We start from the raw sequence: 137539 nt of genomic DNA, 5'->3' as shown, positions 1-137539 counted from the left end.
CAAACGTTTTGTCACCTGGATAAAAGTTAACCAACACATAGAAGAGGTAAGATATTTCAGATATGATGACGCATGCTTTCGCTCCCAACACTCTCAATAACGCAGGTGTAATAAAAACTCCAAAGACAGCAGCAGTGACGTATGTTGCAGTGACGGAGGCAACACCTTAACCAAGAAACAAAAGACTATCAAAATACACGGGTAAGACAAATTTAATCGTTTATTGTTTACCGACTCCAGCTTCGATGTTGATGCTCGATTGGAGGTAGACCATGGCACCATAAGCGGCAAATGTTAGAAAAATCCCAATTGATAAGAGAATATATTTAAAGACAATTTTCTGTCGTCTTGCGTGGACGCTGGAAGGAGTTTGAACACTCTGACTATCCATTTCTGCCTTTTACAAAATTATCTTGAGAAGAAGAGTTTTCCAACACAAAGTTCCCTACAATTATCCTATTTTGTTTTTTGGCTGTCAACACGAACATCAAAACTAATTATTTTAAAGTTTGCTATGAATTTTTAGAAATCGGAAATCAAGACATGCTTAACATGCCACTTGCATTTCTTACTTGATGCAACTGCTGTTCGTCAGTTACAGTCTTGCCGAACTCACGAAACTTAATTATAAGGGATTTAAACGTAAAAACACAAACGATTTTACTTCCCCACCTGAAATATTAACTGAGTAACACAGCTATCCTAATATTTCTGTTCACACAACCTTCAATCGCCACTGACGTCTTTTGTCAAGGTTAATAAAGCTCTTAGATCACAAACGCATGTGTATTTACTCGGTTGTGGACATAGCGGCTGCAGGTTGCTCTCTGACTCCATCAGTTAATCATTCTTTTGGTTTATGAGGTTAGGCTGCACGTGTGCACACTATGTTTGCAACACCAACAAACGGCATTCCACTCAATGTGCAATGAAGAGTTTTCGTAGTTACAATACACATTTTCACGTGGTTGAGTATTTTTTGATTAGGCTTCGCATGAACGCGCACCATGCGTGCATTCATGTAGACCAGTGATTCCCAACCTTTTTGTGGTTGCGTACCACTAGGAGGTAAAACAATTTTGACGCGTAACACCTAGTTGAGTGTTACAAAGTAAGCTAGGGGATGAAGTAACAAACATTTTGACATCACTTACGATTTTTTAAATTCGAACTATATCCGCAAATTATTGAAAGGCGCTCGTGCACCACCTGAAATGCCGTCGCGTACCACCGATTGGGAAACACTAGTGTAGACTATCCTTAACGGATCCTTAACGAACTACTTTTCCCTAAACACGATTACAAAAATGTTTTACCTTTGCAGGTTTGTTTTCATATATCATGAAAGTTATCGCTATATGAAAAAGACACAGAGCATTCGATCGAAAATATTGCACATTGTAAAGTTGTAGTTTTGTGCGCACAGAGTGAAATAAAATTACACTTCCGCTATACATTAAAACTCCAGTTTAAGATAGATCGAACTCAAGATCTACAAATCATTATTCTCATTATTCACACGTCAAAGCTTCGTTCCGGTAATGTGGAATACTTCTGTTGACAGTTTCTCCTCGCCCTTATTTTCTCTTGCTTTGCGTTTGATGTAAAATTCTCCGACATCTTCAAAAAACAACATATTGTCCCAGGCCATGTATCAACGTTGAACAAAATAAATCACATTTACAGTAAGAAATAACTGCCATCGCCAGAAGACCCAGTTGTACGTAAATCTTGTCCCTCACGCACACACTTGTGCTCCAACCGAACTGAATTGCGATTCCGACCACCACCCAAAGATTCCACACGCTGAAAGCGATTTCTTGGCATTCCGGGAAGTAACTTGCATGCATTTCTGTTTATGCCACATAAAATGTACTGGGGTGAATTTCCCAAACAAGTTCAAAATATCTTGTTCCCTCCAATAACCGTTGTTGTCTACCGAATTACCATTAGCCTTGCACAGCGGTTTAAATGACAAATATACCTCAATTTTAATTCCCATTACTATCGTGGTTAATGTAAAAATTGTTCTTGATGTTTATATTTCACAAAGCTTAATTTTATCGAGACTGCAAAGTCTTACCGTTAACGAGAGGTTGCCAAATGCCGTCTAAAACTCCGATGAACACAAACAGTATGTAAACGAGCCACAAGGAGCTTTCGGTCGGAACCCAGAATAGACAAATCATGAAGAATCCGGTACTAAAAATTACGCCTACAAGAATAGGAATATTCCGACGAAAACGACTTGAAATTTTGCTCGTCAAAAACGACATTATGGCATCTGAGGCTGCAAATATGGCCATGCACAATCCGACCTACCAACAATTGATTGCAAATATCATTTCGTACATTAGTACGACGAAATACAAAAACATGTGTTACCTGATCAACTCCAAGCAAACAAGAACCAAATGCTCGTGGCATTTCACCGTATGCGAACGATACTAATAGTCCAGAAAACAAAGCAAACGGAGTAAGAAAAAGTTGCTTCGGCTTCAAAAGATGAAGCACCGTCGTTTTTGCGGTGTTTAACGCAAGGAACAACTTTTCCTGTAATGTAACACACGATATTTTTTATTACCACACTAAATTTAAAACCCAGTGTGGATCAACAATCATACTGTTAAACTGGAAGGTGATGGAGGTCTCATGTCGACTTTTACGTCATCATCTTGTACCTCAAGAGAACGATCTATCTTCCTCACAAAAAGTGTGAGTATGCAAAGACCGATAATTACCATTCCACCCAACACTCCTAACCAGATGAACAAAGTGGTTTGGGTGGCCGGCTTGTATTGGTGAAGGTTTTCTTGTGTCGCGTTGGGATCTTGACAGTCGTTCGCTCCACACACGCTTAAATCCCTGACTGGTGCCGGTTCTGTGTCGTTGCGTTCAACCTCAATTCGTTTTCCGGCATAAAATATCGCATAACTGACCAGACTTCCAAGAATCTACAGTAACGAAAGTGTGTTTAACATTTCACAATACCTAATCGATTGCAGATTTGGTAAAAAATAAACAACGCCAAGTTGATAAAATTAAATGATAATAAAATATGAAATACGATTGAACTCAAAACCAACGACTCCGTTCTTACATTAGCATGCGTTTCAAAGGCGCAGATCTTAGTCAAATAAAAATTCTTGCTAAATACCGCACAAAAATCCTTCACTTAGTTAAACGAACAAAGTATTTTGTTTATTATGATTTACGTGAGAAGAATTGATTGCGAAGTAGAAGTATCCGATAAACTCGGTAACATAAAACCTCGTGTCTTTGCTTCCAAACCGGGCAAAACATTTGGCGTAATGTGCGGAGAAAATCATTATTGCCGGCCACATCGTTGCCTCAGCGATGCCCGATATTACCCCTGCTGGTATAAGCAAATATGCCTCTGTAAACATAATGATTTCTGTTAGTTACATACACTGCATGGTCACCAGCTGTGCAAACTCATCACAACAGCGATAAAATAGCAGAAATATTGTACAAAGCAGCATTGCGAAAAATGAAAACTAAATACGGGTTTTGACAACCGGGAAACACACACACACATATATATATACCCCATAAATAACTTATCTGATGATTGTTCTGTTGAAAAACAATAAAACCGTATACCCCATGGGAGAATATATTTGTGTAAAAAAAGAATGACGTTTCGCCTGTCCGAACGTCCAGACTTCCATAGATAGTGCACGAACACATGGGCGAAATCAAGGACTAAGAATACATCTTTTTTTTAACAATGGTGAATGTTTTGTTGTTTTTCACCGGGAGAACGATGAGATTAGTAATTTGTAGTGGAAAATGCCATAAAAATATAGGGGTCAGATTCACCACCCCCGCTGGTGAGAGACGGATCTGTCCTTACTTGACCAATATCAATACTTAAAATTAGTGACAGACATTCATTTTCAGTACGACCTTTAATTGCCTGACACTCGCTTTGAGTACGTTTGGACATGCCAGTATGTTGTTTTTCCCTCGTAAAACAGGTTTTATGTAAAAAAAACTCACTCGTAAAAAAACCTTAAATGCAGTGATCCGGAGCACGATAATATATTTGTACATTGTTTTGTCAAACGTTTTGTCACCTGGATAAAAGTTAACCAACACATAGAAGAGGTAAGACATTTGGGATATGATGATGCATATCTTCGCACCCAACACTCTCAACAACGCAGGTGTAATAAAAACTCCGAAGACAGCAGCAGTGACGTATGTTGCAGTAACGGAAGCAACACCTCAAACAAGAAACAAATACACTGGTTTAGGTTACATGGGTACAAAGAATGTTTGATATTGAAATTGTTTACCGACTCCTGCCTCGATGTTAATGCTCGACTGGAGGTAGACTATAGAACCATAAGCAGCATATGCAAGAAAAATTCCACTTAATAAGATAATGAAATTCAAAAGAATCTTTCTTGGTCTTGCGTAGATGTTGAAAGGATTTTGAACACTCTGATTATTCATTTCTTTTTACAAAATTTCTTTAAAAAAAAGCTGAAATGTGTTCACATTTGAAATATTGCTGTCTGGTCTGGTGCAACAAATATGCATTATAATTGCATATCATTCTGTACAATCTTTGCTCAAATACATTCAGAATGTTCAGTTAAGAAGTGCTTTGGATCTAAGTATATATTTGTAGCTTGATGAAAATCCTGGTCGTCATTTCCGATTTTGCAAAACTAACCAAACTGAATCGGAATAGATATTATTGTGAAACACGACGGATTCTACGTCCTTCTCAACGAACAACTGCCAATAGTACTTATATCCTGTTATTTCTGCGTTTCAAAGCTTGAATCCTTTTACACCCACCATAAAATCAACCAAAGCCATTGGAATGTTAACATAGCGGCTTCACATTGCGCGTTTTTCACTGGTAAATCATTTATTCTTTTTAGATTAGGCCGCACATGTTTACACTATTGTCACATCACCAATAAAGGAAAGTACTGGAACTTTTCGTTGAGGTTTTGGCATTTACGATACGCCCAAACACGTGGTTGCCGTAGTAAATTTTAATGAGCACAGCCATAAAGAGACTAAAGGTTTCTATCAGTGAGCTTTTCGTCACCACAGAGTCGGTCAGATGAATCGAAGACTCCGCGTGATTGAGTGTTTGTTTGCCATAATTCATTTGGGAAAATCCCCTACCGCCGGTCAATGGTCGACGCGTGGCTTTAAACCCGTGAAATACTTGACGCCAAATTTCATGACCATACGTAGAAGCACTCTTGTCAATTAAGTATTTGACAAGAATGTAATTTCTTCGAAAATTTTACATGCCCTCAAAAATAACATTGCGTTAATACCTGGTTTTATTGCATAGGAATCTGTAGACATCGGTTACTCAGTCATTACTCAACTGTATCGGTTATGGCGTACGCAATTCTATTTGCACTCAGTTTCATATATCTATGTTTTTGTCAAACAAAAATGTGACTTCAAAATAAGGTTGTATTTTGCTATATATAGCTGCGTAGTGTTTTCTCAACAACGGTCAGCACCAATCCCAAGCTAAGCAATCGCAATGAGTTTGTAAATGCATTCTTAAAGGGTAACAACCTCCATGTAGTTTCGCTCGAGTTTCATCACTATTTGGCCCGTGATTTGGTCCAGACGGCTTTTACGCCGAATTTATCTCAATGCAAATGTAGATTCTATCAGTCGTCGCCTCGCAACATACCGGATTAAAGCGCCATGCAAATACAAGCGGTTTCGCATCAGATCAAACTTCATTCGTCCATATATTTTAAATGGCCAAAGTCCAAAGAACATATTGTGGCTTCAGCTTTTAACTAATTGGAGGAAATAGTGAGACATTACAATGCAACCAAAAACCCATCTATTTTTTCTTCTTTGCTGTACGTTTACAAGCTGTGGTATACCATATTTGAGCCGATGCCAAGTTACACCTTCAAACTTTCAACTGGTTAGTGAAAACATTTCATGGATATAAGAGACTGCAAATAATAAATGAATTACTAATAAACGCAATCAACAGTGTGCAAGTTAGCAGCTGTGTCAACAATGTGATGCAATAGGCTGGTGTTTGCAATCAGATTGCCCTGACAAGGCATTGTGTCAACGGGGATTTGAGAATTTGGTAAAAGAAGTAACATACTGACCGTTTTAGGGTTAGGACTTCGTTTGTGTTATTTGTATGAGATCCATTGAGGTTAAGAAAAACGGTAAATTGGTTACTTTTGCCGTTTTTTTTAGCTAAGACATACCTTATGCATCAGGCAACAGAAATAGGTATCATGTATTGTGCAAAAAATAGTTTTCCATGTAACAGCACGTTTACCTATGTATATCAAACCTATCTGTGTAGGCACTTTATGTCTGTATACTTCAAGATTCTTGGAGGTTCCACCTTATATTTCTAGTTGATTTGACTCTTCTGCAGTAGTTATATCAACGAGGGGTTTGCAATGTTAGGCTGTGCATGGCAAGGGGAGATTTTCAAAAATGGGTTTATGTTTGACAGATATTTTTTAAATTAACTTTGTCTAAGTTGTAAAATGAATAATGGAAATGTTCAAAATCCTTCCGACCTCACCGCAGAAAGATGGAAAATCGTTTTCAATTTTATTATCTTTATGAGTGGGACTTTTCTTACATATGCTGCCTTCGGTCCTATGATCTTTCTCCAATCGAGCATCAACATCGAAGCTGGAGTCGGTAAACAAATTTAACGATTAAACTTGACTTAGCCGTGTTTTTAGTAACCTAAGCCACACTACTTGTTTCTTGGTTAAGGTGTTGCCTCAGTAACTGCAACATACGTCACTGCTGCTGTCTTCGGAGTTTTTATCACACCTGCGTTGTTAAGAGTGTTGGGAGCAAAGGTGTGCATGATCATATCTCAAATTTCTTTCCTCATCTACATGTTGGCTAACTTTTATCCAGGTGACCGACCAATTTTTAAATTCATGAAATAAGACTGTATTGCCTAAGATCACCGTCTTTTCGGTATTTTCATTGGTATTTTAACATCGTATACGCCGTCATGATTTCTATTGCACATTGGATAAGTCCACAAAGAGTGTGCAGTAAATTCTGCACAATCACAACTTACAAAGCACTTACAAAGCGTATTTAGTACTGGCAATATAACTAAAAGATAACTTTGGGAAACTATTTAGTTTTGGTTTTTGCTTTACTGATGTTATTTGAGTTAAATTGCATAATTGGTGTTGTTACGTTGCACAACCCAACACAAATCATTTTGTTTGCAGAGGCATATTTGCTTATACCAGCTGGGGCAATAGCGGGTATAGGTGAGGCAACAATGTGGCCAGCAATGATGCTTTTCTGTGCACATTATGCCAAAATTTTAGCCCGGTTTGGCAGCAAAGGTGCGAGATTTTATGTTGCCGAGTTTATAGGATACTTCTACTTCATCTACCAGTCTTCACAGGTAATGCTCAAAGTAAAGTGGATATATGCAGGCGTTTTGTGAGTGTAAAGAAATATGAGATGTTGTCGCTTCAAAATGAGTTAACTTTCTTCTATGTATTGCTTCTAGTACATAATATTCGACTAAAACTTTAGCACAATGTCAAATATTTTGTGAAATTTGATAAACATTAAACAAAATTCCTAAACAGGTTTTGGGAAGCCTGGTCAGTTATGCGATATTTTATGCCGGCAAACGAATTGAGGTTGAACGCAACGACACAGAACCGGCGCCAGTCAGGGATCTTAGCGTGTGCGGAGCGAACGACTGTCAAGATCCCAACGCGACACAAGAAAACCTCAACCAATACAAGCCGGCCACCCAAACCACTTTATACATTACGTTAGGGGTGGTGAGCGGTATGGTATTTATTGCTCTGTGCATACACGCATTATTTATAAAAGATATCGATCGATCGCTTGAGGTACAAGATGATGAAATAGACATGGGGCCTCCATCATCAGCAAAGTCAACGGTATGGATAATTAGCCTTTGTTGGTTTTAAATTTCCGTTGAATTTACACTTGTTCATAGGAAAAGTTGTTATATGGACTCGAAACATCAAAAAGTAATGTACTTCACATGTTCAAGCCGAAGCAACTTCTTCTTACTCCGTTTGCCTTGTATAGCGGTCTACTAATGTCGTTTGCATACGGGGAAATGCCACGAGCGTTCGGATCGTGTATGCTCGGAGTTGATCAGGTCTCCTGTACTTTGACATTGTCGTTTTAATATAGTTTTTTAAATATACTTGACTATGCAAAAGCATAATATGCTCAAAACTTGTTCCAGCCTAGTTGTTTTTGGAGCCAAACTTTTGAGTTGATTTTTTGCAAATAGAAATAATCTGTCAATAAATGTCAGCCAGTTTTTTGTCTCTAAAAGCGTCAAAAAAACTGGTATGCGTAATCTATTTTGTTTTGATAGGCGGGATTGTGCGTGGCCATATTTGCTGCCACCGATGCCATAATGTCGTTTATTACGGGCAAAATTTCCAGTCGGTACGGACGCAACGGTCTCATACTCATTGGCTTAGTGTTTGACATCGGAAACTACATGGCTTGTCTATTCTGGATTCCAACAGAAAATACCTTGTGGTTCGTTTTCATGCTGTTTTTTTTCGTCGGAATAGCGGACGGCATTTGGCAACCCCTTGTTAACGGTAAGACTTTAAAGACTTCGCAGTAAGATACTGCTGACGTCAGCAAAAAAAGACATAGCCTTTCGCGATTTACAGCTAAACATGGGCTACCTATTAAACAGAAATGCACGCAAGTTACTTTCCGGAATGCCAAGAAATTGCTTTTAATGTATGGAATCTCTTGACGTTGGTTGGGATCGCAATTCAGTTCGGTTGGAGCACAAGTGTGTGCGTGAGGAACAAGATATACGTACAGCTGGGACTTCTGGCAGTGGCAGTTATTTTCTACTGTAATTAAATTTTTTTTGTTTGGAACGTATATTTCAAACAGGACTTGGTATATATAGCTGTTTCTTTAGATTTTGGAGAATTTTACATCAAACACGAAGAAAGGATGAAAATCGAAAAAAAGCAACAAAGGAAGTCTACCACATTGCTCGAGCAGCATTTTGCGCATGACTAATCAGAATAAGTTAGATATTAGTTTTTTACTGTTTTCTGTGTGACAGAAGTTCAGTATCAAACAGTATTTCTATGTGATTCATTTTGCGCAGTATACTGCCATATCATCTCAGAAATGCATGCGCAAATTAAATGTGCTTTGCACAATGATATGGAACAAGCATCTTCAGGTAGTAATGCGTGTTCAAGAATAAGTGTTAAATCAAGAAACATCACACATGACGCTTGTATATGTTGCTTGATGCAAAACCTAGTCGTTAACTTCAATGTGACAGAAACAGTCTAATGGATTTTATAACACCGCATTGAGGCTTATTTTCCAGGTCCAAAACATAGTGAAGTTGAATAGTTAACTGTTGCTGCAATTTTATATTCAGTAAAGCAAAGTTGGGAAAACCGTCGTGCAAGTGCTGGCTCGTGGTTAGCCGTTGGCACAGCGTCCTGTGAATTTGGATTTAAGCTTTGTTGCAAGAAGCGCAACACCTATAAGTAGAATGGTCCGAAATTTGGGATTACGGTTTTAAACCTCATGAATTTAGGGACCATAACCCTTGACATAAATCCATTTGAAAATTACTTCATGTTCTAGCATTTTGATTTATAAAAACAATATCAATGTCACGTGAGAAGGAGGCGGACAAGAAGGAGCTAGCGCTGCGATAAGAAACCAATGTGCGGTGACTAGTACGTTCGAGACAGTAATAAAATTTAAAATATAAATTGACTAAAAAAAAACATTGTACCAAGCAGGTGTGTGGTGGAATAATGAAGTGGGGAAAAGCAACGTGACACAAATGAAAGCGTGAAAGAAGAAAAAGTAAAAAAGGTGGAATGAACAAATACAATCTTAGGTGTAATAAGTGATCGAAAGTTAGTTTGCACTACATAGGTGTTGTGGAAGGTGGGTGAACATGTGCTGCACAATTGATAAATGAATGAATGATTTACTAATGAAACCTGCCAACAATGCGCGATTTACTGCCGCTATGCCAACAACCCGATGACTAGACATTATGTCTTGTATAGGCTTTGCAGGCGTTGACGATATTGATATAAGGCGACAATGAGAGGATTGCAGAATGCAATATTAGTTTTTCATATCAGTATCGTTAGTGATAAATCTGGTAAGTCTATAAATCGTTAGGAAAAAGTACGGTAAGGTTTAGTTTGGTAAGTTTTGTCATATTGTGTTAGTTAACAACCAGTATCTGAATCAAGCAACAGAACTTTGACTTACTACAGTATTTTTATGCAAGCAAAGTTTTTAAGGGGTTACGAAGTTAAAAAACTTAGGATGTATACGGCTACTTTCAATGTCAACAATGGATTGCATGTCAGACAGCAAATAAAAAATGTGCGTAACACATTTTATCTGCGTAGACAGTTTCATTATCTTTGTAAATCACAAGAAAGCCAACTGATACATAATTTTTTTTAAGAGTGTTGAAAATCGATACAGAAAAGAGTATCTAAGTTAGATTAGAAGTACATCCTGATTAAGGTTTGTTAAATAAAGACCTTCAATTAGAATAAATAGTTTTTTCGACACAAGATCTTTATTTTACATTTTGATTTCATTGGCTCGGATGTATACAATTTGTTTACCAAAGAAATTTGTTCCGTAACTTTATAACACACTTTAGCTGGCATAATTGGACATATCACTGTAGTTAATTTTAATTATTTCACCATATAAGTTTAATTCCGAAAATTTTAAACCTGCAAGGATCCATAGGGAATTTCCTTCTGTGAGTTAACTTTGTAAAAGCGACGAGGAATCAAATAAAATGAACAGTCACACTACTCAAAATCCTCCAAACCTCACCGCAAGACGTCGAAAAATTGTATTTTACTTTCTTCTCTTCTCGAGTGGAATTTTTCTTACATTTGCTGCTTATGGATCCATGCTATACCTTCAATCGAGCATCAACATTGAGGCAGGAGTCGGTAGGAAAATTTAAAGAATAAACTTGCCTTATGCGTGTTTTCTGGACAAACTAAACCAGTTTATACGTTTCGTGATTTAGGCGTTGCTTCTCTTACTGCAACGTACGTCACTGCTGCTGTCTTCGGAGTTTTCATCACACCTGCGTTGCTGGGAGTGTTGGGAGCGAAGACATGCGTCATCATATCTCAACTATCTTACCTCTTTTACATGTTGGCTAACTTCTATCCAGGTGAGCGACCAAATAGACACAATAATAACCATAGCGCAAACATCATATGTGTGTTTTGCACAATTATATTGTGCAATAGCAGTCCCACAGTAATTCGAATTTTGATTCATTTTCCAGTTGGCCAGTCGGTAACGTTGCGGGTGCATAAATACGAGAAATCTTTATGTTTGCAGAGGCATATTTGCTTATACCAGCTGGGGCAATTGCGGGTATCGGTGAGGCAACAATGTGGCCAACAATGATGCTTTTCTGTGCACATTACGCCAAGTGCTTCGCCCGGTTTGGCAGCAAAGATACGAGATTTTATGTTACCGAGTTTATCGGATACTTCTACTTCATCTTCCAGTCTTCACAGGTAATTCAACTTTAACAAACAAAAGGGCTCCTCTTAGGCATATAAATGTTTTTGATAATTGAACAGATTACAGAAATTTAGCGAAATTGATAAATATTAAACAAATTCTCAAACAGGTTGTGGGGAACTTGGTCAGTTATGCGATATTTTATGCCGGCAAACGAATTGAGGTTGAACGCAACGACACAGAACCGGCACCAGTCAGGGATCTTAGCGTGTGCGGAGCGAACGACTGTCAAGATCCCAACGCGACACAAGAAAATCTCGACCAATACAAGCCGGCCACCCAAACCACTTTATACATCACGTTAGGGGTGATGAGCGGCATGGTATTTATTGCTCTGTGCATACACACATTATTTATAAAAGATATCGATCGATCGCTTGAGGTACAAGATGATGAAACCGAAAAGGACTTGGTGGCTTTATCCTCAGCAAAGTTAACGGTATGGATGTCTGAGCTACGTTTGTTCGAAATTTCCGTTCTAACAACATATTGTTTTAAAGGAGAAGTTGTCCCTTGCGTTTGAAACATCAAAAAAGAATGTACTTCACATGTTCAAGCCGAAGCAACTTGTTCTTACTCCGTTTGCTTTGTATAGCGGTCTGCTAATGTCATTTGGATTCGGTGAAATGTCTCGAGCGTTTGGATCGTGTATGCTTGGAGTTGATCAGGTACGATTTTACCTGTCCTACGACATATTGTCTTAAGGTAGTTACAGACTAAAAAAAACCGTTTCACAGAATGAACATAAAAAAGGGTTTGAACAGCTTATAGTTAAAAAAAGTAAAAAATGCTGCTTTTTGTAACTAAACAGAAAAAAGCTATTAGTCGATGAAATGACAACCTATTTTATCAAAATAAATGGTATCTTTTACGTATAATTTTAATAGGTCGGATTGTGCATGGCCACATTTGCTGCTGCCGATGCCATAATGTCGTTTATTACGGGCAAAATTTCCAGTCGGTACGGACGTGACGCACTCATACTTATTGGCCTTGTGTTTGACATCGGCAACTATATGACTTGTCTATTCTGGATTCCGACAGAAAATAACTTGTGGCTTGTATACATACTATTTTTATTGATCGGTATAGCGGACGGTATCTGGCAACCCCTCGTTAACGGTAAGACTTATAAAAAAACAACGTGGTAGCCATATGGCATAATTTGTAGATTTGCCACTTTTATTGGGGTTTATTAACTCTGACAAACCCAATCGTAATGTCTTAAGGTACAATGTATAAAGAAGGAAATGTGCTGGAAACCTATGTATTATATTGTACACACTGATTGCCATATCGTTCTTCTTTCCAATACACCAATTCTACGATTTGTCCATTTTGTATCGATCAACATCGGGTACTTTAATAATTGTTCTTATTTCTGAATACGGGAAACCTCATTTGAAAGTATTTTTAAGCTCCAACAATGATAAAAATGCTAGCTCAAATGTATTGCTTGCTCAAATGAAACATGTAAATTTTATTTCGCAGAAATGCACGCAAGTTACTTTCCGGAATGCGAAGAAATCGCTTTTACTGTGTGGAATCTTTGGGTGGTGATCGGAATCGCAATTCAGTTCGGTTGGAGCACAAGTGTCTGCGTGAGGGACAAGATATACGTACAATTGGGTCTCCTGGCAGTGGCAGTTATTTCTTATTGTAATTAAGATTTTTTTTGTTTAAATACGTTTTCAGCATGACCTGGCCCTTGTTTTTTCTTTTTTATTAGATTTTGGAGAGTTTTACATCAAACGCGAAGCTAGAAGGAGGCGCGAGGAAAAAGTGTCAAAGGAAGTCTCTCATAGTTCTGGAACAGCGTTTTGACGTGGAATTGATATGCAGTACTTGCATAAGACATTTGGCCCCGTAGGTTGTCACTGAGTGATGAATTAAAAAGCTTAATTTTTTATCCATGGAAAACAAAGGAAAACATGCATAATGTTTGGTTGAACAGTAGTCAAATACTTGATTTATGTCTGAAGCAAGGCGCTGTAGTTTACTTGGCTCTGTTTCTAGGACCCGTTGAGGTAACTTGGTTTTTAACTGCGAAGAGATCCAAACTATTAGGCCGAACTCGTTGTAACGAATAATTGTGGAGTGATTTGTTGGGTGAACCGAGCAACGATGGTATATATATTGTCATGCCCAGAGTACATGACGTACAGTGCTGTTTATTTTTTTCAAAGAAATTACTGTGACATCAATACAATACAGTGTTTAGCATTTATACGTGTTGCTTATACCACGAGCACAAACTTCGATGAAATGAACACATTTGCTTTGGTGGAATTACGAAAAACAAAACTTTGCTTTAATTTATTTTAGCAAATATGCGTAAAAACCAACAATGTGTGATGTAGACCAATAAACTGATGTTCAATATTGTAGCAAACAGAAAAAGATCAAAAAAACGGATACCCGTTATTTGCCCGTAGGCTTCCAGAACAAATCTGTGATTTTGCCAAAACAAATACTATACTAATGAGGATTTCAGCTATTTAGCCAGCCCATGTGGAAACGCTAATCGACACTTTACATCAGGGATCGGCGACCTTTTTGTCGCATCCCTGTTTAATAATTGATTCAAATTTTTTTGATGATTTCGCGTTTGAATTTATTTTAGTCACTGCGGAGAAGCGACCGCTTTATTAAAAGTAAATATATAATTTAATGGGTTCGTTTATTAATTCCCAGACATTCATGCACACTTTAGCCTCACTTCCTGGGATGTATCTGGGATGTATGGGAAAGAAACCAGATATAATCTTGCAAATCACTTGGTTGTCGAACCGTAGAACTTACGCAATTTGTCTCCTACGTGATTTGCGAAAAGCAAGCTTTTAGCAAGCTGTTGTTCCCAGTTTTTATCCGGATCAGTATAGTTATCAATCAAATCCGGCCGGATGATGATAATGATCCGGCTTTGCTAACCGCAATTTAATCGTGTGTTTCACCGACGTGGAAAAATAGCTGATACTTTGAAGAGTATGTTTTGTTTTGGGTAGCTTATCCTGAGTTCAACAAATAAGAGTGTCGCGTATATACGTGTTAAAAACTTATTTGTGATCTTCATTGCGGAAGCCTTTTCCATTTATTGACTAACTATAGCCTACATCACATTTTTAAGGATAAGGACACTATATGACATTGTATAATTACATCATAAATAAGAATAACCTTGTTTACACAGTAATATTTCATGCAACGGCATGATTGGCAGGATCGCCCCACTGCGCAGGTCCTTGCTTGGCGATCACGGCTATCGTATCGCGATCATTAGGTTTGCAGGCTTGGCAGCCTAGGCATAGCAGCTTGTTTACACAGTTTGAAATTGGAAAGTAACGCTTTCCGCACCGGGTGGTTTCCCAAAAACCAGAAATAACCAAACTGTTTGTGTGTTTTTGTGTGGTAAAGCAGCTATCCGGTCAATTTAAGTGTATTTTCCGGCATGGTCTGGGTTCCCGGGTCCGGTGCAGGATATTACCAGCACATGTGTTTGTTGGAGATAAAGCTTGATTGATTTTCAGGAGTCTCGTAGTGCGTTTACTATCGTCATAATGTCAAAAGAGTAACAACATACTTCTGTTGCTAAATAAAATGGGCGACGACGTTGACCAGCAAACTATACACACAGTGATTTGCAGTGGGGAGGAAATGTGTCGTTTTGTGTTTGCTGAGTAACGTAGATATGTTGTCGAACATTTTTTCTGATGTAATGCCGATATGTAACTTGCTTTGTGTACTGTATGCTACGTTTTCCGACAACAAGAAATGGTAACATCAGAGTATTTGACTGGTTCGGAATATGATATGTTGCATCAAACGTATCATTTCGCGTGGACGAAAACGGTGTGTGTGATATGGCTTAAACACCCAGCTAAAACTGCATGCAGATTATTGTATGTTTGGGGCATTTAATTTTTGTTAGTTACGGTGATGATATTTTTATGCGGTGATATTTCAAGATAGTTTGAAATTTGGTGAGCTGTCAAAAGCCTCTTAAGCATCAAAGTAAGCAAGTAATTACCAAGCTACCCTTCAGAAATGTGACTTACATTTTATTGACGTTTCGTGGCAACCTATATCCTCACACCAAAATATGTTGACCCAAACATGGTACGCGTGAGAGAGGTCACTGACCCCTTCTTCAGAAGCAATTGGCCTCCGGCGACAGTTGCAAAAAACGCAAGATTCAATCAAGCGTAAAGTGATTGTGGAAAGGAAATAAACAATGTTAAACTTGTGTTTCATTAATTTATTTCGCCAAATCTTATGCTTCACAGAAATTTATTGGTTATTTTATGTTTTACGTTGCATTTTGGTAAGTTGCCAAAAACATCTCAAGCGAAAAAAGCAAGTGCTGAATAAGCGATTTCAAAACTGTGTCTAGTCAAGCGCACAGCAGAATTCATTTTGCGTCGATTGACAAGGTCAAATCCATTACTTTTGTACAAGGAATTTTCACTCAGGAATGGAGATAATATCAGTGTCATGGTTAGTGTAGGAATTAGGATAAGGTTTAGATTAGGGTTGCAGGTTGTCTAGAGTTAGGTTAAATCCTGTCTAACCTGCCAGTAAACGCAAATGCATGACATCCTGTCAATTTCCACGGTGTACGTACACCAAATTCACGAGTGTATACGCATTAGTTTTTCATGCAACGAACGACCAAGTGTACTTACATGTTGTAACAAATGACGCACATTTTGTGTGATAAATAGTTAAACAGAAACCTCGGACGGACTTGGAGCAGATAAAATGAAGGTAGACGTGTCTTTCACTTTGTACCTGGTAGGAGTATTTGCCATGTACAGTTCTGTAATAGGAGTGTATGTATTGGTGTCAAGTCTAAATGTAGAAGGAGGCTTGGGTAAGCGATTTTGTTTGTTGGTACATCAACAACTCACAAAGTGTTCTTTTTAATTAGGAACATGGTCGCTAGCACTGGCCTACTCTACGTCACTTGTTGCTGCAAGTATTACTCCTTTTATTGGCTACCTTGTTGGATGCAAAAACTTGCTCTTAATTTCTCAAATTGGCTTCCTCCTATTTCTTTTGGGAAATAGCTACACTTGTAAGTCAGCAAAGTCTGCTGCAAGCAAACTTGTTTTGTAACGCCATTGCTTTCTCAGCATATTACACAGTGCTACCGGCTGGTTTCTTTCTCGGTTTGAGCGAAGCCTGGGCTTGGACAGTTATGCCCATAATAACCACATACTTCGCGGAAAAGCAGGCGAATACAGTGCCTGGTAATAAGGAAAAGCACGTTCGATACTACATAGGATACTACTACGGAGTTATCAATGCTAGTGCGGTATAACGTGTACCCGTGTACTTTGTAAGTTTACGTGAAATTAAATACCCCTTTCAAATTCCAGGTAGTTGGCAGCGCCATTAGTTTTGTTATACTTGGCGTTGATAGGACGTTTTCCAATACATACAATGGGACCCAAACACAGTCTTCGGATTACAGCTTTTGCGGTGCCAACGACTGTCAAATTCATAACATTACTCAAGCCCACATCCAACAATACGAGCCGACGTTTCCTCTGACAAGATATCTCATGATTGCCTTGTACAGTTTCATCATGATTTGTGCTATCGTGGTGCATTCAATTTACTTACCAAAAGACATTGAATGGGATTCGACAGCAAAGGAGGAAATAAACAAAACCAAAAGATCAAAAAATTGCAACGAATCGCTTGGTGTAACACAACAGCCGGCTTGCGACGAAGACTGTATCCATATTGCAAGTTGTGCTGTTAAGAAAAATGAGAATGTCGTTTCTAAAAAAGAGGTTTGAGGTCTTTTAACATGGTCGATATTATGGTAAGTATTTAGTTTTATAGGTGCCTCTTTCAGCGGTGTTCAAAACAACATTCATGGCTACTTTAAAGTTGTCGTTCATGCCCAAGCATTTGTTTGTGTTATTACTGCCCATATACAGTGGCATGACTGCCGGCTTTTGTTTGGGCGAACTCACCAGAGCGTACACCTCGTGCATGTTGGGAGTTGACAAGGTACCGTAAGTTGTTGCCAAGTTGTTAAGCAAATGTATTTGTGATTTCGTTGACAGGTTGGTGTGTGCATGATGGCATACTCCTTCACTAACTGCATATTCTCGTTAATTGCCGGAAAAGTTGCTGGGAAATTTGGAAGGAATTTACCATACTTCTTTGCTTTTGTTGTAGACATCGCACTTTACGTGTTCTGTTTTTCTTGGCAAGTAAATTCTGATAATGTGTGGTTTGTTTATTTGTTGTTTCTCTTGTTTGGATGCTCTGGAGGAGTATGGCAGACACTGAACACAGGTATGTGCTGCTATAACAGTCAATTTGTTGCACATTGGTTGTTCGTCACATCTTCTGTGCATACAGCGTTGTACGGAGAATACTTCATTGAACAACAAAAGGTGGCCTATAACTTGTGGAATGTTATCACAAACGTCGGATATCTCATACAATATTCGATAAGCACTGCTCTGTGCGTTTACATGAAAATTTATATTCAAATTGGCACATTGGTCATTGCCATTTTTGCGTATGGTAAGTTTTCAATTCTATCAACGCACAGCGTCGCGTAAATGTTTCTTGAGGAACCTATTTGACTTGAACAGGAGCATCGCAGTGGGTTTACTATCCAACCAACCTTTGTCCAAAGAAATCTAAAGAAAACGCGTCAAAAGAGGAACAAGATGCCACTGGTGTTGCAAGAAATTCCATCAGTGACGTCGACGAGCAAACTATCCACAGTGATTTGCAGTTGGAAGGAAACGTTTAGTTTCCTGTTGTCTTTGCAACAGAGATACGTTGTTGAACATTTTTTGTAAGGTTATGACGATGTACGATTTTATTTTTACAATGCTGCTATACCTTATCCAACAACAAAGAGAAATGATAAATTGTTCTTGCAGTATTTGGTTGGATCGAATGATGACATGTTAATTATATTAAACTTGTCATGATATTTCACTAATGGGCAAAACATGGTTTTTGTAGTTCAGCTTAATTGTGTTTCTACGTAAAACTGCATGCAGAGTAAGATCTCATATAGTCTGGCGTATCTCTTGAAGGAAATCCATTGTTTTTAACGACTTGCCGGATACACAATCTTAAATAGGCGTTTACATTTTTTATTTGGGCAAACTTTGTATGTCAGGGACATTTAATTTTTATTGGATGTAATAATAATTTTATGTGGTGATGTTTTATGTACTGTGATGTAAAGATGGTTTAAAACAGTGGTTCTTAACCGGGGTGGCGCGCCCCCAGGTGGGCGTCAACCAATTCTCATGGGGGGCCCAAGCTCTCACCAAAACTTTTTTGTGGTTAGTTTAATGTCCTATGCTGTCTGTCATATTTTTCTTACAGTTTCGGTACAAAATCTTGTACTAGACTTCAAATGAAAAGTCCGCCTGTGTAGTTAAGTTACTGTTACACCACAAAGAAACCATTGTGTCACAAAATACCTTTTGTGATAATTCATGTGTTTGTAACAAACCGTTTATTGGTCCCGTAATTTTTTAGTTAAAGTAGGCAAGCTTAAATTCGTACATATTATGTTTATATGGTGTTGCAGTGTTTAGTTAGGTAGCCTTTTTTACGTAGATCGACAAAAACACAATTGCATCTGGTATGAAACCTATTTACAGTTTGGGGGGCGTAAGTCACAAGACCGTTACTAAAAGAAGGCGTGATAGAAGAAAGGTTAAGAACCACTGGTTTAAAATCTTGATGTCAAGTGCTAACCAAGGGACCCTTCAGAAATGTTTTACCAAAACAAGTATAGAATATAAACCATTTCGCCCTCTATAGTATAGCACAAAAACCATCGCGTTATACAGATATGGTTGGCCATCGGTGTCATAATTCGTCATATTGTACGCGTACCTTAGATAACGCGCGCGTGCCTTATTAACGAACGTGCACGTTATTTAAAGCATGGCCAACAGGGTCAAAAGTCGGATAAGAGCGACATCATGTGGAATAATAAGGTAAGCGCGCGTTAATTAGCAGCACGTTCGCTATTAGTGTACATGTATCTTAATAGGATACATTTCATGGCCAACCGTGTCATAAGTCAGACTCATGTACGGGTGCCTAATTAACGAACATGCAACTTTACTAACGTGTTCATATCTTAGTAACGTGCGCACATTTTAAGTTGGCCGATAGTGTCACAATCTTAGGTAAAATTACTTGTACTGTCATCGTACTTTTTTCATTTCAAACTACAAATAGTTAGCTTCAAGTCACAGCTTATATGCGTCGATATGCTCTTGTTTTCTGCTTTTACTTTTGCAAATATCACTCACGTAACCATCTAGAAGATATCTGTAGTTCGCGCCGTTTACTTTGATGTCTCGCAACCCTAAAGACAACCTGCAATAACGTGAGGTTTTACTGCAATCAACTCTGCTTTTGCAAAACTTTACACAATTAAATTGCGACGTAAAGATGCAAATATTGTGAAATGCAAATTTAACATGTGCTAAAAGGAAACCAATATAGCCACTTACATTTATAGATTAAACCAAGGATGGGCAACCGTTGCTCAATATTGTCAAACTAGGGATTGTGTAAATCTCAAATTTACGAATCGCTTGATAAAAGATATGTGTAATTTAACTGCTCAGTATTGTCAAACTAGGGATTTAAGGCTCAATACGTCGCAATTCAATTGTGTTGAGTTTGCCTAAGGCAGAGTTGAAATCAGTAAAACCTCACGTTGCAAGTTCCTGTTGGTTTCGCCAGACATTAGGAATATGTTTTGTCAGTCGCGCCAAAAAATAATTGCGGACTGGTCTAGAGACTCGAGAGTCTAGAGCTTAGACTAACAAAAAGGTAAACGGTGCGAACCACGGATATCCACTAGATGGATACATGAGTGATATTTGCAAAAGTGAAAGCAGAAAACAAGAGCATGTCGACGCCCATAAGCTGATGACAGCACAAGTAACTTTGCCTTATATTATGACACTATCGGTCAACTGAACATGCACGCACGTTACTAAGTCACGAGCTCGTTACAAAGTTGCATGTTCATTAATTAGGTACGCGTACATGAGTTTGACTTATGACACGGTTGGCCATGAAATGTATCTGAATAAATGGCATGTGTACTAATAGCGAACGTGCTGTATATTAACGCGCGCGTACATCATTATACAACGTGATGCCGCTCTTATTCGAATTTTGACACTGTTGGCCAGCCTTTAAATAACGCACGTTATCTTAGGTACGCGTACAATGTGACGAAATATGACACCGATGGCCAAATATATACAGTGCACAAGGATATAAACAAACTTTTTCCCTTCCAGCCAGCACAACAGTTGGCTTGACAATCCAACTTTCGCACTTGGCCTCCGGTCAGAGCTGCGAAAAAGGCGCGCTTCGCTCAAGCGTGGAGATACTGTGGGATGGCAACAAAGGTAATCTAATTTTGCTTGTAGAATTCCTTGATGTCAGGAGCATTTCATTTTTATTACATGTGATGATATTTTTATTTATGTGGTTGTATTTTAATGTAGTATTATAACTAATTTCACATTGTTTTTTTGGTAAGTTGTCAAAAACCTCTCAAGCGTAAAAGAAAGTGCTAAAAAAAGGATAAGTCGAGCACATGGCTAGGGAAGCATAGCATAGCTCAGGAAACAGTCATTATGCAACAAACGGTCCAAGGTGCTTTGAATGCAGTGACTAAGGATTGTGGTTGCTGTACAGTATTTTCATTGTTACTGTAAAATATAAATAGTTAAACAGAAACCTCAGATAGACTTGGACCAGATAAAATGAAGGTAGACGTGGCTTTCACTTTGTACCTGGTAGGAGTATTTGCCATGTACAGTTCTTTAATAGGAGTGTATGTATTGGTGTCAAGTCTAAATGTAGATGATGGCTTGGGTAAGTGGTTGTCTTTGTTACGACATCAACAACTGACAAAGTGTTTTTTCAATTAGGAACATGGTCGCTAGCACTGGCCTACTCTACGTCACTTGTTGCTGCAAGTATTACTCCTTTTATTGGCTACCTTGTTGGATGCAAAAAGTTGCTTTTTATATCTGAAGTGGCTTACCTTCTATTTCTTTTAGGAAATAGCTACACTTGTAAGTCAGCACAGTCTGCTGCAAGCAAACTTGTTTTGTAACGCTATTGCTTTTTCAGCGTATTACACAGTGCTGCCGGCTGGTTTCTTTCTCGGTTTGAGCGAAGCCTGGGCTTGGACAGCTATGCCTATAATTACCACATACTTCGCGGAAAAACGGGCCAGTGCTGATCCCGATAACAAGGAAAAGCACAATCGATACTACACAGGTTACTACTACGGAGTCATTCAGGGTAGCGCGGTATAACTTGTGCAACGTGTGTCTATTCATTGTAAGTACCGTAAACATGAGGTTATATTTCAGGTAGTTGGCAACGCCATTAGTTTTGTTATACTTCACGTTGATAGGACATTTTCCAATACATACAATGGGACCCAAACACGGTCTTCGGATTACAGCTTTTGCGGGGCCAACGACTGTCAAATTCATAACATTACTCAAGCCCACATCCAACAATACGAGCCGACGTTTCCTATGACAAGATATCTCATGATTGCCTTGTACAGCTTCATCATGATTTGTGCTATCGTGGTGCATTTAATTTTCTTACCAAAAGACATTGAATGGGACTTAACGGAAAAGAAAAGAAAAAAATCCAAAACAGAAAGAAACTGCAATGACGACGAATTACTTGGATTAACACAACAGCCTGCTTGCGATATTGACCATATCACGAATAATGAAAATCAGGATATGGTTTCTGAAAAAGAGGTATAAGGTCTCTTAACATGGTCGATATTATGGTAAGTATTTGGTTTTATAGGTACCTCGTACAGTAGTGTTGAAATCAACATTCATGGCTACTTTAAAATTGTCGTTCATGCCCAAACATTTGTTTGTGGCATTAATGCCGATATACAATGGCATGACAATCGGTTTATGTTTTGGCGAACTCACCAGAGCGTACGCTTCTTGTATGCTGGGAGTTGACAAGGTGCCGTAAGTTGTAGTCTCGGTCGGAGTTGCAAATGTATTTATGATTTCGTTGACAGGTTGGTGTGTGCATGATGGCATACTCATTCACTGACTGCATATCCTCGTTAATCGCCGGAAAAGTTGCTGGGAAATTTGGAAGGAACTTACCATACTTCTTTGCTTTTGTTGTAGACATCGCACTTTATGTGTTCTGTCTTTCTTGGCAAGTAAATTCCGATAATGTGTGGTTGGTTTATTTGTTGTTCCTCTTGTTTGGATGCTCCGATGGTGTATGGCAGACATTAAACACAGGTATGTGCTGCTATAACTGTCGCTTTTGTTGCATGTTTGTCCTTCATCATTATTTGTATTCAGCGTTGTACGGAGAATACTTCATCAAGCAACAAAAAGTAGCTTATAACTTGTGGAACGTTGTCACAAACGTTGGATTTCTCATACAATATTCGTTAAGCACTGCTCTGTGCGTCTACGTAAAAATTTATATTCAAATTGGGGCATTGGTCATTGCCATTTTTGCGTATGGTAAGTTTGTGACCAGCGCATGTATTGGTTTGAGATAAAACTTGATTAATTTTATTAGGAGTATCGCAGTGGGTTTACTATCCTAACAGCATTTGCCTCAACAAGACAAAAGAAAACGCGTCAAAAGTTGAACAACAGCACGCTACCAGCGCTGAAGGAAAATCAGTCGGTGACGTCGACCAGCAATCTATACTGTGATTTGCAGATTGGCTGAAGTTTAATTGTCATTGTTTCATGTTAACAAACATTTTGTCTAATGTGATGAGATTCGCTTGCACTGCTATTGCCTTAATAATAATAATGTTGAAATTGGAGCGAATGATGATATTTTTCATTGAACTTATCATGACATTAAACAATGTTTATCACATAGTAAATGTAGACAAAACATGTTCTTTTTCTGATAAACCTTGAATTTATTATCACCATCCGTACATACCAATAAAATAAATATAGGGTGGTCACATACCATTCTTATTTCCAGGATATGTCCTTGTTTGGGAGTCCTTAATTGCAGAAACTTTTGTTTTTATTTTAACCGCAAGTGTTCATATGTTTCAGTTTCCATTTTTTTCTGCAAAGTTACAAATTCACGCGGGAAAAGAGAAAAAGTAAGCGTGTTTCGTAAAACAGAAAACCGCCTTATGTTCCAAGCGAACGCGTTAAAGAGGATATCTACGTCAGTCATAGTAACCAACGTGGAAACGATAACGACAGTTTGGCGCCGCAACCATGCACCATTCGTTGTTCATGTGAAGTCATCAAAGTAAGTCATTACCCGGAAATCAATAATTAACCAGAAATTATTTTGTACGCTACAGACAATGCTCATGTTGCTATAACCTGATTGTTATCTTTGCGGAGCGAAAGACTGCCAGGAGTAACATGGCCTAGGCCTAAAGGCAACGACTCCGGCATTTTCATTTTCAAGATAACTAATGATTGTTTTGCATAGCTGTCATCTAATAATAGCCATATTGCTGAGTTACATATACTGTGTATTCACCAAAAGACGTTCATTGTAAATTACGAACGAAAAATCAAGCCGAAAAGAATGTTGTGAGTATTTAAGTAGCCAATTCGCTGAGGTCTCATTAAGAAACTGCTTTGCAAAGGAAGTGAAAACTACGGATTGCATTGAAAATTAAGCTTTTTACTCATTTTTTCTCTTAAAAACATACACCTGTTCTTCTTTGCGTAAATTGTCGCATTGCTGTTGAGGTTTAGAAAGTTTGGTGCTCGTCGCATCCTTTCAGCGAAAACAAACAACTAGCGGAAGTTTACCTCAAGCTGTGTTTACAGTTGATGAAGTAAGCCATACATCAAATTACTTTATCACCGCACGCCTATTTCCCAACTTAATTCTTCATACACTTGATACACGGACAGATCAAAGGATGCAAACGGATAGGCTTTTCTGCAGAACCTCCACAGCTTTTTGGCATCCTGTGCGAGGACAAACCTGTTTTTCATCGTAACTTGTTTAAGACGTGTTACCCGTTCGCGCATTATTCTCTCATTCACTTTGCCATCAAACTGCATAACTGGCACGCGGTTACTTGAACATTATAGTTGAGGTAACTCGCTCGGTTTAGAAAGGGTTGTTTACTTTAAAATATCTCAAGCAACTAAAATGCTAGTTATTTTTTTTGTGGCACACGTGTTTGACGTCATACCTAATGGTCAATTGTGGAACCTAGTCCAGATATTTTGTCTACATAGGAAGTCCTCCATGCACAGCAGGGGTGCGGCGCAGTTAAGGGACCCGGTGTGCAGCAAGGTCACAGAGATGCGACGCAACTAAATTTATCATCATATGGAATAAGGACAAGCTAACAGAAGATACATTAAACCATACGATATTGGAAAATCGGAGAGAAACAAATTTCACAAGGAAGGGGTATTTCACACACTTGGAACACAGACAAACCGAAGGACGCAGACAGAGGATTTCATGCAGAACTTTCACAGCTTTCTGTCATCCTGCTCGACAACAGATCTTTATTTTCATCGTAATAGCGGACTTAGATTTAGTTATATCAGCCAAGTGGACCTATAGGAACGTTACACTACCTATAGAAAAAAAGGGGTTAATTATAAAATGATTTCAAACGTAACAATTATGCAAAGTCCCATGTGTGTGGAAGATACTTTTACACCGGGTCACAAAGTTTTTTCCAAACTTGATCCACATATAAGCCTATATAACATAGAAATCTGTGCGAATATTAACGCTACGAATTCGTGTAGTATTTCAACTCAAATTTATAAACAAAAATAACAGGCGGTGGCCCTGTTCACGCCTAATCATTAAAATTCGCTCAGATTTCTGCTTTACATATACTTATATGTGGATCAAGTTTGGAAAAAACTTTGTGACCCGGTGTAGTAGTATTTTCCCATGTGTGTTGGTCAAGTAATTTACATGCATGTGAGTACAGGGCCGACAGTTACGATATTTTTGCTTTTTTTCTAGTTTATTTTTAAAAGTCAATCATACCAATAAAATAAACAGTGCTAAATAATTTTGTCTTGTCTCAGTATGATATAGGCAATTTTTTGACATACCCAGGATAAATTGATCGGTTGCTGCGAAGTGAATCAGATGTAACGACTCGGATTCACACGCCGAAAAGTTCTGGCGCAGATAGAAGAAGGCAGGTAAAACGTACTCATGCATGACATGTCTAATCGATCGACGGGGCTTGAGGGCGAGGCTGTTCAGTTCCAGGGTTGCCATTTGGCCGTCTTCACGGCCAAATTCCAGAAATTTGGCCGTTTGAAAATCGGCCTGGCCGCGAAAAAATCGTTTGGCCGTAAGGTAGATATTTGGCCGAATTTGGCCGAATTTCACTTGGTACTATATAAATCCACAAAAGGCATTGATGGTTTCAGGTTATCAATAGATTTGTGGACGATTGTGTTGTCATAAATATGTCTCAGAAAAATTGTTACGTCATAAACTAATCTTGACTGAGTTGGCAAAGAATTATGCTGCAATCGTAATGTTTTAGCAACATAACCGGTTTTGAAACCACTGATAAGCATATAGATAACAGTGTTTTAAACATACAATTTACGAATTTATTTCCGGCTATATAGTCGTTTCTAAAGGAAATCATCAAACTTATAACGTGATTTGGCCGAATTTTGGCCGTAAGAGAAAAAAAATTGGCCGTCAAGTGTTTTCACCATCTGGCAGCCCTGTTCAGTTCAGTTTGACACAGTTGTTTATTGTGTGTGGGTAAGTGTTGATGTTATGTAATGCCTCTGGAAGCTACTTCTATTTAAGGCATACCTTTAATTTTTAGAATTGATTGAGATATGTAAAAAATGGCCACTAAGTCATGTGAAATGTTAGTCCTGCTGTATGTAGTTTAGGCTATATCAGTTTTCCATTGTTTTTACAGCCGTTGCAACAATCATAGGTCGATGTATAAACACTCCATTAAATGTACGCCGCGAGGGTAGTGCTGTCAGACTGGTCAGCGTCGTCTTTAATATAACGTTGTTCATGAAATGGTAGAAGTAATGCCATGCTTACGCATAGCAAGGCGGGATTGCCCCACTGCGCAGGCGCTTTATATTTGGCGATCACAGCTCTAATATTCTGATCATGAGGTTCACAGGCTTCGCAGCCAAGCCATTGCAGCCAAGCTGGATCAGCCACTGTCGGGAAAAGTGGCTGATCCAGCTTGGCTGCAATGCCTTGGCTGCGAAGCCTGTGAACCTCATGATCATGAAATGGTATGTAACATTTTGTTTGCGTAATGTAGGTGAAACTGTGCATCCAACGTGCTGAAACTGTGCGTATTCCAGCACGTTGGATCAGACTTGAGGAGACTTGACAAACAAATACCCTTTGCAGGTACAACAACTGGTAAGTACCGTTACCCGGATGACGTATGCACACTGCTGGTCTTGCACAATCCGGTGACATACGCTGGAGATTGCGCGACAACTTGAAAAACGTGCGATTAGTTTCAACAGTTCACTGAATGGTCTGCTAGTCAGTCAGATTTTTATATATTTACAGCGCATAAGAGACGAAACAATAATCCCTGGCTTGTTCATCGTAGATCAGCGCTACTAAGTTTATTGTACTGCAATGGCTGTGGACAAAACATTTTACCTGTACTTGGCAGCCGTGTTAGGAAACTTCAGTGCTATGTCAGGAATGTTTGCACTGGTATCAAGTTTTAACGTTGATGAAGGCCTCGGTAAGATGTTCACAGCTTGTCGCACAACTATACATTTGTTACTCATTTTCTCCAAAGGTACGTGGTCCCTTGCACTCGGATACGGAGCCTCACTTTTTGCTGCAAGCTTCACTCCGCTTATAGGTTACATAATTGGGTGCAAACGACTGCTGATTTTCGCCGAAGTAGGCTACCTTTTGTTTCTAGTTGGAAATAGCATCACTTGTGAGTAAAACCTTTCACACTTTGCTTTTGCTGCAACTTTCGATTACTTTTCACATCAGCATATTATACTGTGCTACCTGCTGGCTTTTTTCTTGGCATCTCGGAAGCTTGGGCTTGGACGGCAATGCCAATCATAACTACGTACTTCGCACACAAACGGACCAGTGCTGATCCCAAAAGCATGGAAAAACACAACCGGTATTACACAGGATACTTCTATAGTGTTGTAAAGGCTGCAATGGTAAATTGATTTGTGTGTTGTGGTTTACGTGTACGTAATCTTTTCTGTTAATTTGCAGGTAACTGGCAACGGCCTGAGTTTTGCCATACTTCAAATTGACAAATCAATGTCGCAGCAATATAACGAGACCCAAACACGTTCTTCGGATTACAGCTTTTGCGGCGCCAACGACTGTCAAATTGCGAACGTAACCCAAGCCAATATGCAGCAATATGAACCGGCGTTTCCTTACACAAGATATATTATAGTTGCCCTGTACAGTTTCCTGACGATTTGTGCCATTTTGTTACACGCAATTTGCCTCCCCAAAGACATCCACTGGGAATTAGAGGATGGCACAAAGGTGGAAAGTGCAGTGAGTTGCAATGGCGAGAGTCTCGTTGACTTAGCGGAGCAACATCTGTTTGAAGGCGACGTGGGAGTTGAGACTTCTGACAATCGTCCTAAGAAAGTGGACAATGAGAACATCGACGCCCCTCAACCTTCCCATGAAAACGTTTGTATAAAAAAGCAATACGGACAATTTTTAAGCTAATCGATTTCTGTAAACTTGCAGTTGTCGCGTGTGAGAGTACTCAAAACAACGTTGAGTGCTACCTTAAAAGTCGCGTTCAAGCCAAAGCATATGCTTATTGCATTACTGCCGATATATACAGGCATGACCATGGGATATGGAGTTGGCGAGCTCACCAGAGCTTACTCGTCTTGTATGCTTGGGGTTGAGAAGGTACTTTTAATCAATCTACAATACAAAACATCACCAATCCTTCATACTCACAGGTGGGCATATGCATGATGTTATACTCGTCCGTTGACTGCATTGCGTCACTAATCACTGGAAGAATCGGTGGAAAATATGGTCGGAACATACCGTTTTTCATTGCTTTCATCGTTGACCTCTCCCTTTACGCGTTTAGTCTGACGTGGCAACCTGACGAAAGCAACGTTTGGCTTGTATATGTTATATTTATGTTATTTGGATTTTCGGATGGAGTTTGGGTCACCATGATCACAGGTATTCCGTATATATCAAACCGCAACTTATCCTAAAGAGACCCGTACAAGTAATATATATATATATATTCGCTTGTTTCTTATGAAGTGTCTTTCGGCCTACGGGTGCCATCTGTAGGTGTTCATAAATATTTTATTCTTACGGTTTTTGCCAAAAGCATAGTCATTCCGTCGCAATCGATTCTGTCTCTATTAACGACACTCAAAATTATTGCCAAAGTTTTGCTTTTAGTTATATTCGTTAAATGCTGTCATGTAGAAGCCCTATATGAAAAGCAAAGGCATTGACCATGAACGTGATTTAATTTGGTGTTGTTGAAATTTACCTCGAGGCTATATCGTGGCATTTTCTGTGGTTGCTTCTAAGTCACATATCACTTTTCTGGTTTTTACTGAAAACGAGTGTTCAGTCCCACAAGCGCAAAACATGTCTAGACATCCCAATCTTTGCCATTTACTCATATGAGAATGAGTTGTGAATTTGGTAATTCTAATTTCATTTTGAATTTAACGTATTGTGTGACTTTACATATACACCAATTTTGATAGGCTAAAACAATTCTGGTTGTTCAAGTCAACTTGAGCTGCATGTTTAGTTTCAACTGATGCGACAATTTTTAGCTTTGTACGGTGAGTACTTCGTTAACGACCACAAGGTGGCGTACAACTTATGGAATGTTGTCACAAATGTGGGGTTCCTTATCCAATTTTCGCTGAGTACTACACTGTGTGTTTACGCCAAAATCTACCTCCAAATGAGTATTATGTTCCTCGCAGTCATCGCTTACGGTAAGCAGAACATTCATGTAAATGCTTTGCACAACATATACATAAAGTTGTCAAAATACTGTTGCATAACAACGTCAGTTCCAGCAACGACAAATGTTTTTATACGTTTTTTGCATTATATTGAAATGATGATAAAACTGTTCAAAAAGCTTCGTAACTTCCTCGTGTTAAATACCAAAACGTTTGATTTCCTAAATGTCTCATTTCCTCTATTTGGAGACAGTGATTATCTTTTAGTGCTATGACTTGTATAACAAAAGCTGCCATTGATTTTTATAAATAATTCCTTTCATGCAACATACCAATTTAATCTGTTTCAACTATTAATTTCAGGAATATCCCAGTTCATCTATTATCCACACGAAGTATGCAAATGGCGCACAACCAAATCTACTGCTAGTATTTAATTTCCAATAGCAATCTACATGGTCCGTTTGTCGTCGGCCATAATTCTTCGTACCTCCAGTGTTGCAATAAATTTGGTTGGTCGGGTTTCGTTGAGCGTTTTGTCATCAAGTGCAAAAATAAACAGCTGTTGGTAAAAAAAATAGGAAATAAATATAAATTTGAACTATATTTTGTAAACGGTAACAATCAAAACACAAATTTTGTGCAATTTATGAGAAAGGGTTTGTATTGTAAATAACTCTAAGGGTCTCAGAGATATTTAACAGTGTCTCGATGGCCTGAGCGGTTATTGAGTCTCTTCGGTGGTTAAACCTGCTTCTGCTTCGTTCTATAAAGCACCCAGAACCAAGATCTCTTCCCGAATAATTGTATTCATTTCTGTTATCTTCTTCATTACGACGGTACATTACAACTTTCAATACAACGTTGTCAGGATGCCAGCAAATAGAATGAATTAGAATGAATTTACCGGTCTAACCTGGGACTTTTAACGCTCTCCATTATGAGAGCTGATTGGTCAATAATGTCACGTGATATCATGAGGCGCTTGAAGTAATATAATACAAGAACATAGGTGTGATGTGACATAAGCATAGGAGAACATTTTATGTGGTAAACAGGATATGGAATGAATCACTTTACTCGAGAATATTCGATGGCTCAATCATTTGGTCACATTGTGGGATTATGCAGTACATGTGCAAAGCTGCGCGCAAAACATTACGCAATACAAGCACTGGTTTCTGTGACGTATGTTACACACGCAAAACATTACGCAATACAAGCACTGGTTTCTGTGACGTATGTTACACACGCAAAACATTACGCAATACAAGCACTGCTTTCTGTGACGTATGTTACAAATACTTCCCCCCAGATTTGCAGCTGATGAATATAACATCAGCTGTGGGCGATTAAAAAATTGTTAATGCGATTGAACGAGTAAAATGCAAATGGTGGGAACGAAAAAAATGATATAATACGGAAATTTGGTATGCTATTAATAGAGAAATCTCGGGTATAATGGTGCACAAGGAAAAGTCACAACAAATGTGCAATGACATGCGAATACACAAAGGGTCATTACTATGTCATGGGGATGATAACAATGCGGGAAACTTCACCCTTAAAAAAAGATTTATGGATAGGACCATGCGCCTATGCAGTAGGAGGTGCGGCTGGTTCTTGCTTGGCATTTACATTTTGTAAATCAGGGTACAATTCATGCAAGGGATTATTTTCAGCCTCGTTTTGTACTGCTGCTTCAGGTTCGTTACCTGGTGAATTCCTATTAAAGGGATTTAAGTTTGTCCGAGCCCGTGCTATATAATGAGCAATAGTTGGTCTTACACGTGGGTATAGGCGTAGCCAGACATGCTTAATTGCAAAGCCTGTTAATATGACACCCCAAATTAAGGACAAAATGACTAAAATAGCCAAAATACTGCTCCAAAATGGGTCTGTTATAGAGGAGAGTGTCATTAATAACGTTTGTTTAAGTACTGAATGGATGCTGCTTGAAGATGCGCAAGTTTGCCACATCCGACGTTTTGGAGAAGTCCTTTTGCCTCCAAAATACGAGTCTAAGCGTTCATTCTGCCATTTGGTCTGTGCCAGTGACGCAAGAATTGAGTCTAGATCCCTCAGCGGGTAATGAGGGGTTCCTATAGGAACATTCTATAGAATGTTGGAAGCTTCGATAAAGTTATCTTACTTAATCGACTTATTTATAGGCAGCAATTGCGGGGTTAATTGGTTGATATTCGTATCAACATGGGACATTGTACAATTAATAAACCGGTAGGTTTTTCCTTGTATTTTAAAGAGAAAAATCCTATTAGGTTGGTAGTGCTCTACAAACTGTACCTTTGAGTGTAATTCTCCGTTAGAGTACAGTTGCCAAACGGTTTGCTTCGAGTTAGCTGGCCAGGCTAATTCGGTAGACAAAGGACGTGTGGCAAATACATTATTATATTGTAAGGAGCGTAGTAGGCGTACATTTCGGTACGTGCAGCCGATCTCTGTAATAGTATCTCCAGTAAGTATGGCTGCTTTTTGTTGTCCCGTGAGTAATGATAAAGTAAGAGAGGGGTTAATGCGCGCGTTAGTTGCAAGTAGCAGCGAGAGATAAGATTGCATTTGGCATTCTAGGTAGGATACATCGGCATTCAGGTGTTGGAAACTTGATCGTAATTGATCATTTAAATCGTTTAGGTAAAAACCAATTGCAGTCGAGGTGGACTCAGCAGGCGGGCGTAATAGTGCTTGATAATTGGGTTGGACTAAATCGCATTGGATTGGTTGTAGGACAAGGTGACTGTACGTGCAAATTGCGTCCTTGTGAAGGCAGTTATATGCTTCACAATTTTTCCAATGGTGGACGGACATTTGAAGAGATGGTATCTCTAGGTGATAGGCTTGTTGCTTATCATTAAGGTGTTGTAATAAGGTCGTGGATGCTACTGGGGTAAGGGTAGGGCAATTTATGTTTGCTTGCGGGGTCCAAACATAAACTTGGGAATGGGCAAGGCATTGGCCTGTGCTGATTTTGCAGTGACCCAGGGACATAAAAGGGGTAGTTTGTGTTCCAACAAAATAATAAGTGTCTGTAGTAATTATTTCTACAGCGGAACATGATATGGCTGGAATTTCCTTTAAATTTCTATCAAGGCGGAAAACATTAACATGGCATTTCTTGGTCATGTTGAACAGGTGGCGATGGCATGTTTTCGGGGTCAATATCTGGTATTCGGCAATTTGCTGCTGTGGCGAACAAATGCGCAAATGGAAATCGAGGGCGGTTGTGCCGGTGCACCATAACATGGTCAATAATACAATTATGTACAAAGGGGGTTGGCGTGAGAAGCTAATATTGCAACGAGTAATCTTGTAAATGCGGCGGCATGCGGACAACGCGTTTACCGGAAACCCGAGTGGTTGTGAACGGTGCGCTACGTTCTGCTTCTGTGGTGAAGGCTTCGCCTTCCTTGCTCGTTTTGTTAGTCTGGGTATGATTTGAATCATCAGGAAGAGAAACGCAGGGTTTATGTGGAAGATTCTTGGGGGTTTCTAATATATCTAGTAAACCTGTGGCGACCTTAATGCGGTCTATTGACACTACATATGGTTTATCGTTCTTGCTTATGGTAAACGTTTTGTTGGTTTTACTCAGAACTCTATAAGGGCCTTGGTAAGCGGGTATCAACGGCGGCTTATGATGGTCCACTCGCACGTACACATTTTTGCAATTAGCTAATTGTTTATCCAAATACGTGGGTCTAGACTTTGGGAAACGGGGCGGCGTATATGTGAATTTCCGGAAATAATCGTTCTGGGCCTTAATAAACGTTGAAGGGTCTTGGATATTGTCGGCGCTGTTTAACCCAAAAAATTGACCTGGTAATCTTAATGCTTTGCCATACAGCATGTCGCTTGGTGATGCTTGGAGCGTTTCCTTATGCGCTGAGCGTATGGACAAAAGGGCGAGTGGGAGCTGGTAATACCAGTCGGGGTTGTTAGTTAAAGATTTCAAAGCTAATTTTATTGTCTTATTGCATCGTTCCACGAGGCCATTGCTTTTGGGATTAAACGCAGTGGTGGTGATATGCTGGATACCTAGGAAGGCCATTGCGTTGTTCCACATTTCACTTGTGAATTGTGAACCTCTGTCGGTGGTTATTGATTCTGGAACGCCGTATAACGCAATCCAATTATGCATAAACGCGTTTAAGACTGTCTGAGTTGTGCAGTTGGGCAAAGGCACTGCCGCTGGGAAACGAGTGAACCGGTCTATGATAACAAAAATATATGCACAACCGTTAGAGTGCGGTAGAGGGCCAATTAAGTCAGCATGAATTCTGAGAAACTTATCTGATACGGGCGGAAAACTCATCAAAGGGGTTTTATTATGCCTGTTAATTTTAGTCAACTGACAATGGTCGCAGCTTTTTGTCCAGGCCTGAATGTCCTTTCTCATGTGTGGCCAAACGTAACGGCTGCATATCTGAGCGCTAGTTTTCTTAGGTCCTGGGTGAGCTAGCCTGTGTATGGTATCAAAAATCTGTTTCCTAAAACCAAAAGGTATAAGTGGGCGAAAGGTTCCATGAGCAGCAGTATCTCCCCATAGGGTGAGGTTGGAATTTGGGACGTCTTGAGAAGAAAGTTGGATAGAATCAGGTAAGAAACCGTCTGTCAGGTCTCCGCCTTCTTGAAGGAGTTTTTGTTGTGCCGTTGCAATATCGTTCCAATTGATTTGAGCTGAGTGTTGGAATATAGCGTTGATTTGGGTTCGGGACAAGGCGTCTGCAACGATATTTTCAGCTCCAGGGATGTAGCGGACGTCTGTTGTAAATTCAGTGATGTACGCGAGGTCTCTTGCTTGCCTTGGGTTTTCCCGAAGTGTGCTAGAAGTGATTGCAGACACTAAGGGTCGATGGTCAGTAAAAATTGTTACTGGCCGTCCTTCAAGTAAATATCTGAAGTGTTGCAATGCCAATTTGATAGCTGTAAGTTCTCGATCAAAGGTAGAATAGTTGCGTTGAGCTGGGTTGAAGGTGCGTGAAAAGAAAGCAAGAGGTTCGTGCTTGTCATCGACGACCTGATGTACTACTGCACCAGCTGCTATACGTCACTAGCGTCGGTGTACAATTGCAGCGTGGCGTCTGGGTTAGGATAACTCAAGGTAGTGTAATTGCTTAGACATTCCTTGGCTTTCAAGAATGCTTGCCTTGCTTCGTCAGTCATTTTAATTGCTGCATTTTTCTTATTGCCATTTAGAAGTTGGTAAAGTGGTGCAAGATGTTTGCTAAGATTGGGGATAAATGAATGATAAAAATTTAAAATTCCAGCAAAGCGTCGAATTTGCTTAGTGGTTTTTGGTTCTTCGAAATCTTGAATTGCCTTGATTTTTGATTGCAGGGGCTGAAGGCCGTTTGGGGTGACCTTGTGACCTAAGAATGTCACTTCCTTGCGTCCGAAACAACATTTGTCACGGTTAACTTTGAGGCCAAAGAGTTGTAATCTGTCCAAGAATAGTTTAAGATGTTTCTCGTGTTCATCAGCTGTTTTGCTAAATATGAGCGCGTCGTCTAAGTACATGAAGACGAAATGGTTGATAGGGGCAACTACGAGATCTGCTAATTGCTGGAAGTAGCTTTGTGCTGTTTTTAACCCAAAGGGAAGTTGGTTGAAAATTAGGCTGCCCACTGGTGTTTTGATTGCAGTTTTGTGCCTATCTTCTGGCTTTAACGGGATGTTATGGAAAGCTGCGGTTAAGTCAATGGTAGAATGAACTGTTGAACCATATAGTAGGTCTTGTATAGAAGTAAGTCGTGGAATGGGATATACATTTGCTTTAAGGATGCTATTAATTTTCCGGTAATCCCCACATAAACGAAGATTTCCGTTTGCCTTGGTGACGACGACCAGTGGCGATCCATAATTCGAGCTGCCTATGGTTGCTAGGTTGCTGTCAACCATGCGTTTAATTTCCTCTTTGACCTTTGGTAGGAGGTCTGGGCGAATGCGTCGTACGGGAAAATTTTGAGCTTTCCCATTGGTTGTCAATTCTGCGAATATTGGGTGTTTTGGGGGTTCTTTATAATCTGGCGGTTCTGCGAGGATTGGGTATTGGTCTAGAATATTGCGGAAACGTGGGTCGGAAAGCATATCCATGTTAGAGATAGTGACCGAAGTGGAAAGTTGCTATAGGTACGCTAATGTGGGTGATTGCTGATTCTAAGGTTCCAAGAGCCGGTTTTAAGATTAACTGATGTTCTGCGAGAAACGGGTAGCCAAGAATGGGCTTGTCAACTGTGCAAAGATTGAATACAACTGGTACTGGGCCGAAACCTATATCAATTGTTAAAGTCTTCTGACCATAGCATGGTATGGGAGTTCCATCTGCCGTTAAGAAGTTATTATGAACAATCTGCGTTTCTTTGTCTATTGGAAGAAGATTGCTTGAAGAACCTGAGTCAAGTAAGAGCAAAATATTATGTAACTTGTCATAAATATATGGAATATGAGGGAATATTGGTTCGGGTTTTGCTTCACGTCTGATCTTAACTTCGTTACTTTGTTTAGGCCTATTGCCTTTCCATTGGCAAGGGGGGGGTGCATTTATTTGCACGGGGACCAAAACGCGCGTGATAAAAACATAAGTCTGAGTTATAACGCTGTCTATTTGGGGGATATCCCGAAAATGGCTTGCGCGGCTGCTGTGACGCACTGTACTGCTGCGGCTGCTGAAACAGCTGATAAGAGCTTCCGGTCGCGCGTTGCGGTGCTGTATTACGTGGCTGAAATGCGTTACGCCTGAACGGTTGTGCTTGCCTGTTGTAAGATTGATAATTTTAGCGATCTGAATAATGCGGTTTTTGCGTACCCTGTCCTGTCGCTGAACATTGAAACGTAGTTAACAATTCCTGTAGTTGGCTTGTTAAACGTTGCATTTCGTTTGGCTGCGTGAGGTCGCTTGGCGCATTGGGGTTGGTATCTGAAATTCGTTCTGCTAAAATTCCAATGTCTTCTAGCGAAGTATCAGGATTTTGTGACTTAATCAAGGTTTGAATTTCTGTCGGCATGCGTTGCAGAAATTCGTTTAACACTAATTTTCGTGCTAATTGATTAGTATGCGGGTTTTCAGCACAGGCGTTTGCCAAACGATTTAAATAAACACTTGGGAATTCGTTGGGGAGTTGGATAAGGTTTGAAATGTCCGTCTGCCAAATTTGGGCGCCCAATCCGGTAGCTTGCTTAATTATTGCCTTCTTAAGGGTAGTATACGGCGTATCAGTTACAGAGGCCTGCGAAATTAAATTCTGGAACTTGCTCTTTCGAAAAACTTTTTAACAAAAAATCAAATTTGTCAGAATCGGAGGTAATTGCCTTTTTCTGAAATTGTCTGTCGGCATATTGGAAGTATTGCATATGGCTTTGGGCATTGGGCCAAAATCTAGCGAGATGGAAATTTTGTTTTACCATCGGCTGTAGTTGCGCTTCATTTGCGGCGTTATCGTGATTGTGCGCCGGGGAAATTAATTGATTTGTTTCCGATGACACACTACGCGGCGAAACTAAGGGAATTTCTGCTTCGCTTGTTGACATGGCGACGGTTTGGCTTGGGGATAATGGGGTTACTGTTTTACTGCGTGTGCGCTTACTTACGGGCGAAAAAGTGGCTTCCTTTATGAATTTACTCAACGTGGTTGTTACAAGTTTGTTGGGTTTAAACCCAACACAAAGGTTGATAAATAAATGGCGACTGGAGCAATATGCTGGCTTGGGGAAGATGGGTTGCAAATGCCGAAACAACAGGCGTTTGCATTAATTTGTAATTGCCAAAAACAACAGGCTTTTGCGTTAGCAGTCTGTAATTATTATGGTTTCCTATTGGTAGTGACAGACCGTTATGCCGGACAAACAATTGGCGCTAAACTATGTAAGTTTATAAAAATTTCCCTAGCGACCTAGGTCTTATGGGAGCTATTAGGCTTTCAAAGGGGTGAAACACAATATGCACATTGAAAAAAATGATCATGCAATAAAAAGTCGGTTATCAATAAACAATGAAATGCGTGTGCGAGCGATTATAGTTTTTGAATTATTCGAGTCCGCTGGTCCAAGTGGTGAACGTGATTTGGTCCTGATGTTGCGTGGGGGAGGTGTAGAAGGTTCCTTGCTTCCAAATGATTGTCTTCGGCGCCTAAGTGCGCTTGCCAAGAGGGGGGGCCAAGGTTGAGTGGTTGCGCGGCCGGGAATAGAGCTGGAGTTCCTGGTCAAAAAATATTTGAGAAGTTGGAGACAGATTGTCACCTGGGCTTCTGGTTTGGCGTGCTGGTCGCCTGGAGTTGTACGGGCTGCGTCGTCGGTTTGCCGGGTATCTTGGTGTACTGGCTGGTGAAACACGTCTGCTTCTTCTCTCTGATTTTAAGGGAGTTGCCGAAAACGGGGCACTATTGTAAATAACTCTAAGGGTCTCAGAGATATTTAACAGTGTCTCGATGGCCTGAGCGGTTATTGAGTCTCTTCGATGGTTAAACCTGCTTCTGCTTCGTTCTATAAAGCACCCAGAACCAAGATCTCTTCCCGAATAATTGTATTCATTTCTGTTATCTTCTTCATTACGACGGTACATTACAACTTTCAATACAACGTTGTTAGGATGCCAGCAAATAGAATCAAATAGAATGAATTAGAATGAATTTACCGGTCTAACCTGGGACTTTTAACGCTCACCATTATGAGAGCTGATTGGCCAATAATGTCACGTGTCATCATGTGGCGCTTGAAGTAATATAATACAAGAACATAGGTGTGATGTGACATAAGCATAGGAGAACATTTTATGTGGTAAACAGGATGTTGAATGAATCACTTTACTCGAGAATATTCGATGGCTCAATCATTTGGGTCACATTGTGGGATTATGCAGTACATGTGCAAAGCTCCGCGCAAAACATTACGCAATACAAGCACTGGTTTCTGTGACGTATGTTACACACGCAAAACATTACGCAATACAAGCACTGGTTTCTGTGACGTATGTTACACACGCAAAACATTACGCAATACAAGCACTGCTTTCTGTGACGTATGTTAAAGTATCTATCTGCTTCTAATTAATTTAACGTTACCCATTATGATAGAAAGTATTTTATCTGAACGCAATTAAGATCAGGGTGTGTCGGACAGCAACTGTGACTGCTCTGAACAGGGTAATATATCGGTTGTGACGTTTGCGTCCAATCCTTTGTAGGAAGAAGATACAAAAATTAATAAGAAGAGACAGAAGCATAAACACAAAGTTTGAAAAATCAAAACGCCCATACCACCGAAAGTATTATATACGGCCGCACCAAGCACCCCTAAACAAGCAGAAACCACGCACTGTAGACCAGTCAACCAGGTGGTAGGAATGGTCTCATCTATTGGGTACGTATATTGGGTAATCATCTCAAAGATTAGAATATCAGTTGAAAAACAGAAAACGCCAAACATGAAGTTCGAAACCAATATCATGGAGATTGAATCAAGTTGGTAACCCACTGCCAAAAGCGCCGTGAATACAACGTTCATGGCAGCCATGAAGATTGACAGCGGTTTGTACCGCTTACACTTGTCTATCACTTTTCCAAGTATCAGGTTTCCAAACACTCCTCCCACTGCGAAGCTAGATGCGACACAGCCGCTAACTATCGTCGGGTGTATGCCTGAAAATATTTCTAGGTGGGTCGTGCTGATAATCTGGGATAGAAATATACTTTCGACGGTAAAAATTTGCATGAAAATACTGCCCACAATAAGCGTAAGTACATATGAAGTATTTGTAAAGAGCAACTTTGTCTCCGAAACAAACTCTTTAAAAGATCTTTCCGTTTTCGCTGTGGTGTTTTTTATCGCCTGTGCCTGAGTTGGGGCCGTTGGTGGTTTATCTTCGCTGTAGACGAAAAGAAACAGAACAACAAAACCGGATATTACCAATAAAGTTCCGTAGAAAATCTCCAAGTAACGTTGGCCTTCCTCCAGCTCAACTGTGCTCATCGGACTGGTTCCATTGCTAACATTTTGATCCGAGTACAACAGGGTCGCCGGCAGAAGGTAACCCAGTAAATCGCCGAAACCGTATCCCAAGTAACCGAAAGACAACGCTGTACCTATTTGATGTTCTGGGAACCACACCGTCGCCAATACAGGAGGCAAAACGGCTCCGAATGTATCAGCCAGGCCTGACAAGGATTGTCCGACGAAAATGGCCAACATCAAAGATCTATTGGTGAGTGAGATCGTAACGAGCAACAATCCTGATGCAGCTAAAGTGCTTATCAGCAAAAAGAGAAATCTCAATTTAATTTGATCTTTGAACATAAACCAGACCAGAAAAGGAGTGAAGAACACCCCTCCCACACTTCTTGCGTTGCTGATCCAGTCCGCTTGGAAGTTATTTATTCGAAAAAACTGGACGTAAAATTCGTTGATCTGACCAAAGCTGGTAAATGAAATCCCGGCGAAAGTTTGCAACAGTGTAGTTGCACCCAGAAGGGCCCACCTTTTTATATATAGACGGTTATTATTGTTAGCCTCCATTTCGATAATATTTCTATCTCGCTGAAAGAAAGCAAAATATTATAGGACACAAACCGTGCCACTATGGTAAGATTACATTCATCGGTACGAGAATGTATACAGCATTCAAATCGTAGCAAATTTCAATTAAATTCACTGGGTATTCAACCCGCTTTTGCCTCATGCAAATATTAATTTTAGCTGTTAAATGTTTAGTTACCATCTACAGCAGTGCTTCCCAACCAGTGGGTCGCGACACATTGGTGGGTCGTGAAGCTATTTCAGGTGGGTCGCGAAGCATTTCTAAATTTTACATTTTTCTATTAGATCACGATATTATTGCATTACAATTGTTTTTTTTTCGTCTGGTCAAATCTCATTGTGGGTCGCACAATAAAACTTGCATTAAAAGTGGGTCCTGAACTGAAAAAGGTTGGGAAGCTCTGATCTACAGTATATGTTAAACATAGTTAAAAAAACACTTTCTGTTACTTTGCTGATATCTCCAGAACTAAACACAAATGTAAACGTCTTGCTTAGGTTTCTAAATAGTCAGTCCCTGGCAAAGACTATGACAATTAACTAGTTTTTTTCATAAAAAAATTTTTTTATTCCGACACGCGGATGATCAATCTTTTGCAATGCTTAGCATAGGCAACGGCGTTTTGTAAACAAAATTTCTGAATGTTCCGAAAGAAGTCACTATTAAATGTCAAACCGAACGCGAACATAAGTCACGATGTGTCCATCAAAGGTTCACAGAAAAAATGTGAACGTTTTTTCAAGTAAAGTGCCTGGTGCGTGCTCTGCAATAAGTCCCTTCTTCAAAGTCGTGATAAATAAATGAATAAATCACCAATCACAAGTGCAGACAGTGCATGTGACCAAATTGAGAATGAAATCACAAAAATAGGTATTCAAACAGGGACCAAAAACGACACAAAAATGTTGGCATGTTAAACACAGATTGCCAGTGGATGAGTTAATTTCCGCTTTCACAAAACAAAACTTCGGTTGTCACGCTTGCACCCAATATTTGTAAAAGCGACGAATTAGTTGAAATGAAAGTAATTGAAATATACAGGCGTTTGCAGTAACAGAACTTAAAACTAGTGTTACGGTGACGCTATTGGCAAAATAAACGGGTATTAAAGATCAAAATTGTAATTGTCAAAATAACAATAAAATGCTTTTATTGTATTTTACAGTAAAAAGCATACTGTTGCATAACAACGTCAGTTCTAGCAATGATGAAAGTTTTTATACGTTTTTCCATTATATTTAAATGATGATAGGAATTGTTGAAACAACTTCGTATCCTCGTCTTGTTGAATCTTCTAAAACGTTTGATTTCTGAATTGTCTCATTTCCTGTACATGGAGATAGTGTTTGTCTTTTAGTGCTGTCTTGTGTAACAAAAGTTGCCATTGATTTTTTGAAAATAATCCGTTTTATGCAACATACCAATTTAATCTGTTTCAACTATTAATTTCCGGTATATCCAAGTAAATCTATTATCCACGCGAAGTATGCAAACGTCGCACAACGCACAACCAAATCTACTGCTAGTACTTAATTCCCAATAGCAATCACCATGGTCCGTCTGTCGTCGGTCATAATTCTTCGTACCTCCAGTGTTGCAACAAATTTAGGTGGTCGCGGGTTTCGTTGAGCGTTTTGTCGTCAAGTGCAAAAATGAACAGCTGTTGCTAAGAAAACAAGAAATAAATATAAACTTGAACTATATTTTGCAAACGGTAACAATCAAAACACAAATTTTGAGCAATTTATGAGAAAGGGTTTGTCTCTATCTGCTACTAATTAATTTACGTTACCCATTATGGTAGAAAGTATTTTACCTGAACGCAATTAAGATCAGGGTGTGTCGGACAGCAACTGTGAGTGCTCTGAACAGGGTAATATATCGGCTGTGACGTTTGCGTCCAATCGTTTGTAGGAGGAAGATACAAGAATTAATAAGAAGAGGCAGAAGCATAAACACAAAGTTTGAAAAATCAAAACGCCCATACCACCGAAAGTATTAAATACGGCCGCACCAAGCACCCCTAAACAAGCAGAAACCACGCACTGTAGACCAGTCAACCAGGTGGTAGGAATGGTCTCATCTATTGGGTACGTGTATTGGGTAATCATCTCTAAGATTAGAATATCAATGGAAAAGCAGAAAACCCCAAACATAAAGTTCGAAACCAAAATCATGGAGATTGAATTAAGTTGGTAACCCACTGCCAAAAGTGCCGTGAATATAACGTTCATGGCAGCCATGAAGATTGAAAGCGGTTTGTACCGCTTACACTTGTCTATCACTTTTCCAAATATCAGGTTTCCAAACACTCCTCCCACTGCGAAGCTAGATGCGACAAAACCGCTAACTATCGTCGGGTGTATGCCTGAAAATATTTCTAGGTGGGTCGTGCTGATAATCTGGGATAGAAATATACTTTCGACGGTAAAAATTTGCATGAAAATACTGCCCACAATAAGCGTAAGCACATATGAAGGATTTGTAAAGAGCAACTTAGTTTCCAAAACAAATTCTTTGAATGATCTTTCCGTTTTTGGTGTGGTGTTTTTTATCGCCTGTGCATGAGTTGGGGCCGTTGGAGGTTTATCTTCGCTGTAGACGAAAAGAAACAGAACAACAAAACCGGATATTACCAATAAAGTTCCGTAGAAAATCTCCAAGTAACGCTGGCCTTCCTCTAGCTCAACTGCACTCATCGGACTGGTTCCATTGTTAACGTTTTGATCCGAGTACAACAGGGTCGCCGGCAGAAGGTAACCCAGTAAATCGCCGAAACAGTATCCCAAGTAACTGAAAGACAACGCTGTACCTATTTGATGTTCTGGGAACCACACTGTCGCCAATACAGGAGGCAAAACGGCTCCGAATGTATCAGCCAGGCCTGACAAGGATTGTCCGACGAAAATGGCCAACATCAAAGATCTATTGGTGAGTGAGATCGTAACGAGCAACAATCCCGATGCAGCTAAAGTGCTTATCAGCAAAAAGAGAAATCTCAATTTAATTCGATCTTTGAACATAAACCAGACCAGAAAAGGAGTGAAGAACACCCCTCCTACACTTCTTGCGTTGCTGATCCAGTCCGCTTGGAAGTTATTTATTCGAAAAAACTGGACGTAAAATTCGTTGATCTGGCCAAAGCTGGTAAATGAAATCCCGGCAAAAGTTTGCAACAGCGTCGTTGCACCCAGAAGGGCCCACCTTTTTATATATAGACGGTTGTTATTGTTAGCCACCATTTCGATAATATTTCTATTCCTCTGAAAGAAAGCAAAATATTATAGGACACAAACCGCGCCACTATGGTATAAGATCACATTCATCGGCATGAGAATGTATACAGCATTCATATCGTAATAAATTTCAATTATATTCACTGGGTATTCAACCCGCATTTGCCTCATGCAAATATTAAATTTGCGTGTTTAATGTTTACTTGGTTAAACTTTATACCAGTAGTTACCACCTACAGTAAGTTAAATATAGTTTTACTCTGCTGATATCTCCAGAACTAAACGCAAATGTAAACGTCTTGCTTAGGTTTCTAAATTGTCAGTCCCTGGCAAAGACTATGACAATTAACTAGATTTTTTGTCAAAAAATCTTTTTATTCCGACACGCGGATGATCAATCTTTTGCAATGCTTAGCATAGGCAGCGGCGTTTTGTAAACAAAATTTCTGAATGTTCCGTAAGAAGTCGCTATTAAACGTCAAAACGAACGCGAACACAAGGCACGATGTGTCCATCAAAGGTTCACAGAAAAAAATGTGAACGTTTTTTTCAAGTAAATTGCCTGGTGCGTGCTCTGCAATAAGTCCCTTCTTCAAAGTCTTGATAAATAAATGAATAAATCACCAATCACAAGTGGAGACAGTGCATGTGACCAAATTGAGAATGAAATCACAAAAGTAGGTATTCAAACAGGGACAAAAAACGACACAAAAATGTTAGCATGACAAACATAGATTGCCAGTGGATGAGTTAATTTCCGCTTTCACAAAACAAAATTTCGGTTGTCACGTTTACACCCGATATTTGTAAAAGCGACGAAATAGTTGAAATGAAAGTAAGCGAAAAAACAGGCGTTTGTAGTAACAGAACTTAAAACTAGTGTTACGGTGACGCTATTGGCAAAATAAACGGGTATTAAAGATCAAAATTGTAATTGTCAAAATAACAATAAAATGCTTTTTATTGTATTTTACAGTAAATGTATACTGTTTCATAAGAACGTCAGTTCTAGCAATGATGAAAGTTTTTTATACGTTTTCCTATTAGATTTAAATGATGATAGTAACTGTTTAAACAGCTTCGTATCTTCTTCTTGTTAAATCTTCTAAAACGTTTGATTTCTGAATACATGATTTGCACCAAAACAGCGCCTCTAGTGTCAGCTCGGGGTCAGAGGTTAAGTTGTGCTACGCGAGCGAAGTGCTGTTTTGTGTGATAGTAAGTTATGGAAATAATCACTTATTTTGTTTGTTATACGGCTTTGGTTCTAAACTGAATGTCAGGACTTGGATGTTGCGTAGTTGGTTGCAATAACAATCAAAGAAAATTGCGTCAGTGGAGATCTAAACAGTGTGAGTGTGAAATTCATGAATGCAATCTTGGATGTAGTCGGTGCCGCGGTGCGTATGTCATTCTCCATTCGTACTTCACCCGTTTCCAACGAAATCAAAACATAAAGAAGATCATGATCGATGGGTGAATTGTGTTAAAAGGGAAGGTTGTGAAAAACGCAAATGGACTAGCATTTGCTCCAAACAGCACTTTGATAAAGGCAGGCCAACAACACAAAATCCAGTTCCTAATTTATACATGGGTCATACAATACAACCAGTGTCATAAAAGCTAGGAAACCACCATCTGGTTGACAAGCAAGTAAAGAGCCCTAACAACTTTAAATAGTCCCAACATAAGTACATGTCAGGAAACAATTGAACCAAGTTCTATATTGGATGCAGGTGGTAGTTACAGATGCAAGTGAACTCTTTAAACCGAAAACAAAATGTATTGCAATAATGCCGATGTGGATTTAACTTTCTGACAACTTTTGAATTGGTAAAACTTTACAAAAAATCAGTTTTCAAGTTACTAGATAAGAGATCTGTTGGGATGAATTACTGGAAAGATTAAGTTGCAATGCAACAAGAAGCAAACAAATCTGTATATGTCTGTTATTTGATGATGAGTTAGTGATGACATTGATGAGATTTTGATTTGAACTGTTGGAAAAAGATTAAGCACTGAGATTTGGCATTTCTTGCTCATCGGTTTCAAGAATCATAACAACATTAACCAAATTTCTTTCATGGCAACTAAAAAGTCATAGTATTGACTTGAATGTTGACCTATTCGAGCCTTTTCAAAAACCTCCTTACAACAAAGATATATTATTGACTGCTCCTAAAAATTTAATTGCAAATCAAGACAGTTTCTGATGAAAGAGGCAGTCTACACACCACTGTTTGGCGACTTTGTGATGGCTGACAGGATTTTTCACATTTGTGAGGAGTTGCTTGTAAGATGTTGTGATTTATTGAAGCCATAGTAGGAAGTCAGGAAAACTAAACAATTGGCCAATCATCGAATATATGTTGAAAATGTTTTGTATTTTGTTGATATTGTCATGATATGTGCTGCTCTGTGTAATCTAATGGAACTACTTAGTCAGAAGAAATATTGTTCACATGGTTTATTTTAAATTGTTGCTCTCTTGAAAGTTTTTGTCACAGAGATGCGTACTTTAGTGTTAATACAAATGTTTGCACATAACATCAATAAATCAACCAGCACTGTGTGAACACAAGAATTTTCAATTACACGAGGTAATATGACAGTAAACTGAAAGGAACAAACAAAGCCACTGAACAAAGTACAACATAAGAAGGGCAGTTTAACAATGTGTATTTAAAGATATAAAAATAATCACTTGTTTTGTCTAAACCAGATTGCTAGAAATCGATTTCTTTAGCTTTCAATGAACCTTTAAAATTTGAGTTTGATATATTCCTCTGAAAGAGAAGTGAAGTGCACGATTTCTCTTAATTTAGTTGCTGTAGTTTCAGCTTGATGCTGCAATGTGATTGCAGTTCTGATTTAATCTAAAAAATGCCATGGTTTCAAGGCAGACTGATTTCCTATTTTAGGCTACTTCACAATTAATAGGACTACCCAAACAACTTACCTGTACAGGTGCAGTATGCCCGCAAAATTTCTCCAGATGGTCTAACACAAGGAGAATCTTTTGGGATGGTGTACACTTGGATGTGAAAAATCAATACTTCTGCAGTAGGCAGCATTTTAAAGGTTTAATATAATGAGACTCCAGGTATTAAAATGCTCTGCTTATAGGTTGACATTTGGGAGATTTTTGCCCACGTAAATCGACATCGTTTTCATTTAGACAAAGCAGATTGTCTGTGCAATGCCATCACATAGGTCAAGCAGTTGCTCTTTTTCAGAAAAACGTCAAATACTTATGTAGGCTACTTCCCTTGGTGATTTTAACAACACAATTCTTTACTTCACACCCATAACATCTGCGGAAAAGACCAAAGCAACATGTTCCGACTTTGTTTTGTTATTGGTTTGCAAACCAAACAGCTTACAATGTTCCCGCAAACTCCCAACTGTCCACGTCCGCAACGCCTATGCCATGCTTAAGGTCTTTGTTTTCCATTTTGCTACAAAAAATTTAAAAACATCCCAAAACTGTTGTTATATTTGACATTTACCAACCAAGTCCTATCATTTTCTACACAACAAAACGCGCGTAGCACAACTTAACCTATGACCCCGATTCTCGCGCATGCGCATTGGCGTTGGTGCAAATCATGTATTGTCTCATTTCCTGTACATGGAGATATTGTTCGTCTTTTAGTGCTGTCTTGTGTAACATAAGTTGCCATTGATTTTTGAAAATAATTCCTTTCATGCAACATACCAATTTAATCTGTTTCAACTATTAATTTCAGGAAAATGCCAGTTCATCTATTATTCACACGAAGTATGCAAACGTCGCACAACGCACAACCAAATCTACTGCTTGTACTTAATTTCCAATAGCAATCTCCATGGTCCGTCTGTTGTCGGTCATAATTCTTCGTACCTCCAGTGTTGCAACAAATTTAGGTGGTCGGGTTTCGTTGAGCGTTTTGTCATCAAGGGCAAAAATAAACAGCTGTTGGTAAGAAAATAAGAAATAAATATAAATTTGAACTATATTTTGTAAACGGTAACAAACAGAACACAAATTTTGAGCAATTTATGAGAAAGGGTTTGTCTATCTGCTACTAATTAATTTAACGTTACCCATTATGATAAAAAGTATTTTACCTGAACGCAATTAAGATCAGGGTGTGTCGGACAGCAACTGTGACTGCTCTGAACAGGGTAATATATCGGTTGTGACGTTTGCGTCCAATCGTTTGTAGGAGGAAGATACAAAAATTAATAAGAAGAGACAGAAGCATAAACACAAAGTTTGAAAAATCAAAACGCCCATACTACCGAAAGTATTAAATATGGCCGCACCAAGCACCCCTAAACAAGCAGAAACCACGCACTGTAGACCAGTCAGCCAGGTGGTAGGAATGGTCTCATCTATTGGGTACGTGTATTGGGTAATCATCTCAAAGATTAGAATATCAGTTGAAAAGCAGAAAACGCCAAACATAAAGTTCGAAACCAATATTATGGAGATTGAATCAAGTTGGTAACCCACTGCCAAAAGCGCTGTGAATATAACGTTCATGGCAGCCATGAAGATTGACAGAGGTTTGTACCGCTTACACTTGTCTATCAATTTTCCAAGTATCAGGTTTCCAAACACTCCTCCCACTGCGAAGCTAGATGCGACACAACCGCTAACTATCGTCGGGTATATGCCTGAAAATATTTCTAGGTGGGTCGTGCTGATAATCTGGGATAGAAATATACTTTCGACGGTAAAAATTTGCATGAAAATACTGCCCACAATAAGCGTAAGTACATATGAAGTATTTGTAAACAGCAACTTTGTTTCCGAAACAAATTCTTTGAATGATTTTTCCGTTTTTGGTGTGGTGTTTTTTATCGCCTGTGCGTGAGTTGGGGCCGTTGGAGGTTTATCTTCGCTGTAGACGAAAAGAAACAGAACAAGAAAACCGGATATTACCAATAAAGTTCCGTAGAAAATCTCCAAGTAACGTTGGCCTTCCTCTAGCTCAACTGTGCTCATCGGACTGGTTCCATTGTTAACGTTTTGATCCGAGTACAACAGGGTCGCCGGCAGAAGGTAGCCCAGTAAATCGCCGCAAGCATATCCCAAGTAACCGAAAGACAACGCTGTACCTATTTGATGTTCTGGGAACCACACTGTCGCCAATACAGGAGGCAAAACGGCTCCGAATGTATCAGCCAGGCCTGACAAGGATTGTCCGACGAAAATGGCCAACATCAAAGATCTATTGGTGAGTGAGATCGTAACGAGCAACAATCCTGATGCAGCTAAAGTGCTTACAAGCAAAAAGAGAAATCTCAGTTTAATTCGATCTTTAAACATAAACCAGACCAGAAAAGGAGTGAAGAACACCCCTCCCACACTTCTTGCGTTGCTGATCCAGTCCGCTTGGAAGTTATTTATTCGAAAAAACTGGGCGTAAAATTCGTTGATCTGGCCAAAGCTGGTAAATGAAATCCCGGCGAAAGTTTGCAACAGTGTAGTTGCACCCAGAAGGGCCCACCTTTTTATATATAGACGGTTGTTATTGTTAGCCACCATTTCGGTAATATTTCTATCTCGCTGAAAGAAAGCAAAGTATTACAGGACACAAACTGCGCCACTATGGTAAGATCACATCCATCGGCATGAGAATGTATACAGCATTCAGATCGTAACAAATTTCAATTAAACTCACTGGGTATACTACCCGCTTTTGCCTCACGCAAATATTAATTTTAGTTGTTAAATATTTAGTTGGATAAACTTTGTACCAGCAATTAGCATTACAGTACATGATAAACATAGTTAAAAGAAACACTTTCTTTTACTCTGCTGATATCTCCAGAACTAAACACAAATGTAAACGTCTTGCTTAGGTTTCTAAATTGTCAGTCCCTGGCAAAGACTATGACAATTAACTAGTTTATTTTATCAAAAAAACTTTTTATATCGACACGCGGATGATCAATCTTTTGCAATGCTTAGCATAGGCAGCGGCGTTTTGTAAACAAAATATCCGAATGTTCCGTAAGAAGTCGCTATTAAATGTCAAACCGAACGCGAACACAAGGCACGATGTGTCCATCAAAGGTTCACAGAAAAAATGTGAATGTTTTTTTCAAGTAAAGTGCCTGGTGTGCTCTGCAACAAGTCCCTCATTCAGAGTCTTGATAAATAAATGAATAAATCACCAATCACAAGTGGAGACAGTGCATGTGACCAAATTGAGAATATAATCACAAAAATAGGTATTCAAAAAGGGACCAAAAACGACACAAAAATGTTAGCATGACAAACACAGATTGCCAGTGGATGAGTTAATTTCCGCTTTCACAAAACAAAACTTCGGTTGTCACGTTTGCACCCAATATTTGTAAAAGCGACGAATTAGTTGAAATGAAAGTAATTGAAATATACAGGCGTTTGTAGTAACAGAACTTAAAACTAGTGTTACGGTGACGCTATTGGCAAAATAAACGGGTATTAAAGATCAAAATTGTAATTGTCAAAATAACAATAAAATGCTTTTTATTGTATTTTACAGTAAATGTATACTGTTTCATAAGAACGTCAGTTTTAGCAATGATGAAAGTTTTTTATACGTTTTCCTATTAGATTTAAATGATGATAGTAACTGTTGAAACAGCTTCCTATCTTCTTCTTGTTAAATCTTCTAAAACGTTTGATTTCTGAATTGTCTCATTTCCTGTACATGGAGATATTGTTCGTCTTTTAGTGCTGTCTTGTGTAACATAAGTTGCCATTGATTTTTTGAAAATAATTCGTTTTATGCAACATACCAATTTAATCTGTTTCAACTATTAATTTCCGGTATATCCGAGTTCATCTATTATCCACACGAAGTATGCAAACGTCGCACAACGCACAACCAAATCTACTGCTAGTATTTAATTCCCAATAGCAATTTACATGGTCCGTCTGTCGTCGGTCATCATTCTTCGTACCTCCAGTGTTGCAACAAATTTAGGTGGTCGCGGGTTTCGTTAAGCGTTTTGTCGTCAAGTGCAAAAATGAACAGCTGTTGGTAAGAAAATAAGAAATAAATATAAATTTGAACTATATTTTGCAAACGGTAACAATCAAAACACAAATGTTGAGCAATTTATGAGAAAGGGTTTGTCTCTATCTGCTTCTAATCAATTTAACGTTACCCATTATGATAGAAAGTATTTTACCTGAACGCAATTAAGATCAGGGTGTGTCGGACAGCAACTGTGACTGCTCTGAACAGGGTAATATATCGGTTGTGACGTTTGCGTCCAATCGTTTGTAGGAGGAAGATACAAAAATTAATAAGAAGAGACAGAAGCATAAACACAAAGTTTGAAAAATCAAAACGCCCATACCACCGAAAGTATTAAATATGGCCGCACCAAGCACCCCTAAACAAGCAGAAACCACGCACTGTAGACCAGTCAACCAGGTGGTAGGAATGGTCTCATCTATTGGGTACGTGTATTGGGTAATCATCTCAAAGATTAGAATATCAGTTGAAAAGCAGAAAACGCCAAACATAAAGTTCGAAACCAATATCATGGAGATTGAATTAAGTTGGTAACCCACTGCCAAAAGCGCCGTGAATATAACGTTCATCGCAGCCATAAAGATTGACAGCGGTTTGTACCGCTTACACTTGTCTATCACTTTTCCAAGTATCAGGTTTCCAAACACTCCTCCCACTGCGAAGCTAGATGCGACACAACCGCTAACTATCGTCGGGTATATGCCTGAAAATATTTCTAGGTGGGTCGTGCTGATAATCTGGGATAGAAATATACTTTCGACGGTAAAAATTTGCATGAAAATACTGCCGACAATAAGCGTAAGTACATATGAAGTATTTGTAAAGAGCAACTTTGTCTCCGATACAAATTCTTTAAAAGATCTTTCCGTTTTCGCTGTGGTGTTTTTTATCGCCTGTGCCTGAGTTGGGGCCGTTGGAGGTTTATCTTCGCTGTAGACGAAAAGAAACAGAACAACAAAACCGGATATTACCAATAAAGTTCCGTAGAAAATCTCCAAGTAACGTTGGCCTTTCTCTAGCTCAACTGGGCTCATCGGACTGGTTCCATTGTTAACATTTTGATCAGAGTACAACAGGGTCGCCGGCAGAAGGTAACCCAGTAAATCGCCGAAACCGTATCCCAAGTAACCGAAAGACAACGCTGTACCTATTTGATGTTCTGGGAACCACACTGTCGCCAATACAGGAGGCAAAACGGCTCCGAATGTATCAGCCAGGCCTGACAAGGATTGTCCGACGAAAATGGCCAACATCAAAGATCTATTGGTGAGTGAGATCGTAACGAGCAACAATCCTGATGCAGCTAAAGTGCTTATCAGCAAAAAGAGAAATCTCAGTTTAATTCGATCTTTGAACATAAACCAGACCAGAATAGGAGTGAAGAACACCCCTCCCACACTTCTTGCGTTGCTGATCCAGTCCGCTTGGAAGTTATTTATTCGAAAAAACTGGACGTAAAATTCGTTGATCTGGCCAAAGCTGGTAAATGAAATCCCGGCAAAAGTTTGCAACAGCGTAGTTGCACCCAGAAGGGCCCACCTTTTTGAATATAGACGACTGTTATTGTTAGCCTCCATTTCAATAATATTTCTATCTCGCTGAAAGAAAGCAAAATATTATAGGATACAAACCGTGCCACTATGGTATAAGATCACATTCATCGGCATGAGAATGTATACAGCATTCATATCGTAACAAATTTCAATTATATTCACTGGGTATTCAACCCGCATTTGCCTCATGCAAATATTAATTTTACCTGTTTAATGTTTACTTGGTTAAACTTTATACCAGTAGTTACCACCTACAGTACATGTTAAATATAGTTTTACTCTGTTGATATCTCCAGAACTAAACGCAAATGTAAACGTCTTGCTTAGGTTTCTAAATTGTCAGTCCCTGGCAAAGACTATGACAATTAACTAGATTTTTTGTCAAAAAATCTTTTTATTCCGACACGCGGATGATCAATCTTTTGCAATGCTTAGCACAGGCAGCGGCGTTTTGTAAACAAAATTTCTGAATGTTCCGAAAGAAGTCACTATTAAATGTCAAACCGAACGCGAACACAAGGCACGATGTGTCCATCAAAGGTTCACAGAAAATATGTGAACGTTTTTTTCAAGTAAAGTGCCTGGTGCGTGCTCTGCAATAAGTCCCTTCTTCAAAGTCTTGATAAATAAATGAATAATTCACCAATCACACGTGAAGACAGTGCATGTGACCAAATTGAGAATGAAATCACAAAAATAGGTATTCAAAACGGGACCAAAAACGACACAAAAATGTTAGCATGACAAACACAGATTGCCAGTGGATGAGTTAATTTCCGCTTTCACAAAACAAAACTTCGGTTGTCACGTTTACACCCGATATTTGTGAAAGCGACGAATTAGTTGAAATAAAAGTAATTGAAATATACAGGCGTTCGTATAGTAACAGAACGTAAAACTAGTGTTATGGTGACGCTATTGGCAAAATAAACAGGTATTAAAGATCAAAATTGTAATTGTCAAAAATGCTTTGAATTGTATTTTACTGTAAAAAGCATACTGTTGCATAACAACGTTAGTTCTAGCAATGATGAAAGTTTTTATACGTTTTCCCATTATATTTAAATGATGATAGGAATTGTTTAAACAGCTTCGTATCTTCTTCTTGTTAAATCTTCTAAAACGTTTGATTTCTGAATTGTCTCATTTCCTGTACATGGAGATATTGTTCGTCTTTTAGTGCTGTCTTGTGTAACATAAGTTGCCATTGATTTTTGAAAATAATTCCTTTCATGCAACATACCAATTTAATCTGTTTCAACTATTAATTTCAGGAAAATGTCAATTCATCTACTATCCACACGAAGTATGCAAACGTTGCACAACGCACAACCAAATCTACTGCTAGTACTTAATTTCCAATAGCAATCTCCATGGTCCGTCTGTCGTCGGTCACAATTCTTCGTACCTCCAGTGTTGCAACAAATTTAGGTGGTCGGGTTTCGTTGAGCGTTTTGTCATCAAGTGCAAAAATAAACAGCTGTTGGTAAGAAAATAAGAAATAAATATAAACTTGAACTATATTTTGCAAACGGTAACAATCAAAACACAAATGTTGAGCAATTTATGAGAAAGGGTTTGTCTATCTGCTTCTAATCAATTTAACGTTACCCAATATGGTAGAAAGTATTTTACCTGAACGCAATTAATATGAAGGTGTGTCGGACAGCAACTGTGACTGCTCTGAACAGGGAATTATATCGGTTGTGACGTTTGCGTCCAATCGTTTGTAGGAAGAAGATACAAAAATTAATAAGAATAAGCAGAAGCATAAACACAAAGTTTGAAAAATCAAAACGCCCATACCACCAAAAGTATTAAATACGGCCGCACCAAGCACCCCTAAACAAGCAGAAACAACGCACTGTAGACCAGTGAACCAGGTGGTAGGAATGGTTTCATCGATTGGGTACGTGTATTGGGTAATCATCTCTAAGATTAGAATATCAGTTGAAAAGCAGAAAGCCCCAAACATGAAGTTCGAAACCAAAATCATGGAGATTGAATCAAGTTGGTAACCCACTGCCAAAAGCGCCGTGAATATAACGTTCATGGCAGCCATAAAGATTGACAGCGGTTTGTACCGCTTACACCTGTCTATCACTTTTCCAAATATCAGGTTTCCAAACATTCCTCCCACTGCGAAGCTAGATGCGACACAACCGCTAACTATCGTCGGGTATATGCCTGAAAATATTTCTAGGTGGGTCGTGCTGATAATCTGGGATAGAAATATACTTTCGACGGTAAAAATTTGCATGAAAATACTGCCCACAATAAGCGTAAGTACATATGAAGTATTTGTAAAGAGCAACTTAGTTTCCGAAACAAATTCTTTGAATGATCTTTCCGTTTTTGGTGTGGTGTTTTTTATCGCCTGTGCATGAGTTGGGGCCGTTGGTGGTTTATCTTCGCTGTAGACGAAAAGAAACAGAACAACAAAACCGGATATCACCAATAAAGTTCCGTAGAAAATCTCCAAGTAACGCTGGCCTTCCTCTAGCTCAACTGCACTCATCGGACTGGTTCCATTATTAACGTTTTGATCAGAGTACAACAGGGTCGCCGGCAGAAGGTAACCCAGTAAATCGCCGAAACAGTATCCCAAGTAACTGAAAGACAACGCTGTACCTATTTGATGTTCTGGGAACCACACTGTCGCCAATACAGGAGGCAAAACGGCTCCGAATGTATCAGCCAGGCCTGACAAAGATTGTCCGACGAAAATGGCCAACATCAAAGATCTATTGGTGAGTGAAATCGTAACGAGTAACAATCCTGATGCAGCTAAAGTGCTTATGAGCAAAAAGAGAAATCTCAATTTAATTCGATCTTTGAACATAAACCAGACCAGAAAAGGAGTGAAGAACACCCCTCCTACACTTCTTGCGTTGCTGATCCAGTCCGCTTGGAAGTTATTTATTCGAAAAAACTGGACGTAAAATTCGTTGATCTGGCCAAAGCTGGTAAATGAAATCCCGGCGAAAGTTTGCAACAGTGTGGTTGCACCCAGAAGGGCCCACCTTTTTATATATAGACGGTTGTTATTGTTAGCCACCATTTCGATAATATTTCTATTCCTCTGAAAGAAAGCAAAATATTATAGGACACAAACCGCGCCACTATGGTATAAGATCACATTCATCGGCATGAGAATGTTATACAGCATTCATATCGTAATAAATTTCAATTATATTCACTGGGTATTCAACCCGCATTTGCCTCATGCAAATATTAATTTTACCTGTTTAATGTTTACTTGGTTAAACTTTATCCCAGTAGTTACCACCTACAGTACATGTTAAATATAGTTTTACTCTGTTGATATCTCCAGAACTAAACGCAAATGTAAACGTCTTGCTTAGGTTTCTAAATTGTCAGTCCCTGGCAAAGACTATCACAATTAACTAGATTTTTTGTCAAAAAATCTTTTTATTCCGACACGCGGATGATCAATCTTTTGCAATGCTTAGCATAGGCAGCGGCGTTTTGTAAACAAAATTTCTGAATGTTCCGTAAGAAGTGGCTTTTAAACGTCAAAACGAACGCGGACATAAGCCACGATGTGTCCATCAAAGGTTCACAGAAAAAATGTGAACGTTTTTTTCAAGTAAATTGCCTGGTGCGTGCTCTGCAATAAGTCCCTTCTTCAAAGTCTTGATAAATAAATAAATAATTCACCAATCACAAGTGCAGACAGTGCATGTGACCAAATTGAGAATGAAATCACAAAAATAGCTATTCAAAACGGGACCAAAAACGACACAAAAATGTTAGCATGACAAACACAGATTGCCAGTGGATGAGTTAATTTCCGCTTTCACAAACAAAACTTCAGTTGTCACGTTTACACCCGATATTTGTAAAAGCGACGAATTAGTTGAAATGAAAGGAAGTGAAAAAAAACAGGCGTTTGTAGTAACAGAACTTAAAACTAGTGTTACGGTGACGCTATTGGCAAAATAAACAGGTATTAAAGATCAAAATTGTAATTGTCAAAATAACAATAAAATGCTTTTTATTGTATTTTACAGTAAATGTATACTGTTTCATAACAACGTCAGTTCTAGCAATGATGAAAGTTTTTATACGTTTTCCTATTAGATTTAAATGATGATAGTAACTGTTTAAACAGCTTCGTATCTTCTTCTTGTTAAATCTTCTAAAACGTTTGATTTCTGAATTGTCTCATTTCCTGTACATGGAGATATTGTTCGTCTTTTAGTGCTGTCTTGTGTAACATAAGTTGCCATTGATTTTTGAAAATAATTCCTTTCATGCAACATACCAATTTAATCTGTTTCAACTATTAATTTCAGGAAAATGCCAGTTCATCTATTATTCACACGAAGTATGCAAACGTCGCACAACGCACAACCAAATCTACTGCTTGTACTTAATTTCCAATAGCAATCTCCATGGTCCGTCTGTTGTCGGTCATAATTCTTCGTACCTCCAGTGTTGCAACAAATTTAGGTGGTCGGGTTTCGTTGAGCGTTTTGTCATCAAGGGCAAAAATAAACAGCTGTTGGTAAGAAAATAAGAAATAAATATAAACTTGAACTATATTTTGCAAACGGTAACAAACAGAACACAAATGTTGAGCAATTTATGAGAAAGGGTTTGTCTATCTGCTACTAATTAATTTAACGTTACCCATTATGATAAAAAGTATTTTACCTGAACGCAATTAAGATCAGGGTGTGTCGGACAGCAACTGTGACTGCTCTGAACAGGGTAATATATCGGTTGTGACGTTTGCGTCCAATCGTTTGTAGGAGGAAGATACAAAAATTAATAAGAAGAGACAGAAGCATAAACACAAAGTTTGAAAAATCAAAACGCCCATACTACCGAAAGTATTAAATATGGCCGCACCAAGCACCCCTAAACAAGCAGAAACCACGCACTGTAGACCAGTCAGCCAGGTGGTAGGAATGGTCTCATCTATTGGGTACGTGTATTGGGTAATCATCTCAAAGATTAGAATATCAGTTGAAAAGCAGAAAACGCCAAACATAAAGTTCGAAACCAATATTATGGAGATTGAATCAAGTTGGTAACCCACTGCCAAAAGCGCTGTGAATATAACGTTCATGGCAGCCATGAAGATTGACAGAGGTTTGTACCGCTTACACTTGTCTATCACTTTTCCAAGTATCAGGTTTCCAAACACTCCTCCCACTGCGAAGCTAGATGCGACACAACCGCTAACTATCGTCGGGTATATGCCTGAAAATATTTCTAGGTGGGTCGTGCTGATAATCTGGGATAGAAATATACTTTCGACGGTAAAAATTTGCATGAAAATACTGCCCACAATAAGCGTAAGTACATATGAAGTATTTGTAAAGAGCAACTTTGTCTCCGATACAAATTCTTTGAATGATCTTTCCGTTTTCGCTGTGGTGTTTTTTATCGCCTGTGCGTGAGTTGGGGCCGTTGGAGGTTTATCTTCGCTGTAGACGAAAAGAAACAGAACAACAAAACCGGATATTACCAATAAAGTCCCGTAGAAAATCTCCAAGTAACGTTGGCCTTTCTCTAGCTCAACTGGGCTCATCGGACTGGTTCCATTGTTAACATTTTGATCCGAGTACAACAGGGTCGCCGGCAGAAGGTAACCCAGTAAATCGCCGAAACCGTATCCCAAGTAACCGAAAGACAACGCTGTACCTATTTGATGTTCTGGGAACCACACTGTCGCCAATACAGGAGGCAAAACGGCTCCGAATGTATCAGCCAGGCCTGACAAGGATTGTCCGACGAAAATGGCCAACATCAGAGATCTATTGGTGAGTGAGATCGTAACGAGCAACAATCCTGATGCAGCTAAAGTGCTTATCAGCAAAAAGAGAAATCTCAGTTTAATTCGATCTTTAAACATAAACCAGACCAGAAAAGGAGTGAAGAACACCCCTCCCACACTTCTTGCGTTGCTGATCCAGTCCGCTTGGAAGTTATTTATTCGAAAAAACTGGACGTAAAATTCGTTGATCTGGCCAAAGCTGGTAAATGAAATCCCGGCAAAAGTTTGCAACAGCGTAGTTGCACCCAGAAGAGCCCACCTTTTTATATATAGACGGTTGTTATTGTTAGCCACCATTTCGATAATATTTCTATTCCTCTGAAAGAAAGCAAAATATTATAGGATACAAACCGCGCCACTATGGTATAAGATCACATTCATCGGCATGAGAATGTTATACAGCATTCATATCGTAATAAATTTCAATTATATTCACTGGGTATTCAACCCGCATTTGCCTCATGCAAATATTAATTTTACCTGTTTAATGTTTACTTGGTTAAACTTTATACCAGTAGTTACCACCTACAGTACATGTTAAATATAGTTTTACTCTGTTGATATCTCCAGAACTAAACGCAAATGTAAACGTCTTGCTTAGGTTTCTAAATTGTCAGTCCCTGGCAAAGACTATGACAATTAACTAGATTTTTTGTCAAAAAATCTTTTTATTCCGACACGCGGATGATCAATGTTTTGCAATGTTTAGCATAGGCAGCGGCGTTTTGTAAACAAAATTTCTGAATGTTCCGTAAGAAGTCGCTATTAAACGTCAAAACGAACGCGGACATAAGTCACGATGTGTCCATCAAAGGTTCACAGAAAAAATGTGAACGTTTTTTTCAAGTAAATTGCCTGGTGCGTGCTCTGCAATAAGTCCCTTCTTCAAAGTCTTGATAAATAAATGAATAATTCACCAATCACACGTGAAGACAGTGCATGTGACTAAATTGAGAATGAAATCACAAAAATAGGTATTCAAAACGGGACCAAAAACGACACAAAAATGTTAGCATGACAAACACAGATTGCCAGTGGATGAGTTAATTTCCGCTTTCACAAAACAAAACTTCGGTTATCACGTTTGCACCCAATATTTGTAAAAGCGACGAATTAGTTGAAATGAAAGGAAGTGATAAAAACAGGCGTTCGTAGTAACAGAACTTAAAACTAGTGTTACGGTGACGCTATTGGCAAAATAAACAGGTATTAAAGATCAAAATTGTAATTGTCAAAATAACAATAAAATGCTTTTTATTGTATTTTACAGTAAATGTATACTGTTTCATAACAACGTCAGTTCTAGCAATGATGAAAGTTTTTATACGTTTTCCTATTAGATTTAAATGATGATAGTAACTGTTTAAACAGCTTCGTATCTTCTTCTTGTTAAATCTTCTAAAACGTTTGATTTCTGAATTGTCTCATTTCCTGTACATGGAGATATTGTTCGTCTTTTAGTGCTGTCTTGTGTAACATAAGTTGCCATTGATTTTTGAAAATAATTCCTTTCATGCAACATACCAATTTAATCTGTTTCAACTATTAATTTCAGGAAAATGCCAGTTCATCTATTATTCACACGAAGTATGCAAACGTCGCACAACGCACAACCAAATCTACTGCTTGTACTTAATTTCCAATAGCAATCTCCATGGTCCGTCTGTTGTCGGTCATAATTCTTCGTACCTCCAGTGTTGCAACAAATTTAGGTGGTCGGGTTTCGTTGAGCGTTTTGTCATCAAGGGCAAAAATAAACAGCTGTTGGTAAGAAAATAAGAAATAAATATAAACTTGAACTATATTTTGCAAACGGTAACAAACAGAACACAAATGTTGAGCAATTTATGAGAAAGGGTTTGTCTATCTGCTACTAATTAATTTAACGTTACCCATTATGATAAAAAGTATTTTACCTGAACGCAATTAAGATCAGGGTGTGTCGGACAGCAACTGTGACTGCTCTGAACAGGGTAATATATCGGTTGTGACGTTTGCGTCCAATCGTTTGTAGGAGGAAGATACAAAAATTAATAAGAAGAGACAGAAGCATAAACACAAAGTTTGAAAAATCAAAACGCCCATACTACCGAAAGTATTAAATATGGCCGCACCAAGCACCCCTAAACAAGCAGAAACCACGCACTGTAGACCAGTCAGCCAGGTGGTAGGAATGGTCTCATCTATTGGGTACGTGTATTGGGTAATCATCTCAAAGATTAGAATATCAGTTGAAAAGCAGAAAACGCCAAACATAAAGTTCGAAACCAATATTATGGAGATTGAATCAAGTTGGTAACCCACTGCCAAAAGCGCTGTGAATATAACGTTCATGGCAGCCATGAAGATTGACAGAGGTTTGTACCGCTTACACTTGTCTATCACTTTTCCAAGTATCAGGTTTCCAAACACTCCTCCCACTGCGAAGCTAGATGCGACACAACCGCTAACTATCGTCGGGTATATGCCTGAAAATATTTCTAGGTGGGTCGTGCTGATAATCTGGGATAGAAATATACTTTCGACGGTAAAAATTTGCATGAAAATACTGCCCACAATAAGCGTAAGTACATATGAAGTATTTGTAAAGAGCAACTTTGTCTCCGATACAAATTCTTTGAATGATCTTTCCGTTTTCGCTGTGGTGTTTTTTATCGCCTGTGCGTGAGTTGGGGCCGTTGGAGGTTTATCTTCGCTGTAGACGAAAAGAAACAGAACAACAAAACCGGATATTACCAATAAAGTCCCGTAGAAAATCTCCAAGTAACGTTGGCCTTTCTCTAGCTCAACTGGGCTCATCGGACTGGTTCCATTGTTAACATTTTGATCCGAGTACAACAGGGTCGCCGGCAGAAGGTAACCCAGTAAATCGCCGAAACCGTATCCCAAGTAACCGAAAGACAACGCTGTACCTATTTGATGTTCTGGGAACCACACTGTCGCCAATACAGGAGGCAAAACGGCTCCGAATGTATCAGCCAGGCCTGACAAGGATTGTCCGACGAAAATGGCCAACATCAGAGATCTATTGGTGAGTGAGATCGTAACGAGCAACAATCCTGATGCAGCTAAAGTGCTTATCAGCAAAAAGAGAAATCTCAGTTTAATTCGATCTTTAAACATAAACCAGACCAGAAAAGGAGTGAAGAACACCCCTCCCACACTTCTTGCGTTGCTGATCCAGTCCGCTTGGAAGTTATTTATTCGAAAAAACTGGACGTAAAATTCGTTGATCTGGCCAAAGCTGGTAAATGAAATCCCGGCAAAAGTTTGCAACAGCGTAGTTGCACCCAGAAGAGCCCACCTTTTTATATATAGACGGTTGTTATTGTTAGCCACCATTTCGATAATATTTCTATTCCTCTGAAAGAAAGCAAAATATTATAGGATACAAACCGCGCCACTATGGTATAAGATCACATTCATCGGCATGAGAATGTTATACAGCATTCATATCGTAATAAATTTCAATTATATTCACTGGGTATTCAACCCGCATTTGCCTCATGCAAATATTAATTTTACCTGTTTAATGTTTACTTGGTTAAACTTTATACCAGTAGTTACCACCTACAGTACATGTTAAATATAGTTTTACTCTGTTGATATCTCCAGAACTAAACGCAAATGTCTTGCTTAGGTTTCTAAATTGTCAGTCCCTGGCAAAGACTATGACAATTAACTAGATTTTTTGTCAAAAAATCTTTTTATTCCGACACGCGGATGATCAATGTTTTGCAATGTTTAGCATAGGCAGCGGCGTTTTGTAAACAAAATTTCTGAATGTTCCGTAAGAAGTCGCTATTAAACGTCAAAACGAACGCGGACATAAGTCACGATGTGTCCATCAAAGGTTCACAGAAAAAATGTGAACGTTTTTTTCAAGTAAATTGCCTGGTGCGTGCTCTGCAATAAGTCCCTTCTTCAAAGTCTTGATAAATAAATGAATAATTCACCAATCACACGTGAAGACAGTGCATGTGACTAAATTGAGAATGAAATCACAAAAATAGGTATTCAAAACGGGACCAAAAACGACACAAAAATGTTAGCATGACAAACACAGATTGCCAGTGGATGAGTTAATTTCCGCTTTCACAAAACAAAACTTCGGTTATCACGTTTGCACCCAATATTTGTAAAAGCGACGAATTAGTTGAAATGAAAGGAAGTGATAAAAACAGGCGTTCGTAGTAACAGAACTTAAAACTAGTGTTATGGTGACGCTATTGGCAAAATAAACGGGTATTAAAGATCAAAATTGTAACTGTCAAAATAACAATAAAATGCTTTTTATTGTATTTTACAGTAAATGTATATACTGTTGCATAACAACTTCAGTTCTAGCAATGATGAAAGTTTTTACACGTTTTCCCATTATATTTAAATGATGATAGGAATTGTTCAAAAAGCTTCGTGTTTTCGTCTTGTTAAATCTTCTAAAACGTTTGATTTCTGAATTGTCCCATTTCCTGTACATGGAGATATTGTTTGTCTTTTAGTGCTGTCTTGTGTAACATAAGTTGCCGTTGATTTTGAAAATAATTCCTTTCATGCAACATACCAATTTAATCTGTTTCAACTATTAATTTCAGGAAAATGCCAGTTCATCTATTATTCAACGGGAGGTATGCAAACGTCGCACAACGCACAACCAAATCTACTGCTAGTATTTAATTCCCAATAGCAATCTACATGGTCCGTCTGTCGTCGGTCATAATTCTTCGTACCTCCAGTGTTGCAACAAATTTAGGTGATCGGGTTTCGTTGAGCGTTTTGTCGTCAAGTGCAAAAATGAACAGCTGTTGGTAAGAAAATAGGAAATAAATATAAATTTGAACTATATTTTGAAAACGGTAACAAACAGAACACAAATTGTGTGCAATTTATGAGAAAGGGTTTGTCTATAGCTACTACTAATTAATTTAACGTTACCCATTATGATAGAAAGTATTTTACCTGAACGCAATTAAGATCAGGGTGTGTCGGACAGCAACTGTGACTGCTCTGAACAGGGAAATATATCGGTTGTGACGTTTGCGTCCAATCGTTTGTAGGAAGAAGATACAAAAATTAATAAGAAGAGACAGAAGCATAAACACAAAGTTTGAAAAATCAAAACGCCCATACCACCAAAAGTATTATATACGGCCGCACCAAACACCCCTAAACAAGCAGAAACCACGCACTGTAGACCAGTCAGCCAGGTGGTAGAAATGGTCTCATCGATTGGGTACGTGTATTGGGTAATCATCTCTAAGGTCAGAATATCAGTTGAAACGCAGAAAGCCCCAAACATGAAGTTCGAAACCAAAATCATGGAGATTGAATCAAGTTGGTAACCCACTGCCAAAAGCGCCGTGAATATAACGTTCATCGCAGCCATAAAGATTGACAGCGGTTTGTACCGCTTACACCTATCTATCACTTTTCCAAATATCAGGCTTCCAAACACTCCTCCCACTGCGAAGCTAGATGCCACACAACCGCTAACTATCGTCGGGTGTATGCCGGAAAATATTTCTAGGTGGGTCGTGCTGATAATCTGGGATAGAAATATACTTTCGACGGTAAAAATTTGCATGAAAATACTGCCCACAATAAGCGTAAGTACATATGAAGTATTTGTAAACAGCAACTTTGTTTCCGAAACAAATTCTTTGAATGATTTTTCCGTTTTTGGTGTGGTGTTTTTTATCGCCTGTGCGTGAGTTGGGGCCGTTGGAGGTTTATCTTCGCTGTAGACGAAAAGAAACAGAACAAGAAAACCGGATATTACCAATAAAGTTCCGTAGAAAATCTCCAAGTAACGTTGGCCTTCCTCTAGCTCAACTGTGCTCATCGGACTGGTTCCATTGTTAACGTTTTGATCCGAGTACAACAGGGTCGCCGGCAGAAGGTAGCCCAGTAAATCGCCGCAAGCATATCCCAAGTAACCGAAAGACAACGCTGTACCTATTTGATGTTCTGGGAACCACACTGTCGCCAATACAGGAGGCAAAACGGCTCCGAATGTATCAGCCAGGCCTGACAAGGATTGTCCGACGAAAATGGCCAACATCAAAGATCTATTGGTGAGTGAGATCGTAACGAGCAACAATCCTGATGCAGCTAAAGTGCTTACAAGCAAAAAGAGAAATCTCAGTTTAATTCGATCTTTAAACATAAACCAGACCAGAAAAGGAGTGAAGAACACCCCTCCCACACTTCTTGCGTTGCTGATCCAGTCCGCTTGGAAGTTATTTATTCGAAAAAACTGGGCGTAAAATTCGTTGATCTGGCCAAAGCTGGTAAATGAAATCCCGGCGAAAGTTTGCAACAGTGTAGTTGCACCCAGAAGGGCCCACCTTTTTATATATAGACGGTTGTTATTGTTAGCCACCATTTCGGTAATATTTCTATCTCGCTGAAAGAAAGCAAAGTATTACAGGACACAAACTGCGCCACTATGGTAAGATCACATCCATCGGCATGAGAATGTATACAGCATTCAGATCGTAACAAATTTCAATTAAACTCACTGGGTATACTACCCGCTTTTGCCTCACGCAAATATTAATTTTAGTTGTTAAATATTTAGTTGGATAAACTTTGTACCAGCAATTAGCATTACAGTACATGATAAACATAGTTAAAAGAAACACTTTCTTTTACTCTGCTGATATCTCCAGAACTAAACACAAATGTAAACGTCTTGCTTAGGTTTCTAAATAGTCAGTCCCTGGCAAAGACTATGACAATTAACTAGTTTATTTTATCAAAAAAACTTTTTATATCGACACGCGGATGATCAATCTTTTGCAATGCTTAGCATAGGCAGCGGCGTTTTGTAAACAAAATATCCGAATGTTCCGTAAGAAGTCGCTATTAAATGTCAAACCGAACGCGAACACAAGGCACGATGTGTCCATCAAAGGTTCACAGAAAAAATGTGAATGTTTTTTTCAAGTAAAGTGCCTGGTGTGCTCTGCAACAAGTCCCTCATTCAGAGTCTTGATAAATAAATGAATAAATCACCAATCACACGTGGAGACAGTGTATGTGACCAAATTGAGAATATAATCACAAAAATAGGTATTCAAAAAGGGACCAAAAACGACACAAAAATGTTAGCATGACAAACACAGATTGCCAGTGGATGAGTTAATTTCCGCTTTCACAAAACAAAACTTCGGTTGTCACGTTTGCACCCAATATTTGTAAAAGCGACGAATTAGTTGAAATGAAAGTAATTGAAATATACAGGCGTTTGTAGTAACAGAACTTAAAACTAGTGTTACGGTGACGCTATTGGCAAAATAAACGGGTATTAAAGATCAAAATTGTAACTGTCAAAATAACAATAAAATGCTTTTTATTGTATTTTACAGTAAATGTATACTGTTTCATAAGAACGTCAGTTTTAGCAATGATGAAAGTTTTTTATACGTTTTCCTATTAGATTTAAATGATGATAGTAACTGTTGAAACAGCTTCCTATCTTCTTCTTGTTAAATCTTCTAAAACGTTTGATTTCTGAATTGTCTCATTTCCTGTACATGGAGATATTGTTCGTCTTTTAGTGCTGTCTTGTGTAACATAAGTTGCCATTGATTTTTTGAAAATAATTCGTTTTATGCAACATACCAATTTAATCTGTTTCAACTATTAATTTCCGGTATATCCGAGTTCATCTATTATCCACACGAAGTATGCAAACGTCGCACAACGCACAACCAAATCTACTGCTAGTATTTAATTCCCAATAGCAATTTACATGGTCCGTCTGTCGTCGGTCATCATTCTTCGTACCTCCAGTGTTGCAACAAATTTAGGTGGTCGCGGGTTTCGTTAAGCGTTTTGTCGTCAAGTGCAAAAATGAACAGCTGTTGGTAAGAAAATAAGAAATAAATATAAATTTGAACTATATTTTGCAAACGGTAACAATCAAAACACAAATGTTGAGCAATTTATGAGAAAGGGTTTGTCTCTATCTGCTTCTAATCAATTTAACGGTACCCATTATGATAGAAAGTATTTTACCTGAACGCAATTAAGATCAGGGTGTGTCGGACAGCAACTGTGACTGCTCTGAACAGGGTAATATATCGGTTGTGACGTTTGCGTCCAATCGTTTGTAGGAGGAAGATACAAAAATTAATAAGAAGAGACAGAAGCATAAACACAAAGTTTGAAAAATCAAAACGCCCATACCACCGAAAGTATTAAATATGGCCGCACCAAGCACCCCTAAACAAGCAGAAACCACGCACTGTAGACCAGTCAACCAGGTGGTAGGAATGGTCTCATCTATTGGGTACGTGTATTGGGTAATCATCTCAAAGATTAGAATATCAGTTGAAAAGCAGAAAACGCCAAACATAAAGTTCGAAACCAATATCATGGAGATTGAATTAAGTTGGTAACCCACTGCCAAAAGCGCCGTGAATATAACGTTCATCGCAGCCATAAAGATTGACAGCGGTTTGTACCGCTTACACTTGTCTATCACTTTTCCAAGTATCAGGTTTCCAAACACTCCTCCCACTGCGAAGCTAGATGCGACACAACCGCTAACTATCGTCGGGTATATGCCTGAAAATATTTCTAGGTGGGTCGTGCTGATAATCTGGGATAGAAATATACTTTCGACGGTAAAAATTTGCATGAAAATACTGCCGACAATAAGCGTAAGTACATATGAAGTATTTGTAAAGAGCAACTTTGTCTCCGATACAAATTCTTTAAAAGATCTTTCCGTTTTCGCTGTGGTGTTTTTTATCGCCTGTGCCTGAGTTGGGGCCGTTGGAGGTTTATCTTCGCTGTAGACGAAAAGAAACAGAACAACAAAACCGGATATTACCAATAAAGTTCCGTAGAAAATCTCCAAGTAACGTTGGCCTTTCTCTAGCTCAACTGGGCTCATCGGACTGGTTCCATTGTTAACATTTTGATCAGAGTACAACAGGGTCGCCGGCAGAAGGTAACCCAGTAAATCGCCGAAACCGTATCCCAAGTAACCGAAAGACAACGCTGTACCTATTTGATGTTCTGGGAACCACACTGTCGCCAATACAGGAGGCAAAACGGCTCCGAATGTATCAGCCAGGCCTGACAAGGATTGTCCGACGAAAATGGCCAACATCAAAGATCTATTGGTGAGTGAGATCGTAACGAGCAACAATCCTGATGCAGCTAAAGTGCTTATCAGCAAAAAGAGAAATCTCAGTTTAATTCGATCTTTGAACATAAACCAGACCAGAATAGGAGTGAAGAACACCCCTCCCACACTTCTTGCGTTGCTGATCCAGTCCGCTTGGAAGTTATTTATTCGAAAAAACTGGACGTAAAATTCGTTGATCTGGCCAAAGCTGGTAAATGAAATCCCGGCAAAAGTTTGCAACAGCGTAGTTGCACCCAGAAGGGCCCACCTTTTTGAATATAGACGACTGTTATTGTTAGCCTCCATTTCAATAATATTTCTATCTCGCTGAAAGAAAGCAAAATATTATAGGATACAAACCGTGCCACTATGGTATAAGATCACATTCATCGGCATGAGAATGTATACAGCATTCATATCGTAACAAATTTCAATTATATTCACTGGGTATTCAACCCGCATTTGCCTCATGCAAATATTAAATTTACCTGTTTAATGTTTACTTGGTTAAACTTTATCCCAGTAGTTACCACCTACAGTACATGTTAAATATAGTTTTACTCTGTTGATATCTCCAGAACTAAACGCAAATGTAAACGTCTTGCTTAGGTTTCTAAATTGTCAGTCCCTGGCAAAGACTATGACAATTAACTAGATTTTTTGTCAAAAAATCTTTTTATTCCGACACGCGGATGATCAATCTTTTGCAATGCTTAGCATAGGCAGCGGCGTTTTGTAAACAAAATTTCTGAATGTTCCGTAAGAAGTCGCTTTTAAACGTCAAAACGAACGCGCACATAAGCCACGACGTGTCCATCAAAGGTTCACAGAAAAAATGTGAACGTTTTTTTCAAGTAAATTGCCTGGTGCGTGCTCTGCAATAAGTCCCTTCTTCAAAGTCTTGATAAATAAATGAATAAATCACCAATCACACGTGGAGACAGTGTATGTGGCCAAATTGAGAATGAAATCACAAAAATAGGTATTCAAAACGGGACCAAAAACGACACAAAAATGTTAGCATGACAAACACAGATTGCCAGTGGATGAGTTAATTTCCGCTTTCACAAACAGAACTTCGGTTGTCACGTTTACACCCGATATTTGTGAAAGCGACGAATTAGTTGAAATGAAAGTAATTGAAATATACAGGCGTTCGTATAGTAACAGAACGTAAAACTAGTGTTATGGTGACGCTATTGGCAAAATAAACAGGTATTAAAGATCAAAATTGTAATTGTCAAAAATGCTTTGAATTGTATTTTACTGTAAAAAGCATACTGTTGCATAACAACGTTAGTTCTAGCAATGATGAAAGTTTTTATACGTTTTCCCATTATATTTAAATGATGATAGGAATTGTTTAAACAGCTTCGTATCTTCTTCTTGTTAAATCTTCTAAAACGTTTGATTTCTGAATTGTCTCATTTCCTGTACTTGGAGATATTGTTTGTCTTTTAGTGCTGTCTTGTGTAACATAAGTTGCCATTGATTTTTGAAAATAATTCCTTTCATGCAACATACCAATTTAATCTGTTTCAACTATTAATTTCAGGAAAATGCCAATTCATCTACTATCCACACGAAGTATGCAAACGTTGCACAACGCACAACCAAATCTACTGCTAGTACTTAATTTCCAATAGCAATCTCCATGGTCCGTCTGTCGTCGGTCACAATTCTTCGTACCTCCAGTGTTGCAACAAATTTAGGTGGTCGGGTTTCGTTGAGCGTTTTGTCATCAAGTGCAAAAATAAACAGCTGTTGGTAAGAAAATAAGAAATAAATATAAACTTGAACTATATTTTGCAAACGGTAACAATCAAAACACAAATGTTGAGCAATTTATGAGAAAGGGTTTGTCTATCTGCTTCTAATCAATTTAACGTTACCCAATATGGTAGAAAGTATTTTACCTGAACGCAATTAATATGAAGGTGTGTCGGACAGCAACTGTGACTGCTCTGAACATGGAATTATATCGGTTGTGACGTTTGCGTCCAATCGTTTGTAGGAAGAAGATACAAAAATTAATAAGAATAAGCAGAAGCATAAACACAAAGTTTGAAAAATCAAAACGCCCATACCACCAAAAGTATTAAATACGGCCGCACCAAGCACCCCTAAACAAGCAGAAACAACGCACTGTAGACCAGTGAACCAGGTGGTAGGAATGGTTTCATCGATTGGGTACGTGTATTGGGTAATCATCTCTAAGATTAGAATATCAGTTGAAAAGCAGAAAGCCCCAAACATGAAGTTCGAAACCAAAATCATGGAGATTGAATCAAGTTGGTAACCCACTGCCAAAAGCGCCGTGAATATAACGTTCATGGCAGCCATAAAGATTGACAGCGGTTTGTACCGCTTACACCTGTCTATCACTTTTCCAAATATCAGGTTTCCAAACATTCCTCCCACTGCGAAGCTAGATGCGACACAACCGCTAACTATCGTCGGGTGTATGCCTGAAAATATTTCCAGGTGGGTCGTGCTTATAATCTGGGATAGAAATATACTTTCGACGGTAAAAATTTGCATGAAAATACTGCCCACAATAAGCGTAAGTACATATGAAGTATTTGTAAAGAGCAACTTTGTTTCCGAAACTAATTCTTTGAATGATCTTTCCGTTTTTGGTGTGGTGTTTTTTATCGCCTGTGCGTGAGTTGGGGCCGTTGGAGGTTTATCTTCGCTGTAGACGAAAAGAAACAGAACAACAAAACCGGATATCACCAATAAAGTTCCGTAGAAAATCTCCAAGTAACGCTGGCCTTCCTCTAGCTCAACTGCACTCATCGGACTGGTTCCATTATTAACGTTTTGATCAGAGTACAACAGGATCGCCGGCAGAAGGTAACCCAGTAAATCGCCGAAAGCATATCCCAAGTAACCGAAAGACAACGCTGTACCTATTTGATGTTCTGGGAACCACACTGTCGCCAATACAGGAGTCAAAATGGCTCCGAATGTATCAGCCAGGCCTGACAAGGATTGTCCGACGAAAATGGCCAACATCAAAGATCTATTGGTGAGTGAGATCGTAACGAGCAACAATCCTGATGCAGCTAAAGTGCTTATGAGCAAAAAGAGCAATCTCAATTTAATTAGATCTTTAAACATAAACCAGACCAGAAAAGGAGTGAAGAACACCCCTCCCACACTTCTTGCGTTGCTGATCCAGTCCGCTTGGAAGTTATTTATTCGAAAAAACTGGACGTAAAATTCATTGATCTGGCCAAAGCTGGTAAATGAAATCCCGGCGAAAATTTGCAACAGTGTAGTTGCACCCAGAAGGGCCCACCTTTTTGTATATAGACGGTTGTTGTTGTTAGCCTCCATTTCGATAATATATCTATCTCGCTGAAAGAAAGCAAAAAATTATAGGACACAAACCGCGTCACTGTGGTAAGATCATTCATCGGCATGTGAATGTATACAGCATTCACATCGTAACAAATTTCAATTAAATTCACTGGGTATTCAACCCGCTTTTGTCTTATGCAAATATTAATTTTTGCTGTTAAATCTTTACTTGGATAACCTTTGTACCAGCAGTTACCACCTACAGTATATGATATACATAGTTGAAAAAACACTTTCTTTTACTCTTCTGACATCTCCAGAATTTAACCCAAATGTAAACGTCTTGCTAAGGTTTCTAAATAGTCAGTCCCTCCGTGACAATTACCTAGTTTTTTTTATCAAAAAAACTTTTTATTTCGACGCAATTGATGATCAATCTGTTGCAACGCTTAGCATTGGCAGCGACGTATGGCAAACATGTTTTGTAAGAAGCCGCTATTAAATGTCAAACCTAACACGAACACAAGCCACGATGTGTCCATTAAACAAACAAATGCAGAAGAAATGTGAACGTTTTTTTAATTAAAGTGCATGTTCTGCACTGCAATAACTCCCATCTTCGAAGTCGTGGCAAATAAATGAATAAATCACCAATTACACGTGGAGACAATGTACGTGTCCGAATTAATTGAAATCACAAACATAGGCTTTGAAAAAGGGACCAAATACGTCACAAAATGTTAGCATGTCACGTTATTTGTTAAAGCGATGAATTAGTTGACATGAAAGTAAGTGAAATATACAGGTGTTCTTAGTAACAGAACTTAAAACTATTATTATGGTGGCGATATTGGCAAAATAAACGCATATTAAAGATCATTTCAAAAGGTTTCTAATGATGTCGGTTGCATCGCAAACACGTTGAGGCATTATATTTCATACATGTGCTAAGCTTCCACGATAATCCAAAGATTGATTTGTAATGAAACCATCGTAGCGTGCTGATATAATATATAACAATAAGCTATATATGTCAAGATGTGTGAAGACATATATGTATGTAACATACCACAAGCAACTGATAATCAATGTCGTTATCAATTATAAAACATAATTGTAGTAGGGTTGTGTAACATAACACAAGCAACTATTCACATTCTAGAGTTCGCCCGTTTTCTTTTATTTAAAGAAATAAATTTCGCCCCAGTAGTATCAGGTAATGTTTTTGGGCATAATGAACTTTTTAAAAGAGGTCCGTGACCACCAAAAGGTTGGGACCCATGCGATGATACCGTCACCCATTAGCAGAGAGATTTGTAACATAGTTCAGAGCCAGTGTTGGGCGAAGAAATGTCCTTGAAAATTCGTTCTCCGCTTAAGGGATCCTCATAATCCTTATATAAGACTTTTTTAAACACTTTGAAACCGCATTTTTTGGCCCAGTTTTGTGACGCCTTCGAGTTTGTGACAGTTATCATCATGTTTCGCCCAGAGTCGTGCGCCAATTTTTCACACCTGTAAATAAAAAAAATGCTGACACTCGTTGGATTTTTGCAAATATGTCTTTTTGTGGATGTAACGAAATGCATTACGCAAGCCCTACAGGAAGGGGTGCAGTCGGTGCGGCGCACCAGGGCCCATACTAGTCTAGAGGGGCATTGAATGTCGAAAGGGGCCTATGACTAACAGTATTTGGTTTGAAATTAGTGTTTCAACCTAAAATGTTGTGTATTTAAAAACACTACTCGGGTCGGCAACGGTAAAAGTTATGAGATGTTCAGGATGAACCATTGGTCTGTACTTTAGCCTACCTCCTCAGGAGCCGCGTCGCAATCCCCTTGTTTTGATATCGTGGGTTAACGATGATGATGTCAAGATAGACGAAGGTGTTTTCTTTGACAATTTGCGGAACTTCTTCCATCATTTCCTCATCGAACTAAAATAAAGACAAATTCACAGAAAACGTAACATAAACGTTGAATCAATGGCAACATCCAAAAACAAATAATTACCTAAAATGACCTATAACAAATGGTATAGGAAAAGCCAAGTACCCTGCAGTTGGTTTGGTGAATATACGAACCGTAAGTAGTTTGGTGAGGGTTGTTGTATTTTCATTCAAATCAAAATTCTTCGGCTCAATAGGATTTTTCCAGCACGTAACAAAAGCACAACCTACAAGTTCATCTGACGCCACATCGAACAAACCGACTGACAATCCTTGCGAAACGACCGTCTGTACAAAAATTGTTGATAGCAATCGTAATTTGTGAGACAAAATCATTTTGACTACAACTTTACCTTCATGTACGCTTTGACATATATGTTCTTTTCTAGTAATGACAGTTTAATAGTTTTTGCAGTGATTTCCTCTTCGAAGTAGGTGAAAAGTATATTTTTAATGCACTGTTCGTCACTGATATTAAGCACCCGCATGCGAGAATTCATTGTAGGTCTGTAATGGAAATGGAATAAATCCAAGCCAACACTTACAAAATTATTTGCTGTTTTACCTTTATCTAAAAAACAATTGCAACACCAAATGTAATGTGTACTGCCTTTAAGTGTGATGATATTGTTAGGAAAAGTTTACGTATGGCGAATTTCGAAAATAACGTTTTCGAATATTACAATGTGCTTACACTGTGAACAGCAATCATAACATTACTAATGAGTAATAGTAATAAAAGTACAACAACAAAGAAAAATACATTTGTAAATCATTAAAAAAATCACTCAAGGATGTTTTCCGTTAGATTAGCATTGCACAAAAATAGGTAATAACTCGATTTTATTTATAACATCAACCTATTGCATATAAATATCCAAAAGAAATTTATTTAGGGACAAAATTAGTGACGTCTGTACCTTGCACATGAAAATTTTCAAATGAAAAATCAATCAGCAAAACCAGCCTCATTTTTTTGTAAATTATTCATAAGGTCTAGATTTTCACTACAGTATTCATATGCAACACAGTTGATATGTTTCTATTTCCTTGCAAGTACCCGAACATAGCTGAGAAGGCAAAGTTACACTGTTGCTGTGGACTAGACATCTAACTGTGCTCAACGACACGTGTCCCTTTTTTCTATTGGAAGAAAGCTAACTGCGCTTCAGTTTTGTCCTCAAAAATAGTATGCTTGGGTAGCAACGTAGCACATTTGATTTTGGCATTGCCAAGTAAACATAATTTAATATTTCATGTTTCGATAAAAACAACATTCGTCGATGTACAGCAAAAAGTTTTGTAAGAAAAAACTCATTTGTCGTCATGATTTTTCTGTTATATGTGTACATATTTCGCCTACATTTAGGCATTGTCAGTATCACTGAAAAAAAACGCGTTTTAAAACAATCTACGGCAAATAACCGCTGTGTTACGTGTGATCAGTGTCCTGTGTTCTGAACAGCTGGGTTCCAGTCGGCAGGCATTCCTTCGGATTTTTTTACATTTCCGCAATTACGCTGCGTTCTTTTGCTTTTCTCGCTTCGATCTCACTGTTTCACAAGTTTTGTATTACAGAGTTGTTCGTTCTTACGTTTTCAGTAGTCTGTAGCAGCTGACAGGATCTGTACATAGTGTACAGTCCTGACAGACACGTATCAGTTTATGTGTTTTTTCTTTTTAATACGCTTCGTTTTTTCGTGATACTGATGATGTCTAAAAGTAGGCGAAATATAATTTTTCTGTTCGTAACAAAAAAATGACGATTATAACGACGAACGAGTTTTTTTACAACTTTTAACTAAAAAAAAATTAGATACCAAATGTTACAATCTGTGTCCGAGGGAAAACAAGAAAAAAGTGCCTAAATGTCAAAAATTGTGATGGCGAATTGATTGTCTTTGGATTAACGTAATAGAAAAATTGTTTCAAAACTTGGTACGAACAGTTGGGCTTTCTTTTGTCACATAATTGCCTTTTCCCACCCTCACCAAGTTTGCGGTTCATAGATTATTCAGAATCGCTTGTCGTTTACAACGTTTACAAATACTCGAAGTAACCATTCTATATCTTGTAGTTTCATTTGGAATGCGGTCATACGTTTGCCATATTCAAAAAGAGATTGTTTATACCTGTGATTGGTATGAGGTATACGCGGTAACTACGAAGAACACGCATGTAACGTTACAGCGACCGTCAGCACACACATGTGCGTGCACGAGAAAAAAGGTCAGTGAAAAAAATCCCCAATGTAGATAGTTTTCCAGTGGCAAACAAGCTTGCGGTTTGTTGCTATCGCTGGCAAACGATAATTGCTTCTCTCGATGGTTCGAAAGTTAGCTCTTTAAAACCGCGGTTTGTGTGCGGAAATACCCATCGTTGTAAGAGTTTGTTTAGCGTGAGTTGACGTTTCTATGGCTACCGAAAAGTGGAACACGTGTTTCTGCTAGACGTGCTAGTTGCGGTTAATTCCAGACTTTTTTCTTCGCCTGAAGGTAAATTTCTGTTTTTGGTGATGGTACTTATATTCTTTGACAATTTCTGCTCAGGCTAAACAAAAAAATTCCCCAAAGTGATTTACCGCGTTTTATTGAAGAACTTCTATCTAAACAAATGCATTTTCCGTTAATCTTTACCTACACCATTGTGACGTCTGGACCAATGTTGGCGCAATGTCGGATCCATGATTTATTGGTGTTGGGAATGGCAATTGTTTGACTGACATTTTTTTTATGGTATTTAATGAACATGCATGCTTCAAACACCTAATAAATTTTATATAGCCTATATATAAGCTTTTGGCTGATGAATTAATTCATATTCCTAACATGCTTTCTGTAATACACAAAACATACTGCAAAAGAACTAATGTGTTTTGCAATAAGGCCTTGTTGTAATTTAAAACAATAATATATATACTTAACATTAAAATTTATGTACTTGATTGCATAACCTTAAATTCACTGTCAAAATGGTTTATTTTAAATAGTATATATGTACAATTAATTATTGCACATTCCTACAAGTGATGTTCCTTAAAATTGCAGAGGTTTGGGTAATTCAATGGTTCCAACTGATGCAAAATATTATTTTGACACGGGAGCTTCCATCTGCTATCTTATCATTTTAAAACATTTTATTATAATAAACCAATGTATATGGACATTCAAACACACCTTTATTAGATTCTTTAAAACAGATAGGCCATTTGTTCCTTTAATTTTTTCAATGAAAATGTAAATAAATCGAATGAAACCAAACTTTGACTGTTACTTCCAGTTTGTTATGGGAATATAAAATTTATTTCGGTATTAATAGTATAGTCTACAAAATATTTAATGGTGTGCAAAGAGAAATCGTAACTTATTTACCATGCTCCAGAGTACGTTAGGTGTGCATGTTATTGGAATGATTTGTGGAAGTGCAAAGTATTTTTGGTGGTGTGCAAATATGCACATACCATTATGATGATTAAAATAAACAAAATGTGAGGCTAAATGTACGAAATAAAAATAATGTTGCAAAATAAAACACAAATATACACACAGTAGCAAAGGAACCTATAAGTCCACAAAATGCAAGTTTACACTTTGCAACAATATAAATCTTAATAAACCCCTATCAAAGACAGTTTGTTTCAAAAATATGGATAGTGTACATACTGATGACCATACCATTGTTGGACCCTATGCATTTTCTCCTATTTTGCTGACAATGTATTTTTTTCCTTTGCTGGTATTATGTTCTGCAGACCATGGCTGTGTCAACACTGCCGGTCTGATTGACCTAAATTCATATGGCACTGTTGTAATGGCTGGTTCCTGTACTTTTGCTTAGTTGTTAAGGAAGTTTTCCCAGACTAATACCGTTTAGCAATTTGAAGTTGAATGTCATATGCCTAGTTTTAAACTCAAGTGGATTTTTGTACCAGCAAGCAAATGTGTCGAAAACTTGTTACTATCATGAAATCGTTTAAATTTGTAATTTCGTAATGCGGAAAATTTTGACGGTGGTATTTGCATTTACAGGTTTATTTAAATGTCTCACAAAAAGCACTTTATTGTGTTTTTGGTAGCTATATTTTGTTGCTTCACGGCCGATACTTCGATCGTCGATTTGTCGTCGAGTTTTAACATTGACGATGGCGCAGGTGAGTTCGGACTGCTTTTGGCCCTTGTCAAACATAATACAGTGTATATTCTAAAGCAAATAGTTTATTACTTGTTCGTGAATTTAGGTACAACTTCCCTTGCGATCTGCTACGCTGTTTCAATTTTGGCGGCCTTGCCCACCCCAGCTGTCGGCCATAAGATCGGTTGCAAAAGACTTCTTATTTTGGGACAAGTTGGCTACTTAATCTACATACTCTGCAACATTTATTCCGGTAAGTAATTTATTTGTTTACTGCCGGTGGCCTTGTTGTAACTAAAACTTGATTCATTCATTAGGATTTGCTACTTTAGCCCCCGGAGGATTTTTCATGGGTATCGGGGAGGCCTGGGTATGGACTGCCATTCCCATTATCACGACATACTTTGCGAAACAACAACTTGGCAAACACGAAAGTTTTGAATCAAAAATACGAAAGTATACGGCCTACTACTTGGCCGTCATAGAAATGAGCACGGTAGGTAATTTTGCAGCCAAACTTCGTCTCAAGGTTGCCTAACTACATTTATCACAAGAAAATGTGGCATAATGTATGTTCATATAAGTGCCCGATTGGTGTAAAATCTGGAAACAAACTATTCAAATGTTCCTCCTGATTGCCTGTGCAGGTCGCAGGTAGCGGGATTAGTTTTTTGGTGCTTTACATCGACCGTCAACATTCCCATCAATACTCGAACGACACTGAAGTTCGAGACTTATCTGTTTGTGGGGTCAACGACTGTCAGACTCCAGACATCATCGAAGCGAACGAGGAGCAGTACCACCCTCTTCACCAAACTACCCGATACATATTTATCGCGATTATATCTGGAATGAGTGTTTTGGCCATGATGCTTTTTTACTTTTTTATCCCGGATCGAATTTCATGGAACCTTGAAGGAAACTCTGGTGACGATCGGACAAACTCGGTGCTGGAATTAGATAATTCGTTTACTTGTGAAATATCAAAAAACGACCCTTCACCCTTAAATGAATCGTTGAACCCCCTCGTATTTGGCGACTTCGCGGCAGACAACAATGAGGACAAACAAAAAGCCACTGTTTGCGTGGTCAATACTACAACGAAGGTGATTTATCAATCTGGAAATCGTAGCAACATGAAAAACAAATTCGACCCAACAAAATACCGCCTTGACTTAATGTTTTTGCAGATGTCTGTGAAATCGTTGCTACTGCAGCCCATGATAGACACGTTTTGGTTGGCAATCAGCAGGAAACACCTTCTTATCTTTCTTCTCACAATCTACAATGGAGCAACATCAGGACTACTTTTTGGCGAACTGACGCGCTCGCTGTCGTCATGCATTCTGGGTGTGGACCGCGTGAGTTTCACAACTGGCTATTGCTATAATACAATCATTAGCCTAGTCCAATGATTCCCAACCTTTTTGTGGTTTCGTACCACTTAAAGGTAAAACATTTTCGCGTACCACCGGCTGGCAAACAGTGGCCTGGTCAAATCTATCAAATTTTGTTTTTTTAACGTCTCAAATATTTTGTATTGATATAATTTAACTAGTCTCACCTTCTGCTTTGTCATACGATATTTGAAACAAGAAAATTTTGCTTGCTTGAAACGCGAAAAATATTGGACCACCACTGGAAATCCGTACCATTGTGTGAAAGGCTTTCAATAAGGGGGTCTAATAACATGAATGTAAATAAAGTTTTGTGGCAAATACCTGACACGAATGTGCACCAGCAATGTTTTTGACTAAACAAATGCAAAAAGTACAAGAAGTTTTGTTTAGGTTGGTTTGTGCATGATGATTTACGGCATAACCACATCCATATCGTGCATCCTTGTCGGTAAATTTGCTGCGAAGTTTGGCAGGAGCATCCCGTTGATCATTGGTGCAACAGTTGACGTTGCCAGTTACGTATTTTGTTTAAGCTGGAATATAACCGAGGCTAACGCTTGGTATACATACGTAATATTCGGTGCCTTTGGGGTCTCGTTGGCTATTTGGAACACACTGATAATTGGTAGGTTTCGTTTGTGGTTTTGGTTGTTGCTAGATAAAGGCAATAAATATTTTACATGCAATAAGAGAAATTTGTAGTTGTAAGAAACATTTGTATAGTTATTGGCTCAATGGGAATGTGTTTAAAGCACAACAGCTAAATATATGTCTTGTTTAGCGTTGTACGGCGAATACTTTATGGAAGAGCACAAACTTGCCTACAACCTGTGGAATATTGTGATGAGCACTGGTCTGATGTTGCAATTTGCAATCAGCACCTTTTTCTGCGTGTATGTGAAAATCTACATACAGTTTGCTCTGTTGGGAGGCGGAATGATTACCTACTGTAAGTACCAACGCTACACCGTCCACTTCAACCACATTCTTCTAACAATGTGCTTTGTTTTATAGTTGTCTCCCAAGCCTTGTACTACCCGGACGAATTTCGGTTAATTTACACGGAGAAAATGAGAGTAAAATCCCAACAGGAGGAGTGCAAAGCGTGAAGGAAATATTATTTTTTGTCAAATTCGATCATTTCCAAATATCAGTTAAGTTTTCTTTATTAAATGTCGGTTCCCTTCTAATTGTGAGAGTGGCTTTGACCCCTTCTCTATTTGCCTCAACACAACACTTTACATTTGAAATGGGAGACAGGCAATTATTTTGTTTAAAGAATCCAGTGTTGTCTAGTATGTTCAAAACTAACTCACTCAAAACCTATTGTGGGGTATCTTCTGTGGCTGTGCACGTATTTCGTTAAGATGAAGTAATTGAAGTTTTACTGTGTTGAATGTATCACACAAAAATGTGCATATCATTGAGAACTTGCATAACCCCCTGTTTTCCGCCTAAAATTTAATTGGTATGCAAATACTGTACGTCAAAAGTCTGTGTTGTTTAACGAGTCTTATTAGCCTAATCAATTTGCTGGTGCATTATTTCGAACTAAACTATCTTGATTCCATTAAGTTGCGTTGACACTGCAAAATGCAAATGCTGTGATGACATTGTTTACAAAACAATGTTTTTTTTATGCAACACACCTTTACCACTGATTTGAACCTCTTCCAGTTACTATACTTCGATTATTTATTTTTTACTTTTACCATCGCATATGTTTCAAGGAGTTGGAAATACAGCACTGACCGTATTCGTGCATGTGGTCGTTGTAGCCCATAGCAGTGCTTCTTAACCACTGGGCGGCCAACTTCTTGTGGATAGATTAGTCAACAGTTTGCGTGAATGCATCGGAACTACTAATGTTATATCCCAGGAGCGGGCAAAGTTGCTCACTGTAAAAGTCATCCACATCCAAAAAAGGTCAAAGTGGTAAAAAAATTGTCGAAAATTTATTGAATGTTGCCCAAACGAAATAAATACCATTGAAAGATGATCTATATAGCATAACGGTGTATACTCTAAAAAATATTTCACGTACATTTTAGATCGTCGGCTTTACTAATAAACAATACATGAAAAATGTAGTGCCAACGGTTAATGGCCCCAACTTAGACAACGCACGTACGATACAAACGAGAAGTTAGCAGTCACGCACTCAATTTTGTCGTTTATTGACTGTCTTTCCTGAGCGGACCTCTCATCAATTCCAGAGCGTTGGCACATTTTTATGTATATGAAGCACTTTACTACAGCATACTAGCCTAAAATCAGTGCTGGATTAGGGCTCTGCTGCCTGGCAAAAAATCTAGTGACAAGTGGCCTCAACATACACATGCGCTTACCAAGAACAATTCTTCAATCAGAGTCTCGAAGTCAAGCTTCTGAAATTAACTTTCGATGCATTTATTGTATTCATATATTCAAACATTGTCCATCTGGTGCACAACGACGAATGTGTATGTGCGTTTCCTGTTTTTCAAAGTCTGTTGGAAGTGCCGTCCCCCAATGCCGGTCGAAGGCAATTGCCCTTTTTCCGCTCTCGACTAGTTTTGACTGGTTTGGGGTTTAGGGAGCAGTCACAATCTTTCGTCGTTTACAAGCTTGTTAAAATCGTAACGAACTACCCACGCCCTACAACAAACGAAGTAATCGTTCATTTCTTTTGGTTACATTTGGAATACTGCCATACGTTTGCTATATTCAATAAAAGATTGTTTAAAAGGATTGGTATGCGGGGTAATCAGGTATACGCGGTAATTACGAAGAACGCGCAAAAAAACGTTACAAAGACCAATTTATTACACACAAGTGCGTGGACAAGAGTGCAGTGTGTGTGTGAAAAGTGTGAAAAATCTCCGGTCCGTTGCAGACAAGCTTCCTGTGCAGTTTGTTGTTATAATCGTCCGGCAAACGATAGTTGCTTCACTAGATGGTGCAAAAGTTAGCTCTTAGTCTTAAACTCAAGTGGATTTTTGTACCAAGAAGTGAATGTGTTCGAAAACTTGTAACTATCATACGATTGTTTGAGTTTTTAGTTCGGAAATGTTGATAGTAGTATTTGCATAGGGTTCTTTCAATGTCTCATAAAAAGCACTTTATTGTGTTTTTGGTAGCTATATTTTGTTGCTTCACGGCCAATACTTCGATCGTCGATTTGTCGTCGAGTTTTAACATTGACGATGGCGCAGGTCAGTTCGGACTGCTTTTGGCCCTTGTCAAACATAATACAGTGTATATTCTAAAACAAATATTTTATTACTTGTTCGTGAATTTAGGTACAACTTCCCTTGCGATCTGCTACGCTGTTTCAGTTTTGGCGGCCTTGCCCACCCCAGCTGTCGGCCATAAGATCGGTTGCAAAAGACTTCTTATTTTGGGACAAGTTGGCTACTTAATCTACATACTCTGCAACATTTATTCCGGCAAGTAATTTATTTGTTTACTGCTTGTTGTAACTAAAGCTTCATTTATTCATTAGGATTTGCTACCTTAGCCCCCGGAGGATTTTTCATGGGTATCGGAGGGGCCTGGGTATGGACTGCCATCCCCATTATCACGACATACTTTGCGAAACAACAACTTAGCAAACACGAAAGTTTTGAGTCAAAAATCCGCAAATATACCTCCTACTACTTGGCCGCCATAGAAATGAGCACGGTGGGTAATTCTGCAGCCAAACTTCGTCTCACGGTTGCTTAAACTACATTTAGGCCTAATACAAGAAAATGTGGAAGCCTATAATGCATGTTCATATAAGTGCACGATTGGTGTAAAATCTGGAAACAAACTATTCAAATGTTCCTCCTGATTGCCTGTGCAGGTCGCAGGTAGTGGGATTAGTTTTTTGGTGCTTTACATCGACCGTCAACATTCCCATCAATACTCGAACGACACTGAAGTTCGAGACTTATCTGTTTGTGGGGTCAACGACTGTCAGATTGCAGACATCATCGAAGCGAACGAGGAGCAGTACCACCCTCTTCACCAAACTACTCGATACATATTTATTGCGATCATATCTGGAATGAGTGTTTTGGCCATGATGCTTTTTTACTTTTCTATTCCGGATCGAATTTCATGGAACCTTGAAGAAAACTCTGGTGACGATCGGACAAACTCGGTGCTGGAATTAGATAATTCGTTTGCTGGTGAAATATCAAAAAACGACCCTTCACTCGTAAATGAATCGTTAACCCCCCTCATATTTGGCGACTTCGCGGCAGACAACAATGAGGACAAACAACAAGACACTGTTAGCGTGGTCAACGCTACAACGAAGGTGATTTATCAATCTGAAAAACGTAGCAACATTATAAATGCATTCGACCCAACAAAATACCGTCTTGATTTATTTTTTTAACAGATGTCTGTGAAATCGTTGCTACTGCAGCCCATGATAGACACGTTTTGGCTGGCTTTCAGCAGGAAACACCTTCTTATCTTTCTTCTCACAATCTACAATGGGACAACGTCAGGACTACTTTTTGGCGAACTGACGCGTTCGCTGTCGTCATGCGTTCTGGGAGTGGACCGCGTGAGTTTCGAAACTGGCTATTTCTACCACATTGATATATAATTTGCCATCACGCACGTCTAGTCTCGTCTTCTGCTTCGCCATACAATATTTCAAAAATGAAAATTTTGCCTCTAACCTGTAGAATGTTGAACCGCTAATAGGAGTCTATACCACTGCGTGAAAGGCTTTCAAGAAAGGGGTATAACAACATGAATGTAAATAACGTTTTGTGACAAATGCCTGACACGAATGTGCACCAGCAATGTTTTTGACTAAACAAGTGCAAAAAGTACAAGGAGTTTTGTTTAGGTTGGTTTGTGCATGATGATTTATGGCATAACCACATCCATATCGTGCATCCTTGTCGGTAAATTTTCTGCGAAGTTTGGAAGGAACATCCCATTGATCATTGGTGCAACAGTTGACGTTTCCATTTACGTGTTTTGTTTATGCTGGAATATAACCGAGGCTAACGCTTGGTATACATACGTAATATTCGGTGCCTTTGGGGTCTCGTTGGCTATTTGGACCACACTGATAGTAGGTACGTTTCGTCTGTTTTTTGGTTGTTGCTGGTAAAAGCGATTGACTTGATAAAGGCTATGAATATTTGACATACAACGCCTTCACACTATGAATCGACAAAGGAAATTTTTGATTTATTGGGACATTCATTTTGTTTTTGGCACATTAAGGACATGTGTTTGAAGTACAACAGCAACACATATGTTTTGTTTAGCGTTGTACGGCGAATACTTTATGGAAGAGCACAAACTTGCCTACAACCTGTGGAATATTGTAATAGGCACTGGTCTGATGTTGCAATTTGCAATCAGCACCTTTTTCTGCGTGTATGTGAAAATCTACATACAGTTTGCTCTGTTGGGAGGCGGAATGATTACCTACTGTAAGTACCAACGCTACACCGTCCATTTCAACCATGTTCTTGTAACAATGTGCTTTGTTTTATAGTTGTCTCCCAAGCCTTGTACTACCCGGACGAATTTCGGGTAATTTACACGGAGAAAATGAGAGTGAAATCCCAACAAGAGGAGTGCAAAGCGTGAAGGAAATATTATTTTTGTCAAATTCGATCATTTTCAAATATTAGTTAAGGTTTCTTTATTAAATGTCGGTTCTCTTCTAATTGTGAGAGTGGCTTTGACCCCTTCTCTATTTGCCTCAACACAACACTTTACATTTGAAATGGGAGACAGGCAATTATTGTGTTTAAAGAATCCAGTGTTGTCTAGTATAATCAAAACTAACTCACTCAAAGCCTATTGTGGCGTATCTTCTGTGGTTGTGCACGTATTTCGTTAAGATGAAGTAATTGAAGTTTTACTATGTTGAATGTACACGAAAATGTGTGCATATCATTAAGAACTTGCCTAACCTCCTGTTTGCCGCCTAAAATTAAATCTGTTAATTAGTATACAAAAGATTTTTTGCACCCCTCCCCTGAGGAACGAAGGAAACACAAGAAAAAGAGATTGTTTCAATCATCAAATTCGTACTTCATGGATGTAAAGTGTCCAGGTTGCTATAAGATCACAACCGTCTTTAGTCACGCACAAACTGTTGTTTTGTGTGTTGGGTGTTCTACTGTTCTGTGCCAACCAACCGGAGGAAGGGCAAGGCTTACAGAAGGTTGCTCTTTCAGAGGAAAGCAGCACTAACTTCACTAAACAAGACCTGTAAATGCTGTGATAACATTGTTTTGAAAACAATAGTTTTTATGCAACACACCTTTTTGGAACATGTTGTAGTTGTAACACTTGGATCATTGATGTCTACTTTTGCCATCGCATATGTTTCACGCCGTTGGAAATATAGCGTTGACCGTATTCGTGCATGTGGTCGTTGTAGCCCATAACAGTGCTTCTTAACCACTGGACGGCCAAGTTCTTGTGGATAGATAAGTCAGAAGTTTGCATGAATGCATCAGAATTATTAACGCTGTATCCAAGGAGCAGGCAATGTTGCTCGCTGTGAAAGTCTTCCACACCAAACAAATGTCATAGTGGTAAAATAATTGTCGAACGTTTATTGAATGTTGTCCAAACAAAATAAATGACATTTAAAGTTGGCCTATATAGCATAGTACGAACGGTGTATGCTCTAAAAAAATTCACGTACAGTTGTGCCCATCAGAATTACTACCGGTAATGCACTATAGATATGAAATATAGTGCGATACAAACGATAAGTTAGCAGCCACGCACTTGATTTTGTCGTTTGTTGACTGTCCTTCCTGTGCGGACCTTGCATCAATTTCAGAGCGTTGGCACATTTTTTGTGTATATGAAGCACCGTGCTACAGCTTACTAGCTTAAATTTAGTGCTGGATTAGGCTCTGCTGGCCCTGAGGGCAAATTGTGACAAGTGGCCTGAATACACATGCGCTTACCAAGAACAACAAAGAACAAATTTGTCTATCAATGTCTCGAAGTCAAGCTTCTGAAATTAACTTTCGATGCATTTACGATAAAGACGCAAAAATGTTACAAGTTGCAATACTTGAATGTTCAACTGAGGACACGATTGTGTATTACGCTTGAAACCTGCGTTGTCTGATTCGTCAACAAAAAACATTATTCCTTTGCAGAATACATCTCTATCGTTTTAATGATTATCGATCGTAAGCAGTAAGATTGCAAAATAGACTTGATAAACCACGAGGTTTAAAGAAAATAGTGCATGGCATTATTGGTAAGAAGTTGGATAGCGTTGTTTGTTTTGTCACAATTACATCTATTAAGCTCTTGGTGCATGTGTGAATGAACAAAGAAAGGCGCGAAAATACGACGCCGAAATTATGATCACAATCTTGTGTCGCATTAATTCCAAAAACGGTTGGCAACAACTGTAAAAACGGTTCGCAATTAGCGAATTGCGAACTGCTAATTCAAGGTACATGTTTTCCGCTTGTCAAAGTGTGTCGGCCACCAATGCCGGTCGTTTGCTGCCCGAATGACGGAGTCTACTTTGTTCATTGGAGCTGCGGCAGACAAGCTGCACTGTCAGTAAACTTAAATAGCGTTTGTTTGATCAGCACTTCTCATCTGCACGGTATTACAGACAGCAGACTGCTAGCAACTACCTTTACATCAACAGATTGACTGCTTTTGCTGTTGCTCGAAGGTAGAAGGAAGACTGATAGTAAAAGTTTAGCAAGCTGTGGTGTCCAATTAAGCACCGGCAATGTGTACAAAGAAAGGATTTAACGCGTTTCTCGTAGGCTTGTTTCTGTGTTTTGCTGCCAACATATCAATCATGGATTTGTCGTCTAGCCTAAACGTCGAGGATGGATTAGGTAGGATACCGTTGTCATGTCAGCTTGTCTGTAAGTTCGTTGCACTGTTTGGACGTGCTTGTGTGATTAGTAAGATTATTGAAAAACTGTAAACTGCCATTGCTGGAAAACTACAATTAACGATTGCATTACGCGGTGACCTAATATTGCGACTGTTCTCAAAGTACTGACTTAATTGTACGTTACGATTTGTATGTAATGTCACTTTACTTATAAAGAAGCCTACATTTGCACAGCGTCGCCAATAAATAAGTGCAATGTCACAAGTCGCTATCGTCGTTAAGTGCTGACGCAGACGAATTCCACGAGAAAGCTTGCGAAACATTTTAGTTCCCAACGCGCTTGCTTTGGATCAACATAGTTTTTAAGAAGCAGGCCAACCAGTAATGTTCAAATTTGTATTTATATTATGTCCCAGGTACGACCTCTCTTGCAATATGCTACGCCGTGTCACTGTTGGGAGCAGTTCCTACTCCAGTCATTGGCCACAAGACAGGCTGCAAACTTCTTCTAATAGTCGGTGAAGTTGGCTACCTGTTGTACATGGTAGGCAACCTGCATTCCGGTAAGTTGTTGTGGTGTCAAGGAATTGCTAAAAATTTGAGGGCGTTTTTTCGTTACTATATAGGGTTAGTGACTTTGATACCGGCTGGATTATTCCTGGGGCTTGGCGAAGCCCTGTTGTGGACCTTGGTCCCCATTGTCGCAACTTACTTCGCGCAGCAAGATCTCAAAGATGGCGAATGTTTGAAATCAAAAATCCGCCTGTACATGGGATACTACCATGCTGTCATCGAATTTAGCGTTGTAAGTATGAATATGGAGACCTATTGTATCAAACAATTACTAATATATATATATATAATTACAAATGTAAAAATGCATAAGGTTCACAGGATTCGCACCCAAGGCATTACAGCCAAGCTGTGAAACCACTGAGCTCCTGTCGCTCAGTTGGTGGACCGTTGGGCCTGGTAAGCACAGGGCCGCGAATTTAAACCTCACCGGGAGCTTGATTTTTCAGATCTCGCTCCGACTTGTCGGGAATAGTGGCAGCTTGGTTGGAGCAATGCCTCGACTGCGAAGCATGTGAAAATCAAAAATGCTAGAGCTGAGATCGCCAAATATAAAGGGCCTACGCAGTGGGGCGATCCTGCCTTGCTATGCGAAAGCTTGGTATTACGCGTTGTAAAATGTATACATAGTTATACGCAACAGGGAAAAGATTACATATTCACCGCGCACATAAATTGTCTGTTATCTCAAAACGTTCGAAACAAACTTTGACATCAGAAACGATTGCGACCGGTATTTAAAAATAAACGTTGACTTTTTTATTTTGTAAGATTATTGGAAGTGGAATCAGCTTTGTGGTGTTTTACGTCGACCGCCAACTTGCCCCGGCAGGAGTTGATTACTCCAACATTACCGAAATTCGCGACTTGACTTTTTGTGGAGCTAACGATTGTCAGCTTCCAAACATAACGGAGGCGTCAATTGAGCAATATCAGCCTGCAAATATAGTAACGCGATACGTGTATATTGTAATTCTCGCCGGCATGGCCGTCGTCTCGATGATAATTTTCCATTTTTTCATCCCCGACAAAATCCCTTGGGATCTCAAAGCATCTGAAACTCCTGAACGAACAGAGACGAAAGATTCGCAAGATGCAGGAGAGGACGAAGAAGTTTCTGCCCCTGCTGAAAAAATTGCTCTACGAGAACTCTCGAATGATAAAGCAGAGAAGATGGGTGTGTCTGACAGCAAAAGAGAAGATGCATCAAAATCAGAGGTAGGTATCTTCCGTTTGCTGTGCTGGTATTAAAATGATTAAACGCGTTATATGTTCACAGGCTTCGATCTGGTCGTTGTTACTCCAAACTATTAAAGATACTTTCTGGCTCGCCGTGAGCAAGAAACACCTCCTCGTTGTGTTTCTGACCCTCTACAACGGATCAGCGCTGGGCTTTCGAATGAGTGAAATGACTCGCTCTTTGTCATCTTGCATATTGGGCGTTGACAAAGTACGTGGTTGGATATTGCTACGCAGTTTTAGAGTTTATCACGTACACTTAAACGACAACAATGATTTTATTACCTAGGTTGGAGTTTGTTCCATTATCTTTTCTGTTGCCTCGACCATAAGTGCAGTCGCGGCTGGAAAATTCGCGGGACGGTTCGGCCGGAACATACCGTTCCTCATTGCTGCAGTTTTAGATGTTTTATTTTACTCGTTCTTATTGGTGTGGGAAATAACGGAAAGCAACGCATGGATTACGTATGTGCTCTTTTTCGTCAATGGGGTCTCCCTTACCATTTGGAACACCCTCGTAACATGTGAGCAACACTTTATTGTTGACTAGACATGGGCAAGTAGCGAAGAACAGTTTAAAAGGTTACTGCACTTTTATGAAACGAAAGTTAGAGATATGTCGCCCAAATACATTTATTTACTCACCTCAATAATTTGTTTTCATAACTTATTTGCAACCATAAACTCACCTGATCAGCAAGAGCAAAAAAAATAACACGTTACCATCTTACACTTAGCACTGTATGGGGAATATTTTCTGGAACAACACAAGCTTGCCTACAATCTGTGGAACATCGTCGTAAGCATCGGTCTTATGTGGCAGTTCGCCATCAGCACATTATTCTGCGTTTACGTCAAGCTCTACATTCAGATCGGTTTATTGGCTGCCGCAATGGTTACTTACTGTAAGTAATGATTACCATAGGCTGGCGTTAATTCTTGTACGTCATCCCTCATCGGTTTTTGTGTAGTTATTTCTCAAGCGATTTATTACCCCGATGAACTTTGGTCGACGCGTACGAAAAAAAGGAAAGAAGTTGAACCCCAGTCTGAAGAAGACGACTCGATTCACAGTCAACGTGTTTGAAATTTTCTGTTTGTTTTTTAGGCATTTATCATTTCAGCCTTGATTTAATTAAAGGGGATCGTTTCAGATAAACGAATTGTTGTTAGAGACCAGATGGTTAGGTGGGCTACAAACTAATGATCAATTCTGGGTCATCAAATGCGTCATATCAATCTTAGCTGTCTAACGATCACGGTCAAATGGATGGCAATCAAAGCACAATACACTTTACATAATACAATATTTCTGGCTACTGGAGTGTGTTTGCATTGACAAGTTGTTTGCCAGTAAATACATTCAGAGTTTGAGCTTTAGTATGTTGAATAACAAATTTGTCCCCACGATTTGTGCACAGCTTAGCGTATTGTTTATTGGACGCTTCAAAGTTGAAAACACGTTTTACTATAAAAAAAGACGGGCGGCTTCGATACACCAAGCAGAAGTAGCAGTGCAAGGAAATAAAAGAAATGCGAAAACATATGTCAGTAACGTCTGACTGCTACGTGCCTCGACGGAGATACTGGCAGTGATGGTTGCGTAACGGAAATTGCACCAGCAAGATGGGAAATTAAAACGTTTGCGGTTACAACGACAGTAAAAGTTATTTTTTTTGTCAAACGCAAACTTGTGTGATGGCAACAAGCTAAAATGGTGCTTCGGAAAAGCATCAGGAGAAAAGTTTTTAACAAATAAAATTTGTACAGAAAACACAAAAAAGAAGAAATTTTGATATGGACGGGTGCATGTTACAAACAGAATACTGAATATTTTTAACAGTTTCTAGCGTTCTGTGCAACAGTGCTTCGCGACACGCAGTGCTTCGTATGGCAAAAGTCGTTCTGCAAGAGAATATTGATATTCACATTCAAAAAAACGAGTTAATCCAGATGGTGTTTTAAGTTTTGAAAACTACCTAATATTTTCGAAGCCATGTCATTTATATGCAGAAAGGTGGAAAACTTACACCGATACCAGCCATACCTTTTTGCAAGATAAAGGAAATCCAAGTTATTTTCCACTTTAGTAGAGAAGAATTCGTTTTTCGACAGGTTTTCTGCAAATCGGACACTCGGTCATCCGATCTCCGCACAACTGGCACGTCCCATGACCGCAAAGGAATATCATGTTTTTTATGCGGTCCATACACACTGGACACATAACCTTGAAAACAATATGATAGTCGAACTATAGGTTCTATTGGTTAAACGCATTTTGTAATGCTAACAGTGCCTCTCTCTCTCTCTCTCTCTTCCATCGTAATACATGACAAAACTGTTGATATTAAAATTTGAAGCGCGCCAATGGCTCGTTTAACGCAATCTGGTTTGTTACAATCGACCACGGAAGTCAGTTAGAGCTTACAGAACTATAAAGTATATGCCATAATAGAAAACGCGACAGTTACAGTACAAAAAAAACAATGTTAAATTTAAAATGCAAAACCATATATTACTTGCTCCTTGATGTCCTGCAGTTGCTGCTGCAACTTTCGCACTTCAGCCTCGCTGTTCCGGCTGTCCTTGGAAAGGTGGTTGGCCATATTGTGTCGCCTACTGTTGTTGTTCTGATATGATGTTCCCGACGTGGTTGAAGTCGAAGGAGTGGCGTTGTTGTCCACTCTGCACTCGTCGTCTGGTGTTAGCGCGTTTTGCATCATTTCCGAGAGCTGCTGTAACGCCGAAATTTTGTATTTTAAATGCACATTATGACGTAGACACGTGGTGGAAGCAAGCGCAGTTTCGGTTGAGGTTTTGAAGGACGGTAAATTATCGAGTGCCAAAAAATTGGAGAATAGATTTTTAGACGTCATCAGGCGTTAATGAAAACAGCACGCATCCGTATGACACGTGTCACAGAACTCCTTCGTTATGTCCCAAAGTGTTTATTTTTGGGCATATTCTGTACATTGCATTGTGTCTGTCTACACAAGCGAAATTTTGTAAAGGTTTTTGTGATGGAAAAACATATTGACTTTACTCGACTCTACCTGTAAAAATTTATTATTTACCTGCGTTCCACTGCGCTGGGGGCGCCCCCTTGACGTGCAACAAGCCTCAAATGTTATTTTCGCTTCAATCACCTCCCTACACTGAACACATTTCTTCATGAGACTTCCACATTCTGCATGACGTCACAAAAAATTGTTAGTTATTGTAGTTCATTTTTGGCCGAAGTAAAAGAAAACCCACCTTCGCATGCACATATGTGTCCGCAAGGTTTAAATACCACAGTCGACGGTTTGTCTGAACACACAACACATTCTTCCACCTGCAAACAAAAACTTAGTACAAATCTTGTCGCCTCACCACAGGTTAATCATCAGCTGCCTTACTTTCTGTCGCCCGGTCACGGTCTCTTTGCACAGCAAACATTTCTTCAAGCGCGCACTGCAGGTAAAGCACGCCACCGCGTGGCAGCAAGGCGAGAGAAGCGTGTCGCGTGTTGAGTCGGAACATATCTGTGGGTATAAAGGTCCAGGTTCGTATTGTTGAATTAGCATTGTGGATAGAATGGACTCACCATGCATTCCTCGCAATCGTTCCGGCAGTTGTTAGCACGCTGTTGTTCACGGGGCGACGACGACGAAGTTGGTGGTGACGAAGTCGGGGATACCCCGTGGTTCACGTTTTTTACGTTGTTCATTTGGGGCGGCGAGCTGTTAGGGGGGCAAGTTTAAAATATTTTGCGTTCACGTGTTGTAAAATACCCAGCAGTAACAAAAAAGGCCTTGCAACGTAATGGCAATTAGTCTTACACTGCGATGTTGACTAGGGCAGTCGTCTTAACTCCTACCCGCCGCTAACTCCCAACGTTAAGATCACCAAGTGCTGACAAAAACCAATCACCTGGTGAAATTGCCGAGAATGTTGTCAGAGTGAAGGTCGTTGACGGCCGATCCGCTAGAATGTAGGTTGGACGTTGCATTGTTTTCTGGGGCTGTCGTTGTGGAAGGCGTGTTGTTAAACGAATTGCTGCTAAAATGAAACATACATAGACACATTAGCATGGAAACACATTTTACCACCGTCTTGTTACTCTTTGGAGAAATTATTTAATTGTTGCAAAGACCATTAGGTTCGCTGACATAGCAGCCAAGCTGGCGTATAGCTACTTTCCCCCCCCCAAAAAAAATGGATTACTTTTGTGTTATGGTCAAAAATTTATTTTCTCATAATTGTAATTCATGTCCAGGCCTTGTCATGGTGTTTGCTTATTCTTTTCATTGTTGGTGAAAGCTTTCATACAAACAAGCAAAACGTCAGAACACGGCGTACATTTGTGTATTTTTTTTTATTTTTATGCAACTATTTCGGCCCTTGTTGTGCGCGAAATAAACGCAATGCCTTACTGGTGGTATACTAGGGAGCTTTAAAAATCGGTTTACCTTCCTGGTTTTGCCTCGTCTCCATGCAGGGAAGATGATGTGGAGAAAGTTGATGGTCGGGATCTACTGGAGGAAGAGGGAGAGGATGGACTGTTCGTGTTCTTGGGATGAATTCTGAAACAAAGATGCAAATGCTTGGGTGAAATTACACATTTATTGGTTACTCAACAACATGAAAATATTAGGCAAACGAATAGTGGAGAATATTCTGAATATAAGTTTGTGGAAAGTAACACAGTTGATTCTTGGGCGGTGATAACACAGAGATAAAGCAGACTATGAGTAAAACTTATGTTTGATGTTAACATTTGTTGAGATTCAAATAGAATTGCTGGGTCAAGTGTGTCGCATATAATTGGTCTTTTTTCTAAACAACCTGGCTCAAGATTAAAAGCTGTTCATCTTATCACCTAATGAAAAACCATCTTTCAGATCCCACTCAAAAAGAATTGAATCAATTGAAACAGATTACTTCAGAACATTTTCATGCATGTAATGTGTAATACTTAGGTTAATATAGAAAACGCAATGTAGTTCCCAACCTTAGGTTTTATGGAAGCATATTTACTTGAAAATCAAGTTACGTAAAAATTCAACCATTTAACCCTAGTTTTAACAGGGCAATTTATTGCCAAAAAGACCTATTGGTTTGTAATACTGATTCCATCAGTGTAGTATCGACTTTAGCCAAAAAAAACATGCATTTCGATGTTCTTACGATTCATTGCTGGCCTTTACCAGTGCCTTGCACAGGTTAGGGTCGGGACACAAATCAAGCGGGTTATGAGAGTCCTTGTTTTTCATGTTTAAATCCGCTCCATTTGCTGCGAGGAATTGCGCAATCGATGCACTGCTGTGGCGGTCGGCGCCCTGGCAACCAATTCCCATGAGCACCTAAAACAATTGAAGTTTAATTAATATGCGGAGATATGCTGCACAAGGCTGTGGTGTAGTTTGCGTGCGGAGTACAATTTGTTAAAGCGCGTCAAAACAAAGTTAGCACACAACAACTAATACATACAATTTGTTTAGTATAAATGTTAGGGGCAATTATGGCAAGGTGTTTAACGAACAACACCACAAAGCGTTTGTTACATGTTTTAATAGCAAATATCAGTACGTTGTATTATTCCAGATCAACAACAAGCTATTTACACGAACAAGTTTCTCGAGGCAACCAACACAAGGCAAGCCACTTTTCATAGTGTTGTGCATGTAAAGTCCACATACGATATATATATATATATATATACCTCATCAGCTACGACACGAACTGAGGTGTAGACCTCATGTAAAACTGCAAGATGATATGAGAAAAACCCAAAAGTCATTGCTGGACTGTTCTGAACTTCCAGCTGTGCCTGATTTGACATTTTAATTTTATGCGAACCCCCTTTTCAGCACAACAACTGACTACTGAAGCTCAATTCGCTGGTCTAAGTCGCTTTTAGATGCTGACTTCAACGTTTCATTGTGTCACAAATATGCATTCAGTAATTTTGCATGCGACTGAGCGCTGTTGTTGCAGAACAGCATTGATTATTATTATCGATTGGTGTGACGACACAAGGGCCAAGACACAGGGCGTCATTATGAGTAAGAACAAAATTCTTTGAATTATGAATGAAGGTCGCCGCTGCCATCTGCCTACAAGTGGCAGTTTGTACGAACATCACCACAAATAGCAAAGTCTCGAAAAAGCTTTGGATGAGCAGGTTACAAACAACAGTGTGTTCCCCTTTGGTTCGTTTTCGGTTGCACGCAACAAATGTTGGCGAATGCATGCTCACCACCAGCCTGGCTATTTAGCGGGATGGATCGCAACCAGTCACCAAGCTGCACTAATGAGACTTAGTAGTTGAAACAGTTACCCTGTTTGCAGCTCACTTAGGCAACAGACAACTATATATTATGGTAGCAATTTGCCTCAGATATACATGCTAACAATGATAGACACGATGGGTCGAATTTGCCTCAAATTTAGGAGTAATTAGAGGCAAATTCGACCCATCGTGATTATCATTGTAAGCATGTTTTGAATTACTGTACTTGCTTTATTCTATACGAGAGTTTTATGAATGCCCTGGAACATATTCTTTTACTAACAGCGCGGCTGGTTGAGAGAAATCTTGTCTGAATACCCGAATGTACAACGACGCTCAATATTTCTGCAGTCCGTAGCAAACTGACGTCAAAATATGCCCCACCTTGTTTATTTGCTTGGTAAAGAGCTTACCTTGTCAATGGTAACGTCTTGTTTATCTTGCAAGGTACGCAACTGCCACAACGTGTGATGACGTAACGCTTCGTGCAGTGGACTGTCCCCATCCTTGTCGGCCAGGTTTACACACGCTCCTTCACGTACGAGTAACTAAACAAGCAAGTCACAGTTATGTATTTCGTTGCCCGTTTTAAACATTTCTATTTCCAGCCATGGTACACAAAAAAAGTTCCCTTTTTAAACTGCTCCTTTTAGTGTATTGACTCTCATTGCGACGGTCTGATGATTGTATGACAATAGTTTCGCGCTCTTCGCTTTATCAGATGTGACTTTTTTAACTGACCTAACAGTCACCGTTTCTGTGCATGACGGGAACCAAAACTTTTAGAACTCGTCTACGTCAGGAGTATTTTTGTTTAGTGTAACTTTTCCAGTTTGAAGTTGCGTGGTTTATGTAAGTGATACATGTGGACATACCCGCACAATCTGCGTGTGTTGCCTTTCCACAGCAAGATGGAGCGGAGTTTGCTGGTTCACATTCTGTATGTCCAAGTTGGCATGACCCTGTAAAAAGCAACCTGATGCGTAATGTCCAGTAGGGAATTTACCTAAAAACCTAACAGAATTACAAATGAATTAAACTGAAAATATATGATAGAATAGCGATACACCATAAGTAAAACCGATCACGTAAATTCAAAAACATACAAGATAGTTGTTTTATTGTGACATATTGCAAAAATATTGCGTACCACTTTAACGAGAAGTTCGGCAACTTCGAGATGGTTGTTTAGCGCCGCCAAGTGGAGGGCGGTGTAACCGTCATCCTTTTTTTCATCCACGATCCATGGTCGGGTAAGTTTGTTGAGTAAGGTCGACATCGCGCTGCAATGTGAACGTCACACAATAAACACAGGATCAGTGGGGGAAAAAGCTACCCAGCTACAAATACCAGCTGAAATTGGACGCTATTTCCTTTTGTAACAAAACTAGCAAGAGTTTTCACGTGTATTATTGTGTATGTTTCATGTGAGCGGTACTTTTTCAGCTGCGGCGTTTGTGTGGTATGCAATCGCCTTGAAAAGGCACGCTTTTGTTACTGGTGCCATTTCAGACCAAACACTTTGACGAAGTTTAAACGACCCCTTTTTATTTCACCCCTTGTACCAAACTTAACAATCGTATCAAACACTTGCATTAAGTTCAAGTCAAGTTCAACAGCAAGGATTTGTTTGAACGTAAACATTAGTGAAGCGGTTTTATCCACGCCCACCATTATGCAATCGACTCGTGACCCCAATATTCGATTCCACAACATATATACTACTAACAAGATTTAGCTGCGTTTAGCCCCAGGGCTCAGCACAGACGGGAGCGACCTCGAGCTTGGTTTGTACGAGTGTACGCCTTCTGTGCAGTATGTTTAGGCGTTGCATGTGTGCGAAATAATTAGTCGAAACCTGTTGGTAAAGTTTGCAGCGCCCTCAAAGGGGAATTGGAAGACGAATAAACCGTGCATGTGATTATGGGAAGAATTATAATGAAGTTAGCCAGCTTAACGGGATGCTTAGTAGAAGGGTAATTGGAACCGAAATGGAGATCATTCAATTAGTGATAATTTCATTTGTGGGTAATTGTGCAGGAAATGAGAGATAAGCCGGGTTTATAAATAGGGAAAACAGGGATTTACAGGAATTTTGGAAAAAACATGCAGGAATACGAATGCATGGCATAAGACAGAGGAATAGGAATCAGGTAGGAGATGTAAAGAGAGGCAATAAGAAAACGCGGATATGCGGCAAGGACTAAAGTGCATTCCAGTGCTTGCGGGACGAGGTAATGAGAAATTCGTCAAATCGGGGGAGAATGCGCGAAACATCGAACGTCACGTGACAAGGAGAGTTCCGCCTTAACCCGAAAATGAAAACAACGGGTCGATGAAATTGGGCGTACTTTCCGAATTTAGCTGCTGGGGAAACAGTTTAAGGCTCAAATGACAACGTGCCAGTTTATTTAACCTCGTTTGCAAGTCTTTATTCGGCCTGTTTACGCCCAGATCTCGCGTATATCATAGTTTGCATACTTGCGTAGTGCAAAGTATCGCCAGCGGGCGTCTGTGCGACGGGATCGCGCGTCTGGGCTGCGGTGAGGCGCATGCAAGAAAATAGACACCTGAAATTGATTTTCAGAGGGCCTTTAGAGTACGCAATTACACAACCAGCTCGGTTGGGTGGAACAACACCTTTGTATATATGCATATAAACAATCTGAAATATCATTTTGCCGCGAGTTGGCGTTCATGCTCGAATCTAAACGAGCACTGGTATCTTAAAAATCAGTGGCATTTTCGAAGCAAAGATAGCAGCGAACGTGATAGGTGTTGACCCAGATATGATGCGGGTGTGGCAAGTTTCTAAAAAGGTGACTTTGCATTGTTCTACTTACAAGGTTTACACGTACAAGGTTAACAAGCAGGTGGTGTCCACCGAGTTCTATGTATTTTAACATAATGTTAAGATTTTTATTCACAAACGCTTTGTAATTGATTCTAAGAATCATTCGACATTCTGTTTTAATTCCTGTGACGATTTCCACCTCCTATGACCACATACTGCCTCTATACGTTTCCATGTCTTAATCACAAACACACAATAACATATAGTTGTACAATAATGCGACTAATATGTGATTTAAATGGCATCTAATTGTATGTGCACAAATAAAGAAGTGATTATAAGCAGGATGATTGTGAAGGATAAGCATAGAGCCCGGCTAAGAGGAAAATTGTGGCGCGTTTATTACCACTCACAAGCAATTGCAATCGCATACCAAGCGTTCCCTTGAGGAGATTAGGGAACGTTTCACAATGAAGCAAAACGCCCATCTCATATGAGCGGTGGGTGTGCTGTTGGCATGTATCGCGATAAAATAGCACCAGATGTAAAAACATTGAAACTGTCCTAACCCGTGTTAGAATAAATAGTCGAAATTGTCTCAACGAATTTGCATCCCGACGTTTAGGTCATTGCTCTAACCATTGTGCAGTATAATTAACAACTGAAACGTCTGCGGGAAAGTATCGTTGGGACTTTCTTAAATGCAGGATTTTTTAGCCTTTGCCTTACTTCTACGTTCGGACGTTATTGGCCACTCACAAACACGTGGCTGTATAAAAACTGGGGCCGAAATGGCGAACGTGACCTGCCATCGTAAACGCAGTTTTGACAGAAAGAAGACGTCTTGGCTGGCGAGAATACACGCTTATCAATCGGCAACACTCGAATAAGACACTTTGGTCTTGACGGAATTACCGATAAGTTGGGCACGCTGGCGGTTGGTTCCCTTGAAAACGCGCGTCGATGACATCCAGGCCCAGTTGTCATGCGAAGATTATAGATGCTTGTCCTAAACGATCGCCGGGCGTTTTGCTAATTGCATTTCCAGGCTTAAAAACACGAGAAAATTTGTCCGCTTATCGCTTGTCCTAATGGGCTGGAATCGAGCGCGGAAAACGTTCCCACAATTTGATATTCAGATAAGACAAGTCCACTTCATTGTGGGGGTCATAAACGGACAACAGGGCGGTTGACGGGTCGTGTGAAAATATGTATATACCTCGTCAAGGGCCTTAAACCCTTCTGTCATCGGTTTGGCTTAACGGCAAAAAACACATGCAACAGGAGCGGCCCATGCAGGGGGTGCCGTAATCGCTACGCCTTGTCGTCACCGCCTTATTTTAGCTCGGCATCGAACAGCTGAGCGTCACATGTGCACGCGCCGGGCGACCCGACCTTGCCTTCCTAACTTAGGAGCGAGCGGGCCGGAGTTAGCTGGCTACGCACGGGATGGCGCGCATCATGCAGCTGCTGCGTGTAACCCGTCGCGGGCCGCGCTAAGTGACAAATCGCCAGTTGCTACATTCTCGGCCCCGGGAATGCAAGAAATAGTGGCGAGGGCGTTGATAAGCGGCGAAGTGACGATGGCGCCTCGCGACAGGCGGGTTGCTGTTCGCACTTACGCGGACCCCGCTATATAACCGGGCACGGAGAGCGACTGAGACACATCTCAACCGGTCCTCGAGGAATAGCAGCTTCGAGTGGTTGGATAGCGACGCAGGGACAGTTATAGATAGCGCCGGCCTCAAGCAGATGACGCTAATTGTGGCGAGATACTCCCAGAAGACAGACCACGCGTTCTTGATTCGCCATTAGAAAATCCTCTTTGTTTCCAGACAGGCTAAGAAACAGAATCCCCGTTGCCGGTTGATTCTACGTGGACCCCGCAGCAACCGTCTTCGTATACGAGAACGTATAGCAATGCAGCATTAACACAAAAAGCTTTTTTGAGTTGGTCTACGCAGTTACAGGCAAACTTCCGCGACAGAGCGCGAGCAATCAATGGCGTCCGCCATTAGGCAGGCAGAGAGAAGTAATCGCTAAACAATATTTATGTTATGTCGCGCCGAATAAGCCTATTACTCACGAGCTATATCCGATATAACGCACAAAAGCTCAATCATGGTGTATTCGGAACGCAACACTGCAACGAACCGGCCTATGTGGCTCCCTGTCACCGTTCAGAGTGTGTAGCATGGCATGGGCGGGAGAAGTTGTGCGCTTATAGTTGCTGGTTCGAAGTGGCCGTAAAAGTTGTGGCTTGAAAAGCCTGAATGATGTTATTCAACGGCCGCGGCGGGGCGGGGCGAGCCATCATTTTCTGTGCACAAGTCGAGGCCAGGCGAAATGAAATATTTAGCTAAAGAAAGCGCCGTGTCGGTTTTTCGGATACCAGGACACTGTGAAAACCGCAGATCGCAACGTCGATAAGAGGCGCCCATGAATGTCGGCCACATAATCTGCAGCGAGTTTCAATCAGCTGTTCCAAGTTTCGCTTCATACTCGCAGCCGAAAAACAGAACTTAAAGGAGTCGAAAGTGGTTTATGACAGTGAGTTTTTCATCAACGAACCAATGCCGCAACGGTTTACCTACTTCCTTACATGCACATAGTTAACTGGCTAACGCACGGGCAACGGCCAATACGTTGCGAAGAGCCGCGCTATGGAATGTAAAGAAGTATGTAGCAAGGCGCGGAACTTTCGTCTATTCTCTAAGGGTGAAAATGGTTGAAAAAGGCGCGTTGAGTTTGGACTTTGCGAAAGTTGGTTAAATTGGAACCAAATCGTTGCGAAAACCACATTGATTTGGTCCCCTTCAACCAGCTGTTGCTCAGTGCCTCTTACTTCTTCAACGCCGTTGTACCTGTCAAAATTCATAGCCTTCGTAAATGGTCATAACATGTTCCACTTGATGTCAGTTTGTTGCTAAGGTGCTGTTTGTGTGGCAATTCTTTTTCTTCCTTTCTTCGAAATGCCTGTTTTTTCTCCTTTCTTGTTTCTTACTGGTGTTTTTCAGACACCACTTTACTATCAACATCTTTCTGTTTTCTTCTACTGGACAATCGAAAAAAACCCAGCAACAACTTTCCTAATTCTGTCGTTTCTTTAAAATTATGTTTTCTGATTCATAACTTGTCTATCCCTTTCTCTGTATCTAACTCTATTTTCCCTTCTTCCTTCCTGCTCAGTGTGATATAGATGTTATTGTATCATTGCACCTTATTTGAATAACAGTGTGTTTTACTTTACAGTTCCACCTGGCACTTTTCAGCCTTCTTAATTTCTTTACTCCTTCTATTCCCATATTTTCTCCTTTTAAGGTCAGTTTCAATTCAATCTTGTGTAAACGTGACTAACTTTTGCTGTATATATTTACTGTACAACTTAGGAGTGGTCAACAATTAAAAACATCTTCAATTGCTTGTTCTTTCATGCAGACTTTCTTCTCCTGTTAAACTCTGTCTTGCTTCCTTCTTCTTCTTCCTCACATTCTTCGGTGTGCATAAACTTTATCCCAATTTCCCTTCCAGGTGGGCGCAATGATATGGTTTAACTGATATCAAACTAATGTTAAGTTTCAAAACATTCAGTTAATTTGTTTATTTAAACTGTTGCTCACACATATATTGTGTTCTTATCCTATCTTTTAGCTTTAATATGCTTTTTCTTCTATCAAATCTCTTTCTACATTTTTTTTCATTTTTCTTTTCTCCGTTCTTTTTCTATTTTATTCCTTTCTGACTCTTTCTTCTGTTTCTGTTGTTGGGTCATTTTCTTTTTAGTGTATTCTTTTCTTCCCCTTTCTTCTCCTGTAAGAATTATTCTCTTTTCTATCTTTATGTCTTGTCACACATGATAAAGTTACATCTCTACTGTTCATGAAACAGTCTAGCACAATAAAAAACTTAGATTCCACTATTATGAGCTGAATATTGTTTGTGTGTGGAACATTGATGCATATTGTTGTTTGGCATGAACATTTGAGCTGGGTGATCCCTGTCCATACTGTGATGCATTGCTACAAACTATTTTTGAGTACATTTGACTGACTGCGATTACATGGCTGCAACTAATATTTTACTCAACGTTTGACAAAAGCCTGAAATGTATCATGTTTTAACAACTTCAAATCACAAAAGAAACTGCCCATATTTGGAAGCCCCATCTCTGAAGGTGATCAGTTACATCAGATCAGCTTGGGATTTCAAGCAAAAGGTATGCAGCCACAATGGAGTTTTGAATAAATTAGTCTCTAATTAGTTTGTGCTGTTTCAGAATACAAAAAAATCTACATGTTGAGAAGGAACCTGGAGACCAATCAACTCAGGAAGAACAAAATTGTCACCAAATGATTTTTGGCTTAGGATGTTGTAAAATATGAATGCAAAAAATGATGTATTTCATGTTGCATTTTGTGGCGTCCAAATTTGTTTTGCTACGCAAAAACTTGTTGTATTATAAATAAAACTCATGCTGAAGGATTTTTTAATGGTGTTTGCAACTGTGGAACAGTTCATTTTGTGCAAAAATACATTAATACACAGTGTTCGGTGTCTGCAGATTCTAGTACAATTTTTCTTAAGTTTAAAAGGTGATGTCAAAGTTACACTGTCAGCTACAGTCAAAAGAACTAGACAACAGAAATAAACTGGCCACATAAAAAACACAGTTGGCATTACCTTGGGTTTCCTCTCAATGACGCATGATGGAGAACGTTGAAGCCATTGTTGTTAGTGACAGTCACATCTGCATGAGCGTCAAGCAAAAATGTCAGCATGTCATCCCGCTTTTTCAAGATGGCATCATGTAGTGGTGTGTCACCTTCAGCATCCTAGGCTCACAAAACAGATGGACTAGTTGTTATTGGATTTGCTGCCATGACTGCCCTGTTAAGAATGGCTAAAATACTAGGACAAATGTTTCACACTGCTTGATTATTAGCAAAAGCAGTACCTAACAAACAAAATTTATATTTATAATGTTTTCAATTTTTATGAAACTTCACAACAGAATTATGTTATTTGTATGCATTAAACTGACAAATATTAACATGAGATTTAAAAATCAGGGTAAAATATCCAAGTTACTTTCCTAAAAACCTTTCAAAAATCCCAAACCACAAAAATGTACCTGCAAACTTGTATGACAACCTAGTTCCAATAGCGTTTGTACAACCCAGACATGACCACGTATTACAGCAATGTGAAGGGCAGTCTGTCGCCTTTTGTTTCTTGCATTCGCATCACATCCTGTCATACACATGTGACATGAATATACAAAATATATCTTTATATAGATGATATATGCACAGTGGTGAGTGAAAAATGATGTGCTACCTTCACGTACAAGCAGTTCAACAACGCCTGCCTCATCCACCAGTGCAGAATGGTGTATTGCGCGGTTTCCATCTTTGTCCTGTATAATGGAGTACTCAATATGATATGTCACTGTAGGTGAAATTAAATCAAACAAATACCTCTATTTCCAAATCTGCATCATGTCTGATCAGACAGGCCACAATATCTTGGTGGCCATTTAAGCAAGCAGCCTGGAGAGCTGTGTGGCCAGCAAACTGACAGTTAACCTACACAACATTATGTGCAACGATACAACTTGTGAAAACCTGCACAAAGTATGAATGCTTTCCACCCAAGAGCAGTAATTTCTTACATTGGCATCTGATCGCTGTAGAATCTCCTCACATTTTTGCACATCACCAGATCCAGCAGCTTTTACCAATTCTTCATTGATATCACCAGACACCTGGGTCTCGAAAAGCTTCTTCAGGAGTTGTGATAGTTGTTCTGTAAGTGTTAAATTAATGTAGTTTCAACAGGTTTAAGGATGCACACATCTCCATTTATGTTTTCATAAACTTTTTCATAAAAGCATTAACTACCTCCTGATCTTGCCTGACCCTGATCCACCTTGCTTAAGAGCAGAGGATTGAATATCCATGAAGTACCTGAAAATAAATTTATTTAATCAACAGTTTTACCTTATTATGCAATCGTATTGAAGACAACAAAAACTCAGACCCATCATACATATCGATGTAAATAAAAACATTGATCTTACCTGAAACTTCTACCTTTATGTCACTGTCCCTGTACACCTGTTGCACTCTGCCAATTTTTCCCAATGTCTGAACAAATAAAGTTGAAGCATAAAATGTCCATTGTTCTGACACAAGTAAATCTTGTATTACATGAAAGCTTAACTTACAGGTAGCATTGCTTCTGACCACTCTCCATGGCCACGCTGCAGTGTTTTCACGTGGTCCACATGTGAAGATATTTGCACCAGGTCACCAACCTACCAAACACCACATGTTTTGTTTATGAAAGTCAGGCCAGGCAAAATACACAGGACTAATTCATTAAAAGTCACCTCAAACTTTGGCTCATTTGGTGAGTTTGCTGAACTTCTTCCTGGTGCTGGATCCACATTACTCACTTTGGTCAATACTGCTGGGTTAAACGTCCATCTGAGAAAAGTTTAAGAATTGTATATTCATGTGACTGCACAATACCAACTGCATGACATTTAAGTGATACTAATTTGCATTTAACTCACCTGTTGCCACTACTGTAAGACACAACTATGTCATGATCTTCGTCAATTCCACATACAGTGCCAGTAGTCCCAAGTGTCTAAAAATAAGTTTTGATATAATTTGTGATAGAAACGAACCAACTAGGCAAATGCGCTTCAGCCTACTTCAAACATTCCCTCAGTCCATCCACCATGTCCATGTTGAAGGGATTGAACTATCTCAAGATCCAAATCAATGTTGACATGATCATTTAACTGAAATTCGGTTGTGGGTATGCTTCTTTGACCATTCAGTTGGCCTAAATGCAAAAAAAAAACAATACTAACATAACATTATATTTTCCAAATATGTTAGCAACACAAACAGTCCCATGAGGAAAAGAGAAACCATGAAAAATCCAACAATTTGTCCAGATGAAAATTCGTTTGTACAGAAATTGCTTACCTAGGTAAGGCAGATGCTCCCTATAGAATGGTGGACCTTTTGCATCTGTGACAACTTTGAGGTCCATCATCCCCTCATAACCTACTCTGTACAAATTCTTTGCACCTACATCCCACAAAACATAAGCAGCACTTCTGAGATTTTGGGACGTCCAATCCTGAACTTTTGTTACCTGTATAATGGAAAAATTAATATTAAAGGACAGTGGTCCAAAACCACTGAGATCCGGTAATGGCCAACAAAGCACTTGCTTTCAAAACTGCACAGAAACAATAAATTATTCAAATAAATTCTGTTACATTGATCAGAAGAGTTACCTAATTTTAGAGCTCACGCTTTAATTTGTTGTAAATTTAGCTGCAATGAACATTGTCATAATTTGGTGTTTACAAACATTAAAATGGCGAAAACATGTGGCAACCGAGCTATGTTTGTTATGCATATTGTTATGTGATTTACAAAATATATTATATCTAAATCTTACTGCAGGTACATGCATAACAAACATGCAACATTGCATGCATTACTTACTTTTCCCTTCCTGCCATTCCCACCATCTTGGTCTTCCCATTGCCAGTCAACACCTCTTACAACTCGAGCACCTGGAAATATTCCTCTTGCACTGATTTTTTTACTCTTCCTGCGTGATTCCATTAGCACTCTGCTCAAAGAAATAACAGTTATGCGGGCATAAAAACACACAGTTAAGGCAATTTTATATCAAATTTCGCTTAACATTGAAAACTAAAAGCAAGAAATCACCTTTCACCATCAGGTGTAACAATGCGATAAAATCGATGTCTTAAGTGGTGTTTGTCACCATGGTAACATGCAGAGCAAAGATCATAATTGTGACATTCCGCACATTTCCAACGAATTCCAAAAATTGGTTGCAGTCGACAGGTGTCACACATCGATCCATTATGCTTTACTCCTGTATTGCAAGTTACAAAACCTGCTTTACCACTGCAAGAAATGAAGCAACATTCCATCAACATCAATAGTTCCAATACCTGATGCTGCACTGTCAAGGACTCTCAAGTCATACTGTCCACTGCAACGATAATTGGCTGCTGTACCATTATCCCAAACAATCACCACTTCTTCACTGCTTTCAAAACATCGAACAGTGCCAACATGACCCTCTCCACCATCCTACACAGATAATAATTATTTATTTAACTAATTATAGTTTTTTTAGCTAACATCAGCTATGATGCATGCATGTACCGGTGTACATAGTACAAGGTACTCGTTTTTATGTTGTTATTGTCTGAAAGATTAGTTTGGTTTACCTGGCGTCCCCATTTCCAGTCTGGACCTCTTACAACTCTTGAACCTACACCTTCATAAATGCTATTTGTGCTGCTTCTAGGTGTAGTTTGAATGTTGGTGGGCCCATTTGACACCATTATTAATTTTCTTCATACAGCAAGTTGCTGATACTCTTAACTCATTACTTCATATAACCTAGCGTAAGTGCAAAGTATTGACATTGGTTGGTCATACACTCATAAATTTATAAATACGTTTACAGTGGTATCCTCTACAATTACTTTCTAAGAGTTTGTTTACTGCAAGCATGATTCAGCAGACATATAACTTCCAATAAAAGCAACATACAATGAAGCACTGCCTTTCCATTTTGGTTAAAACAACAATTTACCCATATGGATCCAGCTTTCCAGCCATTGCCGTTTCATAACAGTATTTCACAACAAAACCAGCTAAACGAAACTTTTACCTCATACATGTTTTGTCGAAGTTAATTTTCAAGAAAAAACCCTTGCAAGCAAATTGTCACTATTTTTTTTAGCAATATTCTGTTTTCTAAGAGAAAATTGTTTATTTTTGCAACTAAACAACATAGCATATTTTGCATTTTGCAGTCTGAATAAAGTATTTTCGCACCAGCTACGTTGCACAACCTTGTGCTTAAAGAGCACGACAATGCTTATAGAACAACGCCTACTGTGACTTCTCAATTCTGTTATCCTCTAAAAAAAACTTTTTTGCATGCTTAAAGACGTTTTTTTTTGCCGTCAGTTTCCATTCACAAGTTGATCCGTTCTCGACAAAAGTGTATGGCGTGTTCGCGTTGTTTCTGCTTGCTTCTGGCGGGAGAATTGCATAAAATTAAGCATAAATTATGTATGCACGCCATATAAATGCCATGAGTTATTTTATTACTCGTTTCGTCGTTTGTCGTATTTTTTTCACATTTATTGAAAGGTAAACATGAATCCGACCTATTACAATCATTTTATGGTCCGTCCACTTTAACGGATCAGGTGATTCTCCGTGAGGAAATCATCTTTACATGGGTGCCTGACTCGATAACCTTTATGGTTTTATCGGTGCCCATGCCATTTCATTTCCTTGTATATTGTTCGTCGTGTAGTTGCTTTTCTCGCAAAAATAAACATGATTAATTAATTCAATACACTTTAGTCAAGAACGGATGTTATTCAAAATAGTCCTCTAGCTCCACCCCACGGATGTTATTTGAAATAGTCCTCTAGCTCCACCGCACGGATGTTATTTGAAATAGTCCTCTAGCTCCACCCCACGGATGTTATTTGAAATGGACTTCTAGCTCCACCCTACGGATGTTATTTGAAATAGTCCTCTAGCTCCACCCCACGGATGTTATTATAAATAGTCCTATATAATGAGAAATATCTATAGGTTACTGCACAAAGTTCATGGCCTTGTTATTAGACCACCATGTTCTAATGCAAACCAAGCAGAAACAAGTCCTGTAAAAACAACAGGTATTATTTTACAGTTTTGCTTTAAAAAACTGCTGTATTTATTAAGGTTGGGTTTTATGTTTTACTTAGGTGAGCTACCCAAACTTACACTTTGCCAATATAGACCCAAAGTTGCAGAGAAATTGGTGTAGCCTGCCAAGAGCTGAAATTGCAAAAAAAAATTGCAAAGCAACAATATTTTACACTAATTTTGGGGATTTTAAGATTTATGAAATTAACTGATGCTCGCATCAAATGTATACATCCTATTCCTGTGCTATTGAACCTTTAGATTAAAAAGGTCTTGGGCTGGTTATGTACATTTCCTAAGAAAAACTGCATTCAAAGGACATTTTTGCTGTTGGCATTTTTATGCAATAAACAAATGTTTTTTGATTATATCATGACATTTTGTTGGGATCTGTCTGCAGCTTGTACAATTCTGTGGGGATATTGTATTGGTGTGATTGTATTTTTTGTGCTTGGTAAACTGGATCATTTTCTTTTTGTATCAATTGAATTGATTCAATTCCTTCTTTAGCTGGAAGTTTTGTGAATAAACAAACAAGTCTGTAGTTGTTTTATTGCTTTCTTTTAATAGCTAGGGAAATATTATAAATTTATATCACAACTTTCAAGATGAGAAAAATCTGTTAGAAAATGGAAGATTTTGAGAATATGTAAAACAATATATATATACTGAGTATAAATAGACTGGCCCATATTGCTATTAACACTGTCATGTTAAATATATATGTATATATATATATAGAGAGAGAGAGAGAGAGAGAGAGAGAAAGACAAATAGATACAGCAGTAGTAACTTGGTGTTTAGCATGCTACCTTGCAGATATATAATAACAGTTTAAATTCTTTACATACAATGCTGTGGTTATGGAAGTCATGGTTTTAAAAGGATTCTTGTTTCTTCAATACTATCCGCGTGGTGGAGCCAGAGGACTATTTTAAATAACATCCGTGCGGTGGAGCTAGAGGACTATTTTAAATAACATCCGTGCGGTGGAGCTAGAGAACTATTTTAAATAATAACCGTGGGGTGGAGCTAGAGGACTATTTTAAATAACATCCGTGGGGTGGAGCTAGAGGACTATTTCAAATAACATCCGTGCGGTGGAGCTAGAGGACTATTCCAAATAACATCCGTGCGGTGGAGCTAGAGGACTATTTCAAATAATATCCGTGGGGTAGAGCTAGAGGACTATTTCAAATAACATCCGTGTGGTGGAGCTAGAGGATTATTTAAAAAAACATCCGTGGGATGGAGCTAAAGGACTATTTTGAATAACATCCGTGGGCTGAGTAAATGAACAGAAAGCGATCTTGTGGCACCAGATTTGAAAACAATATTAATTCTCGGTTTGGTAGTAGATATTTTTTCCTTTTTTTTGCAAATTAAAAAAGTAGTTTATGTGGAAAAAAATATTCGTTTTCTCAACGATTTGAATTTTTTATGCTTTGCCCTCATGCGGTTTTTACAAGACAGCGTTTACTTTGCTTCTTTCTTCCAACGACGCAACGAGGTGGTTGAATTGAATTCGGCCATTTATTGCCGCGTGGTTTTGCAGCGATCAAAAGTTTATAAATAAAAGCTATTTCGTAGTGGTTTATCATGACGGTTGATGTCGAACAATTGTACAAGAGTTTTGGGGAGCTTGCTGACGCAAAGGAGAATGCCAAGCAGGTATGTAGGCTACTACATTTCCCACGTATATTTGTGATTTAAATCCAAAATTTTTTGACAAACGTTGATTGTGCAGACTAGCCCAAATTTTACGTATATGTAACGTGGTACAATTTTTCAAATGCGTGAAAGATGAATACTCTACGCACCACATTTTTTGTCTGGCGCCCTGATTTGTGCATTTATACCCCTTGTTTGATTATGGCACCTTTTCAGCACCCCGAAGCTTACAAAACAATACTAAAAGGAACTAAAGGAAACACATCCACCAAACGTCTTGCAGCACAATTCATTGCCCGATTTTTCAAACATTTTCCTACAGAAGCAGAAGAAGCCATTAATTCTCTGCTTGACTTGTGTGAGGATGAAGATGCAGAGGTATGGTTACTGATTGCAGTTCACACTTTCATACATACATTAAAAATGTAAGCGTCAGTGGCAACGCAACTAAATGATTGCAGCCCAACCAAAACTGGATTGAAGCAACTTGTTCCAACACAATACAAAAAATTTCGTGAAAGTTGCCTGGCAAGTTGTGCACTTGTGCATCAGTGTAAATTGACCACCATATGCCCATTAACTTAAGAGCTGGTGTTGGGGTAGCTTAATAAGGACGTGACAGATAGTTTCCAGGTGTGGTAGTTCAAACCACATTCATCTCATTTCAACTTGTCCGGAAAAGTGGCCTTTAAAGTGTATCTATTTTTACACAATTATTGTAAAATCGTGAACAACTTTTACATTATGTCTTAGATTCGAAAAGCTGCAATTAAGCAAATTCCAAATCTGTGTAAATCTGATCAGCAACATGTTGGAAGGTTGGCAGATGTACTTGTTCAACTGTTAGTCTCCGATGATGAATCAGAAGTCAGCATTGTCACAATTTCTTTAAATGGCCTGTTTAAGCTGGACTCCAAAGGTATTAACATTGTGCTACATGAATGGTTCTGTAATTTGTAAAATTAACATTGACAAATATTTGGTGCATCCAGGAACTTTAACTGGTGTGTTTGCCCAAATTCTTGGAGGTGATGAAGAAGTAAGGGAAAAGGCGATAAAATATTTGTGTTCGTGTTTAAAGTCTGCCACAGAGTCTGACATGAGCAAAGAGACTGAGGAATTTGTTCTTGCTGAATCAAAGAAGATAATGGAAGATGTTACTGGTGACGAATTTCAGCTTATAATGCAGGTTGGAGTGCAGTTTTGTGCTACTAAACATAACAAATTAAATTAAATAAACCACCTTCATGTATATAAATACACGCTAGTAGTTTTCCCAAATAACTATTCAGTATATATTAACCACCTGCCAAGCCAACCAAAGAAAACCTATTTATATATATCTAACTTTTTTGCCTGTGCTTTATTAGGGCCTGTCCTCCCTGCACCACCTTCAAACCATTCAAGGAAGGCAACAAATGGTTGATATTATTGCTGAGCAAATGAATTTTGAAGAGGAATTTGAAGTTACTGATGCAGATTCTGTAAATCGCATTAGTCAATGCATTGTCATGGCACTACCCCTTTGTTCAAGAAATGTCCACGCCACAAGATTTGTCAACTATTTATGCCAAAAAGTTCTGCCAACTCTTACTAAAGATGAAGAAATAAACGGTGCCGATGCAAAGGAGGTATATTGTATTTATGTTTAAATGTTTGAAGCACAAATGTTATGAATAGCAACTAATTGCTGTTTTTGGTTTAGAAAAGTCTAAAAGATCGTAAATTGGAGCTTATGAAGCAATTGGCCGAGTTATCTGTGTTTAGTGGCAATGGAAAGGATGTTACAGACAGCATACAGCCTATATTTGAAAAACTATTGGTAGGTATTTGTGGTCAAGTGTACACAATAACAGCAACATTACTGCAATAATTAACTTTTTTTTTAACCAATCTGGAAAAGGGTTTTTGAAGGAAAAAATATGTTTTGTAAACATGGCTGTTTTTGTGTTAGTTTTCTGTTTTTTGAATGCCTAGTTTTATTAGGACTACATGCCATTGCCACCAGAAGATGGAGAAAACAATGGAAACTTGACTGATAACCCCAAGTTACAATTCTCTTATGTGGAGTGTCTGATGTTTGCATTCCACCAGTTGGGGAAACATAAGAGTGAATTTTTAACAGCTGAAGAATCAGCAGATCGTCTAAAAGACTTCAGGCTTAGGTACTGGTTGTTTTATGTTTTTGTATTAATTTTTTTATTGGTTTCTTATTTTATAGACTGCAGTATTTTGCTCGTGGTCTTCAAGTTTACATCAAGCAATTGAGGTCTTCACTGCACGGAAAGAGTCCAACCCAGTTGAGATCGGAGCCGGAAAACCAAATCAAGATCGTAGCTTTAAAAACTTGCAACAATGTCAACACACTTATCAAGGTTTGAAGTTCAATAAAATTCCTTTTAAGTAACCTGGTGACCAATAGAGAGAAATGTGGGCAATGAAAAAACGTCAGTGGCCTCAGGCCTGTGAGTGTGTTATATCATTTTAATCTGAGCAACCTTTACAGGACCTTTTCCACAATCCCCCTGCATACAAAGCAAACATCCAAATATCTTGGAAAAAACCTGCAACAACACCAACGGTAAATTCCAAACACTTAATTGTTGTAACTTGCAGCTCCTGTTTGACATTTTTTTAAAACTATTTGTGTTATTTATTTTTTCAGGCTACAAAACCAGAAGCAGTGTAAGTACACATACTGTTCTTGTTATCATTTGACAACAGTATCAATACCATGAAACTAGGCAAATTTGTTCATAACCAGACAACCATCATAAACATTCCAAATAAATATAGAAACACTTCAATGTCACAACGGCATTTCCACTGTTGCTGTCTTCCTACAGTTGTTTATTGGTTATGTTCTTGTGACAAAGAAGTTTAGTTTAAAAAAAACGTTTCCACCTTCATTGATAATAATATTCCATTTTACCAACATTGACTAATTCTTGTTATGGAACTGTGAATGATGATATAAAGAGCCGGCTGATCTGTGACAGATGTTTGATAGTTGTGAGGAGACATGTTTTATACAGCCAAAAAATTTTACATGTTATGATAATTGCGATTAGAACTGTTATGCTTTATAATATATGCCTCCTCATTATGAACAGACGTTCTGTCTCAATGAGCAAATCTGGCGAAGCGATTTTTTGACTGACACAGTTCGTTCACTTTGTGGCATAACAAAGCAATAGCCTGACCCTTGAAAAATGTAAACTGATTTTGTTTTTTTTAACGAAATAGAGCAAAGAAGAGGAGCAGTACTGGTGGAGACGGGGTTGATGTGAAGAAGAAAACTGAAAGGACGCTGTACAGAGCACCAGAGGGAAAATACAGCTCAAGTATTAACCGTGAGCATGCGAATATTTCATCCCATTTGCCCAGTTAAACGTTTCATTCGTTTTAGAACGTGGGGCTTTCAGAGGACGTGGCCGTGGACGCGGCAGAGGACGAGGCAGACGCTGGGGCGGTGGCAAAAAATACTAGAATTATTTGCCGCTTGCCATCGTAGAACAGTCTTGTGACTTTTAGACATCTTCAAGAAGCTCATCACCACACTAGAATAGTTGAACCGACGACGCTGCAACAAAAATCACGACCAAAACTGTTAGATTCTATTCACTTCGTACTGCTTTGGTCGAAATTGTGCGACTGTTTAGTCCAAACTATTTCTTACGTTTGCCTTTATCTTGAAAATGAAGAAACAAAAGCAAGCAAAAAGTTAAAGATAAATTGACACTAATCAAGATCCTCGTTTGCCTTCTCGTATTTATGTTCGTGTATTGCCCATTGGCCAACCAGTGGCGTCAGCGAAGACTCATCCAATCAATCCTACTGCTGTGCAGGTAAGACTAACTTAAACATGTTTTTCAGGTACACGGATTCAAGGTCAACAGAATTTCGTTGGGTGCATGGATACGCTTCGTCTTATTCGAGTTGTCACAGTCGGAACAAGTCAGATGCCCACAGTGCTTTTTTGTGCGCTATTTTTACATGTACAAACAGTAAACAATTCGTTTGAATAAATGCGGTTTTCCTTGTTCAGACAGTTAGCAGGAATGACTGATGCTACGCGGTAAGACTAATTATGACTCTACAGAGGTTCGAGTATTTACATTGCAGTAACTTACAAGATTTTAAACAACATCATAATTAGTGAATGTAGAAAATAGTATAACTCTGTGTCAGTTATATAAATACGAATTTTGGGAGCTGCAGACAGTTGGTCACTGTTTCCACCGTTTTATTTTTGAGGCTTGCCGTTAAAATTGTCAGAGCTTTGCTCGGTAGGTCACAGATCAGGGAAACAAAAGACATATGCCAGATTGATCAGATTATACATGCGTTAGGATATCAAGTGTTTATAATATTGTATTGAAAATAAATCAGCATAGAAGAAATAACCCTCTAGTAATGTATATGCATGGGCAGTGATGCATGTCAGTAATAGATACTTTACTTGTGACAAAACAATGCACGACTGCAGTATTGCTCGGACATAAGGGTGTGATATTTATTAGTTCTTTGTAAAAACTTTTTCTGTTTATGTTATGCGTTTCTAGAAAAATTCCTATTATTACATGAAAGCACCGTTAGTACGAAAATCAGTTATTTAAAAAATGCATTTGTTTGTTAGCGCAACACAACGTAATGTAGAAGTATAAAAAAAAATTGATTTCAGCAGGACCCTTGCTGTATCTGTATGTATTTAAATAAAATATTATTTATAGTTTTGTCAACCATTTGAAAAATTGCTTCACAGATTTATGCTTGTTTTCAGGTTTCACTTGTCCTGTAGTTGAAACTTTTGAGTAGCTGTTAAAAACCTGCCAATGATACAATTACAGTCACAAGACCAGTAAGAATACATGTACCAAGGGGAGAACAAAAGAGGAGGATTAGATTTGTGGTTGAGATTTAGTGTTTTTTCGACACAAAATGATCAAACTATTTTCACTTAAACAACAAAAGAAAGATGAAACCTCCACTGGTGGAAAGAGGAAGGCAACAGCAGCCCAGTTGCGACTGACAAAAGGTGCATTGCATTTATTTTTTTCAATTATAGGTTTTGAATACTGTTACAAGTTTATAAAAGGTTATATTATCTGCATATATTCATAACATAAATTATGCTATTTCTAGACAAATCTTGTATATACATGTGTATTTGAATTCAGACATGAACGATTTGCAGCTGCCGAAAACATGCATCACCCAGTTTCCAGACCCAGATGATTTGTTAAACTTTAAGTTAATTATATCACCAGATGAAGGTTATTACAGAGGAGGGAGATTCTCCTTTTCATTCAAAGTACATACCACAATTTGTGCTTGTTTATATTTTGCTGTATTACTTTTTTTGTGTGCTTGTCACTTAGGTGGGGCTGAATTATCCCCATGAAGCCCCCAAAGTCAAGTGTGAAACTATGGTTTATCACCCAAACATTGATCTTGAGGGAAATGTATGTCTAAACATCCTAAGGGAAGATTGGAAACCAGTCCTCACCATAAATGCTGTAATTTATGGAATTCAGTACTTGTTTTTGGTGAGTTTGAAACATTTTGTAGATTTTCATGTTTTTTTTGTCGCTGCTAAACAGTTGGCAGTTAATGCACAAATTAAAATACATGCTGTGGTAGTAATGAATGGCAAAATCCATCACTTTAAAGAGCATGAAGGTTAGGGCTGTATTCAAACAACTGTGATTTTGTGAAAACAGGAGCCTAATCCTGAAGATCCTCTGAACAAAGAAGCTGCTGAGGTTTTGAGCACAAATAAAAGACAGTTCGAGCAAAACGTCAACAGGTCCATGAGGGGTGGTTATGTCGGCAATGTATATTTTGAAAAGTGCTTGATTAAATAACGCCACACATGCACCAGTTAGTAACCTTTAACTTTTCATCATGGCAAATGGCAGCTGGGCCTGTAAATGTTTCCCATGTCGGTTGGAACAGTTTGTTGTTTGGTTTACCTTTCACTTGCAGATAAACTTACTTCTTATGAAATAGGCACTTCCCGAAATGGTTATTGCACATATTCACAGTTCCATATTATGTACGTTTTCCCCATACAACTGTTAATTCCATGAAAGTTGCAATTCATGATTACCCTTATTGGTTATGCAGGAGTGTGTCATTTGCAGACAAAGACAACCTCGCGCATTGTAACACATAACTTGTGAAGTTTGCTTTTTGTGTAAACGATTAGCTTATCGTACTTCTCACAAATATATGCCTAATTTTACGTTGCATGTCTGTGTTGAAAGTACTTTCTTTCCTTGATGCAGAACAAAAGCTTTGATTTGGAACAGCAGGGTGTCAAAAAGACATGGTCTAACCTATATTAGCTGCGCCTTGGTGTCCATACACTAAAAATGTGAAAAAACATGTTTACGGACGAAAATACAACCAAGTGCGCAACATTAACGTACTACTAATTGGTAATTCAGTTTGCGGGGACATGTGCAAGGTGGGTCAAATGAATCTGAAAAAGAGAATAGCAATAGCCACCACAGCTGTGTTCTTGCGAAACTGCGTAAGTCACAATGTCTTGCTAAAGTCCACCGGCAACGATTATCACCATGTCTCAGGTCCTTCATCGAAGTTTTTTTACTAACAGTCGACCAGCTATACATACCCCTTATTCAAAACACATAAACTCGCACCTGAACAACTGCAACTGGCGAAGTGTTTGGACATACCGACGCGACTCGTACATGCTGCGGGTAATACTATACGCTGTCTTGCATCACAGCTCTTCTAGAGCACCTTTTAAAACCTGTTAGCGTGCTTTTCTGCCAAAGCAAAGGGGACGAACACTGCAACAGTAAACACTACTAACTAGCACTAGAAAAGTTGAAACCAGAGTACACATTACGAGAGCCCTAACAAAAAATCTGGTAGTCGAGGCTGAAGATGTACAGGTTCTTTTCCCGAGCCTAGACCAAGGTTTAATAAAAAAGGCAAAAAAGGCATCATTACCGGTGATAATCACTCGGTATCTGTGGCAAACATTGCTTTTCATTCAACTCTGCGCTACTACCATTCATAAACACGCAATGCTGCTAATAAGATTCATTGACGTCATAATCTGGGTCTTTGCAAGTCCAGGTGATGCCAAAGCAGTGCAGGAGAAACTCAAAAAGACGTTTGCCAGACTCAACCTGTTGCTCAAGTTTCGACAAGCATGCACAGCCCAATCTGGAGGAGTCCTCGAACTCCTAGACGTTCTCCAGGTGACTTCGGTTGAAGCTGAAATGGGTTTCATCACAAAAGACTTTGTGAAACCGACGGCCATGGGAAGACGGATCTTATATGGGTTATCGCACCACCCCCCTTGTGTGTTTAAATCAATTGTTTCGCAGAAGCAGTACGTATGCGCCGCCTAAACGAGGTAGACAGGGACTTCATCCACAGCCTTGAACGGTTGAAGCAGAATGTCTACGGTCTCATTTCCCGAAAAGATGACATCAGATGTCGTAGCAACAGCGGCCAACTGGAAACAACGGTTTGGTCCCGCAACACGGAAACAGAAGTCCCACAAAAGGGTAGTATGTGCCACAGCATTTCCAAACCTTTTAAAACTCTCCACAAAGGAAAGAGCTCTTAAACCTGCAGCTTCCGCCATTTTTGGGCGACCAAAAACACTTGGCGCGATTTTAACAAACCACCGTGCCCTTGAACTTGGAAACACACACGCTGATGGGTATTCTCGGCCTTTCGGGAAATGCGTATTATGCGGCGGCCGAAAGAATTTTAAGACAATGGTTCACTCTGCTACCTGTATCGCCACCCTTTCCACCACATCATCCCTGTACGACAAAAACTTACTTGCAAGAATTACGGAATTTATGTGGCTACCTGCACAACATGTAAAGAACAGTATGTTAGACAAACAAAAAATCGTTTTAGCACGAGGTGGAATTCACACCATTCCACATGGCGAGCAGGTCGTTTTAAAAATGCCAAAGGGGATAAGATGGCGCTTGCAAAACACTATAAATAAACACCCCATCTTATTTAAAAAACAAACTAGACATTGCACATTGTTTTACTGTAATTTTCGTTTAAGAACCTCCTATGGTTCTTTTTGGCATAAAATTATTGCGCTCTCCCATCTTTTTGTCTTCATTTCCGTCACTGTGTTTGTATTCTGTGTGCTTTATCGCCTTATCGCAGTTCTACGTCACTGTCCTTGCTTTTCCCACCTTTTTTGCGTTTGGCTACTAACACATTCAGTGCAGTCTCTTGTCGTTTCTCTTGTTACCACAGCGGCTTGTCGCAGAAAACAGTTTTTATCGTTTTAATCGCATTGTTTTTTTGTCTTGGCAGTCCCGAAAGTGGACTTACTGTTGAATTTTTTTTGTTTTTGTTGTGGTTTTTAATTTTTTATTGCTATTCTGTTTTAGACAGAAACTGAAGATGCCAATAGGCGAAATTAATATTTCTGTAATAAAGATGTTACTGGCGCTCTAGGAATATTAGTTTGCCGGGGTTTGGATTGGTGTTGCTAAATGCAAGGATTATCCTAGACTTGTCCGGGTTTAAATAGAACTGCTATTTGGTCATGTTTTCAAATGTACGGGATATTTTTATGTTGCATCATGAATGTCAGTAAGCGTCGTTGCAAGCGGCATTGTTCTTTATATAATTGTGTGCGGAGTTTCTGCCACAAAAGATAAAAAATTGCGCTTGGGCCCCAAACATATGTGAGTAGCATAAATTTGGAATTCGTGATTCATGAAACATGGTAACCCAGACCCAAATGAAAACATGCGCGAAACTTTTTTCACACGGTTTTGGCACAAAGGAAAGGTTTTTCATCATATAGGCCTATTTACTATCAAATGTATATTCCAGGAAAATAATCGGATAAACAGCCAATTGTCAAATATAGCCATACGCCCTGCATGGTGTTCACTACATACGTTGTGAGGATGGCACTGCTGCCACAGAGTTTACATGCTTTTGTGAAAAACAATTTAATATATAATTATATCGATACGGTGAGCGATCGACAGCCTGCCAGGGGCCTTTGGTTTTAAGTTGATCCAGTTTTTCATCCATTAATCACATTGTTGCAGCGATATTAACAATATCATCGTACACAAAGACATTTATAATTGTATAGGTACCGATCGTTCTGGGTATACAAAGTATAGCAGCTTTTTGGTAGAATAAAAATCTGTTAAGTAGGCAACCAAGCAACATTGGATACACTGAAATGCCAGCACAAACAAAAGATTGTAAGCACATAATTAATAGCAGTGGAAGATATCCCTCGTGACGAAGTTTTGAAAATATTGTATGCAGGACTAATTTTAACTATTAGCTGTTGTAAAAATAGGTTTATTTGGCACAACTATCCGATGTGTGATATTTTATTCTGTGAAAACATTTTTGGGGAATAATCTAAAATGCCGGATATAAGCATCCATCTATCAAAACCCTTGAACGGTCGACGCGTCATCACATCCTTTCTTACTCTTTGTCCCCACCTTCCGAGAGCGGCAATTTGTATTGTTTCGAAATATATTGGCACGTCATCGTATCAACAAGTGCTTTCGTGTCTGTCAGTGACAAAGCCTTTAGCATATATAATTCCGTTCGTTTATGAGCAACTTTGACGTAAATGGTTGAGGTTTTATTTAACGTTGTGTCGTGTAATGCTGTTGTTTGTGTGAAGCATACTCCAATCAGATAAATAGGCACTTTACTATGGCATCAATGAAAGGCAAGTCACGAGTGCATGATTCAGCTGATAAAGCTGCTTACTCTGTGAATGAAAGAATTCTACGTGAATGCCATGAATTGTACACAGAAGAAAAAAAAGGTGATTATTTGTAGTCCAAAACTATATATTTGAACAAACTATTCTATAGCTAATTAACGTTGCATGATAATTGTTATCAGCAAAGGAATATTTACACATAGTTGTAGATTTTCCTCTTTTAGTGTGATATTTTAGTGAACAACAAACATTACTTTCTAGGTTTAATTGCAATTGCAGAGGAAGTGGGTATTCATTTATTGGCACCTCGAAAAAAGATAACTGTGATGCTAATTGGAAATCATTCTGCAGGCAAAAGCACTTTTATTAACTGGTACTTGCTTATAAGCATTAGTTGAACTTGTATATTTATTTGCACATGTTTTCAGGTACATTGAGGAGCATGTCCAAAGAACTGGTGTTGCTATAGAAACGCAGGGATTTACAATTGTAACTAGTGGAAAAAAGAGAGAATCTTTGACTGTGAGTAAAATCGATTTGGGTTAAACCCCTGGTTAGTACAACACCACTCACTTCAATTTATTTGGTTTAGGGCAATGCCACAATGCATTTATATCCACATTTGCAGCCATTGCAAGAAATAGGAGGTAATGTATGTTTTTGTGTATGAACAAAACTAATGTAAGGCATCTGTAAATTTCAGGTGTTATGGATTATATTGGTACAGAAATTACCACTTCTAAACAAAAGAAATTTAATCTTGTCATGTTCATTGACACACCTGGCTTGGTGGACGGAGACATGAAATATCCCTTTGATGTGAACAAAGCTATATTGTGGATTGGTGAACAAATTGCAGATTTAATATTTGTGTTTTTTGATCCAATTGGGTAAGGTGGTAAATTTCTGTAATTAGCTTAACTTTGATACAAAGTTATTTTTGTGTTCAGGCAAGCTCTCTGCAAGAGGACGTTGAACATTGTAGAACAAATGAGTGAAAACCATGCTGATATCATGAAATTTTATCTAAGCAAAGCAGATGAAGCTGGTTTGGAAAATGACAGACAGGCATGACTCAGTGGTTTGCTGCATACAGCATTGTAAGTAACGATATTTTTTTTGCAGAGAGTTATGATGCAAATTGTCCAAGAACTGTGTAAGCGCCCAAACTTAAATAGAACTGGATTTGACATGCCGACAATTTATGTTCCAACAATGGGAAAACAAAGTCAATGTGTCAATCAAATTGAGAATGTCAGTATCAAATATATTGTATTAGATAATACATTGTTTTAAGACAATGCAATTTTTTGGGGGTTCAGGTATGTAAGGAAATTGAGAAAACTATCAATTCAACAATTCAGAACACTTTAAATACATTGGAAAAAGACTGCACAGACATATCCAACCGAGTGGACAAAATGATACAAGAGGACAAGTATGATCAGACCATACAATGCCTGAAATATTTTAATGTTACCGTTTTACTGATTCATGTGTTTAGTGAAGCATGTTCCTTCAATTTAAAATCCAAAGCCAAAGGTTTGATTTTTGGTTCAATTTCACTGTTTTTACCGCTTGCATTTTTGGCAAACATGATGGTAGCGAGAATTCCTGATGAAACATTACAATCAACTTTTGGAAGCACTGTTGCTGAAGCTCTTAAATCATACAGTGTGTGTATTTATTCTAAATTATTAGTGTACTTCAGAAGCCTTTTTTTAATTGGCAACATAATATTTTGCAGTCACCTGTATCTGCAGTTTGGTCTGCAATACCTGAAGAATATTTCTGGCACTTTGTTGCATTTCTCATTCTTCTAACTATAACCCTGTTCGTCGCTGCAAGAATTGTTGCTGCTACTTTGCCGACATTGTCCAGAAAACAGAAAAGATCATTGTTGGAAAATAGAAAATACGTACAAACACATGTAAAACAGCGCAAGGTAAGCATTGTCGTTAACTGCCTTTGGTGTAATTGTGATCACTTTAAACTTTTTGCAGGAGGTTTTGTACAAGGAATATCTTCAGCAAAGTGTTGCTGCATATGACTTATGATGGTGTTTCTCAATTTTTGTGTTAGGCATCTTTAACTCTAGTTGTCATTATAGATGTCTGCCTTGTAATAAGGTTTAGGGCACTGCCAATCATATATTTAAAAATTGTAACAGATTTATAAATGCCAAATCAAGTTCAAATTTTTTGGACAGCATATGCTGCTCTTTCAGTTCAATTTTAAACAATTATAGTTCAACCGCATAACTATTTTGTGCCCATTTTCACACTGTTTAAATATGATCTAGTTCAATTAATGTCTACCTTTTTGCAATATTAACATAAATAAAGTTTGTAGCGCATGAAAAATTTGTCAGTTGTGTATTTAGACAGCAAAAATTCCATTTAATCTGTTCGCTGTTGGTTGGAAACTATATTTTTGTATCTTTTATTGTCTTCACCACATCACTCAAGTCAGCTTGGATCGCAAAAGATCTGTAAACTACACAGGAAAGACATTTTATGGCATCTTTAATATCACTAAAAGAACTGTGTTTTTGCATACCGATGTATCCCACAGCAGCAGCAAGCAAAACCAAAAGACCAGTATTAATAGCAATAAAAATTCTTCCCCATTCTTTGAAATTTGTCGTTGTAATGCTGCCGTCTTCTATCTGGCAAAATAGAAGACTATTCCTTGAAATTTCGCTGGTGCTCAATCGTTATTGCATTTACAAAACAAACCTACTTCAGTTTTTGCCGTGACGAAACTAATCCCAGATTTTTTAAGACTGTTTGTGGCAAAACTAAATTCTGATTTTTGCTCCGTTATTGGTGGAGGAAGAAGACTGTTTGGTTCCTGTATATTGATGACAACGTTTTCCTGGCCAATTACCTCATCGGCCGTTTGGCGGTCCTGTAAGCTAATATATAATTTTTAATCTCAGCGATTTTATAGTTAAATGAGGCTATATATACCTTTTAGTATACCCCTCAAACCGATGTTTATCCGGACTAATTGGAATGGTGAAATCAGCAGGTTCTGATAAATCCCTATTTAAAAATGTGGTGATTGTAGTTTGCGACGTCGAGCGAGATGGCCCTGCGTCCAAGTTTTCGGCGAACAGCTCTTGGTTTGACGCATCTTCACGTTGAACATTTTCTTCGGAAGCAAATTTCATAGGCAGTTTATCTATTTCTTGCTTAGATAACACACTGATGTGCTCCTCGGTATCTTGTTGTTCCTGACTGCGGTTTGAGTTTAAATCAGGGGTTAAATTTGTAACAAGATTAACCTCTTTTGGCACTTCGTCAAAGTCAACAGGCCTGGACACTGGATTTGAAATTTCTTGAGCTTCTCCCAGAATGAAGTTCAAATCTTCCCAATGTTCTTTAACATCTGGTAATAATTGTGTTTGCAAGTTCAGGTCGCGAGTGCTTGTGCGTTTGTATGGCTTGCTTTGCTGTTCACTGTACAGTTTAATACCCTTCTGGCAATCAGGATCGGAGTCGTTTCTTGTGCAGCACTTCTTTGCCCTGCAGGGTCCACATTTTTTAGGCTTCCATTGCTGTATTTCGCGGCGGGATTTAGGAACTTCTTTCGCAAAGTAGTGCAACTCTGAATGATTTTTACCACTTGTATCCCGTTCGAAGTTGTTTGTCGTTTTGTGTCCTATCCATTTCGGTTTTGAATGCTCTGTTATTACACCAAATGATTTCTCACGCGATAATGCAGTTTTTGATGGTCGCCAGATCGTGATTGACGATTTTTTTCGTGAACCAAACCTTTGAACTACCAAAGTATTTTTCGAACCCGAATATCCTCTGAAACTACCGACCGATTTTTTACGTTGCCTTATTGAGAAACTATTTTTTGACCGACCAACTTCTCGTTTGTGATCCGATTCTTCTTTACCAAAGACATAATTTCGCTTTTCTGCAATCAGTTGTAAAATATAAGTAAACATTGTATTCAATGCAATTCTTTTTCCAAATTGTTGGTGCAAATATTTATGTTTTGTGACGTCACACAGGAGAATGCATTTCTCCATTATTACACAAGGTGCCACATGGCAGCAGTACCATACATTATTTCCGGACTGTTTTGTTCAAGGGGTAAAACACATAGAATAAACATTATCTTCGGTAACGACAGTACTGAGGATGAAGAAGTATTACGGATCTTGCGCAGACTGTGATGCATCCAATTGTGTTTACACAGCGTATACGTGTAACGTGTATATGTTTGTTTTTAGCAAACTGGCAAACGTTATCAGATATGCCAAACACTGGTATTGCAAGGTAAAATTTATAAATAGTTGTTTTCAAGATTTTTAGAACCTTTGTGTTTTACACACGTATAAAAGAAAAGATTGGTATCATACTTAGAACTTCTCACATCCTTTTAGGATCAAACAAAGCTTGGTTGCAAAACTTTTCAGGTAAAAACTTGTGAAAACTATAATTTAGTGTGTTTTATGATTTGAAAACATTTAAAACTTGCATCTCTATTTCAGGAAAGATGATGGCCTCGGTGTTCAGTTCAGTTGAAAACTCAACAAAAGGATTGGATGGTTCAAATAAAAAGATTATTTCTGACACAAGGTTTTTCCAACTAAGTGACAAAAATGACAACTCTGATGTTATTGAACAGCTTGTACCCATATTGCACCGAGGGGGTATTATTGCTTTGCCAACTGACACAGTGTATGGAGTCGCTTGTTTAGCACAATGCACTGAAGCAGTTGAGAAACTATACACTCTTAAAGCACGCAACCTACTAAAGCCAATTGCAATTTGTGTTGGAGAAGCATATGATGTATGTCAATGGACTAGATTTCCTCAGGGTTTAAGTGAAACAGTCAGCAAAAAATTGACTGATAATAATTCATTATCAAAGCCAAGACAAAACTCTTCTGGCATGCTGCATCAATTGCTTGATGACCTACTTCCAGGACCAGTAACTATTGTCACAGAAAGGGGGCCAGGCCTAAACACCAACCTTAATCCTAAAACATCTTTGGTTGGAGTTCGTGTTCCGGATTATGAATTCATTCGCAATTTAACCAACAGACTTCGTGAACCCCTGGCACTGACTTCAGCAAACATTAGTGGGGAAGAAACCTCTCTTTGCATAAATGATTTTAAGTCTTTGTGGCCAAAGCTTGATGCAGTTGTAAATGGTGGAGAAGTTGGAAATAAGTATGTGAACAAACATTTACAATATGCTCGTGAAGGTTCCACTGTTTTTCAAATACTGTCTGATGGTAGCTCATTCAAAATTTTACGTGCCGGTTGTGCATACGAATCAACTCTGCAAATTTTACAAGAAAAGTGGGGTTTAAAACTGGTCATCTGAGAAGGGAAAATCTCAGTTTTGTATATATGTGTTGTTATTCTTACATTTCAAACACTTTGTTGCTTTACTCAGCAATTGAAATCTCCATTACAATTTTTTGGTTTGTTAGTTTTATGCAAAGGTTTTTATTTTTTATCTCACTGGGCTATGTTACCTGTAACTGTAATCACTGCAGAATATGTATAGACTTCAATACTAAATTAAATAATGTGCACAATCGTGAGTCATTCCTCGAACATTTTTCTTTCTTTGTCTTCAAAATATAGTTTTTGACGATGTTTGCATTGTATATCTAGGAGTTGGTTAGTAAGTAGCCAATGCTGCCTTTGCACCACTCCTAAGGAAATATTTTACTTCAACCCTTAGTTGTGCATTGCTTGCATATTGAAAAGAATTAATTGAACACTTGCTTTATTTCGGGATACAATACAATGCATCTGTCAAGTGCATCATGAGGGATATGCCACCTATAAACGTGGCGCGAAAGGATCTCCAGTTTTGCATTCTGTCCGGGTTGTTAACGGTCTCAAGCCTTGCCGCTAGATGATGATATTGAGTTAAGGCGCCTCCTTTGCACGAATAATCACTTCCGATAAATTTAATTAAAGATTTGGCCAAATGAATTACTACTGATGCGGACAGGCATATTTTTATTCTGCAATACATGAAACACCTAATTTCAGCCCTATCCCTTCCACCGAAAAAAAAACACATCCCTTCCACTGAGGAGTGATATAATGAAAAATATCCGTCTTTAAATGTTACTGCGCACGTTTTAACTGTTGCACATTGTCCCCTTTTCTCTACATGACTTTTAAGTTAAACTTTCATAGTCATGAAGTTTCCAACGAACATGCATGCCCCAAAACGCAACTTTAGACCAATACAACGTGTCGCTTCCTGGAATAGCAAAGTGACGAGGCTGTTGACGTCTGAGGCAAGCAGCAGTGAATGAATATCCCGACATAGGAGGCGTACTCCCTACAGGAAGAGCTATCAACTCGCAAGCTTTCTTCCTCATTTGTCATATTTAATCTGACAATACTTCCCTTTGATCATGACAAGATTACCCTTATCTGTCAAATATTGATTGTTATAACACCTCGCGTGGCGTGCTTGCTGAGATTGAGTTTTGCGTAAACAAAGCTCGGATTACATCATATTTGCGACAAAATAATGATGGATGTATTGACGAATGCTTCATTTAAATATTTGCATCACAACGTGACTTTCGAGAATCTTGCTTTTACAACAGTCAATGTTTTAAAAGTTATGGTCAACACAAGGCAAAGTGAACAAGCGTGCAAGGTTCCATTTTATAAAGATCCAAGTCAAGCGTACTATTGGCCAATCCATAATTAATGAAGCACGGTGCGTGCAATGGCGACATTGTTCGCTCAAATGGAAATCTTCGGCTTTATTTAACTTTTAACGGCCAAACCGATGCACATCACCCAGCACACCATCGACACTCAACTTTCAAAGCAATTAAAAAAAAAGTGTTTTGGCGGTAATACTCCAGGTTACATTCTGTTGCGCTTTTATGCTTTCGGTGGCCGAGAAAAATTAAATTCACTGACTGGCGTAAGCCATTTAGTCGAGCGTGAAACGACCAACAGCCAGACGCGTAGAAAATTTAGCCACGCCAGTGCAGTTTTGTTGTCATACAATAGCGCTATTCGCTGTCTGTGCGGCAACCTCGGAGTACATCGCATCGAGATGTTGCTGGTTTATCAAGAAAAATCTGGGCAGTGCATAACACTGGCGCGGAAATAACCAGTCGTTTCGGTTTACTGGGGCCTTACGCTAATGCTGCTTCTCTGCATATAAAGACTAGTCAGAAATTTGGTGGCAGATATGCGTCACTTTGGACTGTAAACTAATTTACTTGATCGACGGTTTCAGGGAATAGAAACTGTAGAGACAATTACGAAGAAATTATGAGCTCAATACAAAAATGCTCACAAAATGGACACAACTTTAATGTTTATGTAATATGAATTCGCCTTGTGTTTAGATGAAGGTCGTCTCTGTGTTAGGGTTATTCCTTTGTGTTCTGTCTTGCCTCGGTAGCTGTTTCGGCCGAAACGGAAAAGGTATTTCCATTTCATTATTTGTACAGTTATGCCTGGTTTGATTTACACGCCCAAACGCCACTGGAATAGATTATCAAACAATGTCGGGAAAAACATTTGTTGGAAATAACGGTGTTTACTGTGTGGTGGCAAAAACTAAACAGTCTTTGGATTTCATGTTATTTGGAATTCCACTTTTATGTTTAGTTCGTTTGTCTCACAGTTTATTTGTAAACAAACTGGCCCAGTAGCTTACCTCGAGGATAGGTTTTTGAGCGACCAGCACAGATTAAAATGCACAAGAACGAGTGAAATATTTGTTCATACATTTTCATGCTGCACTTTATTTGTGAAAATCGACTTAAACAATATGTATAGTCCTCAAGTTTTTGCTTTCTGGTGCTTGTTGCGTCGCAAATTCGTTGGATGTGTTTTACCTGTCAACATCGATCACACAAAGAAACATAAACAGTTAACATTGCAGGAGGGGTCAGGTTATGTGAGCTCAAAGTTCGTCTTGACCCAAAAAAGTCCAGCGAGACATCACATATGGTCATTTTATGGAATCGTCCGTTTGTTTCGACAAATTCACAACAAAGGCATTGGAACTACACTATGCAATACAGAATTAGTTCGTAAGTCATTGTTCGTATTTTTTTTTGTGATTTTCTACAGGGGTAGTATACTTTTTGACATGTGAAGCGTATTTTCCTGTTTGTAGTACACGTCCACAGAGTAAAACTCTGCTGGGTCCAGCAATAGTATTTTCACCGACATGCACAACTTAGCATGCGGCGTCGTAAAAACAGGCTTTAAAATTTACGTTGAATCGTTTACTTTGAATGTTTAAGCGATTGGGAGAACGCCGTCGAATGCTTGGGAACAAATCGGACCACCTGCAACTTCCACCTTCGAAACTTCCTGGCCAGCTACGACGTAAGGGTTAAGGCTTGTTGTGATGGCTGCAAATGGAGTTGTACGTCCGAAAAAATTGCTGTGGTGCCTTTGTATTTAGGTAGGAGCAAAACTTGTGTTTGTTGGCACGTTTTACGGTATTCTAGTTACAATAGACTGCTGTGATTGGTGCATCCAACCACAAAATATCGACTAATTATGAGCTACATTTTTTTGCAGATTTGATGCCAGCGCCTAAGTTCGACCTGATGCAGTTTAATGACGAGCTGATTGTTCGCCATCACAGCCTACCTCACGGTGTGCGAAAATTGGGCGAGTCACTTAAAATATCTTATCAGGTGGGACGGGTTCATAACGCCCTGTCAGCGGCGCCACATATACATGGTTCTCGTATCCTGACCGACCGACGCGCGCGTTTGCAATTGTCGTAGATACGCTACCTCGCAGGCAATACTCTGTCAGGAAATGACTTGCGAACATGTTTTATGTTGATCCCGCGGGCTCAGGTGAATCTAAGCCGATGGTTTTCCGTGCTTCTCGTTGGCAAAATTCGCCGAACTTGTGCCCTCGCCACGATGGATTCGACAACGCATCGCATTTAAAACAGGAAATAATGATATTAACAACGCTATCGTTTTACCGCGAGCTTTCCCCCAAAATCCAATGGAACCGGTTAACCAACAAGTTTTGTTTTCGTTTAAGGTTGAGCCCAACGCATCGAACGACAGGAACAGTATAAATGACACCCAGTTTGCGTTGCCCATCCAGCATTGCAACAAGACGCCGGACGAAAGTATGTCGACGTGTTGTGTACGGGTCAGACTTCATATACCAGGACTGACCCGGTACATACTGGGCACGGGACAGTGGAGCGAGTGGCATTGCATCGACGTTAACGAAACACAAAACCCAAGGTACAGTTTTTACTAGTTGCAGACTTGCTGTTTCAAAACAAAATGGCGTTTCTATGGTTAACGTCGGGCAATTAGCAGGCGCGTGAATTAAGTGCTAAATTTAACAGCATATATGTTTTGCAGACATTCGATCGAGTGGATAATTCTTGGCGTAGCGATTGGTTTTGTGGCCACAGCTATCGGAGGATTTCTGTTGTACCGGGCGTACCTTTTTGGCCGTGACTACATGAAAATAGTCAGTAAAATTCCAGAGAGCCTGGTAAGTTGTGGCATTCATTATACAGCATTACTGACCTATAGGTCAAAAACGGAACCGCTGAAGGGTCGCAGTTGAGAATTGAGAAATGGTGAGAATTGTAAACCGACATTGCGACGGAGCATTTGGCAAGCGGCGACGAAAATTCAATTGGGTTGTGGTCCGACCCTGATTCGTGCCGCGTGTGTCACACAGCAAAGCCTGGCGCTAAAAAGTAACTGTTGGCTATCGCCTTACTTCTGCGCACAGTCAGGCATTTTCCAGTTGGGAAGCCGGCCTAATTATTTATTAATACTCTTCCCATGGCCCTCCATTGTGGCAGGCATATGCATACGTTTCCCTTTGCCGTAACGGTTTGAGGGTAAACTTACGCCCAATATGTGACGTGTGTTAAAAGAAGATTTTGAGAAATTCTACGGTCTACCGATTGGTTAGTCATTGTGTTGTGATGTCCAATGTGTCGTATAGAAGGCATATTTAAATATAATTAGGTTAGTCGCTGTTATGCGATTGTAATAAAATGTTGGCGGGATGGCCTGCTGGGAAAGTTGTTTTTGCATTTGTTACGTTTTATTGTTCATTAATGCTACAACTTTTATTTTATTTGTAGGGTTTCGCGTGTTTAATATATATGTGGGTGTATACAAGTGGTTTATTAACTTAATTTATTGTACATGTCCCAAAGGTCCTTTCATGCGTAACAAAAGGCGGTAGTTCAAAGGTGACGTCACTTCCCATCATTTGTGGAGGCCCGTTCGTTTATTATGTGTGTAGTTTGTAAATAGATTTCCAAATGCACCTGACCGAAAGTATACGCAACACATTCACCACAACAGAGTTTTTTGTTCGAAAGTTGCCTTTCGTGGAGGTTCGTGAAAAGTTTTTTTTTAATGCAGGAAAAGGCGCTTGGAGATGACGGCCATGAAGGTTTGTCGATTTCGCGCCAGGAGCTGAAGTGGGACGAAGCCTACGAATCCCTTTCTGGTGCCACGTCTCGTTCGTGTGAGATCGGGGAAACCTCGTTTTCCAACAACAACACAACGTGCTCTGAATGGTTTGACACGGACTCTGAACATGGTTTGTTGGATTCGAATCGAGCACAAAGCGGCACAATATCGCGCGAGCACAATAGAATGGAGTTCACTGCAAGGGATGATTCGGCATACGTCACAATGACTACGGTCGGCGCTTGCCTGAAGCCAAGGTCTCGCGCAAATCGATTTCCTTCGAATCAGTCGGGCGACGGGTATCCAAGTTCAAGTCTGTCGTCACCAGATGATTGGTTGCCGTCTGAACCAGAAAACATAGTTCTTCCAATTTATGGATTGTCGCCGGGCAATGGTTCAACATTTTCTCGAAACGATTTGATTGTGGAACAGCAAGCACAATCTTCGCAGAGCAGAGCGCAATTAGATTCGGGCTTGTGTTTTCTGAATAGCATCTCGTCTGTTGAATCTTTGAGCAGTGGATTTAACGTTGGACTGTCAAGCACAAGAGATCAGAGTAGTGAATGTTGCGTGCCGCCGGAGAGTCAAATAGCAGACATTTCGTCACGCGTCGCTGCCGAACTTTATGAGCCTTGTGATAACCTTCATTGCCAGTGCACGTGCCACGATTCTTCATCTTCAAATCGCCAGTTTTGCACACCCAACTTCAGTTATATTTCTTCCGAAATGGCTGCGCTTGGTGTTGGGTTAAAGTAGCCTCTTTGTTGTCAACCGAAACTAGCGACAGTTTTGGGATCAAAGCGGTTTATTTCCTGTCCTCCGTGCTCTGCTTTCTGTGCAATATGTTTTTGAATCATTCCACTTTTTATTATTGGATATATCGCTCTGTTCGGTTTATCGCTTTGTTCGTTTTTGCGTTTCCTCGTGACGAATCATCAAATGCCTTTAAGGAGCTTAACAGAGATTTGTCGTTGTTACATCACGCCGCTACAACAATGGACACTGTGTCGTGCAAGGGGCAATGACTTTCGAGCGCCATTATTAGTGCGAATGTGAACATGAACACAGTGGTAGGCGTGGGGTTGGAGTATTCGCTGTCTTTGGTCGTGTGCTCAGCTGTTAGTCTGGTGATCACCTTGGGGCTGTGTTTGACACAAAAATCAATACTCGAGGCAAATTGCCAGAGATATATCACTAACGTTGTAATCTTTAACAACGAGAGGAACATCGAAACTCCAGGTAAGTTTTGTCAGATTACAAGATAGCTTTTTTTTGAAACTGTACCAATTGACGGCGAATACTGTTCATTTTATTTCGCGTTAGCGCTAAATTGCTAACACACTTTCTGGCTTATTCATTATATAACATTGTTCGACATAAATAAACGCTGCAGATGTCGAGAGATTGACTGGGAACGATTTGAGACAGAAAAATCTTCGTTCACATTTGGTAAGGACTCCAAACCCTAGCGCGAAATGTTTCGGCATTTTGTGGCCGAACAAACTTCTACTCGACGCTTTGCTGACAACAAGTGAGTTTGAGCGTGACGTCTCAACAAAACACCTCCGACCAGCCTTGTTTTGTTTGTTGTAGCGTATTTCGGGCATGGAATCTTACAAACTGTCGACTTACAAATTGCGGACAAACTGGCTGCAGACATGAAGAACGATTTACACAATGTTGCCTGTATTTTTAACGTATGTTGAACCCAAACTATATCTTTGCCCACTGGAATGTAAGTTGCATGTGTACACAACAGTGGTGTTTTTTTGTATTTTTAGATCTTCACCAACTTTTTGTTTAACGTAGCCGTGATATTCCCCACATTTTCAGTGGCAACCAAACTGTGTTTTAAAACGTAAGTGCGATATTTGTTGGAACTTTTAGCTACTGTTGTGAAATTTTGTGCTTCGAGAAAGTGTCAAAACTATTCCCCAAAAGATTCATAACATTTTTTTCGCAGCTGCGTTCGTTCCAAAGTTTGTTGCCAAGCGGCGTGCTTGCTCTTATCCACGTTTGCTGCCGTGTCTTTGACAGTGTCCTTTTTTATCTTTCCACCATCCTACAACAGGTCCGGAAAAGTTTGTAATATTATTGTTATCGACTTTTCTATCATTTTTCGGCGCTTTTTGATAAATGCGCTTCTGGAACATAACAGCATGTTTTTTATGTTTGGTTACAACCATCGACAGGTACACAGTGCACCTCGCGTTGTCGACATCTTACTTTGCACTTCTCGTCAATCCCCTTCTACGCCTGGCAATTTTCAGTCGTCACAAAAATGCCATATTTCGCACTTCACTGATAGTGCTTGGCGATGCCGATAAGTTGGATGACCTGAAATACTGTTTTGTCGCCAGTACAGTGGTTGATTACATATGGTGAGTGGTAGTGAATGGCGCCCGATATAGGTGCGGCAATTGAGTCAAGTTGCATTTGACGTTAAATGAAAAAGCGGCAATGGTTCTACCCATGCAACAACGCTGATGGCAGTGTCTTCAACTACACTAAATGTTTCGCCTCCTGCTTGGCTTGCATATTAGTTGGCCAAAGTCCTTTAAATACCAACAGAAAAATGTCACACGGCTATTCACTGGTTAGCCGATAATACCCGTTACATTTGTATTTTCAGCCTGTTGCCAAACGTGCTACTCAGTTGGCTCGTTGCGTATGCGAGTAATTCGGCGACCAATGAACTTATGGAATCACTCGATAGCGCCCCCTCGCTGCTGACATCCTGCTCATCGACCTTCGACACGCTTACGCTGGAGGGCAGCAATAAGCTTGTCGTGTCAAAGGTGTTTCAAATTCTTGTTGTAACTGCGGTGAGTAGACGATAGCTATGGATGTTGAATAAATTTTGAACTATTTTGTTGAAAGTAACATGTGGTCTGTTTTGTAATCATTGCCTTTGCTACAAGTTTTAAATTATTCATCGGTTAACAGGCTTCTTGCACAGGATGTCAGTTGTTGTTGCAAGTTTTTCTACACATCCGTTTTCCGTATCCTTGCGACGTTCCACTTGGATGCGTACGGCAAGAAATACAATACATTTCGACACAACAAAGGCCTAACATGCAGCAAACCGATACGCTCAATGAAAACAGCGACACAACCAAAACAATGGGTTTGCATGTTCGTTTATGGCGGGCATTAATTTGTCTTGGAAAAAGAACTTTGTCTCGCGTCGCGATTCCCAATGAAGATTACAATGCCAGCGCAGTTCTAAATACTGATTTCGGGCGCGGGGAGCGAACAGAGAATTTGGACAACAACAAGGAAGATTTGCCATTGCTCGACGTTCGCTCTGAAAACTATACCAATTAGTTTCTGCTGTTCTAGTAAAGATATAATTATATATCTTCTTTTTAAGTACTATACCAAAATTCGGAAAACGTACTATTATAGTTTAATTGCACATAATTAAATTTTACCAACAAAAACAATTAAACACAGCGTTGCAACGCCCAAATATCTTATTTGCAAATATGTATGATCCATGGTTTTAAGGATAGCTTTGAGGATAAAACCGTGTAAAATCGCCCTGCGAAACCTGATTACATCAAATGTAGATATAAATATGCGATAAGAAATATAAGAAGTCGGGGTCATCGCAAGATTACGCCGATGCCACATTCTCTGAAAAGTGAAAGAGCCTGTTAAAACATTTTTTAAAACAGTGTCGCTTCAGCGGCGGTCAAACACTGATGGCCGGCCTGCGTGCAGTGTTTATGACCAAATAAATACTGCGAGCTTTCAAGTTTATGGTTGTGTGTGTTCAAATGGGCTGACAGAGTTGGGCGACCTCAGGCTGCCTGCGCGTACTTGTCTTCACTTCCTGTCGCTGCACTCGATTCAAGGCGACAATTACGAGTAACGGTTTGTTGCTGTGGTTTCGATGAAGTTCGAAACATTCCTCTGAGCAGGTGCGCGGAGAAAAGGACAACCTGCCAGATTCGTTGAAATTCACGCCATCAGTCGAATTTTTCACACTTTGTCATAATGCCCCTGAGCGTATTGTTTCGTTGTACGCGCAAGGGGATGATGAGTCGGGTACACTGCCTGGTGCTTGTATATATGACGTACACATGCCAGCCGAAAAACAGCGTTCCCTGTAAAATACTTTGCCGCCGGCAAAATTTGTTTTGTTGCGTGTGAATAATCACAATGCCGTGATTTCTGCTCCAGGCTTTTTTTACCTGGATTCGGGTATAGGGCTACATATATGTGCAAAAAAGGCATAATAATATTGGTAAGCTGCAGACAGGGTGTGTACACGCACACAAGGACATATAATTTTGCATAACTACAGGAGTTTTGTTTTCAGTATTGTTCAATGGTAAACCATGGGCCAGGGGCTTTACAACCTTTCATGACTTTTTTACCTTTGGCCAAGGATATTTTTCGTTTGTACGCAAATCGTGTCCGGGGAATACCGACGCAATTCAAACCAGGTTATGAGCGACTAAAATACTTGGAAAACAAAATAAATCCGAAAGAGCGGCGACTCTTTATGATGTGGGTGACGCGTAGACCTTAAAATACACAGGTTTTGCGCGATTCTGAGTATCGCGTAACATGCAAAGTGGCCGGCCAACACTGCGACGTTGGTAACCGAAGCAAGGTAATGGCCGCCTTGCTGCAAGCTGATCCGCACCTGCGTGCCTGTTTCATAATGCCCGTCGTTTCCGTCAAGATCGTCGCGGTTGCTAATATAGAGATAGTGCGTCACAGTTCAGCCGAATTTTGCGGTTAAGTGTTACAAGGCAAGTTGTAATTCCATGCAATCGTGGAGATTCCCTTATGACTCATGCAATGGCCTATTCTTCACGCTATACTTAAGTTTCACCTATTTTACGGCTAATCTTGTTTGCCGCAAGTTTTCAACGTAAATAAACTACTAAACGAGGACCGAAAGTTTCGCTAAAAATGACGAGTCCCAAATCTGCATTTGTGTTCGGCGAACAAATTTATTGTTCAGTTATGTTATTCCCACGTAAAGTTATATATATACATATGGGGAGCAAGGCGTTTGACTGGAAAGGATTGCGGCTTCATAAGATTCGAAAACGTGTCTGAGCTTGCCGCAAACACTTGGATTGAGGCCTCCTCTTTCACAGTCTTTTTCAGAGGAATTTGTATATTTTTCGCATTCCCAGCCGCAAACGTTAAATTAAGCCTTATTTAAAATTGAAACGACGTACGCGGTGATATATAGCTGGTTGCATCAAAATGTATTAATACATGTACGATAAAAATACGATCAATAGGACGATTGAAGACAACATACATTTTGCACTCATCACTAGTATCTTCTCACTTTCTCAGAACAGTAAGAAGGAACAGTACTCTTCAAGCGCGGGAAAGTATTCAGCAAGAATGACAAGCGTATAAAAGCATAAATATAGGTTTTAAGTATTTTCTCCAATAAATCAGGTAGCTTTTGTGACAATGATTCAAATTATAATAAATGTTATTTAATAAATAAAACGTATACTGCTGCGTTTTTCGTACGATATCTCCCTGTTGAGTGTTTTTCAGCCCGTTAGGGCATTACGAAAGGCGACATAAAGATACTCAGCACTTATCTTCCACGGTACGTTTGCTGAAAAACTCCAACGTCTCAGCCACAAACAACATAACCATGCCGATACCAACGCCTGTGTGATAAACGCTATTGTGGTTGAATGCGTCGGGTAATGGGCACCCGAGCCTATCGTGAGCGTCGTTGCCTGCACATTGTGAGGACAACCCAAATTGGATTGCGCCGCTTCCAAATATCAACCACGCGGCGACGCACCTCAGTCCGACCAGCCACACGAGTGAAATTTCGCTTATTCTGTGAAAAAGTCCAGAAAACTTTGGGCGCTCATATTTAACCGGTGTTACGTCCTCGCCGCTTTCGTTCACAACGATCACAGTGTCAACGCGGCCACAACAATCTTTATAGGGCGGCCCACAAACGTCACAGCACTTCTCTTTGAGGGATTTTTCACCAGTTCTCAACAGTGCGCAGGTGAGGTAGGTAAAGTAACATGCGTACATGAAAATCGCCATCCCCAGCGTCGGAGAGGTGACATCCATTCTCCACATATTGTCTAAATCCAACCCCTGCTGTACCGCTTGATCGCCGCTAGATAATGGGAATACCTTTCCTTCTGTTGTGTTTAAAGGAAGTTCCGTGGAATTTTCCAGTTGAGAGGGGCGCAAAATGCTCGTAAGCTCCACAGCTTTGCGAGAATTATCAGATGAAGTCGAAATTCCGGCTGCGTATTGATCTTGCAGCAATGTTTCTTGTTGGTTGGAAATCGTCCCAAGATAGGAGCCAACATTCCACATGTGGTACGTCACGCTTGAGACGGCCACGGCCAAACAAAGCAGCAAGAGGGCATACCTAACGTAAGTCTTGTTGCTGGTAACGCAGCGCGACGATGCAGACTGTCCTTCAAGCGACGAATTTACAAGCGCCGCGGTCGACACGTTTGTGGACGCCCTACTTCGTGAAGGAACGGCGGATGGGGACCTAGACCGCACGTCATGCTGCGGTTCGGGTAACATCTTCCATTCGCACGCCATGGTGTTTGGGACTAGCAATATGATCAGGGAAGCCGACAGTCCACCAAAGATGTTGGCCAACTCCCAAAGTACATAACAAGGCAAATATGCGCGCATCTGCTCGAGGATTTCCTCCAGTGACGAGTGCTGCTCGTCAAGCTCAGCTGTTTTGACCTCCTGAACCTTGGCGTGAGTCAAGCCGCCGAGAATGTACATTATGCCACACGTTAGGAAAATTAGGGACATGTTGAGATGAAGCTTCGTGATCGTGTGGTCTGATTTCTTCGAGGTGCTTCGCGCTTTTCCCGGCTGGGAGCGGTTGCATTCCTCCACTGCGACCACGCGGCTGTCTCCTGAAGTCACGACGACACTGTGAAGGCCACTAGCCTTGCTGTCTCGTGCAGTACGGGTCGGGTAACTCTTCCCAGCCTCAAGCGGAAGGGTTGGGACTCCAGTTACTCGCCTGTGCCGTCGAAACGCCACTAATGCCATGATTCCGGTCAATAAGCTGAGTACTAAGCACAGAGCGCCTGTGACGTAGTCAGTGAGGAAAGTTGCCATCGAATCATCGATTCCGCGGTGGTACAACAGTTTCCTCATCATTTTTAAATTTGTTAGCTGTCAACAAAATATTACAAGGTTTACTTACAATTTGGTTGCAACAAACTACCGGGACATAACTTTTATTTGGAATTTTTTTTTGGGCCTGCCAATATTAAAAGTTTCAGATTGACGACTGCACCAAGATCAAAAAATGTTTTCTCCCCTTTTTGTTCGAACAAATTCTTTTCTAAACAATTTATCAGGCTGTTCGTCTATAACTCGCAACAAGCACCGCTTTTATACAAAACATGCAGTGAGAATCCTCGGAAAAAAAAGAATCTAGGGGCCCGGAGGCATGTTGCGCGGTCTGCAAAAGCTTAGTCACCGGCGAGGCGTTAACGGCATTGATAAATTGCGCCTGGATTAAAACCTCAAGCACGTCCACCTGAAACATCGAACTCCGGTAAATTACACTGATATTGCTCTTAATTCCTTTGATATTTTGGCAGTTTCAGCCTTGCAGGCACGATTAAAATCTATTTATGCACGCCTTTGACACTCCACATTACCAAACATTAATTGCGGTATTTCGATATCGTTTCCAGGTGGTCTCTTGTCCTAATCAAACATTTGCAATCCCTTACCACCGGTACATGCCAGCGTACATCATGATACGATAGCTAGACGATCCAGCCTTTCTACGTTATGGCATAATGACTTGTAACATGCATACAACAACGTTGACAAACATTCGGGAAAAACGGTCTCGTTTTGGAATTTCCCGGATTTTTATAGTGGTGTTTGCGCGGATGCAAACAGACGTACAATAACGTATTTTTACGTAAACGAATATCCATAAAAAGGAACTTTACGCGTTTTGACGCGTTTTGGTGTTGAGAAAATGGAGTTTTGGCGGGATTTGCGTTTTGTGCATTGTATGTACATTTATCCCGCGGCGTTTCGGCCGAATGTTCAGCCAATACATCGTACTGGCGTGACAAGTTTCACTTGCGGCAAACATTTCAAGGGAAACTGCCCTTCCGCCTACTCACTCAAGATGAAAACGGTTTAATATTCTGAATGAAAGTTTTATGCAGCTCAAAATATAAATCGCCATTTTTCCGCTTAAACCAAGAACGTCCCCTAGCGATTTAACTATTGTTTGAAAACCTATAGCGTGGTTGAGCAGCCAGAATGGTACATTATTATGGCCACCTAACCTCGGATGCGACCGGTTGCAGCCCATCACTTCCAAGTACAATCGGCTGTGGTGCCATTTCATTTTGCCTTCTGTATATATTTTTCATTTATGTGATAGTCATTAGATCAAAAGTAAACTTGATTTTGATTTGGGCATACCTTATCTTCTACCGAAATTGGTTACAGTCTGTATAGCCTACTTCCCTTGCAAGACCAAACTGCGTTATAAAATACCTGTTATAGTGAGTGTAAAATTAAAAGTTTTGGGAGCAAGTAAACTTCAGTTATCACCGGTGCTCTTGTAAAAACGTTTAATTTGAGACGTTGTCGCTTGGACCAGTAAGCAATTTTATTGCCAAGAAACGCGGCAAAATACTGCGTCAAATCATTCTGCGGTGCCATTGATTGTAGCCTAAAACGTGGATTTGACTGCTATCATTTTTCAATTTTGTGGTTTAAGGCAATGGATAATAAACCCTTTGAAAGGTTATTCCACAAACCAGCGCATAAACGTGTTGCCAAAATCTTCCGGATGCGTATCAACTTTCCGAATTAGTAAATTTTGCACTTATTCCATGCGTTCACTGACATTAACTGCATTTGTGTTGCGTGATATGGCATTTTTCTATCGTTCATCGCCAGATCGAATCGTGGCTGTGGTATCATTCCTGTCTGTGTCACACAACATTATGTCTCCTTTCGCGCATCCCAGACGGATCAAAACGGTACTTGCGGTGCAAGTCGCGACCATTTTGAACTCAAATTTTTCCCTCGAAAAGGTCGATTTTTTTGTGCATGCGCTCCTGAAGTGATGTGAAGTGACTCACCTCATTGCTTTTGACCTTTTTGTTACATCGCGTTTGAATAAAGAAACACGAGATGAGCATGCTGGGGGATTTGTATACGCATATGAAAGACCTTTTACGTGCGACGGGAACACGTACGAAGGTTTTTTTGAACTTGCAGCGTGCAATGATTTTACTCCTTAAAAATACCAGAAAATAAACCATGCAGAAGAGATGATTTTTTGACAGGTTGATTCTTCATTCCTTAGTTCGTTTTAAAGCCATAAGTGCATGTTTCAATACTTTTTTAATTTTTATAGAGTAAATCATAAGTTCATTTACATCTATGAAGAAAAATGATATGTTTT

At 39.3% G+C, this 137539-nt stretch overlaps 19 protein-coding genes, 1 long non-coding RNA gene and 1 pseudogene across 29 annotated transcripts in view; 15 read left to right on the top strand and 6 right to left on the bottom strand.

The window, feature by feature from the left end:
* The window catches only part of LOC145902826 (protein unc-93 homolog A-like), a 2330-nt gene extending 1939 nt beyond the window's left edge, over positions 1-391 (bottom strand). The window contains exons 1-2 of the mRNA XM_082990924.1: positions 232-391; positions 16-165 (exon numbers count right to left, since the gene is read on the bottom strand). Coding sequence (XP_082847050.1) covers positions 16-165; positions 232-391 — 310 coding nt within the window. The remainder of the gene's footprint in view (positions 1-15; positions 166-231) is intronic.
* A 1131-nt stretch (positions 392-1522) lies between these two features.
* LOC145902825 (protein unc-93 homolog A-like) lies at positions 1523-4482 on the bottom strand. The gene is made up of 8 exons (XM_082990923.1): positions 4323-4482; positions 4101-4250; positions 3216-3397; positions 2625-2954; positions 2386-2553; positions 2084-2318; positions 1685-1852; positions 1523-1620 (listed from the first exon to the last, which is right to left on the bottom strand). Exons 1-8 carry the CDS (start codon positions 4480-4482, stop codon positions 1523-1525), a joined length of 1491 nt encoding a protein of 496 aa, XP_082847049.1.
* Positions 4483-6542: 2060 nt separating this feature from the next.
* On the top strand, positions 6543-8919 carry LOC145902824 (protein unc-93 homolog A-like). Its single transcript, XM_082990922.1, has 8 exons — positions 6543-6702; positions 6781-6930; positions 7260-7441; positions 7632-7839; positions 7885-7955; positions 8015-8182; positions 8408-8642; positions 8744-8919. The coding sequence occupies exons 1-8, from the start codon at positions 6543-6545 to the stop codon at positions 8917-8919; spliced, it is 1350 nt and encodes a 449-aa protein (XP_082847048.1).
* Positions 8920-10870: 1951 nt separating this feature from the next.
* On the top strand, positions 10871-18403 carry LOC145902823 (uncharacterized). The gene is made up of 16 exons (XM_082990921.1): positions 10871-11030; positions 11111-11260; positions 11434-11615; positions 11732-12061; positions 12123-12290; positions 12510-12744; positions 13114-13281; positions 13352-13426; positions 16352-16492; positions 16550-16696; positions 16755-16936; positions 17001-17420; positions 17473-17643; positions 17700-17934; positions 18001-18168; positions 18240-18403. The coding sequence occupies exons 1-16, from the start codon at positions 10871-10873 to the stop codon at positions 18401-18403; spliced, it is 3096 nt and encodes a 1031-aa protein (XP_082847047.1).
* A 2898-nt stretch (positions 18404-21301) lies between these two features.
* LOC145901400 (protein unc-93 homolog A-like) lies at positions 21302-23675 on the top strand. The gene is made up of 8 exons (XM_082989064.1): positions 21302-21528; positions 21585-21731; positions 21790-21971; positions 22035-22442; positions 22495-22665; positions 22724-22958; positions 23022-23189; positions 23248-23675. Exons 1-8 carry the CDS (start codon positions 21417-21419, stop codon positions 23385-23387), a joined length of 1563 nt encoding a protein of 520 aa, XP_082845190.1. The 5' UTR covers positions 21302-21416; the 3' UTR covers positions 23388-23675.
* Positions 23676-25939: 2264 nt separating this feature from the next.
* LOC145901401 (protein unc-93 homolog A-like) lies at positions 25940-30179 on the top strand. 7 transcript variants are annotated; one of them, XM_082989071.1, is made up of 10 exons: positions 25940-26433; positions 26966-27069; positions 27269-27409; positions 27467-27613; positions 27673-27854; positions 27913-28350; positions 28411-28581; positions 28635-28869; positions 29490-29657; positions 29991-30179. In XM_082989071.1, the coding sequence occupies exons 3-10, from the start codon at positions 27298-27300 to the stop codon at positions 30062-30064; spliced, it is 1527 nt and encodes a 508-aa protein (XP_082845197.1). In that variant the 5' UTR covers positions 25940-26433; positions 26966-27069; positions 27269-27297; the 3' UTR covers positions 30065-30179. The 7 variants fall into 7 exon arrangements, with proteins under 7 accessions (XP_082845197.1, XP_082845195.1, XP_082845194.1 ...); XM_082989069.1 differs by having other exon boundaries at positions 27226-27409; XM_082989068.1 differs by having other exon boundaries at positions 26966-27160; positions 27226-27409.
* A 23156-nt stretch (positions 30180-53335) lies between these two features.
* Positions 53336-55045, bottom strand: LOC145902821 (choline/ethanolamine transporter flvcr2a-like). The gene is made up of 2 exons (XM_082990919.1): positions 53825-55045; positions 53336-53464 (listed from the first exon to the last, which is right to left on the bottom strand). The coding sequence occupies exons 1-2, from the start codon at positions 55043-55045 to the stop codon at positions 53336-53338; spliced, it is 1350 nt and encodes a 449-aa protein (XP_082847045.1).
* A 21170-nt stretch (positions 55046-76215) lies between these two features.
* Positions 76216-79476, top strand: LOC145903386 (protein unc-93 homolog A-like). Of its 2 annotated transcripts, none has more exons than XM_082991469.1 (8): positions 76216-76339; positions 76427-76573; positions 76638-76816; positions 76968-77287; positions 77453-77681; positions 78111-78345; positions 78502-78669; positions 78735-79476. In XM_082991469.1, the coding sequence occupies exons 1-8, from the start codon at positions 76228-76230 to the stop codon at positions 78827-78829; spliced, it is 1485 nt and encodes a 494-aa protein (XP_082847595.1). In that variant the 5' UTR covers positions 76216-76227; the 3' UTR covers positions 78830-79476. The 2 variants fall into 2 exon arrangements, with proteins under 2 accessions (XP_082847595.1, XP_082847593.1); XM_082991467.1 differs by having other exon boundaries at positions 76968-77426; positions 77511-77681.
* Positions 79477-80788: 1312 nt separating this feature from the next.
* Positions 80789-83721, top strand: LOC145902820 (protein unc-93 homolog A-like). The gene is made up of 8 exons (XM_082990918.1): positions 80789-80914; positions 81002-81148; positions 81205-81383; positions 81547-82005; positions 82090-82260; positions 82552-82786; positions 82982-83149; positions 83215-83721. The coding sequence occupies exons 1-8, from the start codon at positions 80803-80805 to the stop codon at positions 83307-83309; spliced, it is 1566 nt and encodes a 521-aa protein (XP_082847044.1). The 5' UTR covers positions 80789-80802; the 3' UTR covers positions 83310-83721.
* A 1743-nt stretch (positions 83722-85464) lies between these two features.
* On the top strand, positions 85465-88459 carry LOC145902819 (protein unc-93 homolog A-like). The gene is made up of 8 exons (XM_082990917.1): positions 85465-85558; positions 85977-86123; positions 86187-86365; positions 86905-87351; positions 87413-87583; positions 87662-87896; positions 88110-88277; positions 88344-88459. The coding sequence occupies exons 1-8, from the start codon at positions 85519-85521 to the stop codon at positions 88457-88459; spliced, it is 1503 nt and encodes a 500-aa protein (XP_082847043.1). The 5' UTR covers positions 85465-85518.
* A 344-nt stretch (positions 88460-88803) lies between these two features.
* LOC145903510 (E3 ubiquitin-protein ligase MIB1-like) lies at positions 88804-104906 on the bottom strand. The gene is made up of 29 exons (XM_082991595.1): positions 104737-104906; positions 104455-104596; positions 104204-104375; positions 103973-104102; positions 103442-103613; positions 103162-103295; positions 103018-103094; positions 102832-102928; positions 102667-102756; positions 102520-102586; positions 102341-102406; positions 102112-102245; positions 101918-102025; positions 101778-101856; positions 101572-101690; positions 101121-101272; positions 94797-94929; positions 94522-94608; positions 94060-94194; positions 92542-92717; positions 91824-91937; positions 91285-91413; positions 90959-91094; positions 90771-90896; positions 90628-90706; positions 90447-90559; positions 89892-90107; positions 89420-89599; positions 88804-89277 (listed from the first exon to the last, which is right to left on the bottom strand). Exons 1-28 carry the CDS (start codon positions 104851-104853, stop codon positions 89459-89461), a joined length of 3441 nt encoding a protein of 1146 aa, XP_082847721.1. The 5' UTR covers positions 104854-104906; the 3' UTR covers positions 88804-89277; positions 89420-89458.
* On the top strand, positions 99273-100987 carry LOC145903512 (uncharacterized). Its single transcript, XR_014402654.1, has 5 exons — positions 99273-99371; positions 99693-99761; positions 99879-99971; positions 100540-100656; positions 100717-100987. It is a non-coding gene; the product is annotated as an uncharacterized LOC145903512 (long non-coding RNA).
* Positions 104907-107702: 2796 nt separating the features above from the next.
* On the top strand, positions 107703-111919 carry LOC145903511 (apoptosis inhibitor 5-like). 2 transcript variants are annotated; one of them, XM_082991597.1, is made up of 12 exons: positions 107703-107896; positions 108113-108274; positions 108650-108815; positions 108889-109085; positions 109267-109527; positions 109602-109718; positions 109883-110061; positions 110118-110271; positions 110403-110477; positions 110562-110581; positions 111143-111240; positions 111306-111919. In XM_082991597.1, exons 1-12 carry the CDS (start codon positions 107825-107827, stop codon positions 111383-111385), a joined length of 1581 nt encoding a protein of 526 aa, XP_082847723.1. In that variant the 5' UTR covers positions 107703-107824; the 3' UTR covers positions 111386-111919. The 2 variants fall into 2 exon arrangements, with proteins under 2 accessions (XP_082847723.1, XP_082847722.1); XM_082991596.1 differs by having other exon boundaries at positions 111143-111249.
* A 755-nt stretch (positions 111920-112674) lies between these two features.
* LOC145902451 (NEDD8-conjugating enzyme Ubc12-like) lies at positions 112675-114148 on the top strand. The gene is made up of 4 exons (XM_082990425.1): positions 112675-112934; positions 113077-113210; positions 113278-113445; positions 113620-114148. The coding sequence occupies exons 1-4, from the start codon at positions 112838-112840 to the stop codon at positions 113761-113763; spliced, it is 543 nt and encodes a 180-aa protein (XP_082846551.1). The 5' UTR covers positions 112675-112837; the 3' UTR covers positions 113764-114148.
* Positions 113804-116128, top strand: LOC145902818 (uncharacterized; annotated as a pseudogene).
* Positions 116129-117562: 1434 nt separating this feature from the next.
* LOC145902637 (uncharacterized) lies at positions 117563-119980 on the top strand. The gene is made up of 11 exons (XM_082990683.1): positions 117563-117731; positions 117891-118002; positions 118058-118151; positions 118222-118276; positions 118333-118519; positions 118580-118697; positions 118755-118883; positions 118952-119067; positions 119134-119305; positions 119377-119574; positions 119633-119980. The coding sequence occupies exons 1-11, from the start codon at positions 117617-117619 to the stop codon at positions 119684-119686; spliced, it is 1350 nt and encodes a 449-aa protein (XP_082846809.1). The 5' UTR covers positions 117563-117616; the 3' UTR covers positions 119687-119980.
* Positions 119981-120054: 74 nt separating this feature from the next.
* LOC145902817 (uncharacterized) lies at positions 120055-121303 on the bottom strand. The gene is made up of 5 exons (XM_082990916.1): positions 121257-121303; positions 120602-121159; positions 120372-120546; positions 120189-120297; positions 120055-120125 (listed from the first exon to the last, which is right to left on the bottom strand). Exons 1-5 carry the CDS (start codon positions 121301-121303, stop codon positions 120055-120057), a joined length of 960 nt encoding a protein of 319 aa, XP_082847042.1.
* A 438-nt stretch (positions 121304-121741) lies between these two features.
* LOC145902674 (threonylcarbamoyl-AMP synthase-like) lies at positions 121742-123428 on the top strand. 2 transcript variants are annotated; one of them, XM_082990743.1, is made up of 2 exons: positions 121742-121924; positions 122140-123428. In XM_082990743.1, exon 2 carries the CDS (start codon positions 122145-122147, stop codon positions 122979-122981), a length of 837 nt encoding a protein of 278 aa, XP_082846869.1. In that variant the 5' UTR covers positions 121742-121924; positions 122140-122144; the 3' UTR covers positions 122982-123428. The 2 variants fall into 2 exon arrangements, with proteins under 2 accessions (XP_082846869.1, XP_082846867.1); XM_082990741.1 differs by having other exon boundaries at positions 121742-122064.
* Positions 123429-125004: 1576 nt separating this feature from the next.
* LOC145903478 (uncharacterized) lies at positions 125005-129040 on the top strand. Its single transcript, XM_082991559.1, has 7 exons — positions 125005-125077; positions 125541-125691; positions 125908-126071; positions 126191-126309; positions 126674-126885; positions 127009-127144; positions 128038-129040. Exons 2-7 carry the CDS (start codon positions 125606-125608, stop codon positions 128842-128844), a joined length of 1524 nt encoding a protein of 507 aa, XP_082847685.1. The 5' UTR covers positions 125005-125077; positions 125541-125605; the 3' UTR covers positions 128845-129040.
* A 106-nt stretch (positions 129041-129146) lies between these two features.
* Positions 129147-131415, top strand: LOC145902816 (uncharacterized). The gene is made up of 8 exons (XM_082990915.1): positions 129147-129327; positions 129482-129619; positions 129682-129785; positions 129870-129946; positions 130052-130159; positions 130281-130469; positions 130721-130913; positions 131035-131415. The coding sequence occupies exons 1-8, from the start codon at positions 129147-129149 to the stop codon at positions 131413-131415; spliced, it is 1371 nt and encodes a 456-aa protein (XP_082847041.1).
* Positions 131416-133305: 1890 nt separating this feature from the next.
* LOC145902601 (uncharacterized) lies at positions 133306-135895 on the bottom strand. Its single transcript, XM_082990635.1, has one exon. The coding sequence runs from the start codon at positions 135244-135246 to the stop codon at positions 133666-133668; it is 1581 nt and encodes a 526-aa protein (XP_082846761.1). The 5' UTR covers positions 135247-135895; the 3' UTR covers positions 133306-133665.
* Positions 135896-137539: the final 1644 nt, after the last annotated feature.

This window comes from Ascidia mentula, chromosome 5, assembly GCF_947561715.1.
Source record: "Ascidia mentula chromosome 5, kaAscMent1.1, whole genome shotgun sequence".
Lineage (NCBI taxonomy): Eukaryota > Metazoa > Chordata > Ascidiacea > Phlebobranchia > Ascidiidae > Ascidia > Ascidia mentula.
The sequence above is the reverse complement of the archived record's forward strand: the minus strand, read 5'-3'. Positions and strand labels throughout refer to the sequence as shown.

Coding starts and splice junctions, on each gene's coding strand:
- LOC145902451 (XM_082990425.1), top strand. CDS start 112,838: ATGATCAAACTATTTTCACTTAAACAACAAAAGAAAGATGAAACCTCC. Junction 112,935..113,076: donor CCAGTTGCGACTGACAAAAG/GTGCATTGCATT, acceptor ATTTGAATTCAG/ACATGAACGATTTGCAGCTG. Junction 113,446..113,619: donor GAATTCAGTACTTGTTTTTG/GTGAGTTTGAAA, acceptor TTGTGAAAACAG/GAGCCTAATCCTGAAGATCC.
- LOC145903386 (XM_082991467.1), top strand. CDS start 76,228: ATGTCTCACAAAAAGCACTTTATTGTGTTTTTGGTAGCTATATTTTGT. Junction 76,817..76,967: donor CCGTCATAGAAATGAGCACG/GTAGGTAATTTT, acceptor TTGCCTGTGCAG/GTCGCAGGTAGCGGGATTAG. Junction 78,670..78,734: donor AGGCGGAATGATTACCTACT/GTAAGTACCAAC, acceptor TTTGTTTTATAG/TTGTCTCCCAAGCCTTGTAC.
- LOC145902817 (XM_082990916.1), bottom strand. CDS start 121,303: ATGGATAGGACACAAAACGACAAACAACTTCGAACGGGATACAAGTG. Junction 120,547..120,601: donor TTTGAGGGGTATACTAAAAG/GTATATATAGCC, acceptor ATTATATATTAG/CTTACAGGACCGCCAAACGG. Junction 120,126..120,188: donor TGCTGCTGTGGGATACATCG/GTATGCAAAAAC, acceptor TTTCCTGTGTAG/TTTACAGATCTTTTGCGATC.
- LOC145902821 (XM_082990919.1), bottom strand. CDS start 55,045: ATGGTGGCTAACAATAACAACCGTCTATATATAAAAAGGTGGGCCCTT. Junction 53,465..53,824: donor TTGTTTCTGCTTGTTTAGGG/GTGCTTGGTGCG, acceptor TCTTACCAACAG/CTGTTTATTTTTGCACTTGA.
- LOC145901400 (XM_082989064.1), top strand. CDS start 21,417: ATGAAGGTAGACGTGGCTTTCACTTTGTACCTGGTAGGAGTATTTGCC. Junction 21,732..21,789: donor TTTAGGAAATAGCTACACTT/GTAAGTCAGCAC, acceptor TTGCTTTTTCAG/CGTATTACACAGTGCTGCCG. Junction 21,972..22,034: donor GAGTCATTCAGGGTAGCGCG/GTATAACTTGTG, acceptor GTTATATTTCAG/GTAGTTGGCAACGCCATTAG.
- LOC145902637 (XM_082990683.1), top strand. CDS start 117,617: ATGGCATCAATGAAAGGCAAGTCACGAGTGCATGATTCAGCTGATAAA. Junction 118,003..118,057: donor AAAAGCACTTTTATTAACTG/GTACTTGCTTAT, acceptor ACATGTTTTCAG/GTACATTGAGGAGCATGTCC. Junction 118,884..118,951: donor GTGTCAATCAAATTGAGAAT/GTCAGTATCAAA, acceptor TTGGGGGTTCAG/GTATGTAAGGAAATTGAGAA.
- LOC145903510 (XM_082991595.1), bottom strand. CDS start 104,853: ATGGTGTCAAATGGGCCCACCAACATTCAAACTACACCTAGAAGCAGC. Junction 103,095..103,161: donor GGACTGAGGGAATGTTTGAA/GTAGGCTGAAGC, acceptor ACTTATTTTTAG/ACACTTGGGACTACTGGCAC. Junction 94,930..101,120: donor TCATTGAGAGGAAACCCAAG/GTAATGCCAACT, acceptor TTCACATTGCAG/CGCGATGTCGACCTTACTCA.
- LOC145902816 (XM_082990915.1), top strand. CDS start 129,147: ATGAACACAGTGGTAGGCGTGGGGTTGGAGTATTCGCTGTCTTTGGTC. Junction 129,947..130,051: donor ACCAAACTGTGTTTTAAAAC/GTAAGTGCGATA, acceptor TTTTTTTCGCAG/CTGCGTTCGTTCCAAAGTTT. Junction 130,160..130,280: donor TTTCCACCATCCTACAACAG/GTCCGGAAAAGT, acceptor AACCATCGACAG/GTACACAGTGCACCTCGCGT.
- LOC145902824 (XM_082990922.1), top strand. CDS start 6,543: ATGAATAATGGAAATGTTCAAAATCCTTCCGACCTCACCGCAGAAAGA. Junction 6,703..6,780: donor CAACATCGAAGCTGGAGTCG/GTAAACAAATTT, acceptor TTCTTGGTTAAG/GTGTTGCCTCAGTAACTGCA. Junction 7,840..7,884: donor TACGTTAGGGGTGGTGAGCG/GTATGGTATTTA, acceptor TATTTATAAAAG/ATATCGATCGATCGCTTGAG.
- LOC145902674 (XM_082990743.1), top strand. CDS start 122,145: ATGATGGCCTCGGTGTTCAGTTCAGTTGAAAACTCAACAAAAGGATTG.
- LOC145901401 (XM_082989066.1), top strand. CDS start 27,298: ATGGCTGTGGACAAAACATTTTACCTGTACTTGGCAGCCGTGTTAGGA. Junction 27,410..27,466: donor TAACGTTGATGAAGGCCTCG/GTAAGATGTTCA, acceptor TTTTCTCCAAAG/GTACGTGGTCCCTTGCACTC. Junction 28,582..28,634: donor GTATGCTTGGGGTTGAGAAG/GTACTTTTAATC, acceptor TCATACTCACAG/GTGGGCATATGCATGATGTT.
- LOC145903511 (XM_082991596.1), top strand. CDS start 107,825: ATGACGGTTGATGTCGAACAATTGTACAAGAGTTTTGGGGAGCTTGCT. Junction 107,897..108,112: donor CAAAGGAGAATGCCAAGCAG/GTATGTAGGCTA, acceptor GCACCTTTTCAG/CACCCCGAAGCTTACAAAAC. Junction 110,582..111,142: donor GCTACAAAACCAGAAGCAGT/GTAAGTACACAT, acceptor TTAACGAAATAG/AGCAAAGAAGAGGAGCAGTA.
- LOC145902819 (XM_082990917.1), top strand. CDS start 85,519: ATGGATTTGTCGTCTAGCCTAAACGTCGAGGATGGATTAG. Junction 85,559..85,976: donor AAACGTCGAGGATGGATTAG/GTAGGATACCGT, acceptor ATTATGTCCCAG/GTACGACCTCTCTTGCAATA. Junction 86,124..86,186: donor GGTAGGCAACCTGCATTCCG/GTAAGTTGTTGT, acceptor GTTACTATATAG/GGTTAGTGACTTTGATACCG.
- LOC145903478 (XM_082991559.1), top strand. CDS start 125,606: ATGGTCATTTTATGGAATCGTCCGTTTGTTTCGACAAATTCACAACAA. Junction 126,072..126,190: donor TGTGGTGCCTTTGTATTTAG/GTAGGAGCAAAA, acceptor ATTTTTTTGCAG/ATTTGATGCCAGCGCCTAAG. Junction 126,310..126,673: donor CACTTAAAATATCTTATCAG/GTGGGACGGGTT, acceptor TTTTCGTTTAAG/GTTGAGCCCAACGCATCGAA.
- LOC145902601 (XM_082990635.1), bottom strand. CDS start 135,246: ATGATGAGGAAACTGTTGTACCACCGCGGAATCGATGATTCGATGGCA.
- LOC145902823 (XM_082990921.1), top strand. CDS start 10,871: ATGAACAGTCACACTACTCAAAATCCTCCAAACCTCACCGCAAGACGT. Junction 12,745..13,113: donor CTGGCAACCCCTCGTTAACG/GTAAGACTTATA, acceptor TTTATTTCGCAG/AAATGCACGCAAGTTACTTT. Junction 16,493..16,549: donor AAATGTAGAAGGAGGCTTGG/GTAAGCGATTTT, acceptor CTTTTTAATTAG/GAACATGGTCGCTAGCACTG.
- LOC145902820 (XM_082990918.1), top strand. CDS start 80,803: ATGTCTCATAAAAAGCACTTTATTGTGTTTTTGGTAGCTATATTTTGT. Junction 80,915..81,001: donor TAACATTGACGATGGCGCAG/GTCAGTTCGGAC, acceptor TCGTGAATTTAG/GTACAACTTCCCTTGCGATC. Junction 81,149..81,204: donor ACTCTGCAACATTTATTCCG/GCAAGTAATTTA, acceptor TTTATTCATTAG/GATTTGCTACCTTAGCCCCC.
- LOC145902825 (XM_082990923.1), bottom strand. CDS start 4,482: ATGAATAATCAGAGTGTTCAAAATCCTTTCAACATCTACGCAAGACCA. Junction 4,251..4,322: donor TAACATCGAGGCAGGAGTCG/GTAAACAATTTC, acceptor TTCTTGTTTGAG/GTGTTGCTTCCGTTACTGCA. Junction 3,398..4,100: donor GTTGGTTAACTTTTATCCAG/GTGACAAAACGT, acceptor TTATGTTTACAG/AGGCATATTTGCTTATACCA.